Source organism: Salvelinus alpinus, chromosome 9, assembly GCF_045679555.1.
Source record: "Salvelinus alpinus chromosome 9, SLU_Salpinus.1, whole genome shotgun sequence".
NCBI lineage: Eukaryota > Metazoa > Chordata > Actinopteri > Salmoniformes > Salmonidae > Salvelinus > Salvelinus alpinus.
The window spans coordinates 40,839,258-40,961,153 of NC_092094.1; the positions used below are offsets into that span (position 1 = coordinate 40,839,258).

At 42.8% G+C, this 121,896-nt stretch overlaps 5 protein-coding genes across 10 annotated transcripts in view; all 5 read right to left on the reverse strand.

Moving 5' to 3' along the window:
• Positions 1-9,967, reverse strand: part of LOC139530074 (charged multivesicular body protein 1a-like) — an 11,427-nt gene extending 1,460 nt beyond the window's left edge. Inside the window, exons 1-6 of the mRNA XM_071326140.1 lie at positions 9,840-9,967; positions 9,194-9,213; positions 9,015-9,092; positions 1,354-1,500; positions 1,024-1,152; positions 551-747 (exon numbers count right to left, since the gene is read on the reverse strand). Of these exons, the coding sequence (XP_071182241.1) occupies positions 551-747; positions 1,024-1,152; positions 1,354-1,500; positions 9,015-9,092; positions 9,194-9,213; positions 9,840-9,846 (578 nt within the window). The 5' untranslated portion in view covers positions 9,847-9,967. The remainder of the gene's footprint in view (positions 1-550; positions 748-1,023; positions 1,153-1,353; positions 1,501-9,014; positions 9,093-9,193; positions 9,214-9,839) is intronic.
• Positions 9,968-22,754: 12,787 nt separating this feature from the next.
• On the reverse strand, positions 22,755-44,167 carry LOC139530075 (vacuolar protein sorting-associated protein 4A-like). 4 transcript variants are annotated; one of them, XM_071326143.1, is made up of 11 exons: positions 43,983-44,167; positions 29,239-29,350; positions 28,933-29,077; positions 28,686-28,747; positions 28,459-28,578; positions 28,167-28,323; positions 27,871-28,019; positions 27,578-27,659; positions 26,469-26,688; positions 26,210-26,350; positions 22,755-24,106 (listed from the first exon to the last, which is right to left on the reverse strand). In XM_071326143.1, the coding sequence occupies exons 1-11, from the start codon at positions 44,001-44,003 to the stop codon at positions 24,005-24,007; spliced, it is 1,311 nt and encodes a 436-aa protein (XP_071182244.1). In that variant the 5' UTR covers positions 44,004-44,167; the 3' UTR covers positions 22,755-24,004. The 4 variants fall into 4 exon arrangements, with proteins under 4 accessions (XP_071182244.1, XP_071182245.1, XP_071182243.1 ...); XM_071326144.1 differs by having other exon boundaries at positions 44,060-44,135; XM_071326142.1 differs by lacking the exon at positions 43,983-44,167 and adding an exon at positions 40,841-40,903.
• Positions 44,168-44,554: 387 nt separating this feature from the next.
• Positions 44,555-57,682, reverse strand: LOC139530077 (beta-2-syntrophin-like). Its single transcript, XM_071326145.1, has 7 exons — positions 56,729-57,682; positions 51,226-51,436; positions 50,776-50,983; positions 49,954-50,096; positions 49,557-49,753; positions 46,407-46,597; positions 44,555-46,301 (listed from the first exon to the last, which is right to left on the reverse strand). The coding sequence occupies exons 1-7, from the start codon at positions 57,444-57,446 to the stop codon at positions 46,209-46,211; spliced, it is 1,761 nt and encodes a 586-aa protein (XP_071182246.1). The 5' UTR covers positions 57,447-57,682; the 3' UTR covers positions 44,555-46,208.
• A 616-nt stretch (positions 57,683-58,298) lies between these two features.
• LOC139530106 (protein spire homolog 2-like) lies at positions 58,299-78,463 on the reverse strand. The gene is made up of 15 exons (XM_071326205.1): positions 78,053-78,463; positions 75,532-75,575; positions 74,941-75,324; positions 74,750-74,824; positions 72,760-72,924; positions 72,504-72,590; positions 70,329-70,449; positions 63,624-63,790; positions 63,301-63,517; positions 61,967-62,094; positions 61,701-61,838; positions 61,543-61,610; positions 61,323-61,350; positions 59,843-59,940; positions 58,299-59,417 (listed from the first exon to the last, which is right to left on the reverse strand). Exons 1-15 carry the CDS (start codon positions 78,345-78,347, stop codon positions 59,174-59,176), a joined length of 2,259 nt encoding a protein of 752 aa, XP_071182306.1. The 5' UTR covers positions 78,348-78,463; the 3' UTR covers positions 58,299-59,173.
• A 13,544-nt stretch (positions 78,464-92,007) lies between these two features.
• adat1 (adenosine deaminase tRNA specific 1) lies at positions 92,008-120,776 on the reverse strand. Of its 3 annotated transcripts, none has more exons than XM_071326207.1 (9): positions 120,426-120,775; positions 120,234-120,299; positions 120,080-120,134; positions 119,848-119,978; positions 113,439-114,063; positions 112,771-112,916; positions 101,969-102,068; positions 101,674-101,760; positions 92,008-93,234 (listed from the first exon to the last, which is right to left on the reverse strand). In XM_071326207.1, the coding sequence occupies exons 1-9, from the start codon at positions 120,565-120,567 to the stop codon at positions 93,171-93,173; spliced, it is 1,416 nt and encodes a 471-aa protein (XP_071182308.1). In that variant the 5' UTR covers positions 120,568-120,775; the 3' UTR covers positions 92,008-93,170. The 3 variants fall into 3 exon arrangements, with proteins under 3 accessions (XP_071182308.1, XP_071182307.1, XP_071182309.1); XM_071326206.1 differs by having other exon boundaries at positions 92,008-92,637; positions 120,426-120,774; XM_071326208.1 differs by lacking the exons at positions 119,848-119,978; positions 120,080-120,134 and having other exon boundaries at positions 92,008-92,637; positions 120,426-120,776.
• Between the last annotated feature and the right edge of the window lie 1,120 nt (positions 120,777-121,896).

Genomic DNA, 121,896 nt, shown 5'->3' on the forward strand with positions numbered 1-121,896 from the left:
TTAGTTACAGTTTTTCGTTTCTTCACACCTCACTTATGGAACAATTTTCAGAATACCCTACAGTTGAACACATCGGCGCATTCAGATTTTTTGATAGAGGACCTCTTCAATGACGAATGTTGGTGTTTTTATAATTGTGTTTTTTTGTTGTGTGTTTCCTATGCTCCTGCATTGATTTTAGTATCTGTGTAACTTTTTTTGTGTAATTGCTGCTGATCTTGTCATGCAGGTTTCCCTTGAAAAAGAAACCTTGGTCTCAATAGTGCTCCCTGCTTGAAAGGGTTAAACAAATAAATAATTTATTATAAACAGTCATTAATTGTAACATTATTTTTTTTAAAGTGTTTTCTATAGTCCATGGAATATCACCTGCATAATTAAAAAGGGGGTCTATCAAAGCTCCAACACATCTAGCCAGAATCTACACTACTTCACAGTCTAAAATCATTTGAGAATAGCTTAGGTTGCCTTGTCATCATCACATTTCCTTATTTTAGAAAACAAGCCAAATATCACACAGTAGCCAGTGAAAGCTGGATTGTTAGTGTACCTGCGGGACAGCTGGTCCTCCTTCTCGTGCTGTGAGCGCGAGGAGCTCTCTCCCAGTGAGGTGGCTCCTGCAGGCACCTGGCTGAGCTGGTCCATCACCTCCAGACCACTCTCTTCTGCTATCTGGAGGATGAGGTCATCCACCTGGTCTTGGGGCGTGGTCAGCGTGGTGGCCGAGCTCATCGAGTCCTCCATCACCTACAGGATGGGAACAGTGAGTGGGTTTGTTGTTTCACCATTAACGCAACATATATGATTATCCAGAAAGGTACAGTAATACATGGTGAGATAGAGGGTTAAGTGAACAACAATGGTTAGTTAATTAGGAGTATAATGGTTGAGGCCTATTGAAATAGAGGTCTTAGGAAAGAAGGTGACAAGTGAATAAGAGGTAGGTGAAGTAATGATTTAAATCGATTAGGAGTACAACAGTTATACACATGAGGAATACTTTCTATAACTTGTGCCACTCACAGAGGTGTGAACATCCAGGTTCTGGACCTGTGTCTCAAACTTGTCCATGAGAGCAGACACCTTCTGCAGGTCCATGGAACCCAGTGCCTTGTCGAGTGCCTTTGTGACCTGCGTCATATTCTTTGTGACCTAGGGGGAAAAAAGCCAGAAAGGATCAGATAAGCAGAGAGCCACATATGAAAGTAGGACAGAGTGCATGCTCATGAAAGTAGACAATAGAGAAGATAGTAGAGATTGGGGGTCAAGAGAAAGATGACATTGACTGATGAGTGAAATACAATTAAATGACAGCACACTGTTGTTATTATTAGGTAGAGGGAATAGACTCACCGCCTTCATAGCGACTGCAGTCTGGACCTTGGAGGCTACAGCATCAACACGAGATGCCATGCGCAGCCAATTAAGGCCCTCGTTCTTCTTACGGATGGCATTCTCTGCATACACTCTGGCAACGTCCACATTCTTCAACTGAAGAGCCTGGTGAGAAACACACAGTGGGGAGAACAAGTATTTAAGACACTGCCAATTTTGCAGGTTTTCCTACTTACAAAGCATGTAGAGGTCTGTAATTTTTATCATAGGTACACTTCAACTGTGAGAGACGCAATCTAAAACAAAAATCCAGAAAATCACATTGTATGATTTTTAAGTAATTAATTAGCATTTTATTGCATGACATAAGTATTTGATCACCTACCAACCAGTAAGAATTCCGGCTCTCACAGACCTGTTTGTTTTTCTTTAAGAAGCCCTCCTGTTCTCCACTCATTACCTGTATTAACTGCACCTGCTTGAACTCGTTACCTGTATAAAAGACACCTGTACACACACTCAATCAAACAGACTCCAACCTCTCCACAATGGCCAAGACCAGAGAGCTGTGTAAGGACATCAGGGATAAAATTGTAGACCTGCACAAGGCTGGGATGGGCTACAGGACAATAGGCAAGCAGCTTGGTGAGAAGGCAACAACTGATGGCGCAATTATTAGAAAATGGAAGAAGTTCAAGATGACGGTCAATCACCCTCGGTCTGGGGCTCCAAGCAAGATCTCACCTCGTGGGGCATCAATGATCATGAGGAAGGTGAGGGATCAGCCCAGAACTACACGGCAGGACCTGGTCAATGACCTGAAGAGAGCTGGGACCACAGTCTCAAAGAAAACCATTAGTAACACACTACGCCGTCATGGATTAAGATCCTGCAGCGCACGCAAGGTCCCCCTGCTCAAGCCAGTGCATGTCCAGGCCCATCTGAAGTTTGCCAATGACCATATGGATGATCCAGAGGAGGAATGGGAGAAGGTCATGTGGTCTGATGAGACAAAAATATAGCTTTTTGGTCTAAACTCCACTCGCCGTGTTTGGAGGAAGAAGAAGGATGAGTACAACCCCAAGAACACCATCCCAACCGTGAAGCATGGAGGTGGAAACACCATTCTTTGGGGATGCTTTTCTGCAAAGGGGACAGGACGACTGCACCGTATTGAGGGGAGGATGGATGGGGCCATGTATCGCGAGATCTTGGCCAACAACCTCCTTCCCTCAGTAAGAGCATTGAAGATGGGTCGTGGCTGTGTCTTCCTGCATGACAACGACCCGAAACACACAGCCAGGGCAACTAAGGAGTTCCTCCATAAGAAGAATCTCAAGGTCCTGGAGTGGCCTAGCCAGTCTCCAGACCTGAACCCAATAGAAAATCTTTGGAGGGAGCTGAAAGTCCGTATTGCCCAGCGACAGCCCAGAAACCTGAAGGATCTGGAGAAGGTCTGTATGGAGGAGTGGGCCAAAATCCCTGCTGCAGTGTGTGCAAACCTGGTCAAGAACTACAGGAAACGTATGATCTCTGTAATGGCAAACAAAGGTTTCTGTACCAAATATTAAGTTCTGCTTTTCTGATGTATCAAATACTTATGTCATGCAATAAAATGCAAATTAATTACTTAATCATACAATGTGATTGTCTGGATTTTTGTTTTAGATTCCGTCTCTCACAGTTGAAGTGTACCTATGATAAAAATTACAGACCTCTACGTGTTTTGTAAGTAGGAAAACCTGGAAAATCGGCAGTGTATCAAATACTTGTTCTCCCCACTGTACTATCAAAAGTCACTTCAGTTGCCTATGTAAACAAGTTCAGGGGCTTATGTGTAACAAGCATCTTAGAGTAAGAGTACTGATCTAGGATCAGGTCCACCCTGTCCATGTAATCTTATTAATTGTGATCTATAAGGAAAACTGATCCTAAATCAGCACTCCTACTCATTTTGGCCCCTGGTTGTAAATCCTTTGGTCAGTAATGGACCAAGGCAGCCTCAACCATGATCATCCACTGCCACCTGCTGGGTAATGTGTAGCACACCTCTTTATTTGACCTGTCCTGTCAAACGCCAACAGAACACAATGCCTAATAATTATGTTAAAATGAGCTACACTACATCACCAAAAGTATGTGGACACCACTTTAAATTAGTGTATTCGGCTATTTCAGCCACACTCGTTGCTGACATGTCTATAAAATTGAGCATACAGCCATGCAATCTCAATAGACAAACATTGGCAGTAGAATGGCCTTACTGAAGAACACAGTGACTTTCAACGTGGCACCATCATTGGACGCCACCTTTCCTCAGTTAGTCAAATTTCTGCCCTGCTAGAGCTGGCCCAATCAACTGTAAGTGCTGTTATTGTGAAGTGGAAACGTCTAGGAGGAACAATGGCTCAGCCGCGAAGTGGTAGTCACAGAACCTCACAGTTTTGAAACGCTTCTGGAGGCAACGTCAGCACAGCACTGTTCGTCGGGAGCTTCAGGAAATGGGTTTCCATTGCTGAGCAGCCGAACACAAGCCTAAGATCACCATGCGCAATGCCAAGTGTCGGCTGGAGTGGTGTAAAGACCGCCGCCATTGGACTCTGGAACAGTGGAAACGCGTTCTCTGGAGTGATGAATCACGCTTCACCAACTGGCAGTCTGGACAAATCTGGGTTTGGTGGATGTCCGGAGAACGCTACCTGCCGAATGCATAGTGCCAACTGTAAAGTTTGGTGGAGGAGGAATAATTGTCTGGGGCTGTTTTTCATGTTTCAGGCTAGGCATTTAGTTCTATTGAAGGAAAATCTTAAAGCTACAGCATACAATGACATTCTAGATGATTCTGTGCTTCCAACAGTTTGGGGAAGGCCCTTTCCTGTTTCGGCATGACAATGCCCCCATGCACAAAGCGAGGTCCATAGAGAAATTGTTTGTCGAGATCAGTGTGGAAGAACTTGACTGGCCTTCAGAGCCTTGACCTCAACCCCATCAAACACCTTGGGGATGAATTGGAACGCCGCCTGTGAACCAGGGCTAATCGCTCCACATCAGCGCCCGACCTCACTAATGCTCTTGTGGCTGAATGGAAGCAAGTCCCCACAGCAAATGTTCCAACATCTAGTGGAAAGCCTTCCCAGAAGAGGAAAGGCTGTTATACAGTGGCAGCAAAGGAGATGACCAACTCCATATTAATACCCATGATTTTGGAATGAGATGTTTGACGAGCAGTGTAGTGTATTTAATGACACAAATTGTATCAATATTCTCACGTTGTTTATACACTATGGGGTTTACTGAGTGCTGATCCTGCCTAGTCGTTTCAGTACTAGTATGAACAATACACTGATCCTACCTGAGCCTGATGAGCCTTACATTAAAAGACATTTCATGAGCCTTACATTAGACATTTCATGACGCAAGCCCCCAAAAAATCCCAAATGATTGCGCAGTTATCCAAAACATAGACCTATATGATATAGGCTACTGCACATTAAGCACGACAGAAAAACATAAAAGCCCACAAATGTAGCTCGCTACAGTGCCTTCGGGAAAGTATTCAGACCCCTTGACTTTTTCCACATTTTGTTACATTACAGCCTTATTCTAAAATTGATTCAATATCATTTTCCCCTCATCAACCTACACACAATAAGCCATAATGACAAAGCAAATACAGGTTTCTAGAAATGTTTGCAAACATATGAAATATAAAACAGATACCTTATTTACATAATTATTCAGACATTTTGCTATGAGACTGGAAATTGATCTCAGGTGAATCCTGTTTGAATTGATCATCTTTGAGATGTTTCTACAACTTGGAGTCCACCTGTGGTAAATTCAATTGATTGGACATGATTTGGAAAGGCACACATCTGTCTATATAAGGTCCCACAGTTGACAGTGCATGTCAGAGCAAAAAAATAGGTTGAAGAAATTGTCCGTAGAGCACCGAGACAGGATTGTGTCAAGGCACAGATCTGGGGAAGGGTACCAAAAACATTTCTGCAGCATTGAAGGTTCCCAAGAACACAGTGGCCTCCATCATTCTTAAACGGAAGGAGTTTGGAATCACCAAGACTCTTCCTAGAGCTGGCCGCCCGACCAAACTGAGCAATCGGGGAAGAAGGACCTTGGTCAGGGAGGTGACCAAGAACCCGATGCTCACTCTGACAGAACTCTAGAGTTCCTCTGTGGAGATGGGAGAACCTCCCAGAAAGACAACCATCTCTGCAGCACTCCACCAATCAGGCTTTTATGGTAGAGTGGCCAGACGGAAGCCACTCCTCAGTAAAAAAGGCACGACAGCCCGCTTGGAGCTGATGATCCTTGATGAAGTCCTGAGCACTCTGGAGCAGGTTCTCAGACTGGGGCGAAAGTTCACCTTCCAACAGGACAATGACCCTTAAGCACACAACCAAGACAATGCAGGAGTGTCTTAGGGACAATTCTCTGAAAGTCCTTGAGTGGCCCAGCCAGAGCCTGGACTTCAACCCGATCAAACATCTCTGGAGAGATCTGAAAATAGCTGTGCAGCAATGCTCCCCATTCAACCTGACAGAGCTTGAGAGGATCTGCAGAGAGGAATGGGAGAAACTCCCCCAAAAAAACAGATGTGCCAATCTTGCAGTGTCATACCCAAGAAGACTCGAGGCTGTAATCACTGCCAAAGGTGCTTCAACAAATTACTGTGTAAAGGGTCTGAATACTTATGCAAATGTAACATTTCAGTGTATTTTTAATACATTTGCCAAAATGTAAAAAAAAATATATATATATATTTGCTTTGTTATTATGGGTTATTGTGTGTAAATTGATGAGGGAAAAATCTATTTTTGAATAAGCCTGTAACTTAACAAAAAGTGGAAAAAGTCAAGGGGTCTGAATACTTTCCGAATGCACTTTATTTTCTCTCTTGGGCAAATAACTGAAACTAGCTCCAGTAGGCTAATATTTTTGAGTGTGAACTGTATGGTATTAAATGGACTGGAATTACACACATTGTTCAAACAAGGATAAAGCAGGGAGAGAATGTGATTCTTGTGCAGCTGATGCGGCCTACGAAGTTACAAGTACAGGCTAGACATTTGATTTTGAAATATATTAAGGCATATTTGCATAATTAGTGGCTGACGCATATATACATCTTCCATAATATTTCCCCTAATGTTATTAGCCTACCTCCCCTTTCTCTCTCTATTGTTGCTTCATTCCTTCCTCACTTTCAACAGTTATAAATTGTTGTCGTCCATATTTTTCATCATTCTAATGACATCCTTGGAAAAGGCTTTCACTTCGCTTCATGAAGATTGAATGGTTACCGCCATCACGTGTTCGCTCTTCTTTCAAACTACCCGTGAGTTCTATTGGCTGCTGTATTTAACATTGAGCAAACAAGAGCTTGCGTACCTCTTCGAATAGTCTATTGGTAGAAGAAATTCAGAAAAAAATGATGTCCAGTAAGCTATTCTTGTCTAGCTTTGACTGCATGGGACTTCAATAGCTAAGGAAATTTTTTTAGGGAGAGGCGCCAGCGAAGCACAGGTGCTTACGTATTGCACTAAAAACAGAGGCTATAAGATAGAAGATAATTATGCATAACCCAGCATTAATTAGCTAAATATAAAAGTTAATACTGAATTGAATTTATTACCTGAAAGAGGTAGGCTAGGTTAGTACATATATACATGTATTTTTCTAGGACATCTATACTCAGCAAAAAAAGAAACGTCCCTTTTTCAGGACCATGTCTTTCAAAGATAATTTGTTTAAACACTGCTTCACATGCTTGATCATTGAACCATGCACAATTAATGAACATGTACCTGTGGAACGGTCGTTAAGACACGAACAGCTTACAGACGGTAGGCAATTAAGGTCAGTTATGAAAAATTAGGACACTAAAGAGGCCTTTCTACTGACTCTGAAAAATACCAAAAGAAAGATGCCCAGGGTCCCTGCTCATCTGCGTGAACGTGCCTTAGGCATGCTGCAAGGAGGCATGAGGACTGCAGATGTGGCCAGGTCAATAAATTGCAATGTTCGTACTGTGAGACGCCTAAGACAGCGCTACAGGGAGACAGGACAGACAGCTGATCTTCCTCGCAGTGGCAGACCACGTGTAACAACACATTCAAACATCACACCTGCGGGACAGGTACAGGATGGCAATAACAACTGCCCGAGTTACACCAGGAACGCACAATCCCTCCATCAGTGCTCAGACTGTCCGCAATAGGCTGAGAGAGGCTGGACTGAGGGCTTGTAGGCCTGTTGTAAGGCATGTCCTCACGAGACATCACCGGCAACAACGTCGCCTATGGGCACAAACCCACCATCGCTGGACCAGACAGGACTGGCAAAAAGTGCTCTTCACTGACAAATCATGGTTTTGTCTCACCAGGGGTGATGGTCGGATTCGCGTTAACGTCGAAGGAATGAGCGTGCTACCCTTCCTGCAGGCTCATCCTGACATGACCCTCCAGCATGACAATGCCACCAGCCATACTGCTCGTTCTGTGCGTGATTTCCTGCAGGACAGGAATGCCATGGCCAGCGAAGAACCCGGATCTCAATCCGGTACACGTCTGGGACCTGTTGGATTGGAGGATGAGGGCTAGGGCCATTCCCCTCAGAAATGTCTGGGAACTTGCAGGTGCCTTGGTGGAAGAGCGGGGTAACATTTCACAGCAAGAACTGGCAAATCTGGTGCAGTCCATGAGGAGATGCACTGCCGTACTTAATGCAGCTGGTGGCCACACCAGATACGGACTTACTTTTGATTTTGACCCCCCCTTTGTTCAGGGACACATTACTCCATTTCTGTTAGTCACATGTCTGTGGAACTTGTTCAGTATATTTCTCAGTTGTTGAATCTAGCTATATTCATATAAATATTTACACATGTTAAATTTGCTGAAAATAAACAGTTGACAGTGAGAGGACGTTTTTGCTGAGTTTATATATAGGGCTATATATCAATCTAGAACAAGAATATCAATTTGAATGGAGTTGATGAAAATGGAGACAGAGTGCTCACGCATGCTCTGATTTAAAGCAACGATATTAAAGTGACAGGCTGTTTTAAAACTCTGCTGCTGCAATGAATAAAATCTTCACAATTAAAAATATGGTGACCCTCAAACGCCAGATGGGTAAATTAGATGCTATTGCGGTCTTTATATTACTGTAGCATAGACTATGCTGCACAAAATGCAGGCCTACCTGTCACAAGAAAAAAAAAGTTACCATGATGAGATGATAGGTTTACATGCATTGTGAACTGCGCTCCATACTGAGATGGGCTCTGGCCCCACCCTAAGCGTTGATGATTCAACATGCAGAGGCAGTAGAGAAGCCAGATTTAGAAATTGCATATAATTTAACAGTTCCATTTCACACCATATTGTTCATATAAATCATGTATGGGTTTCTCGCAGTTATTATTCCCGGGAAAAGGGAGTAGAATGGCAGGTAACCCGGTTCCTGCCATTCAACACTAATACCCATAACGGGGGTCGTGTTCAGTAGGGAACAGTGTACAGCACATAGCAAAAACGTTTTGCAGAAAAAAAACTAAAATCTGTTCAGGCAGTACCTTCACACCTCAAAAACATTTCTCCTTACTGCACACAACTGTTTACTAGCCTACATGTGTCCCAGAAAGCACACTTACTGACCTTTTTAACTTTGGCTTGCTCAGATTTGGAATCCTTCTCTGCCTTTTTGGCAAGTTTCTCAAGCTGTTTTGCTGTAAACTGTAAAAGAGAGAAGTATTAGCAGACATTTGAGATGTGTAATAAAAAATATGGATGTGTTTAATTAAACTTAACAAAGATTATGCATATTTCTTACATACCTTCAGTTGGAAGAGTGTTTCTGAAATGAAGAAATAAAAAAATAGGATGGGAGGGGTGATAAATACAGCCGAGTGAATTGGGCGTACCTTACTTAGCACTAACATTGTGCAATGACAATATGACAGAGTGAGGGTAGTGATCTCTGTGTCCAAATCATAGAATTGTATAAGGCGTCAATGCTTTCTGATCATTGTAAACTATATTGTACTCCCATGGCGATAACGTACGTAATGATAGCTAACTACCTTACATTGAATAATTTAGTGGGAAGTTGCTAATTAACTAGCTAACGTTAGATAGCTATCTAGGCTTACAGACAGTTAAGCAAAATCATCTCTCCAATAATAACCATGTAATGTTAACTTACTCGTCTGAACCTTCTTATTTGAACTAGTCTTAGTTTCTGGTGACATATGACATGGCAGCAGGTATCTTAGCTAGCTATTAAAAACGTGTATATTTGGTAAAACCTAATAACATTTTTTTAAAGGAATTTCACTGTACTTGTGGTATTAAAACTTGAAAACGTGATTTAGCTCACCGACTGGTTTCCAAGCTTTGTGCTAGCTTATGTCGGCTAGCTAGCGCGACATAGTTCAAAATAAGATGACAACCTCGTCATATCAAAAGTCGAAAACGACTTACCATCCATGTCCGCGTGTATTTGAGTTCCACTTCACCTAAAAAAAAATGTTTTACCTTGCAAATGAGCTAATTGCCCTATTGTATAGATTTCCGTGTATGACGACACTCTTCCGGGTTCAGAACGGGTCACGTGAGAGTGGCGTTTCTGTTGCTGAAGCCAAATAGGAAGAGGCCATTATTGGCAGTCACATGACATGATGTTGATTTTTTTTAGCCCCTTGTCATCCAAATAAAATAAAATTTTATTGGTCACATACACATGGTTAGTAGATGTTAATGCGAGTGTAGCGAAATGCTTGTGCTTTTAGTTCCCGACAGTGCAGTAATATCTAACAAGTAATCTTACAGTTCCATAACAACTACCTTATACACACAAATGTAAAGGGATGGAATAGGAATATGTAAATATAAATATATGGATGAGCAATGGCCGAGTGGCATAGGCAAGATGCAATAGATGATATAAAATACAGTATATACATATGAGATGAGTAATGTAAGATATGTAAACATTATTAAAATTACATTATTTAAAGTGACTAGTGATCCATGTATTAAAGTGGCCAATGATTTGAGTCTGTATGTAGGCAGCAGCCTCACAGTGTTAGTAATGGCTGTTTAACAGTCTGATGGCCTTGAGATAGAAGCTGTTTTTCAGTCTCTCAGTCCCAGCTTTGATGCAACTGTACTGACCTCGCCTTCTGGATGGTAGCGGAGGGAAACAGGCAGTGGCTCCGGTTGTTGTTGTCCTTGATGATCGTTTTGGCCTTCCTGTGACATCGGGTGCTGTAGGTGTCCTGGAGGGCAGGTAGTTTACCCCAGGTGATGCGTTGTGCAGACCACACCACCTTCTGGAGAGCCTTGCGGTTGAGTACAGAGCAGTTGCCGTACCAGGCAGTGATACAGCCCGACAGGATGCTCTCAATTGTGCATCTGTAAAAGTTTGTGAGGGTTTTAGGTGACAAGCCAAATTTCTTCAGCCTCCTGAGGTTGAAGAGGCGCTGTTGTGCCTTCTTCACCACACTGTATGTATGTGTGTGTGGACCATTTCAGTTTTTCCATGATGTGCACGTCGAGGAACTTAAAACTTTTCACCTTCTCCACTACTGTCCCGTCGATGTGGATAGGGGGGTGCTCCCTCTGCTGTCTCCTGAAGTCCACGATCATCTACTTTGTTTTGTTGACGTTGAGTGAGAGGTCGTTTTCCTGATACCACACTCTGAGTGACCTCATCTCCACCCTGTAGGCTGTCTTGTCGTTTTGGAAATCAAGCCCACTACTGTTGTGTCGTCTGCAAACTTGATGATTGAGTTGGAGGCGTGCATGGCCACGCAGTCATGGGTGAACAAGGAGTACAGGAGGGGACTGAGCACGCACCCTTGTGGGGCCCCAGTGTTGAGGATCAGCGAAGTGGAGATGTTGTTTCCTACCTTCACCACCTGGGGGGCGGCCCGTCAGAAAGTCCAGGACTCAATTGCACAGGGCGGGGTTGAGACCCATGGCCTCAAGCTTAATGATGAGCTTGGAGGGTACTATGGTGTTGAATGCTAAGCTGTAGTCAATGAACAGCATTCTTACATAGGTATTCCTCTTGTCCAGATGGGATAGGGCAGTATGCAGCGTGATGGTGATTGTATCGTCTGTTGATATGTTGGGGCGGTATGCAAACTGAAGTGGGTCTAGGGTGGCAGATAAGGTGAAGGTGATATGATCCTTGACTAGTCTCTCAAAGCACTTCATGATGACAGAAGTGAGTGCTACGGAGCGATAGTCGTTTAGTTCAGTTATCTTTGCCTTCTTGAGTACAGGAACAATGGTGGCCATCTTGAAGCATTTGGGGACAACAGTCCCGCAGTCCTTGGTAGCGGGCCGTGTCGGTGGCACTATATATTATTCTCAAAGCGGGCAAAACGTGTTTAGTTTGACTGGAAGCAACACGTCGGTGTCCGTGACGTGGCTGGTTTTCTTTTTGTAGTCCGTAATTGCCTGTAGAACCTGCCACATATGTCTCATGTCTGAGCCTTTGAATTGCGACTCCACTTTCTCCCTATACCTACGTTTCGCTTGTTTGATTGCCTTGCGGAGGGAATAACTACACTGTTTATATTCAGCCATATTCCCAGACATCTTTCCATGGTTGAATGAGGTGGTTCGTGCTTTCAGTTTTGCGCAAATGCCGCCATCTATCCACGGTTTCTGGTTAGGATAGGTTTTAATAGTCACAGTTGGTACAACATCTCCAATGCACTTCCTTATAAACTCACTTACCCAGTCAGCATATAAATCGATGTTATTCTCTGAGGCTTCCTGGAACGTTTCCCAGTCCGCGTGATCGAAACAATCATGAAGCGTGGATTCCGATTGGTCAGACCAGCGTTGAATGGTTCTGGTCACCGGTAAATCCTGTTTGAGTTTCTGCCTGTAGGATGGTAGGAACAAAATGGAGTCATGGTCGGATTTGCCAAAGGGAGGGCAGGGGAGGGCCTTGTATGCATTGCGTAAGTTTGAGTAGCAGTGGTCCAGTGTATTGCCCGCGCGAGTGCTACAGTCAATGTGCTGATAGAATTTAGTTGGCCTTGTTCTCAAATTAGCTTTGTTGAAATCCCCAGTTACAATAAATGCAGCCTCAGGATATATGGTTTCCAGTTTACATAGAGTCCAGTGAAGTTCCTTGAGGGCCATCGAGGTATCTGCTTGGGGGGGATATACAGTGGGGCAAAAAAGTATTTAGTCAGCCACCAATTGTGCAAGTTCTCCCACTTAAAAAGATGAGAGAGGCCTGTAATTGTCATCATAAGTACACTTCAACTATGACAGACAAAATGAGAAAAATAATTCCAGAAAATCACATTGTAGGATTTTTAATGAATTTATTTTCAAATTATGGTGGAAAATAAGTATTTGGTCAATAACAAAAGTTTATCTCAATACTTTGTTATATACCCTTTGTTGGCAATGACAGAGGTCAAACGTTTTCTGTAAGTCTTCACAAGGTTTTCACACACTGTTGCTGGTATTTTGGCCCATTCCTCCATGCAGATCTCCTCTAGAGCAGTGATGTTTTGGGGCTGTTGCTGGGCAACACGGACTTTCAACTCCCTCCAAAGATTTTCTATGGGGTTGAGATCTGGAGACTGGCTAGGCCACTCCAGGAACTTGAAATGCTTCTTACGAAGCCACTCCTTCGTTGCCCGGGCGGTGTGTTTGGGATCATTGTCATGCTGAAAGACCCAGCCACGTTTCATCTTCAATGCCCTTGCTGATGGAAGGAGGTTTTCACTCAAAATCTCACGATACATGGCCCCATTCATTCTTTCCTTTACACGGATCAGTCGTCCTGGTCCCTTTGCAGAAAAACAGCCCCAAAGCATGATGTTTCCACCCCCATGCTTCACAGTAGGTATGGTGTTCTTTGGATGCAACTCAGCATTCTTTGTCCTCCAAACACGACGAGTTGAGTTTTTACCAAAAAGTTCTATTTTGGTTTCATCTGACCATATGACATTCTCCCAATCTTCTTCTGGATCATCCAAATGCTCTCTAGCAAACTTCAGACGGGCCTGAACATGTACTGTCTTAAGCAGGGGGACACGTCTGGCACTGCAGGATTTGAGTCCCTGGCGGCGTAGTGTGTTACTGATGGTAGGCTTTGTTACTTTGGTCCCAGCTCTCTGCAGGTCATTCATTAGGTCCCCCCGTGTGGTTCTGGGATTTTTGCTCACCGTTCTTGTGATCATTTTGACCCCACGGGGTGAGATCTTGCGTGGAGCCCCAGATCGAGGGAGATTATCAGTGGTCTTGTATGTCTTCCATTTCCTAATAATTGCTCCCACAGTTGATTTCTTCAAACCAAGCTGCTTACCTATTGCAGATTCAGTCTTCCCAGCCTGGTGCAGGTCTACAATTTTGTTTCTGGTGTCCTTTGACAGCTCTTTGGTCTTGGCCATAGTGGAGTTTGGAGTGTGACTGTTTGAGGTTATGGACAGGTGTCTTTTATACTGATAACAAGTTCAAACAGGTGCCATTAATACAGGTAACGAGTGGAGGACAGAGGAGCCTCTTAAAGAAGAAGTTACAGGTCTGTGAGAGCCAGAAATCTTGCTTGTTTGTAGGTGACCAAATACTTATTTTCCACCATAATTTGCAAATAAATTCATTAAAAATCCTACAATGTGATTTTCTGGATTTCTTTTTCTCATTTTGTCTATCATAGGTGAAGTGTACCTATGATGAAAATTACAGGCCTCTCTCATCTTTTTAAGTGGGAGAACTTGCACAATTGGTGGCTGCCTAAATACTTTTTTGCCCCACTGTACACGGCTGTGACTATAATCGAAGAGAATTCTCTTGGGAGATAATGTGGTCGGCATTTGATTGTAATGAATTCTAGGTCAGGTGAACAGAAGGACTTGTATGTTGTTATGATTACACCATGAGTCGTTAATCATTAGGGCATACACCCACGCCCTTCTTCTTACCAGAGAGATGTTTGTTTCTGTCGGCGCGACGCATGAAGAAATCCGGTGGCACTACCGACTCTGACAACATATCCCGAGAGAGCCATGTTCTGTGAAACAGAGGATGTTACAATCTCTGATGTCTCTCTGGAAGGCAAACCTTGCCCTAATTTCATCCACCTTGTTGTCTAGAGACTGGACATTGGCACGCCTTCGAAGTCTGACCAGGAGGCCGCTCCGTCTACCTCTCCTGTGGCGACGTTGTTTTGTGTCGGCCTCTGGGATTAGATCCAATTTCCCTGGTGTGTATATATCCCTGTGTTTCCTGTCTCTCTGTGCCAGTTCGTCTTGTATGCCTTTCAAGTCAACCAGCGCTTTTCCCGTACTCCTGCTTTTATTCTCCTTTTGCTAGTCCTCCAGGTTTTTCACCCTTTCCTGTTTTATAGACTCCGTACCCGCCTGCCTGACTCTTCTGCCTGCCTTCTGCCTGCCCTGACCTCGAGCCTGCCTGCCACTCTGTACCTCCTGGACTCTGAACTGGTGTTGACCTTTTGCCTGTCCACGACCATTCTCTTGCCTACCCCTTTTGGATTGTTTAATAAATATCAAGACTCAAACCATCTGCCTCCCATGTCTGCATCTGGGTCTTGCCTTGTGCCCTGAGAGAGAGAGATTGAGAGAGAGAGAGAGTGAGAGAGATACTCTGGACTGTGGTGAGACATCATCAACAGGAGAAAGAGCAGGAGCTGGAGAACAGAGCACTAGAAGAGAAGGTGAGAGTGCTGGAGGAGAAGGTGAGAAAGATGAGGAGTGACAGAGAACAACCAATTAGAAAGCTGGCCACCCCCGCAGAAAAGCCAACAAACAGCCCATCTCAGATCCTGAACAAAGTCTCGACACCACAGCAGAACAGTTCGCCCCAGACCCTGGCCATAGCCTCGACATCACAGCAGGACAGACAAATGAAGAACCACAAGCCCAGGGGATCCCACCCCCTCTGACCACTCCCATGTTAGCCACCCTTGGTCCCTTGGTCAGGGAGGTGACCAACAACCCTATGGACACTCTGATAGAGCTCCAGAGTTCCTCTGTGGAGATGGGAGAACCTTCCAAAAGGACAACCATCTCTGCAGCACTCAACCAATCAGGCCTTTATGGTAGAGTGGCCAGACAGAAGACACTCCTCAGTAAAAAGCACATGACAGCCCGCTTGGAGTTTGCCTAAAGGCATCTAAAGGATTCTCAGACCATGAGAAACAAGATTCTCTGGTCTGATGAAACCAAGATTGAACTCTTTGGCCTGAATGCCAAGCCTCACGTCTGGAAGAAACCTGGCACCATCCCTACGGTGAAGCATGGTGGTGGCAGCATCATGCTGTGGGGATGTTTTTCAGCGGCATGGACTGGGAGACTAGTCAGGATCGAGGGAAAGACGAACGAAGTAAAGTACAGAGAGATCCTTGATGAAAACCTGCTCCAGGACCTCAGACTGGGGCGAAGGAACACCTTCCAACAGGACAACTACCCTAAGCATACAGCCAAGACAATGCAGGAGTGGATTCGGGACAAGTCTCTGAATGTCCTTGAGTGGCCCAGCCAGAGCCCGGACTTGAACCCGATCGGACATCTCTGGGAGAAACTCACCAAAAACAGGTGTGCCATGCTTATAGCGTCATACCCAAGAAGACTTGAGGCTGTTATCGCTGCCAAAGGTGCTTCAACAAAGTACTTAGTAAAGGGTCTGAATACTTATGTAATTGTGATGTACACAGTACCAGTATAAAGTTTGGACACACCTACTCATTCAAGGATTTTTCTTAATTTTTGACTATTTTCTACATTGTAGAATTATAGTGAAGACATCAAAACTATGAAATAACACATATGGAATCATGTATTAACCAAAAAAGTGTTAAACAAATCAAAATATATTTCATATTTGAGATTTTTCAAAATAGCTACCCTTCACCTTGATGACAGCTTTGCACACTCGTGGCATTCTCTCAAGAAAAACCCTTGAATGAGAGGTGTGTTCAAACTTTTGACTGGTACTGTATATACATTTGCAAAAATGTAAAAAAATATATATATACAGTGGGGAGAACAAGTATTTGATACACTGCCGATTTTGCAGGTTTTCCTACTTACAAAGCATGTAAAGGTCTGTAATTTTTATCATAGGTACACTTCAACTGTGAGAGACGGAATCTAAAACAAAAATCCAGAAAATTACATTGTATGATTTTTAAATAATTAATTTGCATTTTATTGCATGACATAAGTATTTGATACATCAGAAAAGCAGAACTTAATATTTGGTACAGAAACCTTTGTTTGCAATTACAGAGATCATGCGTTTCCTGTAGTTCTTGACCAGGTTTGCACACACTGCAGCAGGGATTTTGGCCCACTCCTCCATACAGACCTTCTCCAGATCCTTCAGGTTTCGGGGCTGTCGCTTGGCAATACGGACTTTCAGCTCCCTCCAAAGATTTTCTATTGGGTTCAGGTCTGGAGACTGGCTAGGCCACTCCAGGACCTTGAGATGCTTCTTACGGAGCCACTCCTTAGTTGCCCTGGCTGTGTGTTTCGGGTCGTTGTCATGCTGGAAGACCCAGCTACGACCCATCTTCAATGCTCTTACTGAGGGAAGGAGGTTGTTGGCCAAGATCTCGCGATACATGGCCCCATCCATCCTCCCCTCAATACGGTGCAGTCGTCCTGTCCCCTTTGCAGAAAAGCATCCCCAAAGAAGGATGTTTCCGCCTCCATGCTTCACGGTTGGGATGGTGTTCTTGGGGTTGTACTCATCCTTCTTCTTCCTCCAAACACGGCGAGTGGAGTTTAGACCAAAAAGCTAAATTTTTGTCTCATCAGACCACATGACCTTCTCCCATTCCTCCTCTGGATCATCCAGATGGTCATTGGCAAACTTCAGACGGGCCTGGACATGCGCTGGCTTGAGCAGGGGGACTTTGCGTGCGCTGCAGGATTTTAATCCATGACGGCGTAGTGTGTTACTAATGGTTTTCTTTGAGACTGTGGTCCCAGCTCTCTTCAGGTCATTGACCAGGTCCTGCCGTGTAGTTCTGGGCTGATCCCTCACCTTCCTCATGATCATTGATGCCCCACGAGGTGAGATCTTGCATGGAGCCCCAGACCGAGGGTGATTGACCGTCATCTTGAACTTCTTCCATTTTCTAATAATTGCGCCAACAGTTGTTGCCTTCTCACCAGGCTGCTTGCCTATTGTCCTGTAGCCCATCCCAGCCTTGTGCAGGTCTACAATTTTATCCCTGATGTCCTTACACAGCTCTCTGGTCTTGGCCATTGTGGAGAGGTTGGAGTCTGTTTGATTGAGTGTGTGGACAGGTGTCTTTTATATAGGTAACGAGTTCAAACAGGTGCAGTTAATACAGGTAATGAGTGGAGAACAAGAGGGCTTCTTAAAGAAAAACTAACAGGTCTGTGAGAGCCGGAATTCTTACTGGTTGGTAGGTGATCAAATACTTATGTCATGCAATAAAATGCAAATGAATTACTTAAAAAGCATACAATGTGATTTTCTGGATTTTTGTTTTAGATTCCGTCTCTCACAGTTGAAGTGTACCTATGATAAAAATTACAGACCTTTACATGCTTTGTAAGTAGGAAAACCTGCAATATCGGCAGTGTATCAAATACTTGTTCTCCCCACTGTATTTGTCATTATGTGCTATTGTGTGTAGATTGATGAGGGGGAATGTCACGTCTACTCCTGCTACCTCTTTCTGGCGTTCGACGTCGCAAGTTTACTAACCACCGGTCCTGGCAACCATCATTGCGCGCTCCTGGCATCTATCCTTATGCGCACCTGAGGCACACTTGGACTCCATTACCTCACTCATTACCTCCCCTATATCTGGCACTCCCTTAAGTTCATTCTCCAGGCAGTATTGTTTATGTGTTCCATGTTCAGACGCTCCGCCTATGTTGTGTCGTTCCACGTTCTTAGTTTTATTAAACTTACCACCTGCTTCTCGACTCCCAGCATCTACGTTACAGAATACTGCCTCGACAAATGGAAGCAGCAGGAAATCAGAACATCTTCCAGACGGTCGACGAACAGGGATACCTACTTCATCAATAACAAAACCAACTGGCGCAACTCGGGACGGCTATGGAAGAGGTTCTTCGAGACGTTGAACACTGCAAACATACCCGAGAGGCATTGCCTTCAACTAGCGGAGGATACTTTACCACCAGTCGACCCAGTGAGCCAGCACACCAGGCCATTCAGCAACCCACCCAGGTCATAAATGCCCGTTTGTCCCTCCCAGATAAATATGACGGCACCCCATCTAAATGTCGTGGCTTCCTACTACAGTTCTCCCTCTAGTTTGCGTACCAGATGGGAGCCCCCTCCACCTAGAGGTCCAAGGTTGCCACGGTTATTTCTCTGCTGACTGGACGGGTGTTGGAATGCGCCACGGCCGTCTAGGAGAGGAGGAGCTGGATTCGTTTGGGGGGTTCGTGGCTCTGTTCAGAGGTATCTTCGATCATCCCCCGGAGGGCAGAGGGGGAGGTGAGCACCTACTCCAACTACGGCAGGAGAACCAGACTGCTGCCAAGTATACGCTCACCTTCCGGACAGTAGCAGCATCCAGTGGATGGAATGAGCCGGCGCTTCGTACGCTATTCAGAAGAGGACTGCGAGAGGATGACCAGATGGAACTGGCCTGTCGAGCCGACGGCCTCTCTTTAGACGCACTCATCGCGATGGCCATCCGTCTGGATAACCTACTTTGGGAGCGTCGGGAACCCTCATCGCTTCTCTCCCTCCCTCAGTGAACACTCTGTATCAGAGCCTGAACCCATGGAGGTAGGGGTAACACATGTCCCCGTGGTGGAGAGACACAGATGGAGACAGCTGGGGCTCTGTCTCTACTGTGGTCAAGGGGGGCACCAGCTCCAGCGGTGTCCGATACGTCCCAACTCACTATCCACGAGCGCAGAGGGACAGTCACGTGATCTTCCACCTCCTGGGGCAGGTGTGAGTATCCCCTCCTCATCACTTTCTGACAAACCTTTTTTGGTGTCAATCACACAAGCTGACTGTCCCTTATTTACTGTTTCAACAGCGCTAGTTGATTCCGGTGCCGCAGGGAACTTTATTGACCAGACCCTTGCCTCCTCTCTTAACATCACCTCATATCTGCTCTCCTCTCCTTTTCACGGTTCAAGCCCTCGATAATCAGCCACTAGGTTCCAGGACCATCACACACATCACCACACCACTCTCTCTCACTGTGGGATCCATCCATCAGGAGAACATTCCCTTTTTCATCAGGAGTGCACCAGGTTGGAAGATCAGCCTCGGCCTCCCATGGCTTCCATGCCATAACCCCACCATCTCATGGTCAAGGATGAAGATCACGGACTAGGCACCTGAATGCCTACTTTCCCGTCCCCTGTAGTTGTCCCCTGTGGTTGAGAGTCCTGTGGTTGCCCTTCAGCCCAACATCCCAGAGGTATACCAGGTATATTTTCCAAAACTTGGGCCACCTGTTTCCCTCCTCATCGCACCTGGGACTGTGCCATCAACCTGCTTGCAGGATCTGCTCTCCCGTGCAGACGCATCTACTCTCTATCGGTGGCTGAAACCAAGGTCATGGGAGAGTACATCTATGAGGCGCTCCAACAAGGTTTCATCCGCACGTCCACCTCTCCTGCGGGCTTTTTCTTCGTGGCTAAGAAGGATGGAGGTTTTATGGCCGTGTATTGATTACAGAGGACTGAAGGAGATCACCACCAAGTACCGATACCCTCTCCCGTTGCAGCCGGCAGCCATAGAACAGCTCCGTGGGTCCCGGATCTCTACCAAATTGGACCTGCGGAGTGCATACAATCTCATCTGCATCCGGGAGGGGGATGAATGAAAGACAGCTTTTTACACGACGTCTGGTCACTAATAGTACTTGGTGACGCCTTTTGGTTTAGCCAATGCTCCGTCAGTGTTCCAGGGATTTGTCAATGCAGTGTTCTGGGACATGCTCGGATGTCAGGTGGTCATGTCATCAACATCAACATCAACATCCTGGTCTTCTTGGCTACCTTAGAGGATAACATCACTCACGTCCGAGTAGTTCTGGAACGCCTCCTGGCTAACCAACTGTATGTCAACACAGAGAAGTGCCAGTTTCATCAGGAAGCTGTCTCCTTTCTAGGCTACCAAATCAGCCCGCAAGGAGTGAAGATGGACGTCAAGAAGGTAGATGCGGTCAGGTCATGGCCTGTCCCAACCACCATAAATGGGTTACAGCGGTTTTGGGGATTTGTCAACTTCTACCGCCGTTTCATCAGGAACTTTAGCTCCATCGCCTCTCCTCTCACCTCTCTCCTCAAGGGTGGTCCCCATAGGTTGGTGTGGAGTCCAGCAGCTGACGAGGACTTACGCCTGCTGAAGGGACGTTTCACCTCCGCCCTATTGCTCAAACACCCAGATCCCATGCTACCCTTTGTTGTAGAGATGGATGCTTCAGAGGTAGGCGTGGGGGCTGTTCTGTCTCACCGACAAGGTAATCCACAAAAATTGTATTACTCTAAGAAACTGTACCCTACAGACAGGAATTATGACTTCGGTGATCGAGAGCTCCTGGCGGTGAAGTTGGCATTAGAGGAGTGGAGACACTGGCTGGAGGGCACCAACCCATTTGTCAGCCTCATCAACCATCGGAACCTGGAGTACATACGGACAGCGAGGACGCTGAATCCGTGCCAAGCAAGGTGGGCCTTTTCTTTACTAGATTTGACTTCACACTGACCTATCGCCCAGGTTCAAAGAACACCAAAACCGATGCCCTGTCCCGTCTCTACGATTGCACCCATAATTCCTTCCTCTCGTGTCGTTGCCCCTGTGTTCTGGGACATATATGTGGACATATACGCCTGCCCTGCAAGAAGCTGAGCCCCCGGTTTGTGGGGCCGTTCAAGGTTCTCCGGAGGGTCAATGAGGTGACGTATAGATTACAGCTCCCCTCTGACTACCGTATCTCACCCTCCTTCTTAGGCCGGGGGTTCCTGGTCCCCTGGCTGAGGTTGTCTCCCACGACACCCCTCTATTTCAGCACGTCTAGGGTGGATTGGGGGTACTGTCACATCTACTCCCTCTCCGGCTTTCGACGTCGCCGGTTTAATAACCACTGGTCCTGGCATCTATCATTACACGCACCTGAAGGCACACCTGGACTCCATTACCTCACTCATTAACGCCCCTATATCTGGCACTCCCTTAGGTTCCTTCCCCAGGCAGTATTGTTTATGTTCCATGTTCAGATGCTACTCCTATGTTGTATCGTTCTTTGTTTTATTAAACTTACCTGCTTCTCGACTCCCATCGTCTACGTTACAGGGACAAAACTATTTAATACATTTTAGAATAAAGCTGTAATGTAACAAAATGTGGAAAAAGTTAGGGGTTTGAATACTTTCCGAATGCACTGTATGGACATGTTTACTACTACACATAGAAAATGTGCCTGGTTGTAAAAACATGTTAATTGTCATAGAATGCATGTACATAGCGGTAATTATTCAAATGGATTTGGTTTTAAATATACTTAAACATAAATAATTTCAAAATCCTTATAATAAGCAAACCAGTTTGCACAATTTTTTGAAATGTATTTTTATTTTTTATTGACGGATAGCCAGGGGCACACTACAACACTCAGACATAATTTACAAACTAAGCATTTGTGTTTAGCGAGTCTGCCAGGTCAGAGGCAGTAGGGATGACCAGGGATGTTCTATTGATAAGTGTGTGTGAATTGGACAATTTTCCTGTCCTACTAAGCATTCAAAATGTAATGAGTACTTTTGGGTGTCAGGGAAAACATATGGAGTAAAAAGTACATTTTCTTTAGGAATGTAGTAAAAATTGTCAAAAATATAAAAAGTAAAGTACAGATACCCCCCCCCAAAAAAACAACTTAAGTAGTACTTTAAAGTATTTTTACTAAAGTACTTTACACCACTTGGTAATAGTAAGCTTTCAAGTATTCCACAGTTCAGCCTTAAGTTTTATTTTGTGTCTGAATACCCCAAAGTATGTGATTAACATGATAGGTTAAATTGAATTCACCAACATTGCTTTGTTAGAATGGATGTTGTTTAACCTTTGACAGTGAGGTTCAAGTAACCAAGAGGATTTGTTATGCTTTATTCATGTGTATATATACTTTTTTAATCCTTTGAATATTGTAGTTTAATTATAATAAACTTTAAATTAATATTTGTGTGGAATGTTCACATCAATTGGAAAAGCAGTATGTATTTGTTAAATTATTACTTGATTAAAAAGTTGTGGACAAAAATGTGGGTAGAAAATAATAAGGAAAGGGTGTAAATATTAGCCGGTGATCTATATTATAACGGGGATAATAAAAAGTTAAAATTGAATCATGAAAAGCACATCTTGTTCTTTTTGAATTCAGGTTTTATTAAGTCAGGGTAACTTGGTTATCATAGCTACATGTAACAGGACTGAGATCCCCTTGGGACCAGAACTGACTTAAGTATTACTGAACCGATACCCCCATCTATACAGAGACACAGCAATACTATTATGACAACAGTATTGGAACAATATGATAGTGTCTGTTGTGGAAATATTATTTTCAATGTTCAAATCAAGAAATACAAAAATGCTCATCCCCATCTTCACTCACATGTCAACAGAGAAATACTAAAATGTAAACGCCTCCCCCACTCAACAACTGACAAGATGAAATATAATAAAATAAATAATCATAAATAGTGTAAGTAACACTACTTGTAACATAGGGACAGCTCTAGTGGGGATTGGGAGAGGTGGCAACACTGGAGCAGCTATGGTCAGTCAATACTCAATAAATTAAAAAGCAAACAGAGAAATCATACACATAAAAGACATACATTAAGACTGACACATTGAATAAAATACATGTATGCACTTACACACAAGAGACAAGAAAACAATGAAACATGTAATTGTTCAAAAGTGCTTCAATACCTCTCGTTCATAATTATTAACTTCTAATAACTTTAAAGAGTGCAAAATGGCGGAGAAATAAATAGTCTTTCTGTCTTCAGGACTGCAATAGTGAATGATCGGAGGGAAAGAATATACTGTACATGAAGTTAAAATGCTCCATCACTCTTGCCAATGCAGGTTAGTCAAACTTGGTCGTTTGAATGGGGCTCGAGAGAAGAATTGGCAGGTGTGGTGGTAATTCTAACCAAAAGGAGAGAGACTGTATTCTTCAACTTCATTATAAGATTAGCCAAAATGAAGCAATCAATAACAACCACTCAATCAGTGCATCGTTAGGAAAGCGCAATGAACAGAGTTGTATCTCTCCTCTTATAGAAAAAGTACAACCTATTTTGTCTACGTGGCAGTTTAGCAGATGTGCAGAAACAGGCCCTGGGAACAGAGATATAAAACGTAATTTAGCTCGTCTGTGTAGATCAAGATAGCTGATATCGCCACCACTCTGTTCCTCCCTGCTCTTCCCACTAAGTCACACAAGACAAGTCTGTATCAGTAAAAAAACTAACATATAACAATAGACAAATCTCTATGTAAAACAGCATAGTATGTCTAATTAAACAGTATAGTATGTAATTAATATTTCATTTCCACCACACAGGGTAAGGAGTTGTTAAGCTCCAGATGACAAGGCTCTCTCAACCCTCCTGTCCAAAGTCCTCTGTGAACTTCCTGACCTTGAACAAGTCCTCCGTGTTGACTGTGGGGCGCGTGGTGGACAGGGACCGCAGCATGTCAGACTGGAGGGCAGAGGACACAAAGCAGATAACAAACCATTAGCACTGTTCACACACAGCGGACAAACATATGAGCATGGTTTAGCATTTGTATAAATGTGTAATACCTCAATGTGTATGTTGAAAAACAGCATGTATGTATGAACAGAATGTGACTGAACATTGTGAGTGGCTCTAAATTATTGTATTTTCTTTTAGATACAGTCAATATTGGGCCTATATTAATTTCCAGCTACATTTGAATCATAGAAACTGATATTTTGAACGCTAGAAACTAACCCTATAAAGACATTTGTTTATTATAAAAAGCAAAAATGTTGATACAAAAACCTGTAATTGAAGTTACGGTCATTTTGTAATATTAGGTTTATACACTGTGTTAAAGCACTACCACTACCACTACCCATTACATTGTACACTGTTTCTTTAAGAGCTTCAAGTTCATTGCTATAACATGATCAGGGCCAGTTGTTTTGGTTGGTTTTTGTGTTTCTTTTCTTTGACCGGTATTTCCAGCATTATCCACTAGGTTTGCTGCAGGTAGAACATCCTAGGAAATGGACATTAATTAATGGTCAATTAATCAATAAATCGGCCTGCCTGGTTGTGTGTAAATGTTTGGTGGGGGGGGGATCACCTAAGCCAGGGGAGGCGTAGCTCTATGAATCTCATATTGCTCAAATGAACAGCAAACCTGGTTTCAAAAAACAGATATAGCAACAACTCAAGGCACAACTCCTCTCCCCTATTTATCAAATATATTTTGTGTGTATGTATTGATATAGTGTATAGGCTATGTGTGCCATTTTTAAATGTATGTAGTTCTGTCCTTGAGCTGTTCTTGTCTATTAATATTCTGAATTATGTCATGTTTCATGTTTGTGTGGACCCCAGGAAGAGTAGCTGCGGCTTTCGCAGCAGCTAATGGGGATCCTAATAAAATACCAAATACCTAAATGTAGACTAGCCTACCGGCACTGTATCTGTGAGCTGTTGGCAAGAGTGCACGTGCCAATACCATAGTAGGCACATTTTATATTTTGGGACAAAACTATCAGAAGACTAGAAAATTCGAATTTTACCTTAGATTTTTATTCAGTACATGAACACTTTACCAAAAAGGACATTTTGTCTGCAATATGTCATAAGGCACTGATTTTTATCCACAACAAGTCTGTTTGGTGGAAACACTACTGGTGGGAACATTTTATTTATGCAGATTTTAGAATATTCGCATGAAAATCCATTGTCAAATGGATAGAAACCTAGCTAATCCTCCTCCCTTTAAACTGCCCCTAATTGACAAATGTTTTACTACAACTTCCAAGTCCATTGGAGAGGATCAGCTTGAGCAAAGTAAGGTGTAGAATCACTGATCTACAAATAATATTCCCTGACAAATAATAGGCTTTGTGCAATTAAGATTCATAGAGCTCCGCCTTCCCTGGCTTAGGCCATCCCCCACCAAACACTCACGCAATTAAAGAACATTTCTTAAGATTTGTTACCTGCAGCAAACCTAGTGGATAATGCTGGCATTACTGGTAAAAAAAAACACAAAAATACAAACAACTGGCACTAGTTATGATCACTGATTTCCTGAAGAAGATATCTATCCCCTTTCCTTTCTTTCTGTGCCCCCAAATGTATGGATATACTGGAAATTAAGTAACCAGGTTATTAGCTAGCTAATGAGGTTACATGATTGAACAATGTCCAAACAAATTCCCGCGAGTGGTTTTGGAACAGCCCGCTAAATGGTTTATGAATGTATAGCCAATTCACGATCGGAAGAAAAAAACATTGCGTTTGTATTATGGATCATATCTTTTTACCTGTTTACCTTTTTACAATCCGTTTTCCCTGTAGCAGTGGTGCAACCGTGACAGTAACAAATCTGCACTCACTCACTTTCTCTCTCGGGCACTCGAAAACAACGGTACAGCAAAGCCTTATCAATACAACAACTATTATCCGGGTGACAATTCATCAAGATGCACATCGCTCCCAAAATAAAATGTCAGGTTGCATAGCAAAATACTTAGGAGCATATGTGACCAAAATGGTCACACTTCAGAGCCCTGGTTGTGGATGTGTGCTTGATACCATGCAGACGATGGGCTCCAGCAGCTTGTCGCTAGGCACTTCCATCCAGGTCATCTCTATGGCAGCCGGGTCCCCAGGCGAACACGGGGTCAGAAGGTCATCCACCATCAATTGACTGTTGGCACGGGACGCCCCTCGAACCTAGAATAGCATAACAAACAAACTATCTTAAATAGTCTTAATAGTAGGGAAAGAGATACACCTTTAATGTGGTGTACATGAGTCGACTACAATGGAGTTACTATATCAAGTGTATAACCTTTTTGAAGTGTGTGGCTGACTGCACTTTCCTGACAGGCTGCATGAGGGCATCTCGTACAATGATGCTGATGTCAGCCCCAGAGTAGCCTTCTGTCTTTTTGGCAAGCTGACGAAGGTCTGCGTCACTCAGGCTGTGGGGCGTGTTGCCCAGGTGCAGGCGGAACATCTGTGACCTAGCAGGCTCCTCTGGGAGAGGGATGTAGATACGCTTCTCAAACCTGACGGTGACATAATGTACTGATGAGAATGCTTGATGATTACTTTATTGCATCTGTTAGTATGGTGATTTTTCAGTAGCATATTGTGAAATAATAATGTAATGAAACAGAATCATTAAAAGCTTTAAAGGAACCTGTAACCACACCTGTATAGCATAAAAAAGCCAATATACAAAAGAAATAGACACACATTGTAATCCAGATGCATGCCTGGATAAGAAGTGTCATAATCAATATAATTAATGTACTTATGACTATAGCCTGGTGGGTGCTGATATAATCTATATAATGAATGTACTTGTGACTGCAGCCTGGTAGGGGCCCCCATAATTTTTTAAACCAAACTTTCACAGTTGCACCACAAATATAATAGGTTAAGTGATTTGTAGAGTGTTAAATGATTTGTAGTGGCGGGAAAAAGCCTGCCTCAAAGAAAGAACTTAGGGTGGGAAACAATAGTGGCCAAAGCCAAAAAGAGTTAATTTACATAGAGAGAAGTAATGTAATGTAAGGATGAAACTGTATAAAAGGAGTGTGCTGGGGCTGGGAAAAACAGTTTATCCGTGGACCAGCTCGGCTTGTTACATTTGAATTCACAAGTTCCGGTATCTGAGAAATATTATTGGACCAATATTTCTACGACATTAGGAAATTATTTTAGCTTGAACAATACAAAACCCAAAAAATCCCATTTTGGGTGCGTATCTATTGTTCTACAAACATTTCAAGAAAAGTCCAGGGCTGGTCTTCCACTCAATGGAATCTACATGAATAGGTACACACAGTTTCAGCAAATATTCAGGCTTTATCATTACTTCTGTGAATATGTTAAACAACAAACCTATGTCCCATCCCAACTTGACCCTGTCCTCCTATTTTGACCACTGACCTTCTGCGGATGGCAGCATCCAGAACCCAGGGAATGTTAGTGGCCCCAAGGGTAAGGATTCCATCATTGTTGTTGCCCACACCTGTCAATCAGAGAGGAGGAATGAGAACTCTATATAAGCCTGTTGCTCATATGGAACGTGCATTGAATCGGAAAGGTTCAAGTCAACTGATGGAGAGGATTAAGTCTGATGGAGAGGATTAAGTCTTCTCTGATGAGGTGTTTGTTTGGTCTGAAGTGTAATAGCTGTCTTGGCAGATGGTGGGGAGTGGGTGTAGTGACTAATCTCTCACCTTGCATCTGTACCAGGAACTCTGTCTTGATCCGCCGGGCTGCCTCACTCTCATTCTCATTCCTGGAGCCACAGAGCGAGTCCACCTCGTCAATAAATATGATGGAGGGCTTGTGCTGGCGGGCAAGATCAAACAGGTTCTTCACCAGTCTGACGGATGGAGAGAGAAAGAGAGGCACAAACATTTCACAGGACACATGAGTATGAGTGAGAAAAAATGGATCTAATCAGTTGTGGATGCATGCATAATGGGGATTTACACAAACAGTAGAATTACAAATAAAAATTATGTCTCACTTCTCACTCTCTCCAAGCCACTTGGACATGAGGTCTGATGATGACACAGAGAAGAAGGTGGAGTTGTTGGCTTCTGTGGCTACTGCTTTGGCCAGGTAAGACTTTCCTGTCCCAGGGGGTCCAAAGAGTAGAATCCCTCTCCATGGAGTGCGTTTGCCTGCAACCAGAGACAAATTCAAGCATAACGAACAAATAGACAGAATACACATACAGTAGTATATCGTTATGGTGACACGTCCACGCAGAAGATAGTGAGAAAGATGATGTTTGGGAGAAATAAAGACATTCTAACCTGTGAAGAGGTGAGGGAATTTAATGGGCAGGATTACGGCTTCCTTCAAGGCCTCCTTAGCTCCCTCTAGTCCAGCCACATCGTTCCACCGGACATTGGGCTTTTCCATTACAATGGCACCTGTACCAGGACAAGAATCAGTGAAGCATCTAAGTTAATTTCCTTCATGTACATGAGAGACACAGTTTAGACAGCCGACATGTGAAAGAGGAGATAAACACACTCACCCATTAGTTGCTCTTGCAGTTTCTTTCTCTCTGGATTTTCACCCTCGCTGTCACTGTCACTCCTAGAAGGAATATACATTTCTAAATGTGAAACAAACTATTTGGTGCTGGTGACTGTGTGGCCCTTGTCATTGTCTGCAATGCATGCATGCGCAGTTTTTATGATCTATTTTCAAAGTGTTATTTCCTAGGTATGCTTTTGTTAATGCAGGACAGTGTCTGTGTGAACAAATGTGTGACAACTTACTTATCATTACTCTGTGCTTCCTTGACAGGCTTCTTCCCCGCTTTTTCTTTGTTCTTCAAGTAATCTTTGAGTTTCTCTGCCCGGTCTAGGTACTGCATACACTTCCCACGTATGCTCTCGTTTGCCTTGTCACTGTGTGCATCATCTGTAGAAAATAAATTAAAAAACATTACTTTTTAACCACCTTCCATCCATTAAGTATTTTCTAAATCAATGTTTACCTCCCAAAAACACAAGCTATGTTCCCCTCTGCACACTTAAAAAAAATTGGACTGCGGCCAGTAGAAGATGACATTTTACACTCACACTTGATAGCATGCAGGAAGTACTCCACTGCATGCTGGTAAAGGCACAAAGCCTCCTCATAGTTCTTGTTCTTATCCTCCTCTGTGGCTTTGGTCACAAGATCTATCGCTTTCTGCGTAAGAGAAGAGAAAGGAAGGGATGAAAGATATACATGAAAACATCATGGTAGAGTCCAGTAACTGTGATAAGTAAAAGCTGACATTAACAGACAACAGTGGAGGCTGCTGAGGGGAGGACGGCTCATAATAATGGCCGGTATGGCGTGAATGGAATGGGTTCAAACACATGGTTTTCATGTGTTTGATACCATTCACGCCATTCCAGCCATTACTTCATTCCAGCCATTATTATGAGCCGTCCTCCCCTCAGCAGCCTCAACTGACAGAGAAGTAATTACCTACCAGCCTAATACTTATAATAAATAGACTTGACAATCCATTAAGGACATCATTGCCTAAGTATCAGTAGCTGAGAAATTCCAACTCTCCATGTACAAGTACAACGCATTTGAGTGGCGACAAGTGTGGGCGGACTGGCGCTCCGACTACATTGAGTCACTGTCAGTCGATACTTACTAGCTGTAAAAATCTTAAAGCCTTACTGTGTACTTATGTTTGTCCTGTGTGAAGAGGCATTTCTATGTTTGCTGAAACCCATACTTTTAATAAATCTTTGGTCAAATAGAACCATTGACTGTTTTCTCATTTCTGTTGCTCTAAGGCTGCATTTACACAGGCAGCCCAATTCAGATTTCCCCCCCACTAATTAGTCTTTTGACCAAGCACATCAGATCTGGGGCGGCAGGTAGCCTGGCGGTTAATTGGGTCAGTAACCGAAAGGTCGCTGATTCGAATCCCTGAGCAAGGTGGAAAGATCTACCGTTCTGCCCTTGAGCAAGGCAGTTAACCCCGACAACATCTGCCTGCGCCGTGGATGTCGATTAAGGCAGCCCCCCGCACCTCTCTGATTAAGAGGGGTTGGGTTAAATGCATTCAGTTGTGCAACTGACTAGGTATCCCCTTTCTTTTCACATCAGATCTTTTTCAGAGCTGACCTGATTGGTCAACAGACCAATTAGTGAATAAAAGATCAGAATTTCACTATCTGTGTAAATGCAGCATAAAATGGCAACTCAGCGCAAATGCATGTGCCAGTTGAATATCAGATTACATAGGCCTACGTCTACAAATACTCATTGTCCAAATGAGGAAACAGTCGGTGGCTGTATTTGACAAACGTTTTATTTAAAAAATATGGATTTCAGCAAACAAAAAAAGCCCAGACTTTACACAAAACAAACATAGAAACAATAGTAAGAATTTAAGATTTTGTACTCGTCGCCACTCAACTTCCTTGTACTTGTACAGTGCCTTCAGAAAGTATTCATACACCTTGACTTTTTCCACATTTTATTGTGCTACTTTCTGAATTAAAAATGGATTAACTAGACTTTTTTTATCACCAATTTACACACAACCCCATAATGTCAAAGTAAAAAACATTTTTTAGGGTATACTTGGCCTTGTGTTTTTAGGTTATTGTCCTGCTGAAAGGTGACTTTGTCTCCCAGTGTCTGTTGGAAAGCAGACTGAACCAGGTTTTCCTCTAGGATTTGGCCTGTGTTTAGCTCTATTCCGTTTATTTTTATTTAAAAAAAACCTCCCTAGTGCTAGCCGATGACAAGCATACCCATAACATGATACAACCACTCCCATGCTTGAAAATATGAGAGTGGTACTCAGTGATGTGTTGTGTTGGATTTGCCCCATACATAACGCTTTGTATTCAGTCCATAATAAAGTGAATTTTTTGCAGTTTCACTTTAGTGCTCTATTGCGAACAGGATGCATGTTTTTGAATATTTGTTATTCTGTACAGGCTTCCTTCTTTTCGCTCTGTCATTTAGGTTAGTATTGTGGAGTAACTACACTGTTGTTGATCCATCCTCAGTTTTCTCCTGTCACAGCCATTAAACTCTGTAACTGTTTTAAAGTCACCTGGCCTAATGGTGAAATCTCTGAGCGGTTTCCTTCCTCTCCAGCAACTTAGTTAGGATGGAAGTCTGTATCTTTGTAGTGACTGGGTGTATTGATACACCATCCAAAGTATAATTAATAACTTCACCATGCTCAAAGGGATATTCAATGTCTGCTTTTTTTTAACCAATTGGTTCCCTTCTTTGTGAGGCATTGGAAAACCTCCCTGGTCTTTGTGGTTGAATCAGTGTTTGAAATTCCCTGCTCGACTGAGGGACCAATTATAGATAATTGTATGTGTGGGGTACAGAGATGAGGTAGTCATTCAAAAATCATGTTAAAACTATTATTACACACAGAGTGAGTCCATGCAACGTATTATGTGACTTGTTAAGCACATGTTTACTCCTGAAGTTATTTAGGCTTGCCATAACAAAGGGGTTGTATACTTATTGACTCAAGACAGTTCAGCTTTTTTAAATTTTATTATGAATTTGTAAACATCTCTAAAAACATCATTGCACTTTGACATTATGGGGTATTGTGTGTGTATGCCTGTGACACATCTCAATTTAATACATTTTAAATTCAGGCTGCAATACGATAAAATGTAGAAAAAGTCAAGGGGCGTTAATACATTCTAAAGGCACTGTACGTGGAGAGTTGAGATTTCTCAGCTTAAGTAACAGTTACATGTGTCACCGACAACAAGTGTAGCTAGCTAGTTACCTAGCTAGATTAAACACTCTATGGTTGGTAGCTAATGTACAATTCAATAACAGCTAACCCATTCATCGATGCTAACTACCTTTAGCGCCTATTGACGATAGTATCTTCTGGCCGGGGAAGTTTTATTAAGAGCTCCAACGCTCATTCTGAACGTTAAAACGCAGAACTTGCAGTACGGTTTTGGAAACAAGTAATTTATCTTTCACATCAGCAAGAAATTATAATAAAAAATGGTTAAATTACTACACCTTTATAGGGTTAGGGTTCCCACACGCCCGTATTTCCATGTTACAGCGCTTGTTTACGGAAAACAGACGGAAGATAAGAGGCATATCTGTCCTAATTAACGTTAGTTATCTGCGTCTCCGAACACCTGTGTTTAAATGGAAGACGGACGCCAAAAACATGTCACTGAAAAATACTGTTGGCTAGAACTAAGTTAAAACCGGTTAAAACAGTGTACATTAAGTGTATATTTTGCATTTGTGACATTATTTTGATGTGATATGTAAGTAGAGGGGTTTATGTTTCCATAACCGTACCACAAATGAGAATCGATTCACGTTTAGATGGAGTATTTGGCTGTTTTGGCTGCCAGAGCCAATTCGCCTCAAAACAGAACATGTAAGGTCCTTGTACTATAAAAAGTTAGGCTACTTTAATCCATTATTGGGCTAAATAACAGCATACAATTTAACTGGTAACTAACGCTAACTATAAGTTTAATTTATGTGGCTAGCAAGCTACACAATACATTGGTATATACAGCCTGAAACTAATGCCTGCAAAATCGTGTTAATATTCCTTACAAGCCAGAATGTTGAATACAATAACATTTTTATTTACTCTTGTTGGTTTTCTGTGCGGTTTGTCCTTCAGCTGTACGAAATTTGAGACTAAAGGTCCACAGGAAAATATTGTTTACCAGACTTTTTAGAGAGCCTGTAGGTACAGTGGGGAGAACAAGTATTTGATACACTGCCGATTTTGCAGGTTTCCCTACTTAAAAAAGCATGTAGAGGTCTAATTTTTTATCATATGTACACTTCAACTGTGAGACACGGAATCTAAAACAAAAATCCAGAAAATCACATTTGTATGATTTTTAAGTAATTAATTTGCATTTTATTGCATAACATAAGTATTTGATACATCAGAAAAGCAGAACTTAATATTTGGTACAGAAAACTTTGTTTGCAATTACAGAGATCATACGTTTCCTGTAGTTCTTGACCAGGTTTGCACACACTGCAGCAGGGATTTTGGCCCACTCCTCCATACAGACCTTCTCCAGATCCTTCAGGTTTCTGGGCTGTCGCTGGGCAATACGGACTTTCAGCTCCCTCCAAAGATTTTCTATTGGGTTCAGGTCTGGAGACTGGCTAGGCCACTCCAGGACCTTGAGATTCTTCTTACGGAGCCACTCCTTAGTTGCCCTGGCTGTGTGTTTCGGGTCGTTGTCATGCTGGAAGACCCAGCCACGACCCATCTTCAATGCGCTTACTGAGGGAAGGAGGTTGTTGGCCAAGATCTCGCGATACATGGCCCCATCCATCCTCCCCTCAATACGGTGCAGTCGTCCTGTCCCCTTTGCAGAAAAGCATCCCCAAAGAATGATGTTTCCACCTCCATGCTTCACGGTTGGGATGGTGTTCTTGGGGTTGTACTCATCCTTCTTCCTCCAAACACGGCGAGTGGAGTTTAGACCAAAAAGCTATATTTTTGTCTCATCAGACCACATGACCTTCTCCCATTCCTCCTCTGGATCATCCAGATGGTCATTGGCAAACTTCAGACGGGCCTGGACATGCGCTGGCTTGAGCAGGGGGACCTTGCATGTGCTGCAGGATTTTAATCCATGACGGCGTAGTGTGTTACTAATGGTTTTCTTTGAGACTGTGGTCCCAGCTCTCTTCAGGTCATTGACCAGGTCCTGTCGTGTAGTTCTGGGCTGATCCCTCACCTTCCTCATGATCATTGATGCCCCACGAGGTGAGATCTTGCATAGAGCCCCAGACCGAGGGTGATTGACCGTCATCTTGAACTTCTTCCATTTTCTAATAATTGCGCCAACAGTTGTTGCCTTCTCACCAAGCTGCTTGCCTATTGTCCTGTAGCCCATCCCAGCCTTGTGCAGGTCTACAATTTTATCCCTGATGTCCTTACACAGCTCTCTAGTCTTGGCCATTGTGGAGAGGTTGGAGTCTGTTTGATTGAGTGTGTGTACAGGTGTCTTTTATACAGGTAACGAGTTCAAACAGGTGCAGATAATACAGGTAATGAGTGGAGAACAGGAGGGCTTCTTAAAGAAAAACAAACAGGTCTGTGAGAGCCGGAATTCTTACTGGTTGGTAGGTGATCAAATACTTATGTCATGCAATAAAATGCAAATTAATTACTTAATCATACAATGTGATTGTCTGGATTTTTGTTTTAGGTTCCGTCTCTCACAGTTGAAGTGTACCTATGATAAAAATTACAGACCTCTACATGCTTTGTAAGTAGGAAAACCTGCAAAATCGGCAGTGTATCAAATACTTGTTCTCCCCACTGTATATGGTTCAATAGCTATTGAACCAAGCATACCATGACAATGAAAATGGTATATTTTGAATCAGGGGATGATGGAGAAGAATCCCAACTTTTTTTGTGGGGGAATTTTAGATTTTTTTGAAAGAAAATTCAAACACAAAAAATGTGCCTTGATTCAGAATTTACCATAAGATAAGATGGCACCGATGGAGATTGTCGAAATCTTACGTGCGCCAACCCGACTTTGTTATTTTGTGACTATTTTTGTGTTTATCCTTACTTTTTTTGTGTAGAAAGCTCACACCATTATCACCTATGACCGCCAAGTACTTTTAAACTACGAATCGACAGCTGCAAACCTCAACTTCGACATTGATTTTGGCTCCTACTTCAACTTAGCTGTTTCGTTGTTTACCCCGCACCCTACTCCATTGTTCGGGCTACCCAAGTGACGCAAGCGAGGGCTACAGTCCTTGTTAGACGCAACAACAAAAAATAAGCCAGCACTCCCCTCTGTTTTATTGGCAAATGTCCAGTCACTTGAGAACAAGATGGATGAGCTCCGTTTGAGAGTTTCCTACCAACGGGACTTGAAAAGCTGTACTATTCTATGCTTTTAAGAAACTTGGCTGACGGGCGATATGGACATAAAAGTCTAGAGTTTCTCCATGCTTTGTCGTGACCAGACAGCGGACTCTGGCAAAATCAAAGGGGGAGAAGTGGGCCTCTTCATAAACAACTGGTGCGCTGCTTCAAGTGTGAAGGAACTCACAAGCTTTTGCTTACGTGAGCTTTCATCTGTAATCATCACTGCTGTCTACTGTCGTGGAAAATTGCAAGATTATGTTATAATGCTTCTATTGCATTATAATGGTTGTTTTATTCGACAGAATAGAGTATTGTGTGTGTGTTCCACTGAGGATGGGCCTCTATGAGATAGCACTGACAGAGGAGATTTACGATGTCTTTGGGTGATAAAACCTAAAGAACATTCCAGAGAACATGAGCTAATGGTTCTGTTCTATGCCGTACCAGGGAGAGACGGTTCCCTTTTGGAGTAAGGGGGCCAGACACTGGTCTTATACAATGAAAACTGTTGACACAGCAGTAACTGTCTGCTATGTTTAATAGATATCTTTCATACAAATCTTAACCTTTGTGAACTGTTCCTAAGATCTGTGGTTCGTTAGTGTAAGTAAGAGAGGGGTGTATCTTGGCTATAAAATATTTTTGTACTTTTCTGTTGGTACTTCTCAACGGTTCATTAGAAATAGTGAATTGTTGAAGGTCAAACGCTATTGCAAAGTTTATTATTATTAAAGATGTAGTTTAAGTATAACTCTGACTGGTGTGTAGTTTGTAACTCTACTCATTTGGTAAAGCAGAAATATGCCACCACACTACATCCCACCACAAAACGAGAATAGCACTAAGTAGGCACTCAAAGAGCTGTACAGGGCCATAAACAAGCAAGAAAACGCACAACCAGAGGCAGTGGGCGGAGACTTTAACATGGGAATCCTAAAATGCATTTTACCCCACTTTTACCAATATGTCCCTGCGCCACAAGAGGCGCTAACAATCTGGGCAACTTTTACTCTACCTAGAGAAATGTATACAAGGCCCTCCCTCGCCCTCCCTTTGGGAAACCAGGCCATGACTCCATACTCCTTCCTGTTTACAAGCAAAAACTCAAACAGGAAATACCAGTGACGCACTCAGTACGGAATTGGTCCGACAAAAGCTGACGCTAAGGTACAAGACTTCTTCGCTAGCACAGACTGGAATATGTTCAGGGATTCATCCGATAACATTGAGGAGTTTACCATATCAGTCACGGACTTCATCAATAAGTGCATCGACAACGTCGTCCCCACAGTGACCATATGTACGTAAACTCACCAAAAGCAAGGATTACAGGCAGTATTAAGGAAGTTAGAGGTAGTTTTGCCAGCCAATGCTAAATACCGCAATGACTGCACTCACATCTGTAACCATGAAATGCTTTGAAAGGCTGGTCATGGCACACATCAACACCATCATCCCAGACACCCAAGGCCAACTCCAATTTGAATACCGCCCCAACAGATCCACAGATGACACAATCTCTATTGATCACAGAGAAATACCTACAGTACATTCGGAAAGTATTCAGACCACTTCCCTTCTTCCAAACTTTGTTAAGTTACAGCCTTGTTCTAAAACTGATTACATTATATTTTTCCTCGTCACTCTACACACAATGCCCCACAATGACAAAGTGAAAACATTATTTTTTTTTTTTTTTGTTGTAACGTAACCATTCAGACCCTTTGCTTTGAGACTCGAAATTGAGCTCAGGTGCATCCTGTTTCCATTGATCATCCTTGAGATGATTCTACAACTTGATTGGAGTCCACCTGTGGTAAATTCAATTGATTTGACATGATTTGGAAAGGCACACACCTGTCTATATTTGTTAGTTAGTTGTTGACAGTGCATGTCAGAGCAAAAACCAAGGCATGAGGTAAAAGGAATTGTCCGTAAGCTTGTGACAGGATTGTGAAAGGATTGTGTCAAGGCACAGATCTGCGGAAAGGTATCCAAACATTTCTGCAGCATTGAAGGTCCCCAAGAACACAGTGGCCTCCATCATTCTTAAATGGAAGAAGTTTGGAAGCACCAAGACTCTTCATAGAGCTGGCCGCCCGGCTAAACTGAGCAACTGTGGTAAAAAGGTGACGAGAACCTGATGGTCACTCTGACAGAGCTCTGGAGTTCCTCTGTGGAGATGGGAGAATCTTGCAGAAGGACAACCATCTCTTCAGCACTCCACCAATCAGGCCTTTCTGGTAGAGTGGCCAGAGGGAAGCCACTCCTCAGTAAAAGGCACATGACAGCCCGATAGGAGTTTTCCAAAAGGCACCTAAAGGACTCTCAGACCATGAAAAACAAGATTCATTGGTCTGATGAAACCAAGATTGAACGCTTTGGCATGATTGCCAAGCATCACGTCTGGAGGAAACCTGGCTCCATCCCTACGGTGAAGCATGATGGTGGCAGCATCATGCTGTGGGGATGTTTTACAGCGACAGGAACTGAGAGACTAGTCAGGATCGAGGGAAAGACGAACGGAGCAAAGCACAGAGCGAGATCCTTGATGAAAACCTGCTCCAAAGCACTCAGGACCTCAGACTGGGGCGAAGGTTCACCTTCCAACAGGACAACAACCCTAAGCATACAGCCAAAACAACGCAGGAGTGGCTTCGGGACAAGTCTCTGAATGTCCTTGAGTGGCCCAGCCAGAGCCTGGACTTGAACCAGATCGAACATCTCTGGAGAGATCTGAAAATAGCTGTGCAGCGACACTCCCCATTCAAACTAACAGAGCTTGAGAGGATCTGCAGAGAAGAATGGGAGAAACTCCCCAAATACAGGTGTGCCACGCTTGTATCATCATACCCAAGAAGACTTGAGGCTGTAATCGCTGCCAAAGGTGATTCAACAAAGTACTGAGTAAAGGGTCCGAATACTTATGTAAATGTGATATTATTATTATATATATTTTTTTTTACATATATATAAATTTGCAGACATTTCTAAAAACATGTTTTTGCTTCATCATTATTGGGTATTGTGTGTAAACAATTGAATTAATTTTAGAATAAGGCTGTAACGTAAAACAAAATGTGGAAAAAGTCAAGGGGTCTGAATAGTTTACGAATGCAATGTATGTGAGAAAAATGTCCATTGAATAATGCACACTGCTCTCTCCCACCTGGACAATAGGAATACCTACTGTACGTGAGAATACTGTTCATTGACTAAAGCTCAGCGTTCAACACCATAGTCTCCTCCAAGCTATCCCCAAGCTCGGGACCCTGGGACTGAACACCTCCCTCTTCAACTGGATCCTGGACTTTCTGACGGCCATCCCCAGGTGGTGAGGGTAGGTAACAACACATCTGCCACGCTGACCCTCAACACGGAGTCCCCTCAGGGGTGTGTGCTTAGGCTCCTCCTGTACTCCCTTTTCACCCACAACTGTGTGGCCACACACAACTCCAACACCATCATCAAGTTTGCTGACAACACGACGGTGGTAGGCCTGATCGCCAACGACAATGTGAGAGCCTACAGGGAGGAAGTCGAAGACCCTGCAGTGTAGTGACAGGACAACAACCTCTCCCTCAGCAAGACAAAGGAGCTGATCGTAGACTACAGGAAACAGAGGGGCGAGCACGACCCCATCCACATCGACAGAGCTGTAGTGGAGCGGGTTGAGAGCTTCAAGTTCCTCCGTGTCCACATCACTAAGGATCTATCATGGTACACACAACACAGTCGTGAAGAAGGCGCGACAGCGCCTCTTTTTCCTTCAGGTGGATGTTAAGATTTGGCATGGCCTCTCAGATCCTCAAAAAGTTATACAGCTGCACCATTGAGAGCATCTCGACTAGCTGCATCACCGCTTGGTATGGCAATTGCACCACCCTTGATCGCAAGGCACTACAGAGAGTGGTGTGGACAGCCCAGTACATCACATGGGCCGATCTCCCTGCCATCCAGGACCTCTATACCAGGAGGTGTCAGAGGAAGGCATGGAAAATTGTCAGGACCCCAGCCACAGCCTGTTCACTCTGCTACCACATGGCAAGTGGTACCGTTGAACCAAGTCTGGACCAAAAGGCACCTGGGGTCGTTCCACCTCAAAAAGCACAAGAAAGAGGATTTCGACACACACCATCTCAGATTGTTCTGAAATGTTTTTTGTTGTTGTTAGAAACAAAAACAATTAACATTCCTGCCTAATTAAAAAAAAATATATAATTCGATTTCTGAGAAATTAAGCAAATTGATTGCACCCAAATTGGCCATTTTAATTAATAGGATAATATAACAATAATATATTACCTAACATACGATTTGGACCAAACTTTTTTCTAACAATGAGTTAGACATGAGGAATCCAAAGAAACGGCCGAAAGCCACCCACGAACCCTTCACACCCATGCCAATCCCACCCCACCAATGAGTATACAATCTCAGTTTTCTATGTCTGAAATGTAGTATGGAGCTTAGGCTCGGAATATTGTTTCTTCATCCTATGTAATGTATTTCCAGTGAATTTGGTGAGTTTTTCCCCCCCTGTTCTGAGAAATTAGTCATTGTTAAGTCAGTTAGGTTTTTGTCCCATCCTACATCCGGATATTACCAGGTTCTGACCACTAGATGGTGCTGTTCTAGGCGATGATTTTTTTTTTAAATACCCCCCCCCCCAATTTAAAGGGCTAGTTCACCCAAATTACATATTGGTTTGACAGCAATCCATGCGTTGGTTTTGTTGTCCACTGTTTCAAATGCTAACTTTTTAGCATTTGTAGCACAAATCCGATGCAAGTCATTAGCTAGGTTTCCATCCAATTGGCGACAGATTTTCATGCGAATATTCTAAAATCTGCATAAAAACAATACGCACATTTTCCCAACAGAGATGTGTTTCCATCAAATTGACTTGTTGCGGATAAAAGGATGTGTGTGATGACATAGTGTACATAAAAATAACTTGCAGTTAAATTCTCATGTACCGAATAAAAACTACAAGTTAAATGGGTTTCCATCATATTTTCAACTGTACTGATTGTTTTGTCATTAAAAACTGTGTGTTATATTATATATTGAATGTGGCCATTCTGGTCTAGGAACGTGTACTCTAGCCACCAGCTCGCAGATACAGTGGGAATAGCGTGCATGATGAGATTATTACGGACAAAAGAGCGAGATTCTTTTTATTTGCCAAACGGCAGCCAAGCATCGATCAGCATGTCACCAGAATAAGACCCTCAATATTTATTGGAAAGGAGCATCAAGCTCATCACCGTGCACTTTCACCACTCTGTGAAGTTCATCATAACTTATTTAATCAGTAGCCTAATAAACTGCATGCTTTCCCCAGTCGTAGTGGGAGGACCACACAACATACATTGCGTGAATCCAAGTTTACTTCGATATGGTTATTATATGAATATTTGAGCATAAAGGTGTTTCCAACGCAATTTCTCACATAATTAATTTTACCGACACAAAAAGATCCCATCTGGTCTAGCGTATTTTGGAACGTTTCCTGACCAATTTCCATCAGCCCTGTCGTGACATTTTTTATCCAACATGTACTTTACTCACATAAAATGGTTGGATGGAAACCTGGTTAATGGTACCTATATAAACGTTTTACACTTCCTGTCCAAATCATCCAACCTAGGTGTCTGGCTAGACTGCAAACTCTCCTTCCAGACTCATATCAAACATCTCCAATCCAAAATCAAATCAAGAATCGGCTTTCTATTCCGCAACAAAGCCTCCTTCACTCACGCCGCCAAACTTACCCTAGTAAAACTGACTATCCTACCGATCCTCGACTTCGGCGATGTCATCTACAAAATAGCTTCCAACACTCTACTCAGCAAACTGGATGCAGTTTATCACAGTGCCATTCGTTTTGTTACTAAAGCACCTTATACGACCCACCACTGCGACCTGTATGCCCTAGTCGGCTGGCCCTCGCTACATGTTCGTCGTCAGACCCACTGGCTCCAGGTCATCTACAAGGCTATGCTAGGTAAAGTGCCGCCTTATCTCAGTTCACTGGTCACGATGGCTACACCCACCCGCAGCACGCGCTCCAGCAGGTGTATCTCACTGATCATCCCTAAAGCTAAAACCTCATTTGGACGCCTTTCCTTCCAGTTCTCTGCTGCCTGCGACTGGAACGAATTGCAAAAATCTCTGAAGTTGGAGACTTTTATCTCCCTCAACAACTTTAAAAATCTGCTATCCGAGCAGCTAACCGATCGCTGCAGCTGTACATAGTCCATCTGTAAACTACCCACCCAATTTACCTACCTCACCCCCCATACTGCTTTTATTTATTTACTTTTCTGCTCTTTTGCACACCAGTATCTCTTCTTGCACATGATCATCTGATGATTTATCACTCCAGTGTTAATCTGCTAAATTGTAATTATTCGATTTATTGCCTACCTCATGCCTTTTGCACACATTGTATATAGATTCTCTTTTTTTCTACCATGTTATTGACTTGTTTATTGTTTACTCCATGTGTAACTCTGTGTTGTCTGTTCACACTGCTATGCTTTATCTTGGCCAGGTCGCAGTTGCAAATGAGAACTTGTTCTCAACTAGCCTACCTGGTTAAATAAAGGTGAAAAAAAAATAAAAATAAAAATCCTGAAGTATCTGAAAATGTATTGTGTTACTCAATTATGTATTTCTGTCTATAATAAAGCCCTTTTGTTGTGAAAAACTCATTCTGATTGGCTGGGCCTGGCTGCCAAGTGGGTGGGCTTATGCCCTCCCAGGCTCACTCATGGTTGTGTAACGGATGTGAAATGGCTAGCTAGTTAGCGGGTACACGCTACTAGCATTTCAATCAGTTACGTCACTTGCTCTGAGACTTAAGTAGGGTTTCCCCTTGCTCTGCAAGGGCCGCGGCTTTTGTGGAGCGATGGGTAACGACGCTTCGTGGGTGTCAGTTGTTGATGTGTGCAGAGGGTCCCTGGTTCGCGCCCGTGTCGGGGCGAGGGGACGTACTAAAGTTATACTGTTACATTGGTGCCGTGACCCGGATCACTGGTTGCTGCGGAAAAGGAGGAGGTTGAAAGGGGGGTGAGTGTAACGGATGTGAAATGGCTAGCTAGTTAGCGGGTACGCGCTACTAGCATTTCAATCAGTTACGTCACTTGCTCTGAGACTTAAGTAGGGTTTCCCCTTGCTCTGCAAGGGCCGTGGCTTTTGTGGAGCGATGGGTAACGACGCTTCGTGGGTGTCAGTTGTTGATGTGTGCAGAGGGTCCCTGGTTCGCGCCCGTGTCGGGGCGAGGGGACGTACTAAAGTTATACTGTTACAGTTGCATCCCTGCCCAGTCATGTGAAATCCATAGATTAGGGCCTAATGCATTTATTTATATTGACTGATTTCCTTATATGAACTGTAACTCAGTAAAATCTTTGAAATTGTTGCCTTTTGCGTTTATATTTCTGTTCAGTATATATAGAAAATAAATCTCCTTCTGGTGCTCCTTACATTTTGTTTGTTGCCTAATGTTTTTAAAGTTGGGAGCAGTGTGTGTAGGTCATGTGTTTTTGCAGGAGAAAGTGGTGTGTGTGTGTTTATTTGAGAAAGGGAGACAGAGAGAGTGTGTGAGGGAGGGAGAGTGTGTGTGTTTTAAAGAGTAAAGAAGGTTTCATTCAGTGTTTTCCCCTTACTGCCACAATGACATGCAGATCATTATGCATGTATATTCCTTCCTCCTATTCCTCCAGCCAAATCACAGGTAGGCCTTTGAAAATATGAGCAAATCAGCCATTCTATGCAGTATTCTGTTATTGTAAACAGTGTGAAGTTAAATTCAATATGTGCTATTGAGTAGAAGTGTGAATATCAGTGACAGGTTTTTTGTGTAGCCTAGCAAATGCGCATAACGTTTCGAAAACGGGAACAAGCATTGGGGCGAACAGAAAGCTAAGTAACTCAATTTTCCCCCCGTGGTATCGCGATACTACTCACTATCGTGATACTACTCGGTATTATGATACTTGGCCTGGTATCAAATCCTTAGGAAAATGTTGGTATCGTGACAACACACACACACTCCTTACACTCTCTACATTTGCTGATGCAGCTCTGTTATTATCTATCTTGATTGCCTAGTCATTTTAACCCCTACCTACATATTACCTCAACTACCTTGTACCCCCTGCACATTGACTCGTGACTGGTCAATTGCTATTTACTGTGTTACTATTTTCTATTTATATTTGCCAATTTTCTTACTTTTTAAACTCTGCATTGTTGGGAAAGGACTAAGTAAGCATTTCACGGTAGTCTACAAATGTTGTATTCAACTCCAGAGTGGTGCAGCGGTCTAAGGCACTGCATCTCAATGCTAGAGGCGTCACTACAGACCCTGGTTGGGAGTCCCATAGGGCGGCGCACAATTGGCCCAGCGTTGTCTGGGCTAGGCCCTCATTTTAAATAAGAATTTATTCTTAACCAACTTGCCTAGTTAAATAAAGGTTAAATGTGACAAATAAAATTGTATTTAATTTAGTGTTTTCATTGTCATGGCATAGTTGGTTCAATAACAATTGACGAGAGAAGACCGAATATCCAATATAAAACTAACTTTACCTGGGTGCTGAACCGTCCATATAACTACCTACCCGCTCTCAGAAAAAGTCGGGTAAACAATATTTTGCTGTAGATATTTTTGTTTAAAATTTCAAGCAGCTGAAAGACAAACCGACAAATGTCATTTTATTTAACATTCTGGCTTGTAAGTCTTGTAATTTACACGATTTGCAGACATTAGATTCAGGCTGTATATAACAATTAGTTGTATTACAGCCTGGTTAATCACACTACACATAATGAATGCAGTATTAGCACATCAATGGTGAGAGATTATGTTTACACAGTTATCATTAGATAACTAGCTAGCTAACCTACCTGTAATGTTGACGTTGTCATTTCATCTCACTCTGCACTCCACCCAAATTCCTGTCTCTGATGCTAATTCAAGTTACCTTTCAAAATATGTTTGCAATATTTTCAGAGGGGAGGTTGCTGCATGACTAAGGTTAACTACGCTTGCCTCTTTCTGTGACAGCCGCCGCTCAGCAGCGGTTTTCACTAGTTACCACAGCCAAAGTCATCATTGGCTATATATCGTAAAAATGCATTTTTGGTCTTAATTTAGGGTTAGGAATAAGGTTAGCAGTGTGGTTAGGTTTAAAATCTGATTTTAAGAAGATAAATTGTAGAAATAAACGGTGTTTAGCCATTACTTTGTGGCTGTAGTAACTACTGACGACCCCCCAACAACTACCATAGACATGAGAATGTCTGCATCTCTCGAAAGAGAAAAAAAAAAGAAGTTCTGCCGCCTAGCGGACATGGAGTCAGGGGAAAAAATTAGGGTAGGAAGGGAACAGTTATTTCGAAATCTTTGTAATTTTTACCCCGTGTGGTTTTCTAAACCAGTTCTTTCCACTGTGATGATCAGACAACAACACCATCTGTTACAGCTGGGCATTAACAGGTTTTATTCTTATAGATATTTACATTTTATATTATTACATTTTCATACATTGCATATATATTTTAGAGTGCAGGCTTGGAAGTCTAAAATACTTAGCATAACAGGTTTGCCGCAGCAATGTTTCTTCAATGCTGTCCTGCTAAATGATTGTGTCAAACGCAAGCTACCACAGATACATTTGGTTCAACACTTTCTTGAAAAAAAATGCTTTGCAATAACAGTACATTGCTCAAAACAAAATGGAAGACAAAGATATGATAAACATTTAAAAAACAATGTTTGACAGATCTGTATTGATACCTACCAATTATTAAAAGTACAGAGACTGAAGTGGGATGGAGTTCAGACATACAATTGGCAGCATCCACTAGGCCCCACTTACAGTATCTGCTTACATATTAAGTCAAGCTGGGGGATCATGTGGTGAAGCAGGGTCCGAATAAGAGCCATGACATAATGTAGCAATCAGAGCCAGAGGTAACATACAGCATGATAAGCTTACACAGGGATAAAACAAAAATAATTGCATCCTATTTGTGCTATTAAAAGTATCCAAAGCTTTTACTAGCTGGACCTGAAGCTTGTTTTGAAGATGAGACAGAGAGAGAAGGCTTGAGACAAATGAGCCATAATGCAGCTGAAATGACATTTTCCCAGATATAGTGCTGAATGAACATCTTTGAACGTTCTTTAAGTATTTTGCTTATTTTAATTATGTAATATGACCATGATGGAGTATATGGGCAAAAACATGACCCAGACCCCTCAGGGACTTTACTGTGGATGCCTATTGACAGTACATCTGATGTTTGCATGGTGTGTATGAGGGACTTCCACAGGAAACAGAAAAAGAAGAGAGCAGAACGGCAGAGAAGCTTAGGTATGACCTCATATCATGAACTCTAATAGAAAGACTTGGGTTAAGGCCAATGCAGAACGGAATGGTAAAGGGAAGTGGTGTTCTCAGGCAGCATGGGACAATGGTTTGGCGGTGTGGCTAGCCTACTGGAGGGCAGGGTGACTTTGAGGCAGGTAACATAGGGGTTACTGGTGTTACACCGTGATTTTGTAAATGCTCCAAAATAAGATAACTTTTTCCATAGTCAAGTCATGCTAAACATAGGATATACATACAAAAGAATAAACAATACAGAAATAACATGTTTACAGTATAAGAATAATACTATTGCTGTGCATGTTTAATGCTTACTTTGCTTTAAAACCTATTAGCTTTTGAAGACAAATAACTTTTACACAATAAAAATAGCATTTATGACTACATGTAACAAGGCACAGTTGGCAATCCTGATTATAAGTAATTTTAGATAATGTGCTAGATTATCTGTTTTTGGGTAACATGCACTATAAAGCCAACACAAATGCAAAAGTATAAACCCATTCACACTGGCAGTATGCTCTTGGTCATTTACACTCAATCAACAACTTGCAAACCCAATCGCATTTACACATACTCAGATGAACAAATACATACTCTGTTCTTCACAAAAAGCACTCATTCACCTGACAAGAACATAGTACATGCATAAAAAGAGCACATATACATTGGAATGCTTGTGATGAATGATGCATAGTAAAAAGAGGAATATTTATTGATGTGCCTGACCCCAGCCTCTTCACGTCAGCAGGCCCAGACGAGACAGTTTGGCCGACAGGAAGGAATGAAGAACAAACACCACGGGCTTGGGGCCAGAGTGCAGGTCAAACACCTAAAAAGACAAAGACCAGATAAAACAGTAGATCAATCATTACATTGAATGGACTATTAGACCATTACACTCTGAAATGCACTAATGTGTCCAACAGCCATGTACCATTTCGCCCTCTGGACCTCCAAAGTCCAGGTAAAGGTTGCGGATCCCATCGTCTGTGGACATCTTGAGCTTCTCGAAGGGGTATCTGAAGAGCACAGTGCCCACTGCAGGTTCCCTTGACTCCCGGGTCACAGTGAAGCCCTTCTCATAATGAAGCGTGAGGCGAACGTCCTGCCTGTTCAGCATGCAACCTGAGGGACAGAGGAGAGGGTGAGAACTTTGTGTGTGTGTGTGTGTGTGTGAGAGAAAGTGTGAATATGTTTGTGTTGCAGTGGAATAGGGAATGAAGACTCAACGTGAGTGGAAACATTCCCCCTTCTTTTACCATTGAACAGTAGTTTTTTTTTAACATTAACTTTTTCTGTCACCACTTCCTGTATCACAGTGAGAAGTGAATCATGTGATTCCAAAGCCTCACTCAATAATATATACAGATAGTTAAACAAACCAACGTTGTACATACATCCACTCACCAATGTTAGAAATACAGACCACAGGAGGTTGGTGGCACCTTAAAGTTAAAGTTTTAAGTTCCTCGACGTACACATCACGGACAAACTGAGATGGTCCACCCACACAGACAGCGTGGTGAAGAAGGCGCAACAGCGCCTCAGGAGGCTGAAGAAATTTGGCTTGTCACCTAAAACTCTCACAAACTTCTACAGATGCACAATCGAGAGCATCCTGTCGGGCTGTATCACCGCCTGGTACAGACACTGCACCGCCCTCAACCGCAAGGCTCTCCAGAGGGTAGTACGGTCTTCACAACGCATCACCAGGGGTAAACTACCTACCCTCCAGGACACCTACAGCACCCGATGTCTCAGAATGCCAAAACGATCATCAAGGACAACAACCACCCGAGCCACTGCCTGTTCACCCCGCTATCATCCAGAAGGCGAGGTCAGTATAGGTGCATCAAAGCTGGGACTGAGAGACTGAAAAACAGCTTCTATCTCAAGGCCATCAGATAGTTAAACAACCATCACTAACATAGAGAGGCTGCTGCCTACATAGACTCAAATCACTGGCCACTTAATAAATGTATTTAATAATGGTATCACTTGTCACTTAAATAATGCTACATTAATAATGTTTACATATCCTACATTACTCATCTCATATGTACAGTGGGGAGAACAAGTATTTGATACACTGCTGATTTTGCAGGTTTTCCTACTTACAAAGCATGTAGAGGTCTGTAATTTTTATCATAGGTACACTTCAACTGTGAGAGACAGAATCTAAAACAAATATCCAGAAAATCACATTGTATGATTTTTAAGTAATTAATTTGCATTTTATTGCATGAAATAAGTATTTGATACATCAGAAAAGCAGAACTTAATATTTGGTACAGAAACCTTTGTTTGCAATTACAGAGATCATACATTTCCTGTAGTTCTTGACCAGGTTTGCACACACTGCAGCAGGGATTTTGGCCCACTCCTCCATACAGACCTTCTCCAGATCCTTCAGGTTTGGGGGCTGTCGCTGGGCAATACGGACTTTCAGCTCCCTCCAAAGATTTTCTATTGGGTTCAGGTCTGGAGACTGGCTAGGCCACTCCAGGACCTTGAGATGCTTCTTACGGAGCCACTCCTTAGTTGCCCTGGCTGTGTGTTTCGGGTCGTTGTCATGCTGGAAGACCCAGCCACGACCCATCTTCAATGCTCTTACTGAGGGAAGGAGGTTGTTGGCCAAGATCTCGCGATACATGGCCCCATCCATCCTCCCCTCAATACGGTGCATTCGCCCTGTCCCCTTTGCAGAAAAGCATCCCCAAAGAATGATGTTTCCACCTCCATGCTTCACGGTTGAGATGGTGTTCTTGGGGTTGTACTCATCCTTCTTCTTCCTCCAAACACGGCGAGTGGAGTTTAGACCAAAAAGCTATATTTTTGTCTCATCAGACCACATGACCTTCTCCCATTCCTCCTCTGGATCATCCAGATGGTCATTGGCAAACTTCAGAAGGGCCTGGACATGCGCTGGCTTGAGCAGGGGGACCTTGCGTGCGCTGCAGGATTTTAATCCATGACGGCGTAGTGTGTTACTAATGGTTTTCTTTGAGACTGTGGTCCCAGCTCTCTTCAGGTCATTGACCAGGTCCTGCCGTGTAGTTCTGGGCTGATCCCTCACCTTCCTCATGATCATTGATGCCCCACGAGGTGAGATCTTGCATGGAGCCCCAGACCAAGGGTGATTGACCATCATCTTGAACTTCTTCCATTTTCTAATAATTGCGCCAACAGTTGTTGCCTTCTCACCAAGCTGCTTGCCTATTGTCCTGTAGTCCATCCTAGCCTTGTGCAGGTCTACAATTTTATCCCTGATGTCCTTACACAGCTCTCTGGTCTTGGCCATTGTGGAGAGGTTGGAGTCTGTTTGATTGAGTGTGTGGACAGGTGTCTTTTATATAGGTATCGAGTTCAAACAGGTGCAGTTAATACAGGTAATGAGTGGAGAACAGGAGGGCTTCTTAAAGAAAAACGAACAGGTCTGTGAGAGCCGGAATTCTTACTGGTTGGTAGGTGATCAAATACTTATGTCATGCAATAAAATGCAAATTAATTACTTAAAAATCATACAATGTGATTTTCTGGATTTTTGTTTTAGATTCCGTCTCTCACAGTTGAAGTGTAACTATGATAAAAATTACAGACCTCTACATGCTTTGTAAGTAGGAAAACCTGCAAAATCGGCAGTGTATCAAATACTTGTTCTCCCCACTGTATATACTGTATTTTACACCATCTATTACATCTTGCCTATGCCGCACGGCCATTGCGCATCCATATATTTATATGTACATATTCTTATTCCATCCCCTTACATTGTGTGTATAAGGTAGTCGTTGTGAATTTGTTAGATTACTTGTTAGATATTAATGCACTGTCGGACTAGAAGCACAAGCATTTCGCTACACTCGCATTAACATCTGCTAACCATGTGTATGTGACCAATACAATTGGATTTGATTTAATTGGCGAGGACGGGTTCGTGGTAATGGCTGGAGCAGAATTAGTAGAACGGTGTCAAATATATCAAACACATGGTTTCCAGGTGTCATTCCATTTGCTCCGTTCCAGCCATTATTATGAGCCGTCCTCCCCTCAGCAGCCTCCACTGATACAGACATACACTCACCAATGGAGATCTCCTTAATCAGTTCTGCAGCGGCATGCCCCCCCTGCACCAGCGCCCGGGTCCACGAGGACAGGTCCCAGTGCGTCTCCACCCGGAACACATGGGATTCGATGCCTCGCCCCGTACCTGTCCGAGTGGCAAACACCAGGTCTGCCCCCTGCGCCGGGGAACTGCGGGCACTGCCAGAGTGCACCAGTCTACATAGAAACGGGTACACACCAAACAAGGTCAGCTCATCGTTTGCTCCTCCCACGAGTGATCTTTATCAAGTTAAGTGATTCATAAGTTATGATAACAAAACGGCAACACATCGCAGAGTGAAAGAGGCAGAGAGAGAAAAAGACAAAGAGAGATACAACCTACATTCTAATGCCGTCTGGCCAACCTGTTGACATACCTTGTGGCGAGAAGTGGGTGTGTGAGCAGGGGTGTGGACCATGCTTCACGGTTCCATGGGACTGATTCAAACAGCAGGATATCTTTCTCTGTCAGTGCCATGACGATTGGTCGGAACTGGTGCCGCCCACCATCCAACTGGACCTACACCATAAAGAAAGAGAGACAGCATGAGAGAAGGTGTCAAAGTTCTTATGTCATTACTGATAAGGTTTTCCATGTCTGTTTGTGTAGGTGTGTGTGTGTCATGCTAGGTGGGCCCAGAGTAAATAGTTAATGCAACGGCAGCTTCCTGTGGTTTTCTGTCTCAAAGTACTTCCTGTCAACCCCCAACAAGGCCAACTAAACAACCCTGCACAGACAATATACATACATTAAAACAGGCATACCGACACGACACCACTACCCGCTTTGTGGACTATTTGCTGCTTTCATTTTGTTCAGCTGTTACCCTCTTTTCCCTATTGTTCAAATTTCTTCAATGTTGTTCTCTATTGTTCTTTTAAATGATGTGTACCCATGTGAAATTAATTTCAAATAAATTCTGATTTGTTTCTGATTTGCACAGCAAAAGTATAAGACGGCACATTTAAAAGACTACAGAATATCACAACAAGCATACAGTGACCATCTATAAAACAGAACTCTTTACAGTACACATGCAGTAATGTACACGACTGAACAACAAAACACAATATTGTATGTGTGCATCTGTACATAAGTGTATTTCACAACAGCATACAGTACTTTTTAGTATAATTTAGTTATTTTTATATAATGTTTTGTTTATGTAATTTATTCTTAAGGCCTATGAGTGTAGTACCTGTTCTGCCAGCCAGCTGATGTGTTTGAGTTGGGGGTGTGACCCCGTGGTGATGGAGCCCAGGTAGGAGTTGATGTGGGCCAAAGTCTGGGGCAGCAGGGAAGCAATGTTGGTGTGGATGGCTGTGAACCAGGAGTGGGCGCTGGGGCTGTCCTTACAGCGCAGCACCACCGTATGTTGGCCATCAGGAGAGTGCAGTTCCAAGAGCCTGTAGGAGGCAACAGTACTCATCATCATAGTGTCTAGTTGTGTTCATTTTTTTCTGTTTGGTTTTAATTTGTAATTTTATGCACTTCAAGATTATTCTGTATAATGAAAACCAATTTACAAAATGCAAGAAATGATTAATTTCAATGATTAATTCTTATCATTATCTTACTAAACATACCAAACCAACACTCCCCTCCTCCTCCTCTTTGTATTCTCTCTTCCCACCCCCACAGGTCTTACCTGTTCTCCAGGTCAGGTATAGTCAGGTTCCTGCTGATGAAGCACATTTTGAGGGGGATGACCTTTCGGTCCTTGGCCCCGCTGTGTTTGGGGGACCCCGAGTCCTCACTGCCACTGAAGTTGGGGGATTGAGGACGCACCCCATCCCACGGTAGGTCTGCTACCAAGGACGGCTTCTTAAACAGTGGGGAAACCTCCCTGATATATTTCACTACAGAAACACAGAAAAATTAAATAAACAGTGATTAAATATGCATGGACCTCAAGTTGTAAAAAAGTGTGTCCAAAAGAAACACAAGATTGATCATATATTTCAGACAGTGGTTGAAAAAGTTTCAACGCTCAATTAAAGAGTAATAAATGTTTTATATGCATGTATTAGTCTCTTGTTGAGTTGCTCTGAGTAGGAGAATTGGTGGGGCAGTTGTGTGCTTAGCAGGTCAGCTCCTTGGAGAATAATGGTTTTGACTGAAATCATGGATTCAGTTTCCAAATTTGGTCCCGTGGCCCATTCCACCTCTCACACATTCTCTTTCCCTCTCTCTTCCTTTAGTGCTCTGGGTCGCTCTGCTCTTGTTGGATGTAGGCGAGGCTTGTGAAAGTAATTGGCCCAAATATCTGCTAGTGCAAGTATGGGCGGACTGTGGGTGTGTGCAATTTCACAGAAGGAGGGAAGTAATGGTAAGGCACTGTGCCAAGGATTGGAACCTATTTCCAAGTCCCTGCTAACCACACTGCTCTTACTAACAGTGTCAGTGAATATGTCTGCTTAATCAAGTCTTTTGGAGTGTATGTGTGTGCATGCATGTTTTAGAAAGTGGCTGGCCTTCTGGACATGGGCCAGAGCATGACTAGAAACCACCTAACCTCAACCCTGAAGAGATCAAGATGGGCAGAGCTGCCTACAGTTATACAGCGCAATCCTGATGTAGCAAAGTATAAATTACACCGAGTGTCATATGTCCAATACACACAGCCACATGAAGTAGTGAAAAAATGTGAGAAGTAGTGAATGACAACTCTAGATTCAATGTAATGAATAGATTTACTGTAAAGATGCTCAGTCAAGACTTCCAGCCACAATATCACTGCAGTGTTCCAGTGTGGTTATAAATGCCATGGTAAGTACAGGCTTGGTCTCTGTCTCATTCCTCCGTTCCCACTGTACTGTAGCTCTGGTACATCTTTACGGATACGCTTTAGCCATCACAGGTTGAAGAATAGGTGACAAAAAAACATTATGACACTGGCTCACACTCAGAGGAAAGATACATGTTGGAGGCTTACCACACCATCTCCATTTATCAATGCTCTGCTTGAGTAAGTGCAGACTGCAGTTTGGGCTAGTTGTGTATTATGGCAGTGTTTTCTGATGAACTAAACAAGGAAAAGGTTTATCCCAGTCCCACCATGGCATTAAACCTTTGTGAAAAGTTCAGAGTCAGATAGTTGGTTCCAGAAGCTGCTCTTGCTGTCCCTCGCTGGCGCTGTTTAAAGATCTCATTAGAGCTGTTAGCTACCGTTCTGCTTTTAATTAGGGCAGTACACAGAGGTGTGTGTGTGTGTGTGTGTGTTTGAGAGAAAGAGATGGGACTGGGTCCCTAGAGGTGCCATCACACATAGCTAGAGCTCATTTTTCCTCCTTCCCTCTATACCTATATGGCCACAGCAATGCAGAGGAATGAGACAGAGGAGGAAGGGGAGAGCTGGAGGTATCTGACTGACTCCAACTCATTATTTGGCTGAAGGAGTTGAGGTTCAAACCCATGGTCTGTTGTGTACGTGTACCCCCCCCCCCCCACCCATGGTTTGATCATGCACACATTTGCTCTTCTCTTCTTGTAGACTTCACCCGGGTATTGCTTTATGTGCCTGGCTACACCCCAGACCCTGACCACTGTTTTTCTTCTGACCACAATCCTCCTGTGGTTTGTCCATCTCTACCTTCCTCTCCTCCCCACTAACGTCTTTCTCTCCCCCTGCCCCAGACTGTGTGCTGCCAGGCCTTTAATGAGAACAGTGTGTCAGACTCCACAGGTGGGGAGGGGGTTTGTAGAAGGCTCTGAAGAGGCTCCTTTCAAATATACAGTACCAGTCAAAAGTTTGGACACACCTACTAATTCAAGGGTTTTTCTTTATTTTTACTATTTCCTACATTGTAGAATAATAGTGAAAACTATGAAATAACACATATGGAATCATGTAGTAACCAAAATAAATTGTTAAACAAATCAAAATATATTTTCAATGTTAGATTCTTCAAAAGTAGCCACCCTTTGCCTTGATGACAGCATTGCATACTCTTGGCATTCTCTCAACCAGCTTCATGATGAATGCTTTTCCAACAGTCTTGAAGGAGTTCCTACATATGCTGAGCACTTGTTGGCTGTTTTTCCTTCACTCTGCAGTCCAACTCATCCCAATTGGGTTGAGATCAGGTGATTGTGGAGGCCAGGTCATCTGATGCAGCACTCTCCATCACTCTCCTTCTTGGTCAAATAGCCTTTACACAGCCTGGAGGTGAGTTGGGTCATTGCCCTGTAGAAATACAATTGACAATCCCACTAAGCGCAAACCAGATGGGATGGCGTATCGCTGCAGAATGCTGTGGTAGTCATGCAGATTAAGTGTGCCTTGAATAACAAATAAAACCACAGTGTCACCAGCAAAGCACCCCTACACCATCACACCTCCTCCTCCTCCATGCTTCACAGTAGGAACCACACTTGCGGAAATCATCCGTTCACCTTCTCTGCGTCTCACAAGGACGCGACGGTTGGAACCAAAAATCTCAAATTTGGACACATCAGACCAAAGGACAGATTTCCACCAGTCTAATATCCATTGCTCGTGTTTCTTGGCCCAAGCACGTCTCTTCTTATTATTGGTGTCCTTTAGTAGTGGTTTCTATGCAGCAATTCGACCATGAAGGCCTGATTTATACGGTCTCTTCTTAACAGTTGATGTTGAGATTTGTCTGTTACTTGAACTCTGTGAAGCAATTATTTCAGCTGCAATCTGCGGTGCAGTTAACTCTAATGAACTTTTCCTGTGCAGCAGAGGTAACTCTGGGTCTTCCATTCCTGTGGCGGTCCCCATAAGAGCCAGTTTCATCATAGCGCTTGATGGTTTTTGCGACTGCACTTGAACAAACTTGGAAAGTTCTTGACATTTTCTGGATTGACTGACCTGCATGTCTTAAAGTATTGATGGACTGTCATTTCTGTTCTTGCCATAATATGGACTTGGTATTTTACCAAATAGGGTTATCTTCTGTATACCACCTCTACCTTGTCACAACACAACGGATTGGCTCAAACGCATTAAGGAAAGAAATTCCACAAATTAACCTTTAACAAGGCACACCTGTTAATTGAAATGCATTCCAGGTGACTACCTCATGAAGCTGGTTGAGAGAATGCCAAGAGTGTGCAAAACTGTCATCAAGGCAAAGGGTGGCTACTTTGAAGAATCTAAAATATATTTTGATTTGTTTAACACTTGTTTTGTTACTACATGATTCCATATGTGTTATTTCATAGTTTTGATGTAATCACTATTATTCTACAATGTAGAAAATAGTAAAAATTAAGAAAAATCCTGGATTGAATAGGTGTGTCCAAACTTTTGACTGGTACTGTACATATCTGGCCTAATTTAAAAAAGCCCCCCTGTGCTGCTCCCCTTCAAAACACACAAACCTGGCCCCTTCCTCACCTCTGTTCACCCTGACCTGGATCACAAAAGGAGGGCATGGAAATTAGTGGAAACAGTGTATATATCCAGTATGTGGATCTTTTTACACAAACACTATACACAATGTGCATGCTGCTACACTGTTCCTGCAATGAATCCCACATAAACAAATATCTTAGCTAAGTAGGTTATATTCAGATATTTCTGTGGTTATCCATTTCTGTTTACAAACACAAACAACTTGAGAGAGATAGAGAAAGGAGAGCAAATGTGCTTGTTCCACTGATATTAATGAAAACCGGTAGTGTTACAACATTAACCTGGATTCACACTTCTATATGTGGTGGCCTTTTTTATGCTTTGACTCATAGTGCATTGCATACTCAAGTGAAATGTTCAATGGTCAGTAAGTTTTGGTTTGTGAACAACAGAAAATAACTAACTCTCTCTAATTGGGCCTGTCCCCATTTTATGACTAGAGTCTGTCTCTTTGTACGGTTTTAATTCTTCCTTTTAACCGGACAATGGTCTCCTCCTCTATCCACCAATAAGCAGGCAAACTAAACACAGACAGCCATGATCCAATTGAATAATGTTATTCAGATATTACATTTCCATTACCGTGGGCTCATATTTATTAGGAAAAGCTAAATGAAGTAGCTATTGTATTTGTTAGAAACACAACATTCATGCCTGTGTGAGAGTTTTATGCAGGTTTTGGAAGCCACTAATTGCCCTAATGTCTAGGGTTTATGTATTGTGTACATCACATAGTGGTCTGGAAATTGAAATCTAATTTCGACCTTGCCCATATGTGGTTAGGCCTATGGGAGTCTTCAGAAGATGAGGAGGAAAATGCAGACAGATTGGAATGGGGGCCCTTTTACTAAAATCACAACTCACTCCCTGTCAGTCTAACAAACATTGACAGGGAACTGGCACATTCCTTAAACAAATTCCTAGGTTCCTCAGTGGAGAGACAGAGATTACACAAACTCTTATTTTGGACTATTAGGCCTATTTGAGATGAGAAGCAGAAAAGATTAAGCCTACTTTATTTTGGGGGTTATAGTGAGACCTCATTTGACGAAATGAGACAAACTGTGTCACATAAACCAACTCTCTACACCCAGCCTTATTTAGTATTCATAAAGGGTTCATTTCCAAAGCATTAAGCCTAACCACCACACAGTGCATTTCAGCCCCTGACCAGTTGTTTCCAACCCCCAGGGCTTCACACCAAAGTGCTCCAAAATCAATATAAGAACACACAAACATGATGATTAACTGTTCTAGCCTACAATGACTTATCTAAAATAATGCACTGCCACATACAATGTAGCTAATTTTGTAACCACTGTTCTTACTTTTCTGTTTACAATAGGCCTAATGAGTCAGTGGCGGTCAGTGGAGTGTGAACTGGGTTTACATTGTAGCCTATAGCTATGTGCTGTAGTCTGGCAATGTACTAGAAAGGAAACATTGTAGCCTAAAGCTTGGCCTGAATCCTGCCTAAATTTTAAAAAATTGAAAAAGTATCCTGGGCATCAATAAATTCAACATACTGAATGTTCATCATCCAACTGGCTGTTCGTGATCTTCTTTTATTTAGGTCTGTGTCTATTTCCTGACTGTCAAATACATGCAATACTTGGCCCACAGCTCCATAGTAGGCCTTCATCAAGAACGAAGCAGAATAAAGTTTTATTTTGCTATCAAGCGCACATTGTTTAGGGTACTAGGAATGGTTGAGGCAGCTGTCAGACTGACTGGCCTCAAATCCCCGCTATTGCGTTTGAAAACTTACCCTCAAGCGTAACCTCTTTCCCGGCCTTTTTTAGAGCCTGCACCGCTAGATCATGCGTAGCCTCCCTGAGGTCATTTCCATTGACTGACAGTATCGCGTCACCGACCCGAAGAGCTCGACTCTGATCAGCTGCAAGTCCGGGAAAGATCTTGGATATTAGGATGGGCATTCGGTTTTCCCGACCCCCCTTGATGCTGACCCCCAACCCGCCCGACTCTTGTTTTACAACTCGAACTTTGCGCACAGCTTCCGATGCGCAGGATTCCAAATTGATGTTAGTTTCGCCATGCCTGGAACTGAAGCTAGATCCAGGACTACCGTAACTGGACCCCGGGCTGCCAAAATCAGGGTTCGTACCGTTATCACGATTATACTTGCTAGAGCCTGGGCTAAAACCTTCGTAGTGACCCCTGTGGATGCCCCCGTGCGCTGGGCTACTGCTTCGTCCTAGCGCACCATGGTTCGGATGTTGTTCTGGGTTCGAGATTTGACCATGGTTCGAATTTCCCGAAGTTAACCCTGGGTCGTTTCCGTTTGATATTCCATTTCGTAGGTCCGCTGAATTGTTGCAATGCAAGTTGTTCGCGTGCCCGCTTATCTCTGCTTCGGCCGTTAATGTGAAAGTCTCGCTGGTCAATTCGCCCGCTACCCGAATCCAGCGGTCCTGGAGCAAAAGGTCTAATTGACCATTTTTGTCCGCTCGTGTCCAGAGAGCCATCCTGTAAATCCGGGGCGGGTTTCAGACTAAACTCATGGTGAACTTTTTCTTCTTTTCAGAGTGCGTACCCAAGCGCTAGCCTACCCTAAATTTGACACACCCACTTACGCACAGATTGTGGAAACTGAAGGGAAAAAGTTGCCTCTGACGTACTCTCTCCCTTATTATTGAGCACGCTTAAGCCCGCTGTCTGTGGCGTGAAAACTTGGGAGCCAGACGACAGAAACAGCCAATACATTCAATAGTGTGTGATTGGACCTTAAATTACTTATTCATGAAAGGCGGGGTTTAAAAAATTCCCGACAGGCTTAGCTTTACTTTTTATGTTCTGTTGACCAGTCCATCTCCCTTCTCACTATAGTGGTCTATTAGAAAGGGAAAGGGGAAAGTGGGATACCTCGTCAGTTGTACAACTGAATGCCTTCAACTGAAATGTGTTTTCCGCATTTAACCCAACCCCTCTAAATCAGAGAGGTGCGGGGTGCTGCCTTAATCGACATCCACGTCTTCGGCGCTAAATGCCTTGCTCAGGGATTTGATCCAGTAACCTTTCGGTTAGTGGCCCAACGCTCTAACCACTACTATCTATTACACTGTAACAGACACCTCCTCATATAGGTGTATCTAAAGGTTTAATGAACGATCATAGTGTTTTAACATGTAGGCTACCGCATGCTATTAGTGAAGAATTTCTCTGACCTTTTACCCTATCTAACAAAGCTTTAGATCTTCACATGGTCACTCAAGGTCAACAGGGAAACTAGGCTTCAACAGTTATATAGAAATATACAGTATAATGCTTACTTAGCCTTCTATGGAAGGATGGACAGATCCACACTGTAGACATAGTACTTCATGGTTACATTAGATTTATTGCAGTTGAGGTTTACTTAGTGTTTAGAAAATTAGAGCAGATCTCACAGGACCATCGAGGGTGAGAGAGGGGGCTTAATGTCATTCTGAAGCAGCAGAGATAGACGGCTGGGGTCCAGTCCAGTGTGGTGCCAACAGGACAGGTCTCTCTTAGGATCTCTTTTACCCAGACCTGACCTTTACTAGTCCTCTCAGACCCGGTTACATTCAAACAGTCGTACAGACAATGTCACCATGCATCATTAAGTTGGACCACAGACAATCCTAGCACATTTCAACAATTATTGTCATAGTGAAATACTCTTCTATTGAGCTTGCCATAGTGTTGTTTTAACATTCCAGAAAAAAAATCTGGTGTTCTAAGAAGGTGTGTCAAGGTGCGTTTACAGTTAAAATGTGTTATTTTGGTTTTTCATAACTACAACAAGGCAACTAGGGAGCTAAATGTTTAGCCTAAACCAAACTCTTGGCTCCTACAGTAGATATATCTCCTTTTTCCAATCATCCTTACCTCTTCCTCTCTCACCTATTTCCTCCTCCCTCTGTTTTGCCTCCCCTCTCTGCTTGCCCTCCACTTCTTCCTTACGTCCTCTCTCTCAGTTTCAGCTGTGCATCAGACCAGTGAGTGAAGTAATCACTGGTGTGATGAGGCAGACTTATTGTTGTTCCTAGGCCATATCCTCCTATGAACCTCCACAGTGGAGTGGGGGAGGAACAACCCTTAACAAGCACTTCAGCAGGGTGAGGGGATACTTGCAGGTTAGGGGGAATGGTGGGGTATTTGAGTAGGCTAGTAGTGCAGCACAGGTGCAACCCTGCTAAGGAGGCGCAGGAAAAACCAACAGTCGATCTATTCACTTGTTCTTCCTCTTCAAGGTGGGCGGATGTGGTGATGCATGAGGTTGGGGGTGTGTCTTGGGCGTAACACTCTCCCTCTTGGGAGTGTTGTTGAGGATGTCCAGGCTCTTGCGACTGGACGAGATGACATCAGCCACAAACTTGGTGCAGTCCGCACAGACATCCCGCAGGCTGCAGCCATGGGTGTACAGGTGGGGGAACTCCTCCTCCACAGACCGGCGGGAGAGAGTACGCAGAGATCTGTGGAGAGGGAGACAGGTGTTATAACCCTTCAGTGGAGTGCTCTGAGTATATAACATGACCAGGAACACTCTAATCAGGTCGCATTGGCCTGGAGTTTTTCCCGGTCAGGGCACATGGTTTGGAACAACTCTAGGCCCTACCCATCTATAATGGCCTAAAGGGGGACATTAAAGACTGACTGCGGAGCAATCAGATGGGTAATTATTACATAATGGCTACTTCGAGATCTGAGTGAAATGGAGGAGTTACATAACAAATGCTGAGAAATCTAGAGGATGGCAAGTGATTGGATTAAGCATGTGAGTTACTATTGGCTGGGGTGAGCCAAGACTTCCTCTGCTGAGGTAAAGAGATCCAGTTCAGTGGCCATGAAGTAACTCAAATAGACTGAAAGATATACTGTACAGGCAAACAAGACTCACTTGTAGACCTCACTCTTGCGACCATGGCTCTTTGGGCTGCTGTGAAAGCCCACAGTGTAGACTGGGATGTGGGCCATCTTCTTGGAAGGAATCTTCATCTGTGGCAAAGGGTGAGGGAAAATAGATAGTTAAAATGGGCATGGGTGAGGAGGAAGAGGAAGAGGAGGAGGAGTAGGACATTTGAAGAACTGAGAGAGATCATATATCTGCAGGAGAAAGTGAAGAGGAAATGGCAGACTTAATATGATTAGGAAATATGAGATAAGACAGAGCTGCGAGAATGAGGGAGAAACAATGTCACAAAACATCAACCTCAACAGAACCTCACAGCACAATCACAAACTATACTGAACAAAAAAATAAACACAACATGTAAAGTGTTGGTCCCATGTTTCATGAGCTGGATTAAAAGAACCCAGAAATGTTCTCTATCACAAAAAGCTTATTTCTCTGAAATGTTGTGCACAAATTTGTTTACATCCTTGTTAGTGAGCATTTCTCCTTTGCCAAGAAAATCCATCCACCTGACAGGTGTGGTATGTCAAGAAGCTGAATAAACAGCATGATCATTACACAAGTGCACCTTGTGCTGGGGACAATAAAAGGCCACTCTAAAATTTGCAGTTTTGTCACACAACACAATGCCACAGATGTCTTAAGTTTTGAGGGAGTGTCAAATTGGCATGCTGACTGCAGGAATGTCCACCAGAGCTGATGCCAGATAATTTAATGTTAATTTCTCTACCATAAGCTGCCTCCAACGTTGTTTTAGAGAATTTGGCAGTATATCCAACCGGGCTCACAACCGCAGACCACATGTATCCACGCCAGCTCAGTACCTCCACATCCAGCTTCTTCACCTGCGGGATCATCTGAGACCAGCCACCCGGACATCTGATGAAACTGAGGAGTATTTCTGTCTGTAATAAAGCCCTTTTGTGGGGAAAAACTCATTCTGATTGGCTGGGCCTGGCTCCCCAGTGGGTGGACCTATGCCCCTCCAGGCCCACCCATGGCCCCGCCCCTGCCGTCATGTGAAATCCATATATTAGGGCCTAATGAATTTATTTCATTTGACTGACTTCCTTATATGAAATGTAACTCAGTAAAACCGTTGAAATTGTTGCATGTTGCGTTTACATTTTTGTTCAGTATATATTCAGAACCATGAACTTACAAAACAGAAACAGCAAAGACAAACCACAATCTCACACGACAAACTACAACAGCCCAGACCTAAAACCTATTTAGCACAGAAACACAAATGGTCTGATGACTGAGGCACAAATTAAAATAATTGACATGATTAAATGCACAGAATAATATTATGAGCCACCACAGAACATATTTTGCTCGTCTAATGATATATACTGTATATTGAATACAAACCACATTAGCAGAAAGAACTGTGAAAACATTACACATTCCAAAAACATGAATTTGCATTTACACTGTCAAAGAGGAAGGGGATGTAGGATACCTTTGCACTGCAGGATCCACAGACAGACCTGAAGGAGAGAGAAGCACAGGGACAGAGCTAAGAATCCCCCGAATTACACTGCCAACAACACATATGGCGCTATTCAATCAAACCCACAATGGTATGTAAAAAGCAACATTATTCTTGTTCTTCTTGACCAAGTTTAAATTAATTGAATATGGTGTTATTTCAAAAGGCGCATGTACTAATGTTTACTGACCTTTTACAGAGCAGGCAGGTGGATGGCCAGGAAAAGAGGGGGAATTTAATTCTGCAGCAACAGCACACCTGGGAGACACATACATATACTATCGATAAAACCTCGCTCATAAGGCTTTGAGAGAACAATTAGAAAGGATATGACGTAACTGCCTGTACCTTGCCTCTCCTCAGATTGTCATACAGTTCCTTGTTCTGGAGGTACTTCTCCATCTCTGCTTTCACCAGCACACGACGCACATTGATGACCTCATCGACTGTTAAGGCAAGACTCTCCACTGGGTGACTGAATTCCTCCTTCACAGGGATATAGAGAGGGGTTGAGTAGGTAGAGAGGAGATTGCATAGATTAGTCAGGTCAGTTTGAAGTGGAGCACCCAGGGGAAGCAGTGTGGAGAGGTGATCATAGACAATGGGCCACTCACCATCCACTTGGGTTTATAGCCACCCCGAGAGCTGGAGCCAGTCTCTGCCCCTTCTGTGGTCTCATCCACTGAGCTGAGAGAGATACGGGCAGGGGAGAGGGGCACCCAGCCTGGCACAGGAAGAGGGGCTTGGAACAGGGAGATGGAGACAGACAGACAGACAGACGAATAGGAAGAAAGCTTTGAATCACAGTCCATGATGTTCTTCTATTGAGTCAGAGCTCTGAACATCCAAAGCTGTAGGTTAAAAATGAGCCGTCAATGAAATAAATTAGTGGTGACATCTAGTGTTTTTATCTGTCTGTATTTGGTGGAGTATAACGCATGTAGGAACACTTGCAAGGAGATCACAGCAGATCCTTTTTTGACATTCAAGAGGGGAACTAAATTGGGGTCGGAGTAAATAAAAATGAGGCTAGGTATTAGTAGTAAGACTTTGTATGTGATGTAACCTCTAAGACTAAATAAGTGCCAATGTCTTCTTTATGCTAAATGTAAAGGAAGCAGAAGCGAGGACTAACCCTGTGACATGGCTGTAGACTCCTATGGGGTTTAACCACAGCCAAGTCTTACGGTTAGACCAAGGACCATTCAACTAGAAAACAACAGCAGGCTAAATGTAGGCTAATGTAAATCAGCTGCTCATCACTACATTTTGGACAAGTCTGTGATGAGAAAGGGTTGACATTCCCCTAGAACAGTGGTGACAACTCACTGAACCCCCATTTGTTTTTGTTCTCTCCTACTATGGTCAAAACCAGGTCAAAACCAACTCAGTCGGCTTGTGGTTACAGAGTCCACCCTGAGATTGGAAGGTTGGGAGTTTAATTTGATAGATTGGGGGTAAGGGCCTCCATTCTGGCTAAGGTTTGTGTAAGGAGATGGAGAACTTACTTACTAACTAACTATGGTCAACACATCTCCCTCATCTCACCAATCAAGGGACGTAAGAAACCAATCAAACCCATTAGCTGTTTTCCTCCTAGCATTTTATGGATCTAGTTCTTATCTGTACAGCTTTATAAGTTTATTATATCCATCATGAAGCCCTAAAAAAAACTCTATTGCATTTTATTTATTTATTTAACATTTTTTAACAGTTTACACCAATGTTTGTTATTTGCAAATATGTTATTTTTTTGTCAGGCTTGCTTTTCAACATAAATAAATATTTGACATGGCCAAAATACCAAAATATCTGTTTCATAAACTGATTACAGTCAGTAGCTTAATGACTGGAGCTACAGTATCACATGAATACAGTAAATGTCTCCCTCTGTTGACCAAGACCTGAAACTGTCTGCAGTGAGAGGAGGCTCAGTGAGCATACTGACCTCTGTGCGTGGGGGGTGGCCCAGCCCCTGAGAGCGTGTGTGACCGTGGTCTCTCGCCCCTCTGCAACACAGCCCCTCCCAGATGTGCGGATTCGGACAGTGAGGGGAGAATTTCCCCCCTAAGCTCAGCCAGGTCATGTTCAGAGAAGGAGCGGTCCCGTTTCATGGATGTGGGAAAACTCTCAGCCCGGCAGAGCTCTCCTGGAGACTCCTCATCCTGCAGCAACAACAAGACAGGAGGAGGAGGAAATGGAACATGACTTCTTGTGTGAGAGGCTTAATTGGTAGATGTTGTTGTAGTTATCTTCTCTCTTTCCTCTCACCTCCAAAATACTCATCTCCTCCATCTCCTGAAGAGTAGGAGCTTTGAGCAGAACACGAGGATGAGATGGGGGGCGGGACCTAAGCTCTGAGACTGACAGGTCAATGCAGGAAGTAGATTTGAAATCACACGGGAAGTTGGGTGCCAGACAGGGCAAGGAGCCAAACGCTGGGGAATGAAACACAACACACAAACACTGAACTCTCAAACACATTTAGAATACATGCCACGCTAGGTAGATGCTACGTGTATGGGTCGTTCTTGAATCGCGGTGGTATTTGCGTCCCTTGCCTTTGCAACCATGAAAAACACTTAAAGGACAAATAGTCCAATCAAATTGTATTTATACTTACGGGCCCTTCCCAACAATGCAGAGAAAGAAAATAGATAAATAATAGAAAAGTAAAACATGTAATAACAAAAGTAATAAATAACTTGGCTATATACACAGGGTATCATTACCAAGTCGATGTGCAGGGGTATGAGGTAATTGAGATAGATATGTACATATAAAAGGAATAAAGTGACTAGGCAACAGGATAGATAATAAACAGTAGCAGCAACGTATGTGATGAGTAAAACAAATAGTTAGTGCATAAAGGGTTTAATGCAGATAGTCCGGGTAGCTATTTGGTTAACTACAGTGGAGGCTGCTGAGGGGTGGACAGCTCATAATAATGGCTAGAACGGAGCAAATGGAAACCATGTGTTTGATGTTTTTGATACCATTCTACTTATTCTGATCCAGCCATTACCACAAGCCCATCCTCCCAAATTAAGGTGCCACCAGCCTCCTGTGGTTAACTATTTAACTAATTATTTTCAAAGTCTTATGGCTTGGGGTATAAGCTGTTCAGGGTCCTGTTGATTCCAGATTTGGTGCATCGGTACCACTTGCAGTGTGGTAGCAGAGAAAACAGTCTATGACTAGGGTGGCTGGAGTCTTTGATCATTTTTACGGCCTTCCTCTGACACTGCCTGGTATAGAGGTCCTGGATGGCAGGGAGCTTGGCCCAGTACGCACTACCCTCTGTAGTGCCTTGCGGTCAGATGCCAAGCAGTTGCCATACCAAGCGGTGATGCAGTGGATCAAGATGCTCTCAATGGTGCAGCTGTAGAACGTTTTGAGGATCTGAGGGCCCATGCAAAACCTTTTCAGCCTCCTGAGGGGGAAGAGGCTTTATCGTGCCCTCTTCACGACTGTGTTGGTGTGTGTGTACCATGAAAGATCCTTAGTGATATGGGCACGAAGTTCTCGACCAGCTCCACTACAGCCCCGTCAATATGAATGGGGGAGTGCTCGGCCCTCTGTTTCCTGGAGTCCACGATCAGCTCCTTCGTCTCACTGACGTTGAGGGAGAGGTTGCGTGCGTGGCCACGCAGTTGTGGGTGAATAAGGAGCCCTGAGGGGCCCCCCTGTTGAGGGTCAGTGTGGCAGACGTGTTGTTGCCTACCCTTACCACCTGGGAGCAGCCCGTCAGGAAGTCCAGTTGCAGAGTAAGGTGTTCAGTCCCAGGGTCCTTAGCTTACTGATGAGCTTGGAGGGCACTATGGTGTTGAACGCTGGGCTGTAGTCATTGAACAGCATTCTCACATAGGTGTTCCTTTTGTCCAGGTGGGAGAGGGCAGTGTGGAGTACAATAGAGATCGCATCATCTGTGGATCTGTTGGGACAGTATGCAAATTGGAGTGGGTCCAGTGTGTCTGGGATGATGGTGTTGATGTGAGCTGGGAGATTTGGTGTCACTTTTACCTTTTTAAACATGCTGGCTGGAGTTTTACTGTTATCTATTGCCATGGAAGGAGAGTTGTGACATAGGCCGAGTGGGACTCTGTTAAATAGTATTTCATGGCTTTCAAAGCATTTCATGGCTACAGATGTGAGTGCTACGGGGCGATAGTCATTTAAACATGTTACCCTGGTGGTCTTGGGCACAGGGACTATGGTGGTCTGCTTGAAACATGTAGGTATTACAGACTGAGTCAGGGAGAGGGTGAAAATATCAGTGAAGACACTTACCAGTTACACATCATACATGTTTTAGTTTTATATTGAACAAATCATTAAGAGTCTATTGACGCACCCCTTGTTTTTTCCTTCTTTAAAATAAAAGAAGATGTACTTTCCACGCGCTGCGCCTTGGTCCTCTCTCAGTCCCGTTGACGATCGTGACAGAATTCCCCACCACTTATGCGGGATCAAGCAGCGTGAAAAGCGGCAACAGGAGCAGCGCAAGGATATGGACGTAATATGGACTACACTACGTGGGAGGAGATCGACAGGTGGGCGATCGACCCAGGGCGAGTGCCGGAGCCAGCCTGGGATTCTCTGGCGCAGTGTGAGGAGGGATACCGGCGAATGGAGGCAGCACGACGACGCGGTAGGAAGCCTGTGAGTCAGCCCAAAAAAATTATTGGGGGGGGGCTTAGAGGTAGTGGGCCGAGGGCAGGTAGGAGACCTGCGCCCACTTCACAGGCTAACTGTGGAGAGCGGGAGTACGGGCGAACACCGTGTTACGCAGTAGAGCGCACGGTGTCTCCTGTACATGTTCATAGCCCGGTGCGGGTTATTCCACCTCCCCGCACTGGTAGGGCTAGATTGGGCATTGAGCCAGGTGCCATGATGCCGGCTCAACGCGTCTGGTCTCCAGTGCGTCTCCTCGGGCCGGCATACATGGCACCAGCCTTACGCATGGTGTCCCCGGTTCGCCTACATAGCCCGGTGCGGGTTATTCCACCTCCCCGCACTGGTCGGGCAACGGGGAGCATTCAACCAGGTAAGGTTGGGCAGGCTCGGTGTTCAAGGGAACCAGTACGCCTGCACGGTCCGGTATTTCCGGCACCACCTCCCCGCCCCAGTCCAGTTCCACCAGTGCCTACACCACGTAACAGGCTTCCAGTGTGTCTCCAGAGCCCTGTTCCTCCTCCATGCACTCGTCCTATGGTGCGTGTCTCCAGCCCGGTACCACCAATTCCGGCACCACGCACTAAGCCTCCTGTGCGTCTCCAGAGTCCTGTGCATCCTGTTGCTGCTCCCCGCACTAGCCCTGAGATGCGTGTCCCCAGCCCGGTACCACCAGTTCCGGCACCACGCACTAGGCCTAATGTGCGTCCCCAGGGTCCAGTATGCCCTGTTCCTTCTCCCCGCACTAGCCTGAAGGTGCGTGTCCTTAGCCCGGTGCCTCCAGTTCCGGCACCACGCACCAGGCCTACAGTGCGCCTCATCCGGCCAGAGCCATCCGTCTGCCCAGCGCCATCTGAGCCATCCGTCTCCCCAGCGCCATCTGAGCCATCCGTCTCCCCAGCGCCGTCTGAGCCATCCGTCTGCCCCGAGCCATTAGAGCCGCCCGTCTGTCCCGAGCCGTCAGAGCCGTTAGTCAGTCAGGAGCCGCTAGAGCCATTCGTCAGTCAGGATCTGCCAGAGCCGCCAACCAGACAGGATCTGCCAGAGCCGCCAACCAGACAGGATCTGCCAGAGCCGCCAACCAGACAGGATCTGCCAGAGTCGCCAACCAGACAGGATCTGCCAGAGCAGCCAACCAGACAGGATCTGCCAGAGCCGCCAGCCAGCCATGAGCAGCCAGATCCGTCAGCCAGCCATGAGCAGCCAGATCCGTCAGCCAGCCATGAGTAGCCAGATCCGTCAGCCAGCCATGAGCAGCCAGATCTGTCAGCCAGCCATGAGCAGCCAGATCCGTCAGCCAGCCATGAGCAGCCAGATCCGTCAGCCAGCCATGAGCAGCCAGATCCGTCAGCCAGCCATGAGCAGCCAGATCCGTCAGCCAGCCATGAGCAGCCAGATCCGTCAGCCAGCCATGAGCAGCCAGATCCGTCAGCCAGCCATGAGCCGTACAGCCAGGATCCGCCAGAGCCGTCCAGCCAGGATCCGTTCCTCAGTCCGGAGCTGCCCCTTATCCTGGTGCTGCCCCTTATCCTGGTGCTGCCCCTTAGTCCGGTGCTGCCCCTTAGTCCGGTGCTGCCCCTTAGTCCGGTGCTGCCCCTTAGTCCGGTGCTGCCCCTTAGTCCGGTGCTGCCCCTTAGTCCGGTGCTGCCCCTTAGTCCGGTGCTGCCCCTTAATCCAGTGGGGTTAATGTGGAGGGTGGCCATTTGGAGGAGGCTACGTAAGCGGGTAGTGACTATGGTGGGGTGGGGACCACGACCAGTGCCGGAGCTGCCGCCGTGGACGGACGCCCACCCAGACCCTCCCCTAGACTATGTGCTGGTGCGCCCGGAGTTCGCACCTTAAGGGGGGGGTTATGTCACGCCCTGGCCTTAGTATTCTTTGTTTTCTTAATTATTTTAGTTAGGTCAGGGTGTGACATGGGGAATGTATGTGTTTTTTGTAGTGTCTAGGGTGGTTGTAAGGTTTAGGGGGTTTATTAGAGTAGTTGGGTTTGTTTAGTATAGTAGTCTAGCTGTGTCTATGGTTGAGTGTAGGTATCTAGGAAAGTCTATGGTTGCCTGAATTGGGTCTCAATTAGACAGCTGGTTATTGTTGTCTCTGATTGGGAGCCATATTTAAGGCAACCATAGGCTTTAGCTGTTTGTGGGGAATTGTCTATGTCGAAGTGTTTTGTGTCAGCACTGATTTTTGTATAGCTTCACGGTCGTCTGTTCTGTTTGTTGTTTTGTTTTTTCCTTCTTTAAAATAAAAGAAGATGTACTTTCCACGCGCTGCGCCTTGGTCCTCTCTCAGTCCCGTTGACGATCGTGACACCCCTGCATCAATCTAAGTAACATAATTTGAAAAATCTGAAGATATCTTTCTTTTGCCTGGGCTGTGTCTCAATCCATCACATCCACATCTGCGGTGGAAGGTGGCCGAATTACAGCGGTGTTTGTCAGACCATGAGAAATCTCGAAAATCGCTCTCCTCACGAAAACAAAAATAAGGAGTTAAATGTGTCAAAAAAAACTATTTCCTGAGCTTTCTTAAAAACACTTCAATAGCTTATTCCTCATGATTTATTTTTCGACTGTCTTTTTTGCCATTTATGAATGTGTTATTCAATGCGTTTCTATGGGCTATAGTAGTAAAGGCCAAATCCATGGTATGACCATCTTAAAACAACTCCATAGCTTAGTTTTTTTTAAGAAAAAAAATATATATAAAAAGCATTTCGCTACCCCCGCAATAATATCTGCTAAACACGTGTACGTGACCGATAAAATGTGATTATATATTTTTTAAAGGATTGATGACCTTGGTGTTACTACTCCTCCTGGAGTGTAACTACTCCTACTGGAGTGTTACTATTCCTCCTGGAGTGTTACTACTCCTCCTGGAGTGTTACTACTCCTACTGGAGTGTTACTACTCCTACTGGAGTGTTACTACTCCTCCTGGAGTGTTACTACTCCTACTGTTACTATTCCTACTGGAGTGTTACTACTCCTCCTGGAGTTTTACTACTCCTCCTGTTACTATTCCTCCTGGAGTGTTACTACTCCTACGGGAGTGTTACTACTCCTACTGGAGTGTTACTACTCCTCCTGTTACTATTCCTACTGGAGTGTTACTACTCCTCCTGGAGTGTTACTACTCCTACTGGAGTGTTACTACTCCTACTGGAGTGTTACTACTCCTCCTGGAGTGTTACTACTACTCCTGGAGTGTTACTACTCCTACTGGAGTGTTACTACTCCTCCTGGAGTGTAACTACTCCTACTGGAGTGTTACTATTCCTCCTGGAGTGTACCTACTCCTCCCGGAGTGTACCTACTCCTACTGGAGTGTTACTACTCCTACTGGAGTGTTACTACTCCTACTGGAGTGTTACTACTGCTCCTGGAGTGTTACTACTCCTCCTGGAGTGTTACTACTCCTCCCGGAGTGTTACTACTCCTCCTGTTACTACTCCTACTGGAGTGTTACTATTCCTACTGGAGTGGTACTACTCCTACTGGAGTGTTACTACTGCTCCTGGAGTGTTACTACTCCTACTGGAGTGTTACTGCTGCTCCTGGAGTTTTACTACTCCTACTGGAGTGTTACTACTCCTACTGGAGTGTTACTACTCCTCCTGGAGTGTTACTACTCCTCCTGGAGTGTAACTACTCCTACTGGAGTGTTACTATTCCTCCTGGAGTGTTACTACTCCTCCCGGAGTGTAACTAGTCCTCCTGGAGTGTTACTACTCCTCCCGGAGTGTTACTACTCCTCCCGGAGTGTAACTAGTCCTCCTGGAGTGTTACTACTGCTCCTGTTACTATTCCTACTGGAGTGTTACTACTCCTCCTGGAGTGTTACTACTCCTCCTGGAGTGTTACTACTGCTCCTGGAGTGTTACTACTCCTACTGGAGTTTTACTACTCCTCCTGTTACTATTCCTACTGGAGTGTTACTACTCCTCCTGGAGTGTTACTACTCCTACTGGAGTTGTACTACTCCTCCTGTTACTATTCCTACTGGAGTGTTACTACTCCTCCTGGAGTGTTACTACTCCTACTGGAGTGTTACTACTCCTCCTGGAGTGTTACTACTCCTACTGGAGTGTTACTACTCCTCCTGGAGGCACAATGTTATCATAATGGTTAAAGAAAATTAAGTCATTAAGCTACCATATTAGTTGATTTAGAATGGGAATATGTACCCAAATACATTTCAATTAAAACATTTTTTTTATTTTTTATTCCAAAATGCCACCATAATTGAAGAACGACCCATATAGTTCTAAGTGTTAATGCACTGGCAGTGATGCCCATACATCTCTTGGAGCCGGGTGGGTCCACAGGCTTCAGTTTGCGCTCCTGTTTGATTTCAGCGAGGACGCGTTCGTGAAGGGACTGCTGCTCCTGAGGAGGAGGGGGCAGGTTGCGCTCCGACGCCTGGCATGCAACACAACACACAGGTAGACTGAGAACGCAGGAGAAACAAACACAGACACACAGGACCCAGTCTCAGACTGTGTCTCACTGACCAGTCTATGCACAAGGTACCGGCACAGGCACAGTGCAGTCACATCAACAGAAGGGTGACGGGACATTCGCGGCACAGTGTAGCCTTTTTTTGTCACCCACCGCTCATGGTGTAGTGCTAATGACATCATCATTTCTTACATTTGGATCAACAGATGTAGCCTATTGAATATCATTATAGAATATGCATAAAATGCATCCTCCAATTGCAATGTCTGCCTAATCCCACACATAATGTCTCATGTAAATGATCTATTTTCAATAGGCCTACCCTCAAACAGCAAGTTAGGCATACCTAATTTTCAAAATAGGCCATCGTCACTTTCTCGTAAATGAGAATTCTTCACGTTTTACGGTGAAACGTCCAAATCTGCATTGAGTTACTGTTTTGTGAGCACATTAGAGCAGTGTTAACAAACTTTATAGCCTTCCTGTATTCTGATTAAATCATGGAAGTCCAGAGAGGACATATGAATAAAACAATTTAAAATCCCTCATTTTGACATCACAAAATACATTTCTTGTGATCGGGACATAACATTTTTTTTTTTGAGATCACCAGATCAACTATAAATAGGAGTGGACTTATTGATGATAGATTGACAGTATGGCTGGGGAAACAGAGCCCATGGTGGATCAGCACATCCATTTTTATTTTGATTAAGGATTAACCCAGGTAGAAATTGCATTATGTCTGTCAGTTATAGATGGCTTCCAGTTTTGGCTCCAATACAATACCATTTTAAAGATGTAAAAGTACGGTTGCACTACTATTTTAAATAGATTGAATCTGGAATGTTCAGGGCAAGAAAAGCTACCACAACTGTGGTTGCAGACCACAAAGTTTACCAGTCTACCATTATAGATTTATTTTAATCTCTTTAATAGTTTTAACGGTGAGGTTGGCCTGTCAATAGCAGCAAAAACAAAGTTAGAAACAACAATTAACAAGTAGTACAGCAAAAATATAAATAGTAAAACAGGTGAAGTGAATCACATGTTGAGGTTTCTCAATAGTACAGTCTATTTGTCATTTCAGCCATAAATGGTGGGCAAAATGTTGTGGTGCTGAAGGACAGCTCCACCATTCATCCAGCTATAAAAATCAGCTCACTGACCCAACACATACTGTAACATGTGCAGTTTGTTTGGAATTTGTAATTCCTCAGTATGCCATTGTTTGCCTTTCATTGCCAGAGCTTTGATATGAAGGCCCAGGCCTATACACTAGCACATGGCTACCTACAACAGATGTGCTCTAATGAAAGGTCTTAGATCTTTGTAGTCTGTGGTCCACAATGACACTACTGTCAATCTACCATCAATACGTCCACTCCTATTTATAGAGTTTATCTCGTGATCTCAACAAAACAACTTTTGTTATGTCGTGATCTTGAGATAAATAAGTCTTGATCTCGATATAACGAGGGAATCGTTTTTTTATTCATATGTCCTCTCTGGACTTCCATAGTCCTCTCCAAGTTTAGCTGGAATTTAGCCCGAAAGGATTTGAAAAATGTGATTGGTTTACGATAGGCCTATGACATTGCCTACGTCTCGTCTTGCGCTACACATAATATCAGATCTCAACAACGATTGGAGAAGTGTTTAACCTCACCAGTACTACATCCTTATTATATACATTTGGAGGACCACAATGGAAATAAGTCCCAGACTTTATTGTGTGTTATCCTCGATGATTTTATTCATGTGCATGTATGGCTTTTAAGTTTGTGTGCTTGTTTTTTTAAATGGTCGAATTAATAAACTAAACTAAAATTTGCTCATAAGCCAATGTGACTGCAAGAGACAGGTTGGAATTTCCAACTGAAATATGGGACAAATTAACTTTCTTTTTTTTCTTCAAATTATTGGTGTTTGAATTTGTTGATAAAATGCAGGACTGTCCCGCACATGTGGTCACCCTAGTCAACAGAATAAAATGTAATTGAAGGGACACTCACTGGTTTCAGTGGAGGGCGAGACCTGATGAAGTCCAAAATAAGCTCATGGGCATTTCTTTTCACTCGTGTGGGGATGTCACCATCCTCCTACAGAGAGAAAATGAGTGAGGGAGATACATACAGGAGAAATAACTACTGTCATACATTAATCACTAAATTTCCCATGAAAATGGGTTGAATTATAGGTTGTATAATTCTGTGTTAATTCTGTCTAATCCATTGATCAAGAGTCTATCAGTACCAATACCCAGCTCACCGTGACTTTCCGCAGCTGGAACTTGCGGGTGCGGATGTCCTGCATGAGCATCTCAAAGGGTGTGAGGCTGAACTCAGTGGGCAGTGTGTCAAACTCATGCTCCTGCACCTTCTTAAGTTTCATCCCCTGTCTCAGCTCCTTCATCAACTGGACCCAGAGATGAGTCTGAAATACACATATACAGTGCCTTCAGAAAGTATTCATACCCATTTACTTTTTCCACATTTTGTTGTGTTACAGCCCCAATTTAAAATGGATTAAATTGAGATTGTGTCACTGATCTACACACAATACTCCATAATGTCAAAGTGGAATTTTATTTGTAGAAAATGTTCACACAAAAAAACATATAAAAGCTGAAATGTCTACGGTCAATAAGTATTTAACCCCTTTGTTATGGCAAGGCTAAATAAGTGTTGGAGTAAAAATGTGCTTAACAAATTACATAATAACTTGCATGGACTCATTCAGTGTTCAATAATAGTGGTTAACATGATCTCTGTACCCCACAAATACAATTATCTGTAAGGTCACTCAAAGAGTCAACCACAAAGACCAGGGAGGTTTTTTAATGTCTTGCGATTGATAAAAGTACATTTTAAAAAGTACAAAAATAACAGACGTTGAATATCCCATTGAGCATGGTGAAGTTATGAATTAGGCTTTGGATGGTCTATCAATACAGAGTCACTACAAAGATACAGGAGTCCTTCCTAACTCAGTTGCAGTTGAGGAAGGAAAACTGCTCAGGAATTTCACCATGAGGCAAATGGAGACTTTAATACAGTTACAGAGTTAAATGAGTGTGACAGGAGAAAACAAAGGATGGATCAACAACATTGTAGTTACTCCACAATACTAACCTAAATGATAGAGAGAAAAGAAGTGAAAAAAAGAAGCCTGTACAGAATAAAAATATTCCAAAACATGCATTCTGTTTTTCAACATGGCACTTAAGTAATACTGCAAAGAATGTGGCAAAGAAATTAACTTTTTGTCCTGAATACAAATCAAATCAAATGTATTTATATAGCCCTTCTTACATCAGCTGATATCTCAAAGTGCTGTACATAAACCCAGCCTAAAACCCCAAACAGCAAGCAATGCAGGTGTAGAAGCACGGTGGCTAGGAAACAAAGCGTTATGTTTGGGGCAAATCCAACACAACACATCACTGAGTATCACCTCATATTTTCAAGCATGGTGGTGGCTGCTAAGGGTATGCTTGTCATCGGAAAGGACTAAGGAGTTTTTTAGGATAAAAAGAAACGGAACACAGTTAAACACAGGAAAAATCCTAGAGGAAAACCTGTTTCAGTCTTCATCCCAACAAACACTGGGAGACAAATTCCCCTTTCAGCAGGACACTATCCTAAAGCACAAGGCCAAATCTACACTGGAGTTGCTTACCAAGATGACAGTGAATGTTCCTGCGTGGCCTAGTTGCAATTATGAATTAAATCTGCTTGAAAGTCTATGGCAAGACTTGAAAATTGCTGTCTAGCAATGATCAACAACCAACTTGAAGAATTAAAAAAATAATAAATAGGCAAATATTGTACAATCCAGGTGTGCAAAGATCTTAGAGACTTTCCTTAGAAACCCTCACAGCTGTAATCGCTGCCAAAGGTGATTCTAACATGTATTGTCTCAGTGGGGTGAATACTTATCTAATCAAGATATACAGTTTTACCATTTTCTTTTTCATATTTTTTTTTTATAAATGTTATAACATTATTCTTCCACTTTGACATTACATAGTATTTTGTGTAAATCGTTGACCAAAAATGACAATTAAACACATTTTAATTCCACTTTGTAAAACAATCAAATTTGGAAAAAGTCAAGGGGTGTGAATACTTTCTGAAGGCAGTATACACTCACACATAAGCCCTCATGTACCTCGCACACCCCATCAACCCAATGAAAGAACATATCCTCACCTACACACACAGTGACACAGACAACACACACAATCCCTGAATCTCACCCAGTCTGTGTGTTTCAGTGCATCGATCTCAGCTTGATCTTCCTGAGGATCCTCTCCATTGATCTTCTTCAGCATCTACAGAGAAATGATAATACACTGATGATAACACAACTATTCAGTTAACAATGACTTCAGAGCTTTACACATGACGGCTCTGTAATCTCTGATATAGAGACAAATCGGGAACATACCTCCTTGGCATTTCGGATTTTGATCAGGAAGGTTTGCAGTTCAAGAGTCTCAACGAACAAGGCTCTGCACACAGCCTGGTAGTGCTCCGGAGCAAGGGCAGGGATTGCCAATCTGGAGGTGCACAGCGTCATCACCTGGCTGAATGTACACACTGGTCTTATAGCCCCCTTTTCTCCCTCCTCTTCCTCTTCCTCCTCCTCCTGTCCACTGTAGCCCTCATCTGTTGTTCCATTGCCACCGCCGGAGTCAGCCTGCAGGCTATGATCACCTCCCGCCATGCGCTCAATGAGCCGCTCCAGCTGAGGACTCAGCTCCCGCTCCTCACTGTCATCCAGTCCCCAGTCTAGGGCCTGGTAGATGGCCATGCCCAGAGACTGAACCAGCTGAGGAAACAGAAGCAAGTGATAGAGGAAATAAATAGGACTGAACAGCTGGAGACCTTGAGGTGGAGGGAAAAGGGCCAGCTCCAAATACGGAGACCGGCAGAGCAGAAGTGTCCTTATAGTTGATAAAAGAGGGAAAAGACTGACATCCACCTATGACAGTGGGTTGTGTATTACAGGGTGGGGATGAGGGGTTCAGAAACTCACCCGACGCTCTGCGATTGGTGGAAGGGGAGGTCCATCTGTGTCATCTATGAAGACAAGAAAGTAGGCATGCAGCTGCATTACCTCATCAACAAAAACTGTTTTATGCCTGCTCTCCTCCCTGACATGGTCTGGAGATCTCCATTTATTTCACACATTTTTTATACAATATATTCTGTGCTGATCCGAGAAATATTGGCTTTTTAGATCTGAAAAAGGTTATAACTCCATAATATAGCATTGGGTTACTTTGCATTTCATGGGTCTAAATATGAATAGAAAATATGATATACAGAAGAAAATACAGACAAGATGCATCATTTTCCCACCATTGATGTCTTTATGACTCTAGAATGCGCATTTTTCATTTCACAGTCATTACATTCTATATATCTCATGTGCTGCAGACTCAACTCAGCTAGCCAGTAGCGGCTCAGTTTTCTGTGTGTACAGGGGAGCGCAGGGCTCAGATGTCAGTAATGACACCTGAGAGGCCTGAAACTACACGTTCAGCACAGCAGCCCTGCAGAACCGGAGACTAGTGGAGAGGCCTGGGTGAAGGGTCAGTGCTGCTCTTTCTGTCCAGAACAAAGCACTGAAAGCAGGGCTAGACCCAGAGAAACAGAGACTATCTAAATATATCCGTGCCGTGGGCAAAGAGTCTGCCTGACACAAAGTGGTAGTACTGTTCTCTTTCAGGAGGGTGAAGACATTTCTATTCAAGCCCATCAGAAGCAAAGTAATAGATCCTTTCTGAACCATTAGACAGGTTTCATTATGGCCGGTCAGGTTCATGTAACCAATGACACAGACAGTGTCTCTGAGAGAACATGGAGTCCTTCATCTTGTGCATGTCTGGTGATGATAGTTTGGCTGCGTTTAGACAGGCAGCCCAATTCTGATATTTTTTTCACTAATTGGCCAATCAGATAAGCTCTGAAAAAGATCTGACGTGATTGGTCCAAAGACCAATTTGTGGAAAAAAGATGAGAATTGGACTGCCTGTGTAAACACAGCCTTATTTCTCTTTCAGGCAATGTTTTCAAGAATTCATCTATTTTGGTACTGTTTTATGTCTGCTGGCCCTGTGATTTCCCCCACATTCAAAATATGGACCATATCATCTGTTGCCATGGAAATATGGGGGACAAGAAATGTACATAAAAAACAGAGGGAGTTAAAAAATAAATACTAGCATATCAGAGAGAACTATAGGGAAAAGAGAGGGCGGGGGACAGAATATAGAGAGTGAGATTACTAGTGACCTCACCAGGTACAATCCAAATATAGATAGATCAACTTCCTGGTGACCTCATTCATAATTAGTATAAAACACACCCTTAGTAGGCTAACCTTAACCCTTAACCAACAATACCTGTAGCCAACTTCATTACTCACTCATTTGCCAGGGATAAGTAATTGTGATGACCAGACAGGTTGTGATGTGTGATGAAAGTCCAGAACAACATATGTATTCAACTCTACCCATACAGACCAACTGCATCAATAATGCAATACAATCGTGTCATCAGCAAGGACACATGTACCATACATATGCAGCAATATCCTTTGTTGCGGCCATTAAATTGACTGACTATCTTCTGTAAATGGTCCCATAAATGTAAACAAAAACATCCAAGAAACAGCCCTCCTAAGTAAACAACTCCCAAGACAAGATGACCACAGTGACCCTGTAGTGAGCTATCAATAACTGTCTCTGTTATTCATTGTGATTTACATGGTTCTTTATATACTTTTGTCGTTGTTCAATAATAATAAAAACTACAAAGTATTTATATATTTGGGCCTATACAACTCTGTCTCAGCAACTGATCTATAGCCTAAACTATTGGATGAACTATTGTCCAACTTGTTGTGGCATAATTTTACTTGTATTACCTCTTACAAAGTAACCTATTTAAAATGAAATAGAAAATTAGCATAGTGATAAGGTGATTTCATATTTTTCTCTACTTTGTGTTATTTCCATGGTCACCCTTAATGTTGCAACATTTCGTAATCTACTAGCCTACTATCTTTTTCCACTCCCAATTGTATCCTGTATTTTATCATGTCATGGCCCAGTTAGTTATGCCAGCAACTCTGTTTTTAGAGTTTTGCTTTGGGCCCTTTGGACCCTTTGGATGCGATAACCGAAACACTTGTGAATGGTAAACTGATTACAAATCTGCACAATATGTCTAAAGTCCAAACCTTATGTAACAAATCGATACATGGTTGGAATTGCACTGTATGAATAATTGCCAATCCAAGCCATCCCTGTGTGGGGAGGGAGTGCGACTGACGGATTTATTGTAAATTGCTAATTCAAAACAATATACCATGTTGCGATTATAGCCTACAAATAGGAAATCAATAGCCTATCAAATTCATTGAGCAATAGCTGAAAAGCCTATACTAAATTATATTGAAGGCTATAGTTTTAATGAAGGTATTTTGGTGCAGCACATGGCAGTCAGGAAGTCAGATAAATAAATAAGATGAGCTAACAGAGCTCTCTTACCTGGTTCTTGCTTTGGGGAAACCGTCCCATCCCTGAGCAGGAGTATAGAGGACGGGTCCTTCACCCGGTAAACTCCACCAGTCACAGTGGCCGGGCGCAGCACTCTCAACCAGCTGCAGTATTGATAACACATCGCCCAAGCCTGCTCCTCGTTTATGGGCTGCTCGTAGGATTTCAACACTTCTTCAAGAGACAGTTCTCTGGGGTCGCTCAGGTCCCGCGCCTCTGCCCGGTCCGTGGGAGCAGACACCCTTGAATCTCCATCCTTGGCGCTTCTGTTTGTTGATCTGGCCATGGCTGCGGTAGGCGACCGATCCCATTACTCCGCCGGCTCTGAGGCCATTATCTGTTCACGCCGGGTTCCTTCCTTCCCCACAGCACGCCAACTCAACTGCCGCAGCTGCGAGTTACCATAACAGTAAACGAAAGCGATCTTTGATCTGCATGAATTTCAATCAGTGCCGAAAGGAGAGGAGGCGGGAGGAGGAAACCTTACGCCAGTGTCGCAATCAACCTGCAAGGAGAAAAAGGGGAAAACTTGTTGAAAATGTTTGACCACCGACCAGACGTGGTAAACAATGATGAAGAGATACATTAATCTTTAAAGCTTATTGTTATTGAGAGAATAGACCATAACCTTAGGTTTGACAGTCTGGTTCCCCAGATTTTCGGCTCCACTGCAGCGCATCCCAACAGCCGCTGTGCTCCGCCCCTGTCTCACGCATCCTGAGCATCCTGAGCATCATCCAAACAACCCACAAAATATTGAAACCACAATCCTATCAAAGTAGGCTACAGGGCCATCAACAGAAGCAGTGCATCATGCAGAAACTCATTCATGAGATTCAACCTCTATGTAGGCCCAAGGAAATAATAGCCAGCCGACTACAAATAAGAGCTTGTAAAGGGTTTATAAGTAGTTATAGACTGTTCATCATTAGTTAATATAGGATAGTGTAGTTTATAAATCAGTAATAACCTTGTAATAAGCATTGCTTGAAAATGTCATTCATTGACTACAGCTCAGCGTTCAACACTATTGTCCGCTCCAAGCTCATCACCAAGCTTAGGACCCTGGGACAGAACACCTCCCTCTGCAACTGGATACTGGACTTCCTGAGGAGCCGACTCCAGGTGGTAGGGTAGGCAACATCACCTTTGCCACACTGACCCTCAACAAGGGGGCCCGAAAGAGGTGTGTGCTTAGTCCCCTCCTATTCACCCACGACTGCGTGGCCACATACAACTTCAACACCATCATCAAGTTTGCTGACGACACGATGGTGGTAGGCTTGATCACATCGGACGATGAGACAGGTAGGAGGTGTGGTGGCGGGACAACATCTCCCTCAATGTCAACAAGACCAATGAGCTGATCGTGGACTACAGGAAAGGGGGGACAAGCACGCCCCCATCCATATTAATGGAACTCCACTGGAAGAGGTTGAGAGTTTCAAGTTACTCAATGTCCAAATCACTAAGGATTTAAAATGGTCCACGCACAGGCACACAGTCGTTAAGAAGACACAACAGCGCCTCTTCCCCCTCAGGAGGTTGAAAGGTTTTGGCATGGGCCCTCAAATCCTCAAAAGGTTCTACAGCTGCACCATTGAGACCATCTTGACTGGCCTCCTCACTGCTTGGTATGGCAACAGCACTGCCCTCGATCACATCACTGGGGCCGAGCTCCCTGCCATTCAGGTCCTCTATATCAGACGGTGTGAAAGGAGGGCCCAGAAAATTGTCAAAAACTCTAGCCACCCAAGCCATAGACTGTTGTTGTGCTATGTTCACTTGAACAGTAATGTGGCGCTACTGTTCTTCTTGTGGGCAAACTCTGTCATCAAAGTCTGGAATTCTCTGGATTTATGGTCCTTTCAAGACTACTGGGAACTCTGAAAAAAACCAAGATTGAATCAGTGATCTTCAGGTTGAAGCTCCAGAAAGAGGCCCTCTTAACCGAACAGTAAGCAGGGGAAGCAACATAGTGATTGCTTTGCAACGCTTGCAGTTAGCCACTGATTACTTCTGAACCACTCATTGTTGAATTTGCAATTTCCGACTTGTTGTGTAATGTTTATGTCCAATGGCTGATGAGCACCGATACGTTTTGTCTATAATTTCTCTTCATATGACAAAGATTGAAAAGGATTTGCTAGTAGATTGTCTATGTGATTCATGATGATGACTGCTTGTCTAGCTTGCTTGCTAAGATTTTGAAAGTATGATCAAATCATTATTTGTCACATGCACCGAATACAACAGGTATTACAACAGGCTTACTTATACAGTGGGGGCAAAAAAGTATTTAGTCAGCCACCAATTGTGCAAGTTCTCCCATTTAAAAAGATGAGAGAGGCCTGTAATTTATCATAGGTACACTTCAACTATGACAGACAAAATGAGGAAAAAAATCCAGAAAATCACATTGTAGGATTTTTAATGAATTTATTTGCAAATTATGGTGGAAAATAAGTATTTGGTCACCTACAAACAAGCAAGATTTCTGGCTCTCACAGACCTGTAACTTCTTCTTTAAGAGGCTCCTCTGTCCTCCACTCGTTACCTGTATTAATGGCACCTGTTTGAACTTGTTATCAGTATAAAAGACACCTGTCCATAACCTCAAACAGTCACACTCCAAACTCCACTATGGCCAAGACCAAAGAGCTGTCAAAGGACACCAGAAACAAAATTGTAGACCTGCACCAGGCTGGGAAGACTGAATCTGCAATAGGTAAGCAGCTTGGTTTGAAGAAATCAACTGTGGGAGCAATTATTAGGAAATGGAAGACATACAAGACCACTGATAATCTCCCTCGATCTGGGGCTCCACGCAAGATTCACCCCGTGGGGTCAAAATGATCACAAGAACGGTGAGCAAAAATCCCAGAACCACACAGGGGGACCTAGTGAATGACCTGCAGAGAGCTGGGACCAAAGTAACAAAGCCTACCATCAGTAACACACTACGCCGCCAGGGACTCAAATCCTGCAGTGCCAGACGTGTCCCCCTGCTTAAGCCAGTACATGTCCAGGCCCGTCTGAAGTTTGCTAGAGAGCATTTGGATGATCCAGAAGAAGATTGGGAGAATGTCATATGGTCAGATGAAACCAAAATAGAACTTTTTGGTAAAAACTCAACTTGTCGTGTTTGGAGGACAAAGAATGCTGAGTTGCATCCAAAGAACACCATACCTACTGTGAAGCATGGGGGTGGAAACATCATGCTTTGGGGCTGTTTTTCTGCAAAGGGACCAGGACGACTGATCCGTGTAAAGGAAAGAATGAATGGGGCCATGTATCGTGAGATTTTGAGTGAAAACCTCCTTCCATCAGCAAGGGCATTGAAGATGAAACGTGGCTGGGTCTTTCAGCATGACAATGATCCCAAACACACCGCCCGGGCAACGAAGGAGTGGCTTCATAAGAAGCATTTCAAGGTCCTGGAGTGGCCTAGCCAGTCTCCAGATCTCAACCCCATAGAAAATCTTTGGAGGGAGTTGAAAGTCCGTGTTGCCCAGCAACAGCCCCAAAACATCACTGCTCTAGAGGAGATCTGCATGGAGGAATGGGCCAAAATACCAGCAACAGTGTGTGAAAACCTTGTGAAGACTTCCAGAAAACGTTTGACCTCTGTCATTGCCAACAAAGGGTATATAACAAAGTATTGAGATAAACTTTTGTTATTGACCAAATACTTATTTTCCACCATAATTTGCAAATTAATAAATTCATAAAAAATCCTACAATGTGATTTTCTGGATTTTTCTTTCTCATTTTGTCTGTCATAGTTGAAGTGTACCTATGATGAAAATTACAGGCCTCTCTCATCTTTTTAAGTGGGAGAACTTGCACAATTGGTGGCTGACTAAATACTTTTTTGCCCCACTGTAAGCCTTTAACCAACAATACCGTTTTATGAAGAAGAACAAAAAAAAGTGTTGAGTACAAAATAGATAAGTAAAAAATAAGTTTACATTTTTTTGACATGATCAGTCCAATCAAAGCTACGGTAGATATAGCATGATTTGACATCATTTCATCTGTGGCCAATGACCTTGAGCCTTCTTGGATGGGCACTTCTAATGTAAATCTATGGACACACCCTTGTCCACTTCCCTCGCGTTATGCCCTTGGGAGTCCTCGCAGCCATATTTGTCGTCAGTCCAAATGATTTGCCAAGAAAGGGAAGTTTGCAATGTAAGCCCCTCAGCCCTCGTTTTTAATGGAGTTTGCGAGAGTATAATTATGTTCCCTTCGGGGCCTGAAACGCCCCATAATTCAATTCCCTTTGATTGTACATCCGCTAAGAAAAGTCCGCCAAAACGTAAAACCTCCACGTCAATATGGATTCCTTCCTCCCTCGCCCCTTGCCCTGCAAGTGTAAACTCGTCAGACATCATGATACGTCATCAGAAGTGTCCACTTAATTTGAGGACTGAGGGGAGAGGGTGTGTCTGTTTAGTGTTTGTAATGCAGTCTATGTCAGCATTCAAGGGGTCTTGAACTGCCTAGCTCTCCCTGTAGATTCTGTGGTGAGGTAGTGTTCCCATGAGTGACAGAACACTGAGCCAATCACGGCACAACTAGAGAAGATTACCAATGCCTCCGCTCTGCATTTTCAACTGGCTGCCCCTCCAACACAGAAAGTACTGAGCTAGGCTGAAACACCTGCATTTTGGAGCTGCCTTACTCCAGAAAGCAAGAAAGAGACCATGTTTGTATGCGGCTTTATTCACTCAATTAATTAGTTTTACATTGTTTGCAAACTAATATGTGACAGGAATTAATGCCAAAATAACATGCAAAACAGGCAACAACAAAACATTTTGCTTAATGGGTGTGGCGCAAAACAGGTGATGCCTGAATGACAGGTCGCCACTGGCCTTAACCATAACCCTCACCTAACCTAACCCTTACTTTAACCATTTTACATTCCAAAAGAGGTGTGTGCTTACATGGACTCACAAGGGTAAGGTCAATGTTGGGATGTCCCAAGGATCCCTGAAAGCTAGGACAATTGGAAATCCCACTCATTTACATTTACATTTAAGTCATTTAGCAGACGCTCTTATCCAGAGCGACTTACAAATTGGTGCATTCACCTTATGATATCCAGTGGAACAACCACTTTACAATAGTGCATCTAACTCTTTTAAGGGGGGGGGGTTAGAACACTCATGCACAAGGAGCGGTCTTTGCGGGTCATGGCTAGAAGGGATCCAGGTTTTGTCCGAATTCACCTTTCATAGCAAGTTTGAGAACTTATGCAGCAGGTCTGGATAATTCACCTGGTAGGTTGGGAGAATTTGCACTATTGCACTATTGGTTAGAGCCTGTAAGTAAGCATTTCACTGTAAGGTCTACAACTGTTGTATTCAGCGCACGTGACAAATAAACTTTGATTTGAATTAGGTTAAGGTTTGGAAAATGGTTAGCTAATATGAAAAGGAAAACAAACACTTTTAATGTACATTTGACAAAAGCTGGATTCCATCTAGACATGACAGTCTTTTCGCACTGCTCCGGAGCTCAAAGTCCTTTTCCCTATTCCGCTAAAAATCGCTCAGTGTTCACAGGAAAAAAGAAACTGCTGCTCCAAATTCACTCCGTACATTTTTTGTTAATAAAGATAATTTAACATACACCCCATCTACTTTCGTGACTGTGTACCTTTTGGTTTTGAAGTAGGCTATCGTAATAAGAAGCTTCAACATTTCAACATGTAGGCTATAAAACAAGGACCTACAGTGCATTCGGAAAGTTTTTACACATTGTTACGTTATAGCCTTATTCTAAAATTAATTAAATAAATTGTATTCCTCATCAATCTACACACAATACCCCATAATTACATACTAAAAACACGTTTTTAGAAATTGTTGCAAATTTATGAACAAAATTAAAAACAGAAATACCTTATTTACATAAGTATTCAGACCCTTTGCTATGAGACTCCAAATGAAGCTCAGGTGCATCCTGTTTCCATTGATCATCCTTGAGGTGTCTCTACAAGTTGATTGAAGTCCACCAGTGTTAAATTCAATTGATTGGACATGATTTGGAAAGGCACACACCTGTCTATATAAGGTCCGACAGTTGGCAGTGCACGTCAGAGCACTGCCAAGAATTGTCCATAGAGCTCAGAGACAGGATTGTGTCGAGGTACAGATCTGTGGAAGGGTACCCAAAAGATTTATTCAGGGTTGAAGGTCCCCAAGAACACATTGGCCACCGTCATTCTTAAATGGAAGAAGTTTGGAACCACCAAGACTCTTTCTAGAGCTGGGCGCCCGGCCAAACTGAGCAATCGGGGGAGAAGGGCCTTGGTCAGGGAGGTGACCAAAAACCTGATGGTCACTCTGAAAAAGCTTCAGAGTTCCTCTGTGGAGATGGGAGAACCTTCCAAAAGGACAACCATCTCTGCAGCACTCAACCAATCAGGCCTTTATAGTAGAGTGGCCAGACTGAAGCCACTCCTCAGTAAAAGGCACATGACATCCCGCTTGGAGTTTGCCAAAAGGCACCTAAAGGCCTCTCAGACCATAATAAACAAGATTATCTGGTCTGATGAAACCAAGATTGAACTTTTTAGCCTGAATGCCAAGCATCACGACTGGAGGAAACCTGGCACAATAGGTGAATGTCAATACCTCTCATAAATACAAGTAGTGATGAAGTCAATCTCTCCTCCACTTTAAGCCAGGAGAGATTGACATGCATATTATTAATATTAGCTCTCTGTGTGCATCCAAGGGCCAGCCTTGCTGCCCTGTTCTGAACTAATTGCAATTTTCCTAAGTCCTTTTTTTGTGGCACCTGACCACACGACTGAACAGTAGTCAAGGTGCGACAAAACTAGGGCCTGCCTTGTTGATAGTGTTGTTAAAAAGGCAGAGCATTGCTTTACTATAGACATACTTCTCCCCATCTAGCTACTACTGCATCAATATGTTTTGACCATGACAGTTTACAATCCAGTGTTACTCCAAGCTGTTTAGTCATCTCAACTTGCTCAATTTCCACATTATGTATTACAAGATTTAGTTGAGGTTTAGGGTTTAGTGAGTGTTTTGCTCCAAATACAATGCTTTTAGTTTTAGAAATATTTAGGGATAACTTATTCCTTGCCACCCACTCTGAAACTAACTGCAGCTCTTGGTTGAGTGTTGCAGTCATTTCAGTCGCTGTAGTAGCTGACGTGTATAGTGTTGAGTCATCCGCATACATCGAAACTTGGCTTTACTCAAAGTCAGTGGCATGTCATTAGTAAAAATTGAAAAAAGCAAGGGGCTTAAAAAGCTACCCTGGGGAATTCCTGATTCTAACTGGATTATATTTGATGGGCTTCCATTAAAGAACACCCTATGTGTTCTGTTAGACAAGTAACTCTTTATCCACATTATAGCAGGGAGTGTAAAGTCATAACACATACGTTTTTTAAGCAGCAGACTATGATCAATAATGGCATAAGCTGCACTTTAGTCTAAGAAGACAGCCCCCACAATCATTTTATCATCAATTTCTCTCAGCCAATCATCAGTCATTTGTGTAGGTGCTGTGCTTGTTGAGTGTCCTTCCCTATAAGCATGCTGAAATTCTGTTGTTAATTTGTTTACTGTAAACTAGCATTGTATCTGGTCAAACACATTTCTTCCCAGAAGTTTACTAAGGGTTGGTAACAGGCTGATTGGTCGGCTATTTGAGCCAGTAAAGGGGGCTTTACTATTCTTGGGTAGCGGAATGACTTTAGCTTCCCTCCAGGCCTGAGGGCACACGCTCTCTAGTAGGCGTAAATTGAAGATGTGGCAAATGGGAGTGGCAATATCGTTTGCTATTATCCTCAGTAATTTTCCATGTAGATTGTCAGACACTGGTGGCTTGTCATTGATGACAGACAACAATAATTTTTTCACCTCTTCCACACTGACTTAACGGAATTCAAAAGTACAATTCTTGTCTTTCATAATTTGGTCCGATATACTTGGATGTGTAGTGTCAATGTTTGTTGCAGGCATGTCATCCCGAAGTTTGCTTATCTTGCCAATGAAAAAGTAATTAAAGTACTTTGCAATATCATTGTGCTTTGTGATGAATGAGCTGTGGGCCATTCTAATCAAAAATAATTCCACACATACACTACCGGTCAAAAGTTTTAGAACGCCTACTCATTCAAGGGTTTTTCTTTATTTTTACTATTTTCTACATTGTAGAATAAAAGTGAAGACATCAAAACTAAGAAATAAAACATATGGAATCATGTAGTATCCAAAAAAAGTGTTAAATCAAAATATATTATATATTTGAGATTCTTCAAATAGCCACCCTTTGCCTTGATGACAGCTTTGCACACTTTTGGTATTTTCTCAACCAGCTTCACCTGGAATTCTTTTCCAACAGTCTTTAAGGAGTTACTACATATGCTGAGCACTTGTTGGCTGCTTTTCCTTCACTCTGCGGTCCAACTCATCCCAATTTGGTTGAGGTCGGGGGATTGTGGATGCCAGGTCATCTGATGCAGCACTCCATCACTCTCTTTCTTGGTAAAATAGCCCTTACACAGCCTGGAGGTGTGTAAAATGGCCAGTAAGGCCATTCTACTGCCAATGTTTGTCTATGGAGATCACATGGCTGTGTGCTCAAATTGATACACCTGTCAGCAATGGGTATTTCAGCAATGGCTGAAATAGCCGAATCCACTAATTTGAATGGGTGTCCACATACTTATGTATATGTAGTGTAAGTTCAGGAGTAAAAATTTGCTTAACTCACAATAAGTTGCATGGACTCACACTTCGTGCAATAATAGAAATAAAAAATACCAGTTTAACACTACCTCATCTCTGTACCCAACACATACAATTATCTGTAAGGTCCCTCAGTCAAGCAGTGAATTCCAAACACAGATTTAACCACAAAGACCAGGGATGTTCACAAATGCCTTGCAACGGGCACCTATTGGTAGATGGGTAAAAATGTAAAAAAAGCATACATTGAATCTCCCTTTGAGGATGATTAAGTTATTCCACTTTGTATGGCGTATCAATACACCAAGTCACTACAAAGATACAGGCATCCTTCCTGACTCCGTTGCCGGACAGAAAGGAAACCGCTCAGTGCTTTCACCATGAGGCCAATGGTGACTTTAAAACAGTTACATAGTTTAATGGCTGTGATAGGAAAACAACTGAGGATGGATCAACAACATTGTAGTTTATTTAATTTAACCTTGATTTAACTAGGCAAGTCAGCTAAGAACAAATTCTTATTTTACAATGACGGCCTACCCCGGCCAAAATCCTCCATGAACCTGGACAACGCTGGGCCAATTGTGCGCCGCCCTATGGGACTCCCGATCAGGGCCGGTTGTGATGCAGCCGGGGGTCGAAACAAGGTATGTAGTGACGCCTCTAGCACCGAGATGCAGTGCCTTAGACCGCTGCGCCACTCAGGAGCCCACAATACTAACCTAAATGACAGAGGGAAAAGAAGGACACCTGTACAGAATACAAAATATTCCAAAATATCCTGAAAAGGAAGCAAAGAAATTAACTATATGTCCTGAATACAAAGCGTTATATTAAGGCCAAATCCATCACAACACATCATTGAGTACCACTTCATATTTTCAAGCATGGTGGCTGCATCATGTTATGAGTATACTCGTTATCGAGGGACTAGGGAGTTTTTTTAGGATAAAAATAAACAGAATAGAGCAAGGCACAGGCAAAAATCTGTGGAAATCTGAGGAAAACCTGGTTCATTCTGTTTTCCAACAGACATGGGAAACAAATTCACATTTCAGCAGGGCAATAACCTAAAACACAAGGCCAAATATACACTTGAGGTCCTTACCAAGATGACATTGAAAGAGAGTGGCTTAGTTACAGCTTTGACTAAAATCGTCTTTAAAATCTATGGCAAGACTTGAAAATGGCTGTCTAGCAATGATCAACAACAAACTTAACAGAGGTTGAAGAATTTTAAAAAGCATATTGCGCAAATATTGTACAATCCAGGTGTGCAAAGCTCTTAGAGACTTACCCAGAAAGACTCATAGCTTTAATCGCTGCCAAAGGTGCTTCTATAAAGTATTGACTCAGGGGTGTGAAAACGTACATAAATTAGACATTTCTGTATTTCATTGAATAAATGTGCTAAAAATATATAAAACATGTTTTCATTGTCATTATGAGGTAATGTGTGTAGATGGGTGAGATACAAAATCCTTTTAATCCATTTTGAATTCAGGCTGTAACAACAAAATGTGGAATAACTTTCTGAAGGCACTGTATCTACTAATGCATTATTTGGGTAGACAGTACACATGGTTACGAGTTTAATTGAATAGGCATTGGAATTAGAAGGATAACTTGGCTTATGCAATTGCTTCATCTTTCCTAGACAATGCCATTCTGATGTTAGATTACATTTTCTAACAAATCACGGGTGACTCAGATATCAGATGATTTGCTGCATGTGTATTGCATGTGGTGCAAGTATAAGAGGAACCTTGATTTTCACCTTTTCCATGAGACTTGGGAGTATAGCAATGCGAGACTAGTATAGGAGTGAATGCATTTGCATCAGTTTGGGTTCTGAGTGTGTTTGGATGGAGAAGAATGTATGTGTTAAATATTTGTGTGTTCTTGAAAATGTATGTTCAAAATGTTTGACCAATGTCTTTCACTGTCTTGCAGTCTGACAATGGGCCAGCTGTATGAGAAAGAGAGACGAGGACGGCTTTCTGTACGTGGCGTACAGTGGAAAAAACAAATTTGGTTTTAGGCCTTCACTTTAGAGTTGACACAACCCAGTAATTTTTTCCAGAAAAGCTCAATTGTATCACTATCCAAATAGAGAAATTTGTGTGGAAGAAAAACCTCAACATTAATCATGTTACAGATTCATTTGTATTGCTAAACTCAGCAAAAAAAGAAACGTCCCTTTTTCAGGACCCTGTCTTTCAAAGTTAATTCGTAAAAATCCAAATAACTTCACAGATCTTCATTGTAAAGGGTTTAAACACTGTTTCCCATGCCGTTCAATGAACCATAAACAATTAATGAACATGCACCTGTGGAACGGTCGTTAAGACACTATCAGCTTACAGACGGTAGGCAATTAAGATCACAGTTTTGAAAACTTAGAACAGTAAAGAGGCCTTTCTACTGACTCTGAAAAACACCAAAAGAAAGATGCCCAGGGTCCCTGCTCATCTGCGTGAACGTGACTTAGGCATGCTGCAAGGAGGCATGAGGACTGCAGATGTGGCCAGGGCAAAAAATTGCAATGTCCGTACTGTGAGACGCCTAAGACAGCGCTACAGGGAGACAGGACGGACAGCTGATCGTCCTCTCAGTGGCAGACCACGTGTAACAACACCTGCACAGGATCGGTACATCCTAACATCACACCTGCGGGACAGGTACAGGATAGCAACAACAACTGCCCAAGTTACACCAGGAACGCACAATCCCTCCATCAGTGGTCAGACTGTCCGCAATAGGCTAAGAGAGGCTGGACTGAGGGCTTGTAGGCCTGTTGTAAGGCAGGTCCTCACCAGACATCACCGGCAACGTTGCCTATGGGCACAAACCCACCGTCGCTGGACCAGACAGGACTGGCAAAAAGTGCTCTTCACTGACGAGTCACGGTTTTGTCTCACCAGGGGTGATGGTCGGATTCGCGTTTATCGTCGAAGGAATGAGCGTTACACCGAGGCTGTACTCTGGAGTGGGATCGATTGAGGTGGAGGGTCCGCCATGTTCTGGGGTGGTGTCACAGCATCATCGAACTGAGCTTGTTATCATTACAGACAATCTCAACGCTGTGCGTTACAGGGAAGACATCCTCCTCCCTAGTGTGGTACCCTTCCTGCAGGCTCATCCTGACATGACCCTCCAGCATGACAATGCCACCAGCCATACTGCTCGTTCTGTGCGTGATTTCCTGCAAGACAGGAATGTCAGTGTTCTGCAATGGCCAGCGACGAGCCCAGATCTCAATCCCATTGAGCACGTCTGGGACCTGTTGGATCGGAGGGTGAGGGCTAGGGCCATTCCCCCCAGAAATGTCCGGGAACTTGCAGGTGCCTTGGTGGAAGAGTGGGGCAACATCTCACAGCAAGAACTGTCAAATCTGGTGCAGTCCATGAGGAGATGCACTGCAGTACTTAATGCAGCTGGTGGCCACACCATATACTGACTGTTACTTTAGATTTTGACCCCCTCTTTGTTCACAGACACATTATTCCATTTCTGTTACATGTCTGTGGAACTTGTTTAGGTTATGTCTCAGTTGTTGAATCTTATGTTCATACAAATATTTACACATGTTAAGTTTGCTGAAAATAAACGCAGTTGACAGTGAGGACATTTTTTGTTTGTTGCTGAGTTCAGTATCATATTGAAACTATACATTGTACATTTGATCAAATCTTACTGGTCACCTAATCTTACTGGTTAGCAGATGTTGCGAGTGTAGCGAAATGCTTATGCTTTTAGATCTGACAGTGTAGCAGTATCTAACAGGTAATATCTAACAATTCCACAACAAAACTGAAAACACACAATCTAGTAAAGGAATGGGATAAGAATATATACATTTATGGATGAGCAGTGACGGAGCGGCTAAGATGCAATAGAAAGCGTAGAATACAGTCTATACAGTTGAAGTCGTAAGTTTACATACACCATAGCCAAATACATTTAAACTCAGTTTTTCACAATTCCTGACATTTCATCCTCGTAAAAATTCCCTGTCTTAGGTCAGTTAGGATCACCACTCCATTTTAATAATGTGAAATGTCAGAATAATAGTAGAGAGAATGATTTACTTCAGCTTTTATTTCTTTCATCACATTCCCAGTGGGTCAGAAGTTTACATACTCAATTAGTATTTGGGTAGCATTACCTTTAAATTGTTGAACTTGGGTCAAACGTTTCGGGTAGCCTTCCACAAGCTCCCCACAATAAGTTGGGTGAATTTTGGCCCATTCCTCCTGACAGAGCTGGTGTAACTGAGTCAGGTTTGTAGGCCTCCTTGCTCGCTCATGCTTTTTCAGTTCTGCCCACAAATTTTCTATGGGATTGAGGTCAGGGCTTTGTGATGGCCACTCCAATACCTTGACTTTGTTGTCCTTCAGCCATTTTGCCACAACTTTGGAAGTGTGCTTGGGGTCATTGTCCATTTGGAAGACCTATTTGCGACAATGCTTTAACTTCCTGACTGATGTCTTGAGATGTTGCTTCAATATATCTACATAATTTTCCTTGCTCATGTTGTCATCTATTTTGTGAAGTGCACAAGTCCCTCCTGCAGCAAAGCACCCCCACAACATGATGCTGCCACCCCCGTCCTTCACGGTTGGGATGGTGATCTTCAGCTTGCAAACCTACCCCTTTTTCCTCCAAACATAATGATGGTCATTATGGCCAAACAGTTCTATTTTTGTTTCATCAGACCAGAGGACATTTCTCCAAAAAGTACGATCTTTGTCCCCATGTGCAGTTGCAAACCGTAGTCTGGCTTTTACTAAGGCTGTTTTGGAGCAGTGGCTTCTCCCTTGCTTTCAGGTTATGTCGATATAGGACTCGTTTTACTGTGGATATAGATACATTTGTGCCTCTTTCCTCCAGCATCTTCACAAGGTCCTTTCCTGTTGTTCTGGGATTGATTTGCACTTTTCTCACCAAAGTACGTTCATCTCTAGGAGACCGAACACGTCTCCTTCCTGAGCGGTATGACGGCTGCGTGGTCCCATGGTGTTTATACTTGCGTACTATTGTTTGTACAGATGAACATGGTACCTTCAGGCGTTTGGAAATTGCTCCCAAAGATGAACCAGACTTGTGGAGGTCTACAAGAGGTCTTGGCTGATTTCTTGTTCATCTTTAAAGACAATATATACCAAACATTTTGAATATATGAAAGGTAGCTGGACTACCTAATCAATAAAAACACAAAATGACTCTTTATTATCTGTACTCATTCAAAACAACCAATCCATTTTTAGCAACAGAAAAATATTCAGAAGTAATACTGTAATAATAAAACATAACATTCTGGCAATACAGGAACAAAGACTGTCACACAAATCAATAACGCAGATCTCATGAACATAATGTGAGATTGAACAGATAAATACATTTGAAAAACAGGTCATGCATTGTTCTAGTGGAATTTTAACACATTCCAAGCCAAGTGATTTATATCTGAATAGGCTACGTGGGGATACTGACCATGTGAGCTCCAAGCCCTTTCTAAACTCATGTCTTTGCATGTCCTGCCAAAATTAGTCATCGCCTCCTTGGCACATCCACAAGTAAAATAATGCTTCATGACAGTATGTTTGTGTCCTTTCACCTGTTTTTGTCTATGTCCCTCTAATAATCACACAGCATTCTGTACTAACCGGTTTCTGGTTAGTACACAGTTGTGCTGTGTTTCAGTGAAACTGCAGCAGGTCGCGATCACTGCGGAGCCACAGTGGGAAGGCCTGTGAGCGCAGCTGCAGCGAGGCCTGCTGGTACGACTGAGCCACCTGCTTGTAGTCCCAGTACGTCTGGAGCTCCTTTCCCCTACAGACACAATCAACAAACACAGAACCTCAGTGGCAGTTACCATGGCATATTAACCTCTTAAATCACAAGACATTAGATAAATTAACTATAGAATAAGAATGAGTCATTCTATTTATGTGGAATGAACCCTTGTCATGCTACTGAGGAAATTAAAGATTTTTTTCCAGGGTGTGGAAACATACCCCAAGGATTCCTGTCCTCTGTGAGCATTGTCTTACGTCAGATTGTGTCACTCCTAAGCGACACACTGACATAAGACACACCCCTGGGCTTTTTCCACATTTTGTTGTGTTAGAGCCTGAATTTAAAATTGATTAAATTCTGATTTTGTCTTAATAATGGCCTTAACACACAATACCCTATAATGTCAAAGTGGAATTAGTTTTTTATTTATTTATAAAAAGCTGAAATGTCTTGAGTCAATAAGTATTTGCCACGTAGCACTCACCTCTGTCATCATGAAGTGCTTTGAGGGACTAGTCAAGGATCACCTCAACCTTACCTGCCACCCTAGACCGACTTCAATTTGCTTACCGCCCCAATAGATCCACAGACGATGCAATCGCCATCACTCTGCACACTGCCCTATCCCATCTGGACAAGAGGAATACCTACGTAAGAATGCTGTTCATTGACTATAGCTCAGCATTCAACCCCATAGTACCCTCCAAGCTCATCATTAAGCTTGAGGCCCTGGGTCTATAACCCCGCCCTGTGCAATTGGGTCCTTCCTGACAGGCCACCCCCAGGTGGTGAAGATAAGAAACATCACCTCCACTTCGCTGATCCTCAACTCTGCGGCCCCACAAGGGTGCGTGCTAAGCCCCTCCTGTACTCCCTGTTCACCCATGCCTCCAACTCAAATCAAGTTTGCAGAAGACAACAGTAGTAGGCTTGATTACCAACGATGATGAGAGAGCCTACAGGGAGGTGAGTGAGGGCTCTGGGAGCATGGTGCCTGGAAAACAACCTCTCTCTCAAAGTCAACAAAACAAAAAGGAGATGATCGTGGACTTCAGGAAACAGCGGAGGGTGCACCCCCCTATCTACATTGAGTGGACCACAGTGGAGAAGGTGGAAAGCTTCAAAGTTCCTTGGCGTACACATCACTGACAAACTGAAATGGACCACCCAGACAGAGATTAATTAGAATTATTTTACCTTTATTTAACTAGGCAAATCAGTTAAGAATAAATTCTTATTTACAATGACGGCCTAGGAACAGTGCGTTAACTGCCTTGTTCAGGGGCAGAACAACAACCTTTCGGTTACTAGTCCAACGCTCTAACCACTACGCTACCTGCCGCCCCAGAGTGTGGTGAAGAAGGCGCAACAGAGACTCTTAAACCTCAGGAGGATAAAGAAATTTGGCTTGTCACTTAAAACCCACAAACTTTTACAGATGCACAATTGAAAGCATCCTGTCGGGCTGTATCACCGCCTGGTACGGAAACTGCACTGCACGCAACCGCAAGGCTCTCCAGAGGCAGGTGCTGTCTGCCCTAACGGATTAAAGGGCAAACTATCCACCCTCCAGGATACCTACAGCACCCAATGTCACAGGAAGACCAAAATGATCATCAAGGACATTAACCACCCGAGACACTGCCTGTTCACCCCGCTATCATCCAGAAGGCGAGGTCAGTACAGGTGCATCAAAGCTGGGACCGAGAGACTGAAAAACAGCTTCTATCTAAAGGCCATCAGACTGCTAAACAGCCATCACTAGCACATTAGAGGCTGCTGCCTATAGGCATAGACAAGAAATCACTGGCCACTTAAAGGAATGGAACACTAGTCACTTTAATAATGTTTACAGAGCTTGCATTACTCATCTCATATGTACTGTATTCTATTCTACTGTATCTTAGTCCGTTCCGCTCTGACATCGCACGTCCATATACACTACCTTTCAAAAGTTTGGGTTCACTTAGAAATGTACTTGTTTTTGAAAGAAAAGCACATTTTTTGTCCATTAAAATATCAAATTGATCAGAAATACATTATAAACATTGTTAATGACTATTTTATCCGGAATTTTCTTAATGGAATATCTACATAGGCGTACAGAGGCCCATTATCAGCAACCATCACTCCTGTGTTCCAATGGCACGTTGTGTTAGCTAATCCAAGTTTATCATTTTAAAATGCAAATTGATCATTAGAAAACCCTATTGCAATTATGTTAGCACAACTGAAAACTGTTGTCCTGATTAAAGAAGCAATAAAACTGGCCTTCTTTAGAGTACTTGAGCATCTGGAGCATCAGCATTTGTGGGTTCGATTACAGGCTCAAAATGGCCAGAAACAAAGTCCTTTTTTCTGAAACTCGTCAGTCTATTCTTGCTCTGAGAAATGAAGGCTATTCCACGTGAGAAATTGCCAAGAAACTGTAGATCTCGTACAAAGCTGTGTACTACTCCCTTCACAGAACAGCGCAAACTGGCTCTAACCAGAATAGAAAGAGGAGTGGGAGGACCCGGTGCACAACTGAGCAAGAGGACAAGTACATTTGAGTGTCTAGTTTGAGAAACAGACACCTCCACAAGTTCTCACCTGGCAGCGTCATCAAATAGTACCCGCAAAACACCAGTCTCAACGTCAACAGTGAAGAGGCGACTCTGGGATGCTGGCCTTCTAGGCAGAGTTGCAAAGAAAAAAGCCATCTCTCAGACTGGCCAATAAAGGAAACAATTAAGATGGGCAAAAGAACAGAGACATTTCTGTTTATATTTTTAATACATTTGCAAAAATTCTAGTCGTGACAAGCTAGTCGTGACTATTTAAAAGTCTGATGGCCTGGAGACGGAAGCTGTTTTTCAGTCTCTCGGTCCCCGCCTTCTAGATGGTAGCGGGGTGAACAGGCCGTTTCTCAGGTGGCTGAGGTCCTTGATATTCTTGGCCTTCCTGTGACACCGGGTGCTGTAGATGTCCTAGAGACAGGCAGTGTGTCCCCAGTGAGGAGTTGGGCTGACCGCCCTACCCTCTGGAGAGGCCTGCGGTCGCGGACGGTGCAATTGCCGTACCAGGTAGTGATACAGCCCAACAGGACTCTCTCAATGGTGCAACTGTAGAAGTTCATGAGGGTTTCACGTAGGCATTTCTCTTGTCCAGATGGGATAGTGTGCAGTGCAATGTCGATTGCGCCATTCATGAATCTGTTGGAGCATGCTGCCATCGATCCACAGTTTTTGGTTTGGGTAAGTTCTGATTGTCACAGGGGGAACAACATCCTCTATGCACCTCCTGATAAACTCTGTCACAGCCAGTGTATACGTCCATACTATTCTCAGAGGCAACCCAGAACATATCCCAGTCCGCGTGATCAAAGCAATCTTGAAGCATAGATTCCGATTGGTCTGACCAACGTTGAACCGTCCTTACCTCGGGTACTTCCTGTTAAAATTTCTGCCTGTAGGAGGGGAGGAGTAAAATGGAAGTGGATCTGATTTGCCAAAGAGGGGGGGGGGGGGGGGACTTGTAGCCATCCCAGAAAGGGGAGTAGAAATGGTCAAGCATGAATAGCAGTGTATAGCATGTTACAGTACAACCATTGCGTTCCAATTTAGGCGTTTATCAATGTTCAAATCTGCCATTTTCAACCCGTACACGGTTTACGAGTGTAAAGGGCCATGTGAGACTGCTTATAACAGAGCAAAAATGCTGTCTACTGGTTTTAAGGTAATTCTTGCAGGGACATGTGGTGTGGGAGAGCTGTTGACGTACTACTCAGAGGGGGGTACTGTAATAAATACCATTTAAAATAACACAAGCATATTGCTATTACGTTGTTATAACTAACTTCTTTCAAAACAGGGTTTCTCACAAACTCATAAGCAGATACTGAGACCCACACACACCCAGAGACAGATGGCTGGCACAGACCTTTCATAAACACTGATAAGAAAAGGGTGCTTGGTTCTGCATTTCACGAGATACTGAGACACACACACACCCAAGGACAGAGGGCTGAGGCAAACCTTTCATAAAAACTAATAAAACAGGAACGTCTACGCACACACAAAATCTCCTGTTTTAGCTGAACATTTCACAGAGACACACAGATATGTCAAAATAGGAACATCTACGCACACACCTAAACTCCTGTTTTAGCTGAACATTTATGAAGACAAAGAACTCTACTCAGAGCCAATGGGACAGTGATACTAGCCTGAAGGGGACCTCGCCCAACTCATCAGGACCAACCAGAGGACCAGAACTTCCAGACTCAACCTACTTTCTGTGCTGTATAAAATGTCTATGCACTCTGTTATCTGGGCTTTTTCTGCTGGTTCCTTATGAGCTGAATGAACGAGTCCGTATACGCTTGTACCAGATATCTTTACTCTTAAATTAAACTGTCGCTTGTCATACAATTTACCACCTTGTCTGAATCGATCCTTGACCGGCTCACCCTTCTCCATATCCCATTATCAACAGTACTAGATTAGAGGATGACACAGGAGTGAAAATTCATTCCTGTCCCAATCCGGCAACAGTCCTATAACCCCAGAACTTTCCTGTATTCTCCCGATAAAAATCACTTCCGTCCCGTGATACTTTTTACGCACAGAAATCACTCCCGTCCCCCGCTCATCATGCAGAATCACATTAGTGCAAACCAAGACTGTTCTCAGGGCCGGCCTGGTTGTAGCTAGATACGTTCGAGTCGCGTCAGGACGATTTTAGCTAACCCTAACCCTGTTCCTAACCTGCCACGAAAAGTAACTTCTGCTAGTCAAAACCAGTTCATACACATTGACTGATTTCATTACTTTTCCATTACTTTTAACCAAATTTCCATGACCAACAATTGGCAGCATGACCAACAATTGGTGCTTACTTTTTTATGTACGTATAAAAAGTCAGAGGAATGTGGAATTGACACTGGAAGGCTGCTCTCTGATCCCATGTCCTGTCGTTCTGCAAGGCACTTAACCCACCAGAAATCAAAATGCCTGTTAGGCAACGGTATACAACACATGTGATCAACGCTCAGTCTGGACTCTGGAGAGCTACTGGGTGTGAAGGCTTTTGATCAAGCCCTGCTCAAACACAGAAACATTCTATCAAGGTCCGGTTGAGCAGCTCATTTCTAAAACGTGGTTTGTTGGAGGGGGACTGGAATAAAAGCTTGCTCTCCTGGAGGATGGTTGACCATCGTTAATTATAACATAGCAACCAAATACGTTTTATGCCTTTTGAAATAATTCACTCCTTCAATACATCAAAGATCAAATGGCTATGGTAGGATACAAATATTTTTATTCAGCTGAATCAAGCCCACAATTTTTTTTCAGGGGATGTACCTTTTCAAGTTTAGTCATATTTAGCTTAGCTACCAGAAGTGTTTACTTTCCAGCCTGACTGGCATCTGTTGAGTCGCAACGTCCCATACATTGGATTCCCTAATCAACTAAAAGTATCTACAAAACAAGTTCTGAAGCCACATAATCCAAAAGGCTACATCAAATCTTGTTTCCTAAAATAACTGTTCGTGATTCAAAAATATTTTATTCACATGAATCGATTCACCACGATTGAATCAAATCCCAACTAATACAATGGCAAAGTGAATTGTTTGTTTCGTCAAAAATAGTTGTTGAAATTAATCATCATGAATCGTAAACTATAAACTATATTAGACATACTTTAAAAAAAAAAAAACTGTTTATGACTGTCAATCCTGTCCCGAACTTTACTATTGAACTTCACTCCCATTCCGGCAAGACACGCGGGAGTCCTGTTCCAGAATCAACCTCTAGCGTAGATGTCTCCCACACTACCTCCGGAGGTAGTGAGAGATTTGAATCTAGATCTGTCTCTTTACACTACACAAGTATCTCTCATTGACCTAGTTTGTGGCATCAAAGTAGTGTAGTGTAAAGATGCCCTTAGGGGCTCTGAGGCCCAGACCCTGCATTTCATCAGCCTGGACATCCACCTCAGTCCTCCATGCCCCGACAACACTGCTTAATTTCCTGTGTCTGAGTTCTCCAGTGGAGAGGCTCTGACTTTAGCAGCAGTGTGTGTTGTGTATATAGCCATGTGAATGGTGTGTGTATAGCTATGTTAATGTATTTTAACTTTTACAATCGTATTAACTGGTAACTTAACCCTTTAAAAAATAGAAAGCACTCATTGGGCATACTGCTCCTATGAACAATTAAAATGTTGATACACTCCAATAGGACAAATAAATCAAGATAATGTTAGTGTGCAGGATATTATTTTTAGTCTTACTCTTCTTGTTGTATAATCCCTGCCATTATAGAAGAGAGCACAGAAGCTGAAAATACAATTATTTAATGAAAATGGACAACTGTATAAATTCTTAAGTTTTTTAATAAATATGGAATTCCAGTGATGTGAAGGAGTATGCCATAGTTTTTTGCAATACCTACAGGTCTTATAAGCCAGGGGAATTATGTTTATGAGAGGAATTACATTTTAGCATCCCATTACATGGTGTGTGCCTCAAGGATAAAAAAGTGCACTAATAGTGATATTCGGAAGATATGTACCGAGCCTGCTTTTCTTCCTCCAGTATACGGAATTCCCCTTTTGTCCCCAATTTCGTGATATCCAAATTGGTGGTTACAGTATTGTCCCATCGCTGCAACTCCCCTACGGACTCGGGAGAGGCGAAGGCCGAGAGCCATGCATACTTCGAAACGCGACGCTGCCAAGCCACATTGCTTCTTGACACACTGCTCGCGTAAAAGCCAGCTTGCAGGCACCTGGCCCGCCACAAGGAGTCACTAGAGCGCAATGAGACAAGGAAATCCTGGCCGGCCAAACCCTCCCCTAACCCAGACAACGCTGGGCCCATTGTGCGCCGCCTCATGGGTCTCCCAGTCACGGCCAGCTGTGACACAGCCTGTGATTGAACCCGGTTTGTAGTGATACCTTAAGCACTGCGATGCAGCGCCTTAGACCGCTGTGCCACTCGGGAGGCCCCCAGCGGCATGGAATTGAAATAGAAAGTATTGCGTCACTAACAAAGTCCGTGTGTCTTTGTGTCTTTTAAAATCATTCACTTAACTTATCCAGTTAACCAGGTACTTCCAAAATTTTAAACTGACATTGATTTAAAGTGTGCTTTTCGTCAAATAGAAAATTAAACTCCAAGTCATTTATTCTATGATTGTATTGGCACTAAGATTTTTTGGGACAGATCTTGAGCATTATTTTTAACTGGTTCTAGGGTTCACCTTAATGGTAAGGATATTTTACTTTTACTTAATAAATCAGGATTTGGATCAGAACAAAGTATACATAAATAATATTTTTATGATGTATGGTAAATATTTTATACATAAATGTCAGTGGGCTAAAGAAAAATGTAACTTATTGAAATTATTATTATTTTTTAAACGGGAAAGCAAAGCGAACCCTAAATGCCTGTGAAGCCTTACGTATTTTTGTTTAAATGTGTATACCCTTGTGTATAAAGTCTGTACTTATTTTGTATACTGTGTTGTAAAGTATGACTGTATATTTTGTTATATTTGCTGTTAACCTCTCTGGTACAAGTGGGACGCTAGCATCCCAGCTCGACAACAGCCAGTGAAATTGCAAGGCGCCAAAACAAGGCGCCAAAACAATAGAAATCCCATAATTAAAATTCCTCAACATACAAGTATAATCCACCATTTAAAATATAAACTTCTTGTAAATCCAACCACAGTGTCCGATTTCAAAAAGGCTTTACTGCGAAAGCACACCATGCGATTATGTTAGGTCAGCACCTAGTCACAGAAAACCATACAGCCATTTTTCCAGCCAAAGAGAGGAGTCACAAAATACAGAAAAATAGATAAAATGAATCACTAACCTTTGATGATCTTCATCAGATGGCACTCATAGGACTTCATGTTACACAATACATGTATGTTTTGTTCAATAAAGTTCATATTTATATCAAAAAATCTCAGTTTACAGCAACCGCTGTGTCAGATTTCAAAAAGGCTTTACGGAGAAAGCACACTTTGCGATTATGTTAGGTCAGCACCTAGCCACAGAAACCCATACATCCATTTTCCAGCCAAGGAGAGTGTCACAAAAGTCAGAAATAGCATTAAAATTAATCACTTACCTTTGATGATCTTCATCTGGTGGCACTCCCAGGTCTCCATGTTACACAATAAATGTTTGTTTTGTTCGATAATGTCCCTCTTTATGACCAAATATATCCTTTTTGTTCGCGCATTTTGTCCAGTAATTCGAATGCTTAAGGCGCGTGCACTAAGTCCAGACGAAACGTTTTTTTAAAGTACACTAAAAGTTAGTAGAAACATGCCAAACGATGTTTAAAATCAATCCTCCGGTTGTTTTTGTCATAAATAAACAATAATATTTCAACCGGACAAAAGCTTCGTCAATAGGAAAGGAGAAACAAGAAAGGCACGTTCCCGATCAGGCGCATGGCTGATGAATGGAAATTTCCACTGGCCACTGATTGAAAGTGCTGTATCTCCCTAATTTTTCAGAGTAAAAGCCTGAAACAATGCCTAAAGACTGGCCACGTGTAGAGGAAGCCACAGAGCCCGTGAACTGGGTCCTAAGACTTTGTATGGTGGATAGGCTTTCAATGGAAAAACAGCCTTTCAAAATAATAGTACTTCCTGGTTGGATTTTCCTCGGGTTTTCGCCTGCCATATCAGTTATTTTAACAGTTTTGGGAACTTTAGAGTGTTTTCTATCCAAATCTACTAATTATATGCATATCCTATCTTCTGGGCCTGAGTAGCAGGCAGTTTAATTTGGGCACACTTTTCATCCAAAATTCCGAATGCTGCCCCCTAGCTTAGTGAAGTTAATGGATTCTCACACACACAGACATTTGATCTAATATGAAATCATATGCAGGAAAGTGATACCTCTCTTAAATTAATTAATCGAATATGTTTGGCACTTCACACAGAGAGCACGCTATCCACTAATCAAACAGAATAAGTGGCTGAGAACAGAATATTTAGAAATTACATTATGATGCCGGCAGTCATCTGTTCTTCTCAGAGGGACAATTACCTTAGAGATTCAGGGAGGTGGGACTTGTCAGTGACAGCCAGCAGTGACAGGAAAGAATGAAATAGTTCCACTTTGCAAATAAGAGACCTGAAAAGACAAAGTCAGGCGTCAATCTGAAGTTCAGGGGACTTAACACAATACAGATACCACTGTGATGAGAGGCAGGCAGCCTGTGCACAGAAGGTTTTGAATAATTCTGGGTTAACACATGAAAAGGGAACTGGCCAGATAGAAATATTTCTAACTTGAGCCTAAACAACAAACTGATTTGTTTTTTTAAAGTACTGGCTGTTACCTTGCTTTTGATGTGCCCAGAGCCTTCTTGGTCACTCCATGTTTATAGCCATTAGCAGTGACATCTAGTGGCTGATCCGACACAGCGCACCAGCTGATAGCTGAAAACAGGAGAGTTAACATTCATGACTCAATGTAGATGAGCAAATATATCACATAAAACAGACAAGACCCTTAGGCTGAGAAACGATTCGGATAGTTAGAAAGGGCACATGAGGTGAAATGAGATGACAGAGGACAAATAGGGTGAAGAATGAAGAACAAGATGTTACCTATTGAGACAGTAGGCAGGTTTCCATTGACCCAGGTCATTCAACAAAAGCAATATCGCAAAAAAAACATTGTAATGGAAACAGCAGCTACAGGAGAACTGGTCTAAAAAATTATGTTAACTATGTTTTTCGAATGAACAATGATTGCCAAATAATTTGAAGGTACGCGGAGCATGTGATATCATCACGTAACTATAAATCTAATTTGTCACATGCTTCATAAACAACAGGTGTGGATTAACAGTGAAATGCTTCCTTATGGGCCGTTCCTAAAAATTCTGACAGAAAGAAAATTGAGAAATAATAGAAAAATAAAACACGTACTAATAGATACACAGTACCGAAACGATGTGCAGGGGTACAGGGTAATTGAGATAGATACAGTGCCTTGCAAAAGTATTCATCCCCTTTGGCGTTTTTCCAATTACAACCTGTAATTTAAATTGATTTTTATTTGGATTTCATGTAATGGACATACACATAATAGTCCGAATTGGTGAAGTTAAATTTAAAAAAATTACTTGTTTCAAAAAATAAAAATAAAAAAATAAAAAAACTGAGAAGTGGTGCATGCATATGTATTCACCCCCTTTGCTATGAAGCCCCTAAATAAGATCCTGCGCAACCAATTACCTTCAGAAGTTACATAATTAGTTAAATAAAGTCCACCTGTGTGCAATCTAAGTGTCACATGATCTCAGTATACACACACACACACACACACACATATATACACACACATATATACACACATATACACACCTGTTCTGAAAGGCCCCAGAGTCTGCAACACCACTAAGCAAGGGGCACCACCAAGCAACCGGCACCATGAAGACCAAGGAGCTCTCCAAACAGGTCAGGGACAATGTTATGGAGAAGTACAGATCAGGGTTGAGTTATAAAAAAATATCAAACTTTGAACATCCCACGGAGCACCATTAAATCCATTATTAAAAAAGGGAAAGAATATTGCACCACAACAACCCTGACAAAAAAGGTCCGCCCACCAAAACTCACAGACCAGGCAAGGAGGGCATTAGTCAGAGAGGCAACCAAGAGACCAAAGATAACCCCGAAGGAGCTGCAAAGCTCCACAGCGGAGATTGGAGTATCTGTCCATAGGACCACTTTAAGCCGTACACTCCACAGAGCTGGGCTTTATGGAAGAGTGGCCAGAAAAAAGCCATTGCTTAAAGAAAAGAATAAGCAAAACACATTTGGTGTTCGCCAAAAAGGCATGTGGGAGACTCCTCAAACATATGGAAGAAGGTACTCTGGTCAGATGAGCTAAAATTGAGCTTTTTGGTCATCAAGGAAAACGCCATGTCTGGCGCAAACCCAACACCTCTCATCACCCGAGAACACCATCCCCACAGTGAAGCATGGTGGTGGCAGCATCATGCTGTTGGGATGTTTTTCCATCGGCAGGGACTGGGAAACTGGTCCGAATTGAAGGAATGATGGATGGCGCCAAATACAGGGAAAGTCTTGAGGGAATCCTGTTTCAGTCTTCCAGAGATTTGAGACTGGGACGGAGGTTCACCTTCCAGCAGGACAATGACCCTAAGCATACTGCTAAAGCAACATTCGAGTGGTTTAAAGGGAAACATTTAAATGTCTTGGAATGGCCGAGTCAAAGCCCAGATCTCAATCCAATTGAGAATCTGTGGTATGACTTAAAGATTGTTGTACACCAGCAGAACCCATCCAACTTGAAGGAGCTGAAGCAGTTTTGCCTTGATGAATGGGCAAAAATCCCAGTGGCTAGATGTGCCAAGCTTCTAGAGACATACCCCCAAGCTACTTGCAGCTGAAATTGCTGCAAAAGGAGGCTCTATAAAAAGTATTGACTTGGGGGGGGTGAATAGTTGTGCACACGCAAGTTGTTTTTTGTCTCATTTCTTGTTTGATTCAGATTAAAAAATATTTTGTATCTTCAAAGTGGTAGGCATGTTGTGTAAATCAAATGATACAACCCCCCCAAAATCCATGTTAATTCCAGGTTATAAGGCAACAAAATATGAAAAATGCCAAGGGGGGGGGGATACTTTCGCAAGCCACTGTATGTATATACAGTGCATTTGGAAAGTATTCAGACCACTTTACTTTTTCTACATTTTGTTAAGTTACAGCATTAGTATAAAATTGATTAAATGAATTGTTTTCCTCAATCCACACACTATATCCCATAATGACAATTTGAGCACATATATTAAAAATTAAAAACAGAAAAACCTTACGTAAGTATTCAGACCCTTTGCTATGAGACTCGAAACTGAGCTCAGGTGCATGCCGTTTCCATTGATCATTGATATGATTCTACAAAGGCTGGGCTTAATATAGTGTATAACAGATTTTGGTAGTGATTCCTATGTTGTTGATGTAAAGAATATTTGTTGGTCCGTGGTGTGTAATGAGGAGCAAAAAGATGCTGCACTTGAAACATATATGAAATTGCTTATTCCAGTTACTAATAAGCATGCACCCATTAAGGTCAAAAAGGAATGGATGAGGCAAAAGGGATGACAAATAAGTCTGGCTGCACAACCAATTGGCAAACGTATTTCAAATGAAGAAATCAGGTGACTCAACTGAATAAAAAGAAGAAACTAAACTATGAAACAAAGATAAATGACAAAGAAGGATTGTAAAAAAGTTTTGGAGCACCTTAAATTAAATTTTGGGAAAAAAGACAAACTCAGCTCCATCATTCATTGAATCAGATGCCTCATTCATCACAAAACCAACTGATATTACTTTAATGATTTTTTCATTGGCAAGATGAGCAACCTTAGGCATGTCATGCCAGCAACAAACACTGACACTACACATCCAAGTACACCACCATTCAAAATTTGGGGTCACTTAGAAATGTCCATGTTCATGAAAGAAAAGCACATTTTGTTGTACATTAAAATAACATCAAATTGATCAGAAATACAGTCTAGACATTGTTAATGTTGTAAATGACTATTGTAGCTGGAAATATCTATGTAGGCGTAGAGGCCCATTATCAGCAACCATCACTCCTGTGTTCCAATGGCATGTTGTGTTAGCTAAACCAAGTGTATCATTTTAAAAGGGTAATTGATCATTAGAAAACCCTTTGGCAATTATGTTAGCACAACTGAAAACTGTTGTCCTGATTAAAGAAGCAATAAAACTGGCCTTCTTTAGAGTAGTTGAGTATCTGGAGCATCAGCATTTGTGGGCTCGATTACAGGCTCAAAATGGCCAGAAACAAAGTCCTTTCTTCTGAAACTCGTCAGTCTATTCTTGTTCTGAGAAATTATGGCTATTCCATGCGATGAATTGCCAAGAAACTGAGGATCTCGTACAACGCTGTGTACTACTCCCTTCACAGAACAGCGCAAACTGTTTCTAATCAGAATAGAAAGAGTGGGAGGCCCCGGTGCACAACTGTATATCAAATGGTAGGCAACTCTGCATAGAAGGCCAGCATCCTGGAGTTGCCTCTTCACTGTTGACGTTGAGACTGGGGTTTTGCGGATACTATTTAATGAATCTGCCAGGTGAGGACTTGTGAGGCGCCCGCTTCTCAAACTAGACACTAAATGTACTCCTACTCCGCTTTCTATTCTGGTTAGAGACAGTTTGCGTTGTTCTGTGAAGGGAGTAGTAGTATTTGTTTTTCCAAGATGGAAAATTACTGAGGATTATAGTGGACGATATTGCCACTCCCATTTGCCATATTTTTAATTTAAGCCTACTAGAAAGTGTGTGCTACCAAGGCCTGGAGGGAAGCAAAAGTCATTCCGCTACCTAAGAATAGTAAAGCCCCCTTTACTGGCTCAAATAGCCGACCAATCAGCCTGTTACCAACCCTGAGTAATCTTCTGGGAAAAAATGGCATTTGACCAGATACAATGCTAGTTTACAGTAAACAAATTAACAACAAACTTTCAGCATGCTTATAGGGAAGGACATTCAACAAGCACTGGACTTACATAAATGACTGATGATAAAGGATTGTGGGATCCGTCTTGTTAGACTTCAGAGCGGCTTTTGACATTATCGATCATAGTCTGCTGTTGGAAACACGTATGTGTGTTATGGCTTTACAGCCCCTGCTATACTATGGATAAAGAGTTACCTGTCTTTAATGGAAGCTTCTCCAACATAATCCAGGTAGAATCAGGAATTCCCCAGGGCAGCTGTCTAGGCCCCTTCATTTTTTCAATCTTCACTAACAACATGCCAATGGCTTTGAGTAAAGCCAATGTATCTATGTATACGGATGACTCAACACTATACATGTCAGATACTACAGTGACTGAAATGATTTGCAACACTTAAAGAGCTGCAGTTAGTTTTCAGAGTGGGTGGCAAGAAATAAGTTAGTCCTAAATATTTCTAAAACTAAAAGCATTGTATTTGGGACAAATTCACTAAACCCTAAACCTCAACTACATCTCGTAATAAATAATGTGGAAATTGAGCAAGTTGAGGTGACTAAACTGCTTGGAGTAACACTAGATTGTAAACTGTCATGGTCAAAACATATTGATGCAGATGTCTGTCCACAATAAAGCGATTCTCTACTTTCTTAAAATCACTATCAACAAGGCAGGTCCTACAGGCCCTAGTTTTGTCGCACCTGGACTACTGTTCAGTCGTGTGGTCAGGCGCCACAAAAAATAACTTAGGAAAGTTGAAATTGGCTCAAAACAGGGCAGCACGGCTGGCCCTTGGATGTACACAGAGAGCTAATATTAATAATATGCATGTCAATCTCTCCTGGCTCAAAGTGGAGGAGAGATTGACTTCATCACTACTTGTATTTATGAGAGGTATTGAAATGTTGAATGCACCGAGCTGTCTGTTTGAACTACTGGCACACAGCTCGGACACCCATGCATACCCCACAAGACATGCAACAAGAGATCTCTTCACAGTCCCCAAGTCCAGAACAGACTATGGGAGGCAGACAGTACTACATAGAGCCATGACAACATGGAACTCTATTCCACATCAAGTAACTTAAGCAAGCAGTAAAATTAGACTTAAAAAACAGATATGACTACACCTTATGGAATAGCGGGGACTGTGAAGCAACACAAACATAGGCATAGACACATGTATACACACGCACTATAGCATACGCACTACACACACACACATGTATTTTGTACTGTAGATATGTGGTAGTGGTGGAGTAGGGGCCTGAGGGCACACAGTGTGTTGTGAAATCTGTGAATGTATTGTAATGTTTTTAAAATTGTATAAAGTGCCTTAATTTTGCTGGACCCCAGCTAATGGGGATTCATAATGAATACAAATACAACTTGATTGGAGTCCACCTGCGGTAAACTCAATTCATTGGACATGATTTGGAAAGGCACACACATCTATATAAAGGTCCCACAGCTGACAGTGCATGTCAGAGCAAAAACCAAGCCATGGGGTCGAAGGAATTGTCCGTAGAGCTCAGAGACAGGATTGTGTCGAGGCACAGATTGGGAAAGGGTACCAAAAAATGTCTGCAGCATTGAAGGTACCCAAGAACACAGTAGCCTCCATCATTCTTAAATGAAAGAAGTTTGTAACCACCAAGGCTCTTCCTAGATCTGGCTACATGGCCAAACTGAGCAATCGGGGAAGAAGGGCCTTGGTCAGGGAGGTGACCAAGAACCCGATGGTCACTCTGAAAAAGCTCCACAGTTCCTCTGTTGAGATGGGAGAACCTTCCAGAAGGAGAACCATCTCTGCAGCACTCCACCAATCAGGCATTTATGGTAAAGTGACAAGACAGAAGCCACTCCTCAGTAAAAGGCACATGACAGCCTGCTTGGAGTTTGCAAAAAAGGCACCTAAAGGACACTCAAACCATGAGAAACAAGATTCTCTGGTCTGATGAAACCAAGATTAAACTCTTTGGCCTGAATGCCAAGTGTCACGTCTGGAGGAAACCTGGCACCATTCCTACGGTGAAAAATGGCGATGGCAGCATCATGTTTTTCAGTGGCAGGGACTGGGAGACTAGTCAGGATCGAGGGAAAGAGGAACAGAGCAAAGTACAGAGAGATTCTTGATGAAGGAGGGTCTTCAGGACAAGTCTCTGAATGTCTTTGAGTGGCCCAGACAGAGCCCAGACTTGAACCCGATTGAACATCGCTGGAGATGACAGAGCTTGAGAGGATCTGCAGAGAAGAATGGGAGAAACTCCCCAAATACGGGTGTGTCAAGCTTGTTGCGTCAAGAAGACTTAAGGCTGTAATCGCTGTCAAAGGTGCTTCAACAAAGTACACAGTAAATGGTCTGAATACTTACGTAAATGTGATATTTACATTTTGTATTTTTTTATACATTAGCAAAAAATAAAAAATAAAAAAAGTTTTTGCTTTGTCATGGGGTATTGTGTATAGATTGGTGAGAATAAAAAACAAACAATTTAATACATTTTAGAATAAGGCTGGAAAAGTACTAAAATGTAGAATTAGTCATGGGGTCTGAATACTTTCCGAATGCACTGTACCGTCAAAAATAATATCCCAATATGTAACTGAAAATATATGGCAAAAATGCAGAATGGTGTTAATTGCCTGTAAACAGCATGGGGAGGATGATTTAAAAAAACATTTAATCATGTAATATATGGCCTACTGATTATTTCTCACTATCTACTTGCGAGCTACTCATTGACAGCCTGCGAGCTACCGGACATGCAGTTGTTTGCTAAGGTGCAACCTTTGGTAGGCTGATGGAAGGCTACACAGAGTCTGCGCTACAGCAAAGCCTAATCAGACATGCCATTGCGCATCATGGTTCTTACAAGCAAAGTAAAATTATAATGAATTCCCTTATGGTACACGCAGCTCAAATGATATCTAACAACACCATTGGACCAACACCATCGGACATGAAATAATGATACAAATCTAACAGCACAACAAAACAGATACAATTATTTTGCAGGTGCCTTTTCCTTTTAAAACACCAGTGGTATAACTAATGCTTTCTAACAGCACTGAACAAAAAAGAGAGGTCAAACCAATTAATCTAGGCAACGGGGGGGAAGGGGTTCCAAATATAATCTGTAAACCAAATATAACACCAATTATTTTTTATTTTTTTATTTCACCTTTATTTAACCAGGTAGGCTAGTTGAGAACAAGTTCTCATTTGCAACTGCGACCTGGCCAAGATAAAGAACAGAAATTCGACACATACAACAACACAGAGTTACACATGGAATAAACAAAACATACAGTCAATAATACAGTAGAAAAATAAGTCTGTATACAATGTGAGCAAATGAGGTGAGATAAGGGAGGTAAAGGCAAAAATAAGGCTATGGTGGCAAGGCAAATACAATATAGCAAGTAAAACACTGGAATGGTAGATTTGCAGTGGAAGAATGTGCAAAGTAGAAATATAAATAATGGGGTGCAAAGGAGCAAAATAAATAGATACAGTAGGGGAAGAGATAGTTGTTTGGGCTAAATTATAGATAGGCTATGTGCAGGTGCAGTAATCTGTGAGCTGCTCTGACAGCTGGTGCTTAAAGCTCGTGAGGGAGATAAGTGTTTCCAGCTTCAGAGAATTTTGCAGTTTGTTCCAGTCATTGGCAGCAGAGAACTGGAAGGAAAGACGACCAAAGGAGGAATTGGCTTTGGGGGTGACCAGTGAGATATACCTGCTGGAGCGCGTGCTACGAGTGTGTGCTGCTATGGTGACCAGTGAGCTGATATAAGGCGGGGCTTTACCTAGCAGAGACTCGTAGATAACCTGTAGCCAGTGGGTTTGGCGACGAGTATGAAGGGAGGGCCAACCAACGAGAGCGTACAGGTCGCAATGGTGGGTAGTGTATAGGGCTTTGGTGACAAAACGGATGGCACTGTGATAGACTGCATCCAGTTTGTTGAGTAGAGTGTTGGAGGCTATTTTATAGATGACATCCCCGAAGTCGAGGATCGGTAGGATGGTCAGTTTTACGAGGATATGTTTGGCAGCATGAGTGAATGATGCTTTGTTGCGATATAGGAAGCCGATTCTAGATTTAATTTTGGATTGGAGATGCTTAATGTGAGTCTGGAAGGAGAATTTACAGTCTAACCAGACACCTAGGTATTTGTAGTTGTCCACGTATTCTAAGTCAGAGCCGTCCAGAGTAGTGATGCTGGACGGGCGAGCAGGTGCGGGCAGTGATCGGTTGAATAGCATGCATTTATCAATGTTGAAATTATGTGGTGTGCCCTGTGGATTTTTTTATCCACATTCTAGTTTTTTGTTTAGTGTGATGTCATTACATCAAGCTGTTTTAAATTGTCACAAGACCGTTAAATGGAAAGGCACTGTAGCAGGCAATTGTCACATCTATTTTCTATGCGAAAAAAAATAAAAAAAATAAAAATCCCATTGCAGTCAAACATCTTTTTTCCCCTCTTTTTTACATTATATTGTACAACAGCTAAAACTAACGCCGTAAACGTGTGATTTAAAAAAAAATTGTGTTATTTCCTGATAGTTGCTGGTTGGAAATACAATCTACACAGGAACTTCTAATCAACAGGTTTGCATGGGCGGGAGTTTCAGCTTTCCATGGTGACATCAACATGCGGTAAATTGGTTAATAGAAGAGTTCCAAACCTCTCTGCCAATAACAGCTAGTTTTCAGTTTTCCCCTCCCCACTCAGACCACTCCCAAAATGTTAGCTAAAAAGCAATTTTTGCCCATTTTAATGGACATCTATTATAGAGGTTGACCAATTAATCGGAATGGCCGATTAATTAGAGCCAATTTCAAGTTTTCATAACAATCGGAAATCGGTATTTTTGGACACCGATTTTATTTAACTAGGCAAGTCAGTTAAGAACACATTCTTATTTTCAATGACGGCCTAGGAATGGTGGGTTAACTGCTTCGTTCAGGGGCAGAATGACAGATTTTTACCTTGTCAGCTCGGGGGATTCAATCTTGCAACCTTACAGTTAACTAGTCCAACGCTCTAACCACCTGATTACATTGCACTCCACGAGGAGCCTGCCTGTTACACAAATGCAGTAGAAGCCAAGGTAAGTTGCTAGCTAGCATTAAACTTATCTTATAAAAAACAATCAATCAATCATAATCACTAGTTAACTACACATGGTTGATGATATTACTAGTTTATCTAGCGTGTCCTGCGTTGCATATAATCGATGCGGTGCATATCGTTGCTCCAATGTGTACCTAACCATAAACATCAATACACAAGTATATATTTTTTAAACCTGCATATTTAGCTAAAAGAAATCCAGGTTAGCAGGCAATATTAACCAGGTGAAATTGTGTCACTTCTCTTGCTTTCATTGCACGCAGAGTCAGCGTATATGCAACAGTTTGGGCCGCCTAATTTGCCAGAATTTTACGTAATTATGACATAACATTGAATGTTGTGCAACGTAACAGGAATATTTAGACTTATGGATGCCACCCGTTAGATAAAATACGGAACGGTTCCATATTTCACTGAAAGAATAAACGTCTTGTTTTCGAGATGATAGTTTCCGGATTCGACCATATTAATGACCTAAGGCTCGTATTTCTGTGTGTTATTATGTTATAACTAAGTCTATGATTTGATAGAGCAGTCTGACTGAGCGGTGGTAGGCAGCAGCAGGCTCGTAAGCATTCATTCAAACAGCACTTTCCTGCGTTTTGCCAGAAGCTCTATCAACTCCCGAGATTAGGCTGGTGTTTATGACTTCAAGCCTATCAACTCCCGAGATTAAGCTGGTGTAACCGATGTGAAATGGCTAGCTAGTTAGCGGGGTGCGCGCTAATAGCGTTTCAAATGTCACTCGCTCTGAGACTTGGAGTAGTTATTCCCCTTGCTCTGCATGGGTAACGCTGCTTTGAGGGTGGCTGTTTTCGTTGTGTTCCTGGTTCGAGCCTAGGTAGGAGCGAGGAGAGGGATGGAAGCTATACTGTTACACTGGCAATACTAAAGTGCCTATAAGAACATCCAATAGTCAAAGGTTAATGAAATACAAATGGTATAGAGAGAAATAGTCCTATAATTCCTATAATAACTACAACCTAAAACTTCTTACCTGGGAATATTGAAGACTCATGTTAAAAGGAACCACCAGCTTTCATATGATCTCATGTTCTGAGCAAGGAACTTAAACGTTAGCTTTCTTACATGGCACATACTGCACTTTTACTTTCTTCTCCAACACTTTGTTTTTGCATTATTTAAACCAAATTGAACATGTTTCATTATTTATTTGAGGCTAAATTGATTTTATTGATGTATTATATTAAGTTAAAAAAAAGTGTTCATTCAGTATTGTTGTAATTGTCATTATTACAAATTAATAAATAAAAATTGTCCGATTAATCGGTATCGGCTTTTTTTGGTCCTCCAATAATAGGTATCGGTATCGGCGTTGAAAAATCATAATCGGTCAACCTCTAATCTATTACACTAAGGTACTTAATTGTTAAACATAAATTATTTTTGATATTGCCATAAAAAAAAGCCTGCATTGTGCCTTTTAGCTACAGACCGGTAAAAAGTCTCACCTGCGCCACAAGGTGAGACTCTGCCCTTGCCGGGCTGATGATTGTGCTCAGTCTGTGCCTGGCTGTGAGCAAACTCCAGGCTGGACTGCAGGAGCTCTGGAGGCTGCACTCTGAAGCCAGCAGGCAGGGCTGTCACCTCAGAACACCTGTAGAAACACAGAGGAACCAATCAATCACTTCTAGTTATACTAAAATCTGCTTAAACAGAGAGGTCACGAATCACTATCTGTTTCCCTAACCAAACAGAAACATAAAAACAAAAATATGGGACAAAAAAAGGCAGTTTGCAAGGCTATATCATTAACAGGTTATAGGCTTTGCTCCTTTACAGTTCACACCACCAGGGCTTAGTGAGCAGCCATGTAACATGATGAGCCACCAGAGATGGTGGTCAACAAAACCACAGCTGGTGGCTCACACATACAACACGTGCCAGCAAAGAGGCCGAACAGGACATTGACGACATGGTGGGAATTTAAACATTGGTGTCCCTCCCACTCAACTGTAACCCTCTGTATTTACTAACAAACTGTACTCATACCCCAGCTGCCCCACCTTCACATTTAAACATCTTCTAACATCTTCTCTCAACTTTCCATTATTCTTACTCTTTCAGAGTCCTAAACCCTTAAAGGTATCCCCCTTTCCATATGTAGTAGCTAGCTCACCTGGTGATCAGAGCTCTCTGCATGGTCTGATGGCTGTATGGACATCTCCCCACCACTATTGCGCTGAAGTAGACTGCCCCCTGTAGGTAATGGGAGAGCAGCGCACCCTGGAAACCTAGCACTGCCCACCTGGCAAGCTTGTCACTGCAAGAGAGAGACAGAGTGGGCTCCCCCCGACCAGGCTTCACTCTCAGCAGCCCAGTACTGTGGTACCCTAACCCGGGCTGAAGGGGATCCTCTGGTCCTCCAGGGACACACTTAGCACCTGTCCGGTGTATGTCCTGTAGAGACTGTTGTGTCAAAACATTGTCCCTTTGTTTTAACACCACGTTGGTCAGCGCATTCTCCCCCTCCGGCCTTGGACTCTCTGCAGGGGCCTGTGCAGAGCTCTCAGTAAGATTTTCAACCAGGCTCCCACCACACTGTAGCTCATCCTCTGACTTCTCCGGTTCTTCTAATCGAGGATACTTATTGATCCCATCAGTCTGTGTCTCCGCTCTGCGTTTCAGGTTCACTCTTTCTGCTTTTTCATTGGTTCCATTGGGGATTATCGCATCTGCCTTTAATGGTTGGCAGGGTTGGGATTGGCGGTCAATCATCATGGGAATGATGGAGGCATCTCCACCTGGAGACATAACAGCGAAACATACTGATTAAGCATATCAGCTCTAACAACTTCTAGCCATCATAGGAAACTGGTATGTCAACTATGCATGCATATATGTATATATAATGCTAGCAAACACATAACTCAGTTGGAAATTGGGGAAAACAAACATTCTTTCCCATTGACCCTCATTGTAATTGTTAGATTACTTGTTAGCATTGTCGGAACTAGAAGCACAAGCATTTCGCTACACTCGCAATAACATCTGCTACGTGACCAATACAATTTGATTGACCCTCATTGTAAATGAGCCAACTTTGTCGTAGAATTTTAGTTTTTTTACAGAAATAAAAAACCATGCAAAAAAGGTTCTGCAAGAAGAGCCCTGTGGCTTAAGGCTATTCGTTGTGGAAGAGCGGGAAAAATGTGGGGATCCGGTGTCCAAGTAGGCTACACGTAGCTGTGTGGAAAACATTGCATCACTGGTATGACATTTAACTATTTTATCATAGTCCGTTTGTAACTCCACTCACTAGTTGTAGCTTTATAGCTAGTCAGTTTGTTTGTGTTTTTGGTCTTGGCTAGCTTAAAGTTCTGGTTGGTACGGTAGCTAGCACTCACGTGGCTAACGTTTGCGCCGTCATGAAACTGAGGGAAGGAAAAGTATTATGTTTTTTCTAAGTAGTTACAACGCTTGGGAGAAGGCCACCCTGAAAATACATTTTTAAGCATATACTTTTTTTACATGTGGATTTGTAATTGACCAAAACAAGCAGTGAGCCAATAGGGTAACATGGGTTGTTTTCTACACAGGCGGGCAGGGCCGCGACATATTATTTAAACGACATGTAGCAGCTATTCCTCAATGCCAGAAACGCATATAATAGTAACTTAGAGCACCCCGAGAGAACATTCCCAAATTACAAGCGCCTTTTTTATTTTATTTTTATAGTACTCTAATATTGTTCTAAAAGTTGGGTTTGAGGTGTTCTCCACATCAGCTTTATCTTTGGAAACAATCCCACAACTCCCCGCGGTCAGCGTCACAATGAGGCTCACCCTTCATAGACAGGTTGGTTGTGTTTTACAACAGAGCGATACGAACCTTGTTTCAGCAGGATGTTGTATCTATACCCTATGTCATGCCTTATTGGAATTGATTTATTGATAATATCTGTTGGAAAAAAGTTTGGATGTTGCCACACACATACCTACTTGTTAACAAAATTAAGGAAGTTTCCTTTAAAATTATTCATAAATACTATCCTGCCAACCACTATATGAAGAAGTTCAAGGAAAACATCAACTCAAATTGCTCCTTTTGTAATGACCACCCAGAAACAGTGTTGTATCTTTTTTGGCATTGTATTCATGTAAGAAAACTGTGGCAAGACATCAGTAAATTTATAATTGAACACATTTATGAAGATTTTACACTATTGTGGAGAGATGTACTGCTTGGATTCTTTACATACGATAGAAATAAGCTGAAACATTTTTATGTAATTAATTTCATTATTCTTTTGGCCAAATTTCATATACACAAATGTAAATTTACGAACAAAAAAACACATTTTCTTACCCTACAAAAAGAAATTGAACTGTATTTTAAGACAGTTAAATACTCTACTAACAAAAAAGCTGTTAGAATTGTAAGTATGTCCCTTAAGGTCCTTGTGTAATTGTAATGTGATATTGTACCCCCTAGCTCGATTGTCCATTATATATAATCTGTATATACTTGTGTTCCCTTATGTACTTTCTGTATTGTTTTGTTGTTAATAAATAAAAACATATTTAAAAAAAGGTTGGTTGTATTTTCTATAAGGAAAACGAGCAGTACATTAAGACCATTCTACATTCTTCTAATATGAAAGCTGTTAAAACAATCAATGTGTGTTTCTTTTAAGGTCTTTGTATAATCAGCAATTTGTTGTACCCCCCTAGCATATGTTAGCATTGTCTATGTACAGTGAGGAGAACAAGTATTTGATACACTGCTGATTTTGCAGGTTTTCCTACTTACAAAGCAAAAATCCAGAAAATCACATTGTATGATTTTTAAGTAATTAATTTGCATTTTATTGCATGACATAAGTATTTGATACATCAGAAAAGCAGAACTTAATATTTGGTACAGAAACCTTTGTTTGCAATTACAGAGATCATACGTTTCCTGTAGTTCTTGACCAGGTTTGCACACACTGCAGCAGGGATTTTGGCCCACTCCTCCATACAGACCTTCTCCAGATCGTTCAGGTTTCGGGGCTGTCGCTGGGCAATACGGACTTTCAGCTCCCTCCAAAGATTTTCTATTGGGTTCAGGTCTGGAGACTGGCTAGGCCACTCCAGGACCTTGAGATGCTTCTTACGGAGCCACTCCTTAGTTGCCCTGGCTGTGTTTTTCGGGTCGTTGTCATGCTGGAAGACCCAGCCACTACCCATCTTCAATGCTCTTACTGAGGGAAGGAGGTTGTTGGCCAAGATCTCGCGATACATGGCCCCATCCATCCTCCCCTCAATACGGTGCAGTCGTCCTGTCCCCTTTGCAGAAAAGAATCCCCAAAGAATGATGTTTCCACCTCCATGCTTCACGGTTGGGATGGTGTTCTTGGGGATGTACTCATCCTTCTTCTTCCTCCAAACACGGCGAGTGGAGTTTAGACCAAAAAGCTCTATTTTAGTCTTATCAGACCACATGACCTTCTCCCATTCCTCCTCTGGATCATCCAGATGGTCATTGGCAAAGTTCAGACGGGCCTGGACATGCGCTGGCTTGAGCAGGGGGACCTTGCGTGCGCTGCAGGATTTTAATCCATGACGGCGTAGTGTGTTACTAATGGTTTTCTTTGAGACTGTGGTCCCAGCTCTCTTCGGGTCATTGCGTGTAGTTCTGGGCTGATCCCTCACCTTCCTCATGATCATTGATGCCCCACGAGGTGAGATCTTGCATGGAGCCCCAGACCGAGGGTGATTGACCGTCATCTTGAACTTCTTCCATTTTCTAATAATTGCGCCAACAGTTGTTGCCTTCTCACCAAGCTGCTTGCCTATTGTCCTGTAGCCCATCCCAGCCTTGTGCAGGTGTACAATTTTATCCCTGATGTCCTTACACAGCTCTCTGGTCTTGGCCATTGTGGAGAGGTTGGAGTCTGCTTGATTGAGTGTGTGGACAGGTGTCTTTTATACAGGTAACAAGTTCAAACAGGTGCAGTTAGGCCTCCCAGGTGGCGCAGTGGTCTAGGGCACTGCATCGCAGTGGCCTAGCGTCATCCGGTAGGGAGGGTTTGGCCGGTAGGGTTATCCTTGTCTCATCGCGCTCCAGCGACTCCTGTGGCGGGCCGGGCGCAGTGCGCGCTAACTGAGGGGGCCAGGTGCACGGTGTTTCCTCCGACACATTGGTGCGGCTGGCTTCCGAGTTGGAGGCGCGCTGTGTTAAGAAGCAGTGCGGCTTGGTTGGGTTGTGCTTCGGAGGACGCATGTCTTTCGACCTTTGTCTCTCCCGAGCCCGTACGGGAGTTGTAGCGATGAGACAAGATAGTAATTACTAGCGATTGGATACCACGAAAAATTGGGGAGAAAAGGGGGTAAAATTTAAAAAAAACTATAAAAAATAAAAAAACAGGTGCAGTTAATACATGTAATGAGTGGAGAACAGGAGGTCTGTGAGAGCTGGAATTCTTACTGGTTGGTAGGTGATCAAATACTTATGTCATGCAATAAAATGCTAATTAATTACTTAAAAATCATACAATGTGATTTTCTGGATTTTGTTTTAGATTCCGTCTCTCACAGTTGAAGTGTACCTATGATAAAAATTACAGACCTCTACATGCTTTGTAAGTACGAAAACTTGCAAAATCGGCAGTGTATCAAATACTTGTTCTCCCCACTATATGTACTTATTATGTATAATTACATTTCTACATTGGTAATTAATTTTTATATATATATATATATAAAAAGACAGGTTGGTTGTTCAGCAACAAAAACGACGCACACGCAAACATGAGGCAAAACAGATGAAGTTGGCTTACATTGTTGACAACATGTAAGCTATATTTTGTCACCAATGTTTATTGAAAACAAATACATTTGCACATGACTACTTTTTGTCTCTCAAATACATCATTACAGGTGTTGGTTAGCTAGCTAGCGAATTTTTGCCATAGACTGACATGAAATCAATCAAAACAATACATGGTATCAATAACAATATGAAACGAGCCACTTGCGATTCCCCACATGGCACTTTGTCATTCTTGCAAGCAATCTGGCCATCCAGAATCACAACAAAAGGCAGACTTATGCCCCAAGGAAGCGCGCACATCGTTTTCGTGATGTCGCCAACACAACCCATCCCATGGGAACCCCCCCCCCCCCTCAAAAAAACCCTGTGGGTTAGTAGTATTTATACAACGGGTGGGCCTAATCCTGATTGGTTAAAACCGCATTCCAGCTGGTGTCTATTATTCCACAAGTTTCCACCGGCTAAATCTAAGAGGCTGTTTTACATCGTAGATAGAAGGGTTTGTACGGGAGTTCTGATTGGTTGCAAGTTTATTTCTGGAGCTTGCCGCATGAGTTGTGTTTTAGAAGCTGCTGGCTGTCTGCACTTGGGCTCTCCGTGTGTGGATGACTCGTTGGATGGTGTCTGTGGCGCCGGGGGAGCTAGTTATCTGTTTCTGAATTAATTTGTGTCCTTTTCCTTTCTAGCTGGCAAAATAAGTGAGCTAGATGTTGTATGTGTACTGCCATACGTTGATAACATATCCAAGTTTGTCACTGGTATGGGCTAGTAAATATCCTAAAGCTAGCCATCTAGACAGATAGCCGCAAGCTAAAACCAGGAAGATAGGGAGGAGATAATTCACTTTGTTTCATCTGCTGCTTGCTTGATAATGTTCACTCATAACATGTAATTAGATTTGTATTCTATAAAGATTATAATTGTGTCAATATGTTGTGAATATTGTAGAAAAATCCTCACAGCTGTTTCCCATACTAAAACGTGAAGTACAATTTGGTGCGCACCAGTTTACCATGTACAGTATGCTCACTGTGTGAGTCATCAAAATTGCGATCTTGCGTTTGGGCCTTTCTGGCAGTCTTTGTGGTTTTTATATGCGGGTAGCATGAATTGTCAACTAACAATTTTTCAAGCTAGAACCCATGTATACTAGTTATTATAAACTGAGTAGTTTGAGCCCTGAATGCTGAAAGCCGTGGTGTATTTTGGGCTCCCGAGTAGCACAGCGGTCTAAGGCACTGCAACTCAGTGCTAGAGGTATCACTACAGACACCCTGGTTCGAATCCAGGCTGTATCACAACCGGCCGTGATTGGGAGTCCCATAGGGCAGCGCACAATTGGCCCAGCGTCACCCGGGTTTGGCCGTCATTGTAAATAAGAATTTGTTCTTAACTGACTTGCCTATTTAAATAAAGGTTCAATATCAGACCATATACCACAGGTATGATTTTTAAAACTTTTTACTGTTCTAATTACATTTGCCATGTATAATAGCAATAAGGCACCTTGGGGGTTTGTGGTATATGTCCAATATACCATGGCAAATGGCTGTATCCATGCACTCTGCGTTGCGTCGCAATCAAGAACAGCCCTTAGCCATGGTATATTGGCCATATATCACACCTCCTTGGGCCTTATTGATTAAATATACAGCACCAATTACATAAATATCTGATGGGGTCCATTATCTGCTACCTGGACTTTAATACTGACTGGGACTATAAGGCCTATAGTTCTCATGAACAACAAAATGGCAAACAACCAAACTCACATGGTGTGTGACTTGTGAAGAACAGGAAAGACACCCCTGACTGCACCTTCCACTTTCCCATCTCCTCTCCCTGACAAAACACAGTGCTGCCTTGCCCACATACTGCCATCCGCAGCTGCTCAGTCAGATACCTGCACAAACAAAGTAGGCTTATGTTATTATGGGTAAAACATACTTAGACACAAACAAATGTCACTAACATGTCTTACTCTCATGCATGACACACTCTCACCTAATGCAACCCCTCCTGGCAATGACTTCTGCATGGCTGTCATTGAGCACATCTCCTGATTGGACGAGAAAGTGAGTGAGCCACTACCTGTCTATGACTTGTGTGTGTGTGTGTGTGTGAAAGATAAAGTGTGTGTGTAGGTAGGTATACCAACCCTTTGAGCTCATGGCTGAGCGCCCAATACACTTAGTGCCAGTTCCCAATGACACTACCTCCTCAACTGTGAAGGAGATAAAACAGCCTTATTGTACTGACATTCACTCTGGTAGAAAATCAAGTACGATATTTGTATTAACATGAACTGAAGTGGATGACGCAAAGCTAAAGACATGCATTTATATTTCACCTTTCTCTTGATTCGGGGACACTGAACACTTTACTACGGCGGCCAAAAGCGTCCACTCCCTGCCCGGCTCGGGCTTTCCTCTCTTGGGCAACTCGCTGAAGCGCTGATAGCACAGTTTGGAAATCTCATCGGCGGTCCACATACTGCAGCGAGTTTTAAACAAACTAGCTATCTGGTTAACTATGGTGGCAGCAGCCTGTTGTGAAGGTACGTAAAGTTAATAAAAAACGGTTATTCGTAGTCTCTCTTATATTTGTATTTTAACGATACAGTCAATATTCATTGCATTACACACATTCTTATTTGCACACATGACATGCTCCGTGTGAAACAGGCAAGAATAGCTAAGCACTTCCAGGTCACGGATATTTGGAATCCTTCAGAATAAGAGTCCCATCCTGTATACTTTGTAAATGAATAATTAGGGCGAAAATGTGTACCGTTATCGATAGACCTGTAGTTATCATACAAATAATAATTTTAAGTATTTCTACAAGGTATGTGATTCATTTGTTTATTTTTTCAAGCATAAATGGTCAACAATGTTTTTTGTGTATGTACTTCTATAATTTATTGGACTCTACACAATTTCCTGTACATTGTATTGCAGTAAAAATGGGGTCCATTCTACTCAGGAGCACTTCTAGATTCCAAACCCAGAGTTTACACCCCAAGGAGAGACTCTGCTCATTTTGTGGCCTTAAAGAGTGGCCAATTGTTTTTTCTTATTATTCATACCCCTTGACTTATTTAAAATTTGTGTTGTGTTACAGAAATATCTAATTTATATAAGTATTCACATCCGTTTGCTATGATGACACTCCAAATTGACCTCAGGTGCATCCAATTCTCTTTGGTCATCCTTGAGATGTCACTACAACTTGATTTAGAAAGAAACACCTATCTATATAAGGTCTCACAGTTGACAGTGCATGTCTGAGCAGGAACTATACCATGAAGTCAAAATAACTGTATGTAGATCTCTTACATAGAATTGTGAGGAGGCTTATATCTGCGGAAAGGTATAAAACTATTTATAGAGTGTTGAACGTTTCCAAGAGCACAGTGTTCTCCAGGAACCCACTGACCACTCTGACAGAACTACAGAGTTCCTTGGCTGAGATTGTAGAACCTGCCAGAAGGACACCAGTCTCTACAACACTTGTCAGGGGTGTGTACGGGAGGCGAAGTCAGGTGCAGGAAAGCAGAGTGTAATAAACAGGCGCACTTTAATTCCGGTCCAAAAATGACAGCACATAAGAACAATAACGTGACAAAAACACAGAACATAGCAAAAGTATAGCGCCTGACAAAATCCACATAACATTAAACAATTACACACAAAGACATGGTGTGGAACAGAGGACTAAATACATGCAGTAATTATGGAATGAAAACCAGGTGTGTAATGTAACAAGACAAAACAAATGGATATATGAGAAATGGAGCGGCGATGGCTAGAAAGCCGGTG

What these genes read in the sequence shown, in the direction of transcription:
- LOC139530075 (XM_071326141.1), bottom strand. Translation starts at nt 32,275, where the DNA reads ATGCCTCTTATCTTCCGTCTGTTTTCCGTAAACAAGCGCTGTAACATG. An exon ending in GAAGCACAGAGTAATGATAA is followed by an intron (nt 28,748 to 28,932) that starts GTAAGTTGTCAC and finishes TATTCCTTCTAG; the next exon opens with GAGTGACAGTGACAGCGAGG. An exon ending in TGGAGCCCATCGTCTGCATG is followed by an intron (nt 24,107 to 26,209) that starts GTATCAAGCACA and finishes TCTGCCCTCCAG; the next exon opens with TCTGACATGCTGCGGTCCCT.
- LOC139530077 (XM_071326145.1), bottom strand. Translation starts at nt 57,446, where the DNA reads ATGGCTCTCTGGACACGAGCGGACAAAAATGGTCAATTAGACCTTTTG. An exon ending in GAAAGAGGTTACGCTTGAGG is followed by an intron (nt 51,437 to 56,728) that starts GTAAGTTTTCAA and finishes GTGTTTCTGTAG; the next exon opens with TGAAATATATCAGGGAGGTT. An exon ending in CACCCACTTCTCGCCACAAG is followed by an intron (nt 49,754 to 49,953) that starts GTATGTCAACAG and finishes GTTTCTATGTAG; the next exon opens with ACTGGTGCACTCTGGCAGTG.
- LOC139530106 (XM_071326205.1), bottom strand. Translation starts at nt 78,347, where the DNA reads ATGGCCAGATCAACAAACAGAAGCGCCAAGGATGGAGATTCAAGGGTG. An exon ending in CTCGCCCTCCACTGAAACCA is followed by an intron (nt 70,450 to 72,503) that starts GTGAGTGTCCCT and finishes GTTGCATGCCAG; the next exon opens with GCGTCGGAGCGCAACCTGCC. An exon ending in GCCACCCCCCACGCACAGAG is followed by an intron (nt 62,095 to 63,300) that starts GTCAGTATGCTC and finishes CCCTGTTCCAAG; the next exon opens with CCCCTCTTCCTGTGCCAGGC.
- adat1 (XM_071326206.1), bottom strand. Translation starts at nt 120,567, where the DNA reads ATGTGGACCGCCGATGAGATTTCCAAACTGTGCTATCAGCGCTTCAGC. An exon ending in GTCCCCGAATCAAGAGAAAG is followed by an intron (nt 120,300 to 120,425) that starts GTGAAATATAAA and finishes TCTCCTTCACAG; the next exon opens with TTGAGGAGGTAGTGTCATTG. An exon ending in CTCAGCCATGAGCTCAAAGG is followed by an intron (nt 120,135 to 120,233) that starts GTTGGTATACCT and finishes TCGTCCAATCAG; the next exon opens with GAGATGTGCTCAATGACAGC.